Below are 137,676 nucleotides of genomic sequence, written 5' to 3'. Positions count from 1 at the left end.
TATCCAACTGGCATAAGTTGACTATTGCATAACTTTACTATTCAATCTAAAACATTTGATTATTTATTTTTTATGTTATCTAGGATGGCTTAGTTAGGAGAGCATCAGAATGAATATTGGAAGGTCTTGTGTTCAATCTGCATTCATTGCACCTTATAGTTTTATGAATTTTTATTTTTAATGTTAGCGGGGATAGCTCAGTTGGGAGAGTGTCAAACTAAAGATTTGAAGGTCGCATGTTTAATCTCCACGTTCACCGCACCTGTTTCCATTTGCATAAGCTGACTATTCAATAAAAAATAAACTAGTTATTATTTATTTTTAAAATTTCAATGAATAATGAATTAGCAGAAATACCTTTACACATGAATTTTGATTTTTAATGTTAGTGGGGATAGCTTAGTTCGGACTGAATATCTGAAGGTTACATGTTTAATCCACGTTCACGGCACTTGGTTTACGTTTCATAAAAAATAAACTAGTTATTATTTATTTTTAAAATTTCAACGAATAATGAATTAGCAGAAATACCTTTACACATGAATTTTGATTTTTAGTCTTAGCGGGGATAGCTTAGTTCGGACTGAATATCTGAAGGTTACATGTTTAATCCACGTTCACCGCACTTGGTTTACGTTGCATAAGTTCATTAAGTTGCATAACTTTATTCAATCTAAAATTAGTGATTATTTCTTTTTAAAATATAATGAATTAGCGGAAATACCTTTACTTATGATTATTTTTTCAAATATTAGCGAAGATAACTTAGTTTTGAGAGCGTCAGACTGAAAATGTGAAGGTCACGTGTTCGATCCACGTTCACCGCACCTGATTCAAGTCACATAACTTCACTCGTGACTATTCAATTTAAAATTAGTGATTATTTCCTTTTAATATATCAATGAATTAGCTAAATACTTTACTAATGAGTTTTCATTTTTAATGTTAGCTGGGATAGCTTCGTTGGGAGAGCGTCACTAAAGATCTCAAGGTCACGTGTTTGATCCACGTCCACTGCACCTCATTCAAGTTGACTAAGTTGCATAACCTGGCTATTCAATCTAAAATTAGTGATTATTTCTTTTTAAAATCTTAATGAAGTAGTGAAAATATCTTATTAACCGATGAAATTTTATTTTTAATGTTAGCGGGGATAGCTTAGTTTGGAGAGCGTTCAAGTTGACTAAGTTGCATAACCTGTCTATTCAATCTAAAATTAGTGATTATTTCTTTTTAAAATCTCAATGAAGTAGTGAAAATATCTTAACCGATGAATTTTTATTTTTAATGTTAGTGGGGATAGCTCAGTTTGGAGAGCGTCACTGAAGATTTGAAAGTCACGTGAGAGCATCACTGAAGATCTGAAAGTCACGTGTTTGATCCACCTTCACCGCACCTAATTCAAGTTGACTAACTTGCATAACCTAAATATTCAATCTAAAATTAGTGATTATTTCTTTTTAAAATTACTTGACTATTTAATCTAAATTTAGTGATTATTTCTTTTTCAAATTTCAGAATTTTCATTTTAATGTTAGCGTGGATAGCTCAATGAGAGTGCGTTTGTAGATAGCGTGGATTCCTAATTCTTTATTTGACTATAAATGCTCTATAAGACATTTAGTAAAATGACTCATTTTATTGCATGGAACAATAAAATTGATCTTCCCTTAGAATTGTCAATAAATTCTACTTTCAATGTTGCTAAGTTGAGTCCTTCTGATATAGGTGATGATTTTTCTTATTTGAGGATGAATCCTAAAGAGGGGGATGATGATAAGAATCATAGTGTACATTCTACTTTCAATGTTGCTGAGTCGAGTCCTTTTGATGTAGGTGATGATTTTTCTGATTCGAGGACGAATCCTTTTGAAGAGGGGGATGATGATAAGAATCACGGTGTTCCAACTGGACCTATTACACAACCCAAGGCCAAGAAGATTCAACAAGCATTCATACTTCATCTACAAAATTGGATAGGCTAGGTTCAACCATCATTTCATGTGTGACAAGCTGATTCGTTTGAGTCAAGACCATTTGGAGATTCAAAAGTAAATATTTGCATGGTTGAAGTAGCGGATGAAGTTGCAAGCATCATTTCATGAGTGGTTAGAAAACTTTATGTCTTATTTTAATTTCATAAGGTTTGTAATGCTCAAATTGACTTCGTCTTCTGTGGAGATCTAAAGGGATCGAGATTAAATCACGGCCACTAACTTCTTTTGTGGGGAGACTATAAATACCCACACATTATTATGTAAAAGCATATTTGTGATCAATGAAATTGATCTCTCAAGTTGAGATGATCCCTCGTGTAGAAATTCGAGCATATGTTTGTCATTTCTAAGTTTTATGCAATTCTTGTGGTAGATTGCATCTCAGTCATTCAATCAAGCCTTCATCAAGTTCGATTGTTGTGACTCAATTTAGAAAAAGGTTCCATAATCTAATTCTAGCTTTATCTCTTGGTTGATCCAAATTTTGTATAAGAAGGAGCGTCGATTGCATCGATTCCATCAACGGTCTTCCCATGAGTTTATGGTGCATGACCCATTTTTTATACCATTCACCTTCGAGCGCCACCATAGTTTCGCATCGTCCATGAGATGCATTGCGACCAACGTAACTCTTAGGTCCTATGAGCAAGTTCAAGTAACCTTCAAGTATTGTTCTACGTCTAAAATAAAGCTTTTTAATTCCTTAGCATCCCGGTTTCCATTTAAGGGGTTGTGTTCTTGGATTTTAAGTTTGTTAAGCCCACATGAACTTGGCTTGAAGTGTGGTTCTCTACAGCCCAACTTGTCAAACTCACTCGGGTGCTCATCAACCATGATGTCATTCAACAAGAGAGACCTCGAAAACGACTGGATTATCGCATTAACCATTTGAATCACCTGCTCATCTCAACCATGACGTCGTTCAACAAGAGAGACCTCGAAAATGATTGGATTATCGCATTAACAATTTGAATTACCTACTCATCTCAACCATGATGTCGTTCAACAAGAGAGACCTCGAAAACGACTGGATTATCGCATTAACCATTTGAAATTGAACAAAATATCTATAACATAACTCTAAGGTACAAAGTTCATAAAAGTCTTTTTAATCTAAGATAGAAACGGTAAAATAAAATTGTGAATGTTTGATTAATCCACCACACCTAAATGATGTGAAAGTTATCTTATTTATAATCAAATAAATTACAAGATATGGAAATTGTAATAAATGGAATATTTGTCTTATAATAAAATATCAAATATAAAATATACGGAAAAGTATAATTTATTACTAAATATCCTTAACAAAAATGAAATAAAAAAAAATAATATTCCATTGCCGGGAATCAAACCCGGGTCTCTTGGGTGAAAGCCAAATATCCTTACTGCTGGACGACAATGGATTTTTGGTATAGATGTCCTGAAGTCTTTTGTTAGATCGCTGAAGAGTTTTAGCATGATCTTTTGCTTAATGTCTAACTCTTCGACACGTCCTTCCCTGTGTGTGTTAGAGTTCTCAGGGCTACCGCGACGTTTCAAGCTGTTCGATTGTGTGGCTCTTTCTTCAAAAGAGTCAATATAAAATGTTAGGTCTTTGATTGGCAACCCATCCAGGGGAGTGTTGATTGCATCGATTCCATCAACGATCTTCCCATGAGTTTATGGTTCATGACCCATTTTTTATACCATTCACCTTCGAGAACTATCATAGTTTTGCATTGTCCATGAGATGCATTGCGGCTAACGTAACTCTCAGGTCGTATGAGAAAGTTCCTGTAGCCCTCAACTCTCAGGTCGTATGATAGAGTTCTTAGAGCTACCGCGACATTTCGAGGTGTTCGATCGTGTGGCTTTTTCTTCAAAAGAGTCAACATCAAATGTCAGGTCTTTAATTGGCAACCCATCAAGGGGAGCGTTGATTGCATCGATTCCATCAACGGTCTTCCCATGAGTTTATGGTGCATGACCCATTTTTTATATCATCCACCTTCGAGCGCCACCGTCCATGAGATGCATTGTGGCCAACGTAACTCTTATGTTCTATGAGCAAGTTCTTGTAACCTTCAAGTATTGTTCTACGTCAAAAATAAAGCTTTTTAATTCCTTAGCATCCTGGTTCCATTTAAGGGTTTGAGTTTTTGGATTTTCAGTTTGTTAAGCCCAACATGAGCTTGGCTTGGGGTGTGGTTCTCTACGACCCTCCTTGTCAAACTCACTCCGGTGCTCATCTCAGTCATCTCAGCCATGATGGCGCTCAACACAAGAGACCTTGAAAATGACCGGATTATCACATTAACCATTTGAATGACCTCAACCTCACTTGTTGAAATTGAACCAAATATCTATGACATAACACTATTAAAGGTTCAAAGTTCATAAAAGTCCTTTTAATCTAAGATACTATTGAACTTGACCATTATAGTGCCTCTCAAACCAAGTTCATAAAAGTCTTTTGAATTTAAGATATTATTGAACTCATCCATTATAGTGCTTCTCAAACCTAGGTAAAGTATAAATATAATTGGTGACAAAAGATGAAACTATAAAATAAACGAAATAAGAAAATAAAATTTCATTTTCGAGAATCGAACACGGGTCTCCTCGATGAAAGCTAGATCTTCTGTGTAATGTCTAACTCTTCGACACGTTTTTTTTATGTGTGTGATAGAGTTCTCAGAGATACCACCACGTTTTTTGTTGTTTGATCATGTGGCTCTTTCTTCAAAAGAGTCAACATTAAACATTAGGTCTTTGATTGGAAACCCATACAGGGGAGCGTCGATTGCTTCAATTCCATCAATGGTCTTCCCATGATTTTTTGGTGCATGACCAGTTTTTTATACAATTCACCTTCAAGCGCCACCATAGTTTTGCATCTTCCATGAGATGCATTGTAGGCCAATGTAACTCTCAGGTCCTCTGAGCAAGTTTCTATACTCTTGAAGTATAATATCAAAACATATTAACGTATTTGATATGTTAAATATTAAAATAATTGATGTGTATCATAAACATTAAATAAAAATATATATTTTAAATTTGAATGAGATTCATATTGATTAAATATATATTATGATATTCTACGATATTTTAATATTATTGAAATAAGATATTATATCTTAATGTATTAGGTATTCAAATATATAATTTGACAAAAATTATCACAAGTTCACTTTAAATAGAACCTTAGGGTTAAGTCAAAAAGCATCGAACACTACATACTGTGACATTTTAGGTGATATTTTGCAGAGGAAGCTAATAAGGTCTTCAAAGAGCATGTGGTCATGTCTGGCATTTTAGGTTAACAACATGGTGAAAAGAAACCAGAAATTCTGATACTGGTAATTAACTACAAACCTTTGAATAAGGTTTTAGAATAAATAAGATATCCAATCCAAAACAAAAATGATTTGATAAAAAGAATTTAGAGTCAAATGTTTTTATAAAATTCGACATGAAATTGGGATTTCGGAAAATTCTAGTTTCCTAAAAGGACAAATATAAAATAGCATTTAATGTCCAATTTAGAAAATATGAGAGGAACATCATGCCATTTAGGCTAAATAACGCTCCATCCGAATTTCAGAAGATTATGAATGATATTTTCAATCCTTTAAAAAAAATTCGATAGTTTATATTGATTATGTGTTGATATTTTCTAAAACCATTAAGATCAACACTTCAAACATCTACATACATTCATTAATGTAATCAATTCATTAGTCAAATAAACTCTCTGCTTAAGTCTTATTGACCCAAGGGCAGATCTCATAATGAAACGTGACGCATCAAATATCGGATATGGAGGTATCTAAAATTGTCAAAGAGGATAGAGAATCAATTATCATATTTCATTCAAAAGCCTTCAATAATACCATACAAATTACAAAATAGTAAAAAAAAAAAAAAAAAAAAAAAAAAAAAGTATTATTTCCATGGTACTCTGTGTACAAAAATTTTAAATAAAATTTAATTAACAAACTATTAAAATCTATTCGAGAGTCAAATTTAGTTTTAGAAAAAGAAGGGAATAATGTTGTTTCAAACTAAAAAATAATTTTGCTGAAGTAAATTCTGTTGTGGTTTGATTTTAAAATTCGACCTATAAAAGAAGTTGAAAACACCTTGGGGGATTACCTATGGGAGAATTTCTAACAAAGTCTCTCTTCTTAAACTGATACTAATCCAACCAATCATTTACATGGACTCAAAAGTTCAATTACCTATAAAAGAAGTTGAAAACACCTTGTGAAAGTATCTAAGGATACTATGACCTCTAGCTTTGCAAAATCCAGCGTTGTTGGCGCTTATCAAAATCGCTGCCAAAATAAATTTTAACAAGTGGTTCTATGGTGTAGTGGTTAGCACTTTCGACTTTGAATCTAACGACCTGTGTTTAATTCCAGATAGGTAATCCACCAATTTATACAAAATTGGTCCATAGCCGATTCGGTAGGGTCACTTTTGGACCGATAATCTGTAGAAGGGGTCACTAAGGTTGAGATCATACAAAATTGGACTATAGCTCAATGTTAGAGCATTTGATTGCAGATCAAGAGGTCACCAATTCGAACCTAGTTGGGCCCTGTTAGGTTATGGAGCTTGCTGCTTATTTATAGCTTGGTCAACGGTTATATCCGGTAAAACTATATTTGGTAAAGGTATATCCGGTAAACTATATTTTGTAAAGCTATATATCATAAATAGCTATATATAGTAGATGGTTAAATCGGGTAAAGCTATATATAGTAAATGGCTATATATAGTAGATGGTTAAATCTGGTAAACCTATATATAGTAAACTGAACTATATATATATACCATCCGCTAGAGCTTTGAAAAGTACTTTCTATTCTATGTAATTCTCTCTTACTATACATACGTGAAGTCATCAATAGAAAAATCATTTTACCTAGAGTTCTCCTTGCACTTTTCTCTATCCTGTTCTTTGTGTTCATCTAGATCGAGCGTGTGCGTTGTTGTGCGATCCCAACAACTGGTATCAGAGCTAGGCGAAATTCACCACGATCTGTGAAGATGGAAAGTTCAAAGATTGGAATTGAGAAGTTCGATGGATCCGATTTCGGTTTCTGGATGATGCAGATTGAAGATTATCTGTACCAGAAAGATCTTCACGAACCTCTGTTGGGAGTGAAGCCGAAATCCATGACCATGGAATAGTGGAAGCTCAAGGATCAACAAGCCTTGGGGCTGATTCGGTTGACGCTATCCAGAAACGTGGCGTTCAACATTATCAAGTAGAAGACAACGTTAGATCTATTGAAGGCGCTATCAAATATGTATGAAAAACCATCGGCTATGAACAAGGTGTATTTGATGTGGAGATTGTTCAATCTACAGATGTCTAAAGGTGGACCTGTTGCTGATCATATAAATGAATTCAATATGATCATAAGTCAACTGAGTTCGGTGGAAATTAATTTCGAAGATGAAATTAAAGCGTTGATTTTGATGTCATCCTTATCCGAGTCATGGGATACTGTTGTTGCCGCAATCAGTTGTTCTCGAGGATCTGCTAAACTGAAGTTTTATGAAATTTGAGATGTAGTTCTCAGCGAAAGTATTCGCAAACGGGAAACTGGAGATTCATCAGGCAATGCTCTCAGTGTTGATTGAAGGGGAAGAAGTAAACCGAAGGGCCCAAACAAAGGGCGATCAAAATCAAAGAACCGAGAAAAATCTCCAAATAGACCAAACGTAACGTGTTGGAATTGTGGAGAAAAAGATCACTTTCGGACAGGTTGTACAAGACCAAAGATGCATCTTTTCATCAGAAGACATTGGGGATGCTCTAATCCTCAGCATGGACAGTTCGATTGAATCCTGGATTTTGGATTCATGTGCATCTTTTCATTCGTCTCCAAATAAAGAGTTGTTTTGGAATTTCAAGTCTGGAAATTTCGAGAAGGTGTACTTTGCTGACAACAAAGATTTGGAGATTAAAGAAAAAAGAGATGTCTGCATAAAAACTCCGGCAGGAAATGAGTGAACATTAAAAGATGTCAGATATATTCCTGGTCTCTGAAGGAACCTGATCTCTATTGGTCAGTTGGACAGCACAAGTTATGCAACAAAGTTAGGGAAGAGTTCGTGGAAGATTATGAAGGGTGCTACGGTGGTAGCACGTGGCTCAAAATCTGGAACCTTATACACCACTGCAGGGTGTATGAACATAGCTGCTGTTGCTGAGAGTGCTTCAAATTCAAGTCTACAGCACAATAGACTTGAACCAATGAGTGCGAAAGGAATGAAGAGGCTGGCTGCGAAAGGAGTTTTAGAAGGTCTGAAATCTGTTGATGTGGGTCGTTGTGAGAACTACGTTATGAGCAAGCAGAAACGAGTTAGCTTCACAAGGACCGCCAGAGAATTGAAGAAAGTGCGATTGAAAATGGAACCAGATGTGGAGCAAGGTTCCAAGACCACGAAGACAGTGGGAGTTGAGCTTGAGTTGCAGGGAAACTCACCTAGTGATGTTGTAGCAGATACTCAAGAAACTCCTGAGACTACTGCTGAGGAACCAGATGTGAAGCAAGGTTCCAAGACAACAAAGCAAGTGGGAGTTGAGGTTGAGTTGCGGAGAAAATCACCAAGTGATCTTGTAGCAGATACTCAACAAACTTCTGAGGTTGTTACGGAGGAATCAGCAGTGGAGCAACTGACACCTGAACTGGTGTTGATAAGATCATCCTGTACTATTAGAGTACCAGATATGTATGTACCTTCATTACACTATCTGTTGCTGATGAAAGGGAACCACAACCCTTTGATGAGACCCTACAGTTGGAGGATACAACCAAGTAGGAGCAAGCCATGGATGATGGGACGTCTAGGCTTCAAAAATGCGTTGTACTGACATTGAGTACATGACAATAGTTGAAGCTGGAAAGAAGACGATATGGATGACTGACTATCTGGAAGAATGGGCAAGAAGCAGCACGAAGATTCTTAACAGAAATAGTCAGAGTGTCATACAGTTGGCGAAGGAACCCGGTCTATCATTTAAAGAGAAAACACATAAGACGATACCATTTCACTTGCAGGTTAGTGAAAGATGATGATGTGTTTGGAGAAGATAGAGGGTGCAAAGAATCCAGCAAACATGTTGACAAAATGTGTTGATGTTGGAATATTGAGGTTGTGCAAAGCCTCAATTGATATGGTGACATGAAGACCATGAAGATGCTCATGGTCGTTTGAGAATGAAATTCTTGGTTGACTAGATCAGTCTCCAAGTGGGAGAATTGTTAGGTTATGGAGACTACGGCTTATTTATAGCTTGGTCAACAGTTATATCCGGTAAAGCTATATTTGGTAAAGCTATATCCGGTACAGCTATATTTGATAAAACTATATCCGATAAACGTAAATAGCTATATATAGTAGATGGTTAAATCGGGTAAAGCTATATATAGTAAATGGCTATATATAGTAGACGGTTAAATTTCGTAAACCTATATATAGTAAACTAAACTATATATATATCCCATCCGCTAGAGCTTTGAAAAGTACTTTTTATTCTCTGTAATTCTCTCTTACTGTACATACGTGAAGTCATCAATAGAAAAATCCTTTTAGCTAGAGTTCTCCTTGCACTTTTCTCTATCCTGTTCTTTGTGTTCATCTAGATCGAGCGTGTGCGTTGTTGTGCGATCCTAACAGGCTCTTCTATCTTGGATAGAAATTTGTTACACTTTTTGGACCGACACTATGTCTAAGGGGTCACTAAGGTAGAGAATTTGACCGGTCACCCGTTTGAACTTGGTTGGGCCCTTTTATTTTGGAGAGACATTTTTTACACTTTTAGACTAACACTATAGAAGGGGTCACTCAGGTTGAAATCATGCAAAATGGGTCCATAGCGCATTTGACTGCATATCAAGAGGTCACCCATTCGAATTTGGTTGGGCCCTTTTATCATTTTACTTTGTTTTCGACCTCTTTTAACTTGCAATCTGTGCTTGGAGAACCCACCGAAATGTGAGTTTGTAACCCATCCGTTAGGGTTCTTGGAATGATTCTCTAGATTATCCCTTCCATGTTGGGAGTCGGGCCATAGGTCTTGGGTGAAGGAACCGTTGGTTTTCTCATTGTCTTTGAGATAACAATTCTTTTCTATTTTATATAAATTTTTTAAATATGGGTTCATTTACAAATGCATGCTAATACCCTTGTTGAATAAATGACATGAAACTAGTTTCACATAGTAACGTTGCCTTTTGCTCCTATTGGTGGAAGGATAATAGGTCGATTATATCTATAGGGTAGTTTTAAGCGTGACAACGAGACTAATTTTTTTTTTTTTTTAGTTAAAAATTAGAATTATAACAATCTGCCTAAAACCCTCAGACTAATTTTGCTTCATTTCTAAATGCAAGCAGACAAAAGTAGAAAAATGAAAACATGTAAATTGTAAACTCAAACATTTCAAAGAAATAAATAAGTTTTGATGGTACCAATGCTAACAAGAAAACAATCAACCAAATTTATTTGGAACATAGAAAACTTCATGTCTCCATCTAGTAAAGCCAATAAACCAAAGGGCCTAATATAGAGAAATAAAAAAAAATGTTACCCTCATTTGTGTTGTGTTGTTTCATAAGTGATCAATGGATGTTGACTTTGACCAATTCCTACTATTTTTTTTCTATATTTTGAAACTATTTTAAACACTTTTTTCTTGTACTCTTTATAATTTTACCTTTTTAAGGTTGTAAATATTTGTGCACCGATGACTATTATGATTATTAGTCAACTGAGTTCAGTGGACTATTATGATTATTAGTCAACTGAGTTAAGTGTAAATAAATTTTGAAGATGAAATTAAAGTATTAATTTTGATGTCATCTTTACCTGAGTTTTGGGATATTGTTATTAATGAGATTCAATCTAATGCCATTACTAATTCACAATGATAATATTCAAAATACTTGACAAAAAGAACAGTCAACGTAAGATATTTGAAACAAATAAATATTTTGTCCTCTATGATATATCAAATCACTCATTTGAAATTCCTTAATAATAAGCGTGAAGTCTTACATCTTTTATAGTGAAAAGTTCCTTAAATAGAAGTCTTATTAGATACTTCTAAGCATTTAGAGATCAACTAGACACAAAGCTAAACATTCTAAAAAAGATTAGGGGTTAAACTTTTAAGTTAACTTAATTTAAGAAACTTATGATTTTAATATTATCAAGAGTTTAATTGAGCTACGTCAATTCAATCTAGTGGACCCAAGAATTGAACCAAACCAAACCAACTAGTTAGTAACATGATTTAGTGGAAGCATTTTCACGCAAAGTAGAAGCAATAATGGAGGGTTTGAAATAATATAGTTTTCACCCCTTGTTTCTCGAGTGAATATTGAAATAATATAGTTTTCATGTTAAGTTTTGCACAGAAGAAAGAAAGACGGGGATGTAAAGTATTATTTCAATTTGTTTGTAATATACAACAATATATAAATTAACTATAAGAAATATATAAAATTACATGTTCTCCAAGAGCTTCAATCAACATCGGAGGGTTGCTTCTGCAACCACTCTAAAGGTGCTCAAGATCACAATGAGTTACATAAAACAGCTCTAGAACTTTGAATCCAATAACTTGAGTTTGACTCATGATAGGATCTCCCTTCTTGTGGAATCTGCATAAAATAGGAAAACCATTCCAAAATAATTTTTACAAGGGGTTCTATGGTGTAGTGGTTAGCACTTTGGACTTTGAATCCAACGACTGTGGTTCTACTCCCGGTAGGACCTTTGACAACACAAGACATTTTAAAACAAAACAGTGTTACCACTTCCCATGAGTGCATAGGTGGTGTTGTCATAATCGTGGCATCCTGCTAGCAAAACGTGGTGCAGGCTGCTCATGGTACATATAACATAGCATCCCACCTAAAGAGAAATAGCGGCCTCTATGCATAATGTCTTGGGTCAAGCTTGGAACTTATAAGTTCTTAGGAATAGCCAAGCATGATATTGTGCACGTAGTATAGACCAAGGGTACATCTAGGGAATCTATTACTTTAGGGATACCACTTTAGTTATCCTAGGAGCCCGGGGAATCTATTACTTTAGGGATAACTTAGTTATCCTAGGAGGTAAAGTCATATGGATCGTGATGAGAATTTTCTCCCATATCTTGGTTTCGCTAACTAAAGTTTACAAATAACTCCCAAACTTCATTACCTTATATAACCTCTCGGGAAAAGGATTCATACAACATTTCATAAAATAAGATCTACTGAGAAAACCCGAGAAAAGGTCAACTTTTGAGTTGACTTGGACAGTTCAGTTGAACTGGCCGTATCATCGTTTTCTTCCTCTGAACAGGAAGAACGTGGATCGTAGCCTAAGATATTCGCTACCAAAGTTCATCCAAAATCTGATTTATCGCTGGAGATAAAACAAAGAATTTCTTATTGGGTAGCCGATTCTAGGGGTTTCAAGGCCCTATTTCTTCATTGAACCTCTTCCATATCCTATCTTCAGACTAAAGGAATTGGTTTGGAGGAACGTCTTTGAGTGTAGGACCTTAATTTCCAGAAATCGTTCTCGGTATGCAACTCACTCGAAATGCCAGATTTTCGATCTCGTGTGTAGCTTACTCTACGACATTTTAGCTCTGGATTCCTTCATCAAGTTTACTCAACTTCTTCCTCTGAAGCTAGAGGAATCCTTAATTTGAAGGAAAAGAGATCGTAGATAGGAATTTTGACTCTCATCCCCAATTTAATTTTGAAACCTATTTCCTTCCATTTGGCATGCTCTCGAGGTTATTTTTCTTCGTGGTCTTCTATGGAAGCATTCCTTGGAGGTACAAAAACTGATTGGAATCATTCTTGCTCGACGAGTCATCATGTATCCTCGGGTTGAATTTTCAAGTTTTTCTTGAAGTTCTTCAATGGCGGATTGAATTGGGGGAATGGTTTCTAGGCACTTTCAGCACTCTATTCCTTCATAGAACTTGTGGGTAATCTTGTTGAGAAACGGTAGGAATAAGTTTGAAGAGAAATGGTGGAGGATTGCTCTCGAATTTGGAAGAAATCTGAGAGTAGGAGACTCATAATCTAAACGCTTATTGCCTTCGATTGGGGGATCGACCTTTCTCGATTCTTATTCCATATTGTTGGTCCTACTTTAGACTTTATAGGAGGAGCTTAAACCGACATTGAGAGCTCCAGATTCTTCGTTATTTAGAAGTTTGAAGTGAAATGGTGGAGGATTGCTCTCGAATTTGGTAGAAATCTGAGAGTAGGAGAAACACAATCTAAACATTTATTGCCTTCAATTGGGGGATCGACCTTTCTCGATTCTTATTCCGTATTGTTGCTCCTACTTCCCACTTTATAGAAGGAGCTTAAACCGACATTGAGAGCTCTAGAATCTTCATTATTTAGAGATCGATCTTTCTGGATAATTTTTTGGTTATATCAACTCCGATCATGGCCTTATCGACCTTGGCTTTGCATACTAGTCGTTGGATGTGATGATCCATGCGTGTTCGTTCTAGATCATATCAAATTTTGGAAGACATCCGACGGTTGAGATTTGAGTTCGAAAGATTTTGCTGGATGGTCACGGTAGATGCTCTTATTCTAATTAGAGTGACATTTCTGTAATTATCCATTCTTCTAGGGGTATTTTGGTAATTTACCAATTTCTTAATATTTTATTATTATTTTTCTTGAAAAATCCAAAAAATTTCTACAAATTTCTCATCGCTTTTTTATCATTATTCTTTTTTTTTTTAATCTTGAGATTCCTTCTAGATTAGGAATTACAAATCCGAAAATATTTTTTATAATTGATAAAATGACTTTTTTGCCCTTTTGATTTACTTTTTCGTTTCCAATCCTTTTCAAAAGGCCTTTAACTCTGTGAAATCACTTGTTAGGGTACACGAGTGACTTGACTAAGTCATTTGTTCTTGCTTAATCCTTTAATTTTTTTCCTTTCTATCCATTGGGTCTTTCATGAGTGGCTTATTCTTATGGGAGATAATTTCCTTCATTTTTTGGGTGTTACATATACATACTCGTTACAAACACAAAATAAGAAGCAGACTTAAAAGAAGAACAAAAAATACTAGATTAAAAACAGAGGTTAGTCCATGGCTCACACTCCAAAGTCCGCTCTCATCCATGACCAACTCTTAGTTACTTGAAAAAAAATGATAAACATGGAGTGAGTAAAACTTAGTAAGTAGCATACTAGTAGATTCTTAATGGGACCTTAAGCTAGGATATTACTTCTTATTATGTTTTCAGGATCTTATACTGATCTTGAAAACCTTCTCCTAAAATAACCTTCAATTTTCTCCCCGTGAACACAATTTTCTCCACATCTATCTTTTTTTAAACACTTTTGAAAGTTAACGAGTAGTTTTGAAGCTTTTTTTTTTTTTTTTTTGAAAATTCAACCGTATTTTCTTAAAAAAACAAATTAATAGTTTCTATAGATTTTTTTTTTAAAAAGATTAAGTGTATTATTGAAACTTCTAAAAAAATTATGAGTATTTTTTTAGATAAAGTGCAAAGTTCAATGGTATTTTTATTAATTTAGCTTATAATTTAAAAAAAAAAATACAAATTTTTGTTGATTAAGTTAATATTAATTTTATTAAAATAAATAACACCACATCAAAATTAATTTATTAGGAATAAAATTAAAACTAAAAAATTAATTTATTTTAAACTAAAAAAATAATTTATTTTAAAACTAAAAAGTATACTTAATTTGACTAAAACATCCCTTATACCAACTATAAAGAATTTAATTCCAAGCTCTCTTCTAATAGACAAACGATTTATTAACATCTGTTGTAAAATTTCACTTCATCAATTTAAGTAGCGTTCAACTATAAATATCGAATTTTAAAGTATTCATCGGCAAAGTAAATCTGTTGAAACTATCTATCAAAGGTGTTCCATAATGAGTTGTGGAGAAGTGTTTCCTTCAATTCTAATTTCAATTAAGGATGTCAATGACAAAAAAGTGCAAGAGGCTAGAAGGTTTGTAGTGGAAGAAAATAACAAGAGTCATGGACATCGTTTTGTTTACAAGCTGTATCATGTGTCTTATTCATGGTTACTTAAATCTCGTTGAATTGGTGCGCCTTTCACATCAGAGACATTTGTGCCTTAAACCGAGCTCTTTGCAATAGCAAACTTATTAAAAACTCTTTGCTTGCTACAACATTTGCTTGACATAATTGGACCAAAGGACGTTATGGACGACCATAGCTCACTGTATTGGTCTCCAATCATGAAGTGTGACATCGGATCTTTGTGCATACCATATTTATTAACTATAACATGGCAAGAAATTTTTTATGTTTTGACTAGGCATACCATATTCTGTTGTTCTTATATATCTTTAGTTACCTGTGATTAAAGCAAAGAAGTATAGACATGGTTTCCAACCAACCCTTCCTTTATAGTTAGTTCAACGAATGAGTTTTTGTTATCATTTTATCGTTAACCCTTCCGCTCGATTTTGTGTTATGATATCATACAGGAAATGAGAAGCGACCTTACTTGGACAAAATTATATACCGTTTGATAATTATTGTTGATAACAAAGATATATTGAATTATAAGCATTTTATGACATGCCATATTTCATTAATCTTCATATTCTTCATATTCTTTATAATCTTCATATTACTTGTACATCTTTTACTTATAATCTTCATATTCTTTATATAGCGATAAGGAAGGGAGGGATAGAAAAGATACTCATAATATCATTACGACTATGCCATATTTCATTAATAAAAGAAAGTAATACATCCACAAACACACATATATATTCCGAGAGAGAGAGGGCTTTATTATAAGTAGAGATAGCATTCTAGTAGTTGTATTTCTACTTGGGGACAAGGAACTCGAGAACTTCTTTAAAAGTTTTGCACCTTTGTAATAAAAGACCAAGAAATATAATCGTTATTTATAACTTCTATCACAATAATATAAATTCTGCGAGGACGACGTTCTCTAGTCATACCAACCAGACCGTTCACCACACGCTTGTAGATGAAACGATGTCCACTATTCTCGTTATTCTTTTCAACTACGAACCTTCCTGCATTCTGCACTACTAGGATATTGACATCCTTAATTGGTACTAAAGCATCTAAAGGCAACCCTTCCACACAGCTCATTCTAACACCTTTGGTAAATAGTTCCAAGAGACATTGTTAGGCCGATTTTGTTCATGAATACTTAAGAATTTGATATTTATAGTTGTAGTTGAACGCTACTTAAATTGATGAAGTGAAATCTTACAATAGAGTCTAATAAAGCGTTTGTCCATTAGAATAGGTTGGAATTAAATTCTTTATAGTTCGAGATAATAGTTGTATTCTTTAAGTCATCGAGACTAGTGTTACTAGTACTGTTAGTATATTTGAGTATAAATATTAAAATGATTAGTTATTAAATATTCTTAATTGTGTGTCTCTTACGGTACTCTCAATAAATGGATCGCTTGATCTATTCTACTCTACTTTACTTCCTCTTGATAACGGTGTGGTATTGACACAACTCATATTGCTAATAATCATCACTTACAGCCAAAGCAAGAGTATAGCGGTCGACTATCGTTAAGGACTCATTCACAATTTCCATTCCTACCGACGGAAAAGTTTTATTACGTTCATTTCTTTCTCCTTTCTAACTTCTTCATTCTCACATTACACTTTTTTTTATTTAAAAGAAAAAATAAACGTGAAAAGGGAGAAAGAAGGAAGAAGAAAAAAGAAAACCCTTCATTTTGAAAGCTTATCAAATACTCTTTGACCGATGTAAAGAAAGCTCGAGAATAATTTATTCTCACGTCCCTCTTAGACACTTGTTGGATATATATCCGTCCTTCACATGTCGTACCATAATCATATCATGTCATAAAAACTTCGTGATTATATCCTTCCCTAATTTATCATAGCCTTAACGTCCTTAGACATATCATAGGTCTGTCATTACCTGAACGTACCTTAGTCTTAACGTTACAGGAACGTATCCTAACGCTATCGTTCTATCAATCTATCATAATCCTATCCCTTTCTACCCATAACCTAATCGTATTGTTTTATGAATCCATCGTGACCATATCGTTGTTATCAATCTGTCATACCCATAGCACTTCGATACGTAACCAAACCATAACGTTTCATGAACATGTCTTACTCCTATCGTTACATTACGTTTAGTGCATCCTTCTCGTATCCTATCTCAAATATACCATTGAACACATGGTACCGTAAGTATTATCATACAATTCACATATTATAACATATCATAAGCATATCGATTCACAAAAATTTCACACATATCAATATATATGACACTTGCAGAACCACGAGCACAGTCAAAATCAAATATAACCATACGGATGGTAAGGCCACCTACCTGATTAGCTTATGCTGGTGTCCCCAATTTACCCTTAAGAAAGTTCGATTTGTCTTTTGTATTAAAGTCAACCTATATGAACATGACATTAATTTCAATCATTTCTCTAAATTTTATGATGCTCTAGTGTTAGATTTCATGGGAAAATTGCACGAGTAAGGTCTTGAAATGTCTATATATCAAAACTGTTTAACACTTTCCAAATCTTGATTTTTTGGTGGTTTGTGTTTTTTTCTTTTTTTTTTTTACTTGTGTTCCTAATCTTACTTCGGTGTGTTTGTTACACAATTTAATCAATTCATCCTTTATGTTTTTTTTAATTATGTTAGTAATTACTTTTGGCTAATTTAATCTATTCTATTTATTTTATTTTATTTTATTTTTTTGCTATTGATGGACGTATCTTTCTAAAACATACTAAATAAAACTAAATAATTGGTTAAGAGAGGATATGAGATATAACTTAAGGTTAAATCTCTTTCCATATGAGAATAACTCATTCTCATGTCCATCTTTGCTACCATATACTAAATGAAGAATTTTATTTCTCTTGGGTCAAAACCATCCTTAAAGCACAAAATTGAAGTTGTAGTTAGTCAATTATAATATTTGACGTGCTAGTTTTCAAACTACTTTAAATGGGTGTAAAGAGAGCATGAGAATAACTTAGTTTCACTAATCTGACACGTGTTGGGCATGTACTGAACACTTGTTAATACGATGGATACATTACAAATTTATAATCCATCGTATCAGACACTTGACTTTGAATATATTTTGAGAGTGAAACATACATTAAGCTTTTTTTTAAGTATACAAATATATAAACTTATTTATATGAATTTATTTCTAATATAAAATTGATAAATTTTTTGAAATAATTCTTTTTAATTAATGTATCATTGTCACATCGGTATCCTAGTGTTTTAAGAATGACATGTTACTGTTAGTAACAGAAAAAGAAAACGGTAAGATTAGAAGAATTGGGAGAAATCTCTCATCCAATTGAAGAATGACTAAATCAAATCTAATTCAAATAACTAGATCAAATCTAATTCAAATAACTAGATCAAATCTAATCCAAATAACTCAATCAAATCTAATCCTAACAATCCCTCCCTTAAACTGAACACGAATAGTAATCAGTTTATATCTACGACCTCATACCAAACTTCCACCAGGTAACTTCATCAATTCCCATGTGTCATTTCTTTTTATTGCTCCAGATCCCTGGCTTTGCCTCCATTTCTCACTCTTCAATACTTCTCTAAAGTTTACAAAGTTTGCAGGTTCAGTAGGGGTAAACATGGCTGAGCTTCATCATCTTCTTTACAAACAAAAACTTCTCTTATTGTATAGTCTCTCATCCAGACTGGTGGTCTCTTATTCCTTGCCTTATTCAAGCTAGGCGAGCTTGCTTCAGCCAAAGAGCCAGATGAAATATTTTCATCTGCAGTATTTTCATCTGCCGCTTCTATATCCTTATTTTCATCTGCCGTTTCTATATCATAGAGTCTGTAAGCTTTTGACTCTTCACTAACTCCCAGCAAAACATAACTCAAACTCTTATCATCTAGCTTAGTTCTCTGAGCTGTCTCCTCTTTTTGTCTCTGAATCAACTCGAGGTCACAATATTGTTCTTCTTTCTTCCGCTGCAGCTCCAAAACTAATCGTCGCTGTGCTTTTTCTACCCTTCTTCTATTCTCTTCCAGCATTTTATCTAGCTCTTCTCTCTCTTTTCGTGCTTGTTCTTCTTTTTGTCTTGTAGCAGTAAGAGCAGCTTCTTTCTCTTTCTCAAGCTGCACATCAACATCATCAAACAACTTCGTGCGACCTTCCTCTATTCGCCTCTGTATTTCTAATTTAGTCTCTTCTGAGTTTAGCCTTTCCTCAACATTCTTCTGAATTAGTTCTTCCATCCTTCTAGCTGCATCTTCTTCTAACTTCTTCAACTCTGTTTCACGCCTTTTCTTCTCTTCTAACTCTTTCTTAAGCTTCTCTATGGAATGATTCCGATCAGTGGATGCACGACTAGGACTGAAACTGGACGATTTGGGGAAAGGAGATAACGAGGAAGACCTACTTCTGCGTTGGCGGCTGAGGGAACTTGAACGGCTGCTTCTCCTAGAATTGGTAGTGGAATGATAGGGGGAAGAACTTGGGTCCCTTCTACTTCTCTGACTATGGCGATAGGAATTGGAGCGGTGAGTGTACGATAGAGACCTTGAACCACTTTTCCCCATAAGTTTCAATTGAGTTTGAACGGCTACTACAGGCTGAGATATAGCATGCAATACGAACATTCGATTCAAAGACATCTTTGTCTCCATGATTAAGCTTCTCTCAGGATGAAACACCTTGCATGTTTCATTTTGAAACAAAAAGGTAACGCCTTTGCTTGCAATTTACCAATACTCAACAAATTGTTCCTCAAATCTGGCACATAGAACACTCCTGTGATTATCATTATGATTCCATTCACTTCTAGCAGTACATTACCCTTTCCAGTTACAACCATGCTTGAGTTGTTGCCCAGCTTCACTGAATCTCTGAAACTTCCATCAAAATCTAAAAAATATTTCTTCTTCCCACACATATGATTGCTACATCCCGAGTTAAGGAACCACATATCTTCTCCATTGAAAATGTCCTAGCTTGTGACAGTTATAACACTCCACTGTAGCCTTGTTGAAGGTTTGTCTGCCTCGTCTGGTATTGCTTTGACATTCCCATTGAAAATGTCCTAGCTTGTGACAGTTATAGCACTCCACTATGGCCTTGTGAAGGTTTGTCTGCCTCGTCTGGTATTGCTTTGACATTCCCATTGAAAATGTCCTAGCTTGTGACAGTTATAGCACTCCACTATGGCCTTGTTTAAGGTTTGTCTGCCTCGTCCCCTTCCTCTGCCTCTAAAGCTTCCACGACCTTGACTCCTTCCTCCAGCAAACTACACAAGTGGACTCTCCGTCGACATATTTTTATTATGACACACCTAGAAGACAGTTGCTTCTAGTTTTAACTAGTTTAGGGCATGACTCTGATACCAAAATGTTAGGAACAAAAAAAGAATATTGGAAAGATCAGAAGAATCGGGAGAAATCTCACATCCAATTGAAGAATGACTAAATCAAATCTAATTCAAATAACTAGATAAAATCTAATCCAAATAACTCGATCAAATCTAATCCTTACAGTTATCATATCTATTTGGTATCATATTTATGTCTCGTATCTATCTCTCATTTTTATTTTTGTGACTCTAAGATATTTTGCTTTTATAAATAGATATCTTCACGAAAATAAGTTTAATTTATGTTGAGATGGAGAATAAAAATTGACACTTAGGGACGTTGATACTTGGGACTTTGATTCCTCTTGGTGTGAAGCTTGCATCTTGCAATTACTTGGGTAGAGAATGTGTTTCACTTAAAATTCACTCAAAGAGAAAATAATCAAATAACTACCCAGTGGGTGCCAATTCTACCAATTTATGACCTACCAGGCGATTCGTTATATAAATAGGCAAATGGGCCCTTATGAATAAAAATAGTATGCCCCATGTGGGTATAATGGTAGATGCTCCGTCCGGACCAAGTTACTATTCTTTCTTTTTCAACCAATTGGGGCCCTCCCTTCACCACCGCCATGGGGTTCTCGTCTACAGGGTTCATAACTACTCCTCTTACTACAGGATGCTTACCTAGCCAACATTTAGATCAGGCTCTACCCAACCCACACTTTTCTGAGTTACCCCAGCATTCCCCACTTGTCCGACTATTGCTGAGCCAGCCATTTTCGGATATCAAACGTATCTCCCCAGAAGAGAAGGTGTAATTTGAATGTAGCCGATTTCCCCTCTTTTGCAATCTGCCATATTTGAGAGAGGATAACTTTTTTTTTTTTTTTTAATCTTCGAAAAATAAGAAAGAATAAAAATTAAACATGGCAGGAATGACATCTTCTTTAATCTTTGTTTTGTTCTACTAAATGTATATAAAAAAATAAAAAATAAAAATCTTATATATTTTTAGATATAATTTAAGTACCTATTTAATAAAACTCCATCCAAACTTCTACTCATAAATTTAATTTTTATTTGTATACAATTGTTAATATGTAAGAAAATACACGTACAAAATGTTTATACTATTGGTAATACATTAGTCTCGGTTGTTTCACTAAAACAATGCAACCATTGTCCAAACTAAAGAATTTGATTCGAGGCTATCTCCTAATAGAGTGAAGCTCAATTAGACTTTGTTGTAAGATTCGACCATATCAATTTGAATAGCGTTCTCCAACTATAAATATTGAACTCCGAAGTATTCACGAGCAAAGTAAGTTTGTTGAAACTAGCTATAAAAGTGTTCCAAAGTGAGTCGTGGAGAAGATTTGCCTTAAAATCTAGTTCCAATTAAGGATGTCAATGATGAAGAAGTGCAAGCTGTTGGAAGGTTTGCCGTGGAAAATTTCAAGGGTGGTAGATATAATTTAATTTACAAGCGTGTGGTGAATGGTCTTTTCAGTCCCATATAGGCCTTGACCCCAAATTTTATAGTATTGTGATAGAAGCTATAAATGACAATAATATAAATTGGTCAGATATTGCAATTGTGAAGAAGTTCCGTCATATGCATCGGACGCTATCGTCATCCTATAAGCTCTTATCTTTGGAATTCATCAAAGCTCTTATCTTTTAGGAATTCATCAAATTCCCTCCTCACAAGTAGCAGTATAACTACAAATTGCTTTCTTTACTTACAATAAGTCCTCTCTGTATATGTGCTTGTGGGACATTACTCTCTTTTATCTATAAAAATGGCATAGCCATAATGATAATAATCCTTATATAAGTATCTTTTCTTTTTCTCTCGTACCCACGGATACATAACATGTTAAATTAACTCATACTTAAAAAAATAATTTCTCTCTTTTGGAGATGCGGTTTCTTTTTCTCTCGTACCCACGGATACATAACATGTTAAATTAACTCATACTTAAAAAAATAATTTCTCTCTTTTGGAGATGCGGGGTATCGTTCCCCGTACCTCTTGCATGCTAAGCAAGCGCTCTACTATTTGAGTTACATCCCCACAATTTTTGCATCACAAAATCCTAAATTTCCCGTCATCAATAATAGTGAAAATGAAGTAATATTGCTACCCAATATGTCATGAATAAGGAAAATTTGAAAAGAAATAATATATTTAATAATAGATAGTCTTATTTTTGGAGGTGCGGGGTATCGATCCCCGTGTACCTCTCGCATGCAAAGCGAGCGCTCGACCATCTGAGCTACATCCCCATGATTTTTACATCATAAACCGTAAATGTCCCATCATCAGTAATAGTGAAAATAAAAAAAAAAATCAAAATATTAATAACAAATAGTTTGGTTTGGTGATGCAGGGCATCGATAATTGTGAAAATGAAAAAATATAATAACAAATTAAATACTTTCTTTTGGAGATGCGGGTTATCAATCCCCGTACAACTCGCATGCAAACCGAGCGCTCTACCATCTAAGCTACATTTCCACAATTTTTACGTCACAAAACCCTAAACGTCTCGTCATGAATAATAGTGAAAATGAAAAATATCGCTACTCATTATGTCATAAAGAAGGAAATATTGAATAGAAATAAAATAGTAATAACGAATAGTTTCTTTTGGAGATGCGAGGTATCGATCCCCGTATCTCTCGCATGCTACAATCCCACGATTTTACATCAAAAAACTCTAAACTTCCCGTCATCAATGATATTGAAAATGAAAAACTATCCCTGCTCATTATGTCATTTATAAAGAAAAATTTAAATGAACTAATATATTTAGTAATCGTTTCCTTTGTTGATGCATGGTATCGATCCCAGTAATTCTCACATGGGATGCAAACGCTCTACCATCTAAGCTATATCCTCAAGATTCTTACGTCACAAAATCCTAAACATCTCGTCATCAATAATAGTGAAAATAAAAAAATAACGCTATTTATTATGTCATAAATAAGGAAAAATTGAATAGAAACAACGAATAGTTTCTTTTGGAGATATGGGGTATCGGTCCGATCCCCGTACCTCTTGCATGCTAAACAAGCAATCTACCATCTAAGCTACATTCCCACAATACTTATATCAAAAAACCCTAAATGTCCTGTCATCAATTCTAGTGAAAATGAAAAAATATCTCTGCTAATTATCTCATAAATAAGGAAATGTTGAATAGAAGTAAAATATTAATAACAAATATTTTCTTTTGGAGATGCGAGATATCTCCTTACCTCTAACATGCTAAATGAGCTCTACCATCTAAGCTACATCCCCACAATTCTTGCATCATAAAACCCTAAATTTCCCATCATAAGTTACATCCCACCATTCTTGCATAATAAGACCCTAAATTTCCCATCATAAGCTACATCCCCACAATTGTTGCATCATAAAACCCTCAAATTCCCATCATCAATAATAGTGAAAATGAAGAAAATCTAGAGATGGAGGGCTCATCAATAATAGTGAAAATGAAGAAAATCTAGAGATGGAGGGCTCATCAATAATAGTGAAAATGAAGAAAATCTAGAGATGGAGGGCTCATCAATAATAGTGAAAATGAAGAAAATCTAGAGATGGAGGGCTCATCAATAATAGTGAAAATGAAGAAAATCTAGAGATGGAGGGTATCGAATCGATCCCCATACCTCTCTCATCATAAGCTACATCCCCACAATTCTTGCATCATAAAACTCTAAATTTCCCATCATAAGCTACATCCCACAATTCTTGCATCATAAAACATCCCACAATTCTTGCATCATAAAACCCTAAATTTCCCATCATAAGCTACATCCCACAATTCTTGCATCATAAAACATCCCACAATTCTTGCATCATAAAACCCTAAATTTCCCATCATAAGCTACATCCCACAATTCTTGCATCATAAAACCCTACATCCCACAATTCTTGCATCATAAAACCCTAAATTTCCCATCATAAGCTACATCCCACAATTCTTGCATCATAAAACCCTACATCCCACAATTCTTGCATCATAAAACCCTAAATTTCCCATCATAAGCTACATCCCACAATTCTTGCATCATAAAACCCTACATCCCACAATTCTTGCATCATAAAACCCTACATCCCACAATTCTTGCATCATAAAACCCTACATCCCACAATTCCCATCATAAGCTACATCCCACAATTTCCATCATAAGCTACATCCCCACAATTGTTGCATCATAAAACCCTCATCAATAATAGTGAAAATGAAGAAAATCTAAAGATGCAAGGTATTGATCCCCAAACCTCTCGCATGCAAAGCGAGTGCTCTACCATCTAAGCTATATCCCCACAATTCTCATGTCACAAAGTCCTAAACATCTCGTCATCATTAATAGTGAAAATGAAAAACTATCCTGGCTCATTATGTCCTAAATAAGAAAAAATTGAAAAGAAATAATATATTTAGTGATCGATTCATTTGGAGATGCAAGGTATCGATCTCCGTACTTTCCACATCCGAAGCGTGCGCTCTACCATCTGAGCTACATCCCCACGATTCTTACATTAAAAAATCCTAAACCTCCAGTCATCAGTAATTGTGAAAATGAAAAATATCTCCGCTCATTATTTCATAAATAAGGAAAGATGTAATAGAAATAAAATACTAATAACATAGTTTACATATGTGTCACTTGTGTTATTTTAATGTATTTATTTACTTGGTAAATGTCTTTCATACTACAATCTCTTGAAGGGGCATTTTGAGAATCGAATTTTCATAGCACTAGACCAAATGCCCTTGTTGTTATTCCACTTGAAACGTATGTATGAAGCCTTAGGCCTAGGTATTAAGGTCGTATTGCAGGAAACACATGAAGTCCTCAGATGTAGAATTTGTCTTGGAGAATAAAGCCTTGGGATGGGATGTAAAGAAAGACTATGAGTATTAAGAGCATGATGGTAAGTGTAAAATGTCGAATATGAAGTTAAGTTGATTTCGAATATGAAGTCTTTAGATAAGAAAAGATTTAGACATAGGGGCATTTCAAGAATTGAACTCAAAACCTCTTGCACCCCAAGTGAGAATCATACCACTAAATCAAATGCCTTTTCTTAAATACCCAATATTTTTAGCTTCTACTCAAATATATTTTTCTCTTAGTAGTTGGAGGGCTATAAAACGAAAAGTTGAATCGTTATAATATACAAGGGTTATCAAATAAACCAACAACCCAACAAAAGAAACAAACTAATCAATTTTGGTTGGATTGATTCGGTTCAGTTCATTAGTTTGTTTGATTTAATTTTTCTATTTTGCCTCGTATGACAAGAAAATAAAGTTGTATTGAATGCACCTTAGTTTCATTTATGACAAACTCATATGAAACATAATTGCATTAATAGTACTTAGAGTTGGAGTCTATAAGCATTTCATGAATTTCAGCGCAATTCATGCTTCATTAAAGATGAGATAAACTTTAGTTAGGTAAGGAGAACTTTAAATTACTTCATGTGGAGCTTCAATTACTATATGCTAGTTACAATCTTTAGGATTGACTAATTGGACACGAATTCATGGATTTAAGAAAATTTTTGTGTAATTATCAACTACAACTTATGTTTTCAAATTTTTAGGATATAATTTAGGTAGTTGTTTTTATGAGTCGTAAACTTGTTTCTTTGTATAAAATGGATTTAGTTGAACTATTATTATCCATAAGATGGAGAAAGAAATTGTCTTTGAATTGACTAATAGACCTAGGTTCATCGTTGTTGTCTTTTAACTTGTGATTTTGCAAAAAGCTTAACTAATATGAACGGTCATGTCCCAAGAACTTTAAGGTAAATCAAGAATATACCCTACACATCATTCAAGATGGCAATAAAATGGAGTTAAATTGAACGCACTTTAGTTTCATGTTTGGCGTGTTCAAGATAAAACATAATTGTATTAATGATATTGAGCCTGGAGTCTATAAGAATTTAATGATCTTAAGAGAAATTACTGTTTTATGAGAGGATACCAACTTTATTTATGGTACTAGGAGTTCAAGAATCTGAATTTGAATCTGGTTCAGGAACAGTAAGATTTGAAAGTTTTTGTAAAGATAGATTTATCTCTAAAGCTTTCGTCACGAAACCATGTTTAGACTAGCAGTTTAAAGTTAGGAGATGCGATCACAGGTGTGATTATTTTGGATGGGTTCGTAATAGAACTTACCGTGAGATGAGGGAGCCTTCAAAGGTTGTTCACTCACAGATGGGGTTGTTATGTAGCATTAGTTTGTCTTTGCGTTTAAGTTTTTTTGTACTTTTTTATTTTTATTTTTTGTAATTGTATCCCAAACACTTTTTTTTTTGTTGGGATAAATTTGAACAACACCTTCTTATAATTTAATTTAATTTTATATATAATGTTGTGTTGTTTTCTCAATCTCATTTTAATTTTACAACATTTTCTTATTTTATATTAATTTACTTTTATTTTTATTTGTTTTCACTCTCAATTTTAGTTTCTATTTGAGTTTTGAGTTTTGAACTCTTAAAAGTTGGGTTGTGACAGATTGGTATCAGAGCAGCCAGATTTTAAATTATATAGATTTTTTCTTAGGATAAAGAGTCGTATATCTCTATGACTCAGCTCGATGACACGTCTCTCTGCGACCAAGTAAGCAGTATATGATATGTTGTAAAACTTGTATGTATTTATTGTATGTTTTGATTTTCATGGTAGTTATAAAATGTCCTTGGACGTTAAAGAGTGAACGTTAACTATATAAGTCAATACTGGATCAACGTTATAGTGTCAAGATATGGTGAGGAGGAAAAGAGTGGTCATGAGATATCTGGCTAGCCTTAGGAAAACAGAGAGTTGTCGTTGCATAGGGCGAGACCTCTAATCCATGAAATTTTGGTACTAGAAATGAAGAAACTGGAGATGGTCCCCAAACGTCTGTATGGACCATTTCCAATAGCACTTTCTTTGGTTCTCTGGCAGCGTCAACAAGATTAACCCTACGGCGTGACAATCCTTGAGCTTCCACTCCTCCGTGGTCATGGTATTCAGCTTCACCCCCAAAATGGGTTCCTGAATATCTTTATCGTACAGATAATCTTCAATCTGCATCTTCTAGAAACTGATATCGAATCCATCAAACTTTTCAATTCAAGTCTTTGAACTTTCCATCTTCACAGATCGTAGTGAATCTCTCCTCGCTCTGATACCAGTTATTACAATCACACAACAACGCACACACTTGATCTAAATGAACACAAAGAACGTGATAGAGAAAATGTAAGAAGAAATATTGACTAATGGTTTTGTATTAATGACTTCTGGTATGCAAAGAGAGGATATGGAGAATGAGAAATGTACATTTAGGAAGCACTGACTAATGGGTATACATATGATTTCAGTTTATTATATATAGCTTCACTATATGTAACCGCCTACTATATATAATTATTTAGTATATATATCTCTATCAGATTTTTACTATAAATAGTCAGCCTTCATATCCAATCTTCTAGAGCCCAAATAGTCAGGGATTGACATCTTGCTAGAACACAAAGTCATTTACATGCCCCTAGAAAAATGTCTAGTAGTAACGGAGTCTAACCCAACGATCATTCAGACAAACATCCATCAACCAAGAGGGGTGAAAATGATGACGATAGTAAAGTTGAGAAAGAATCTTAGCCATGATGAATCTACACTTCCTGCGATTGTTGTATTTGAAAATGGGAGCTCAAGTGTGCCAACCTCAACAAAAACTTTATTGCCACTACATGAACACCACGACCCAAAACAAGAAGGTCGGATATTGGGTTTAACCCCACCAAGAGAGATAAATCACAAGGTTAGTTTTACGTCGCCTACCACAAATAGATGTCATGCGGCTCAGCCTGAGCTAGTTGAATTCTACAAATAGCAAAATGGCATGCTCACAGTCAGGTTTATTTGACCTGCAAAGGCTCTTGTCAGTGATCACTCAAATGCTTGGCAAAGCCACCAAGCCAACACCTCTACTGAAGAAGGGAGACAAAAACAAACCACTAAAGCAACACATGTTCACGCAAAAATACCATCAACTTAGAGAAGGGTCGACCACGATAATTTCAAAGCAAATAGAGAGTTATGATAAGTTAAGGTCAGATCAACTTTGAGTTCAAAGCAACAAGAACCAAAGACTGGTGCGAAAATTCTATGGACTAGTCGCTGTTATCCACAAGATTAGGAAGACATCATATAGGATCCAATTGCTCCTATCGATACAGACTAACCCTGTTGTCCACGTCAGTAACTTGAAACGTTATTATTCCGACCAAGAAAACATCAAGTAAAAGCAGGTGGATGACATCATGCAAAGAAGAAATTGTTTCAAGTGAAGAAAGTAGGATAAACACCAACAGAGAAGACTTGAAAAGTTAACAAACCGAGAAGTGATTTTCAATAGCTCCTAATAGGTTGGAAAAGACTCTTCAATACTGAGATCAGCTAGAAGTGCGTCGGGAGACCTAAAGTCAGCCTCATCCAACAACGTTGAGTTTATGAAGAGCCGGTTGATAGAGATATTGACAAATTGTGTAAGGGCAGATGTCGCGGTCATGATTGGCCGAGGCATGTTGCCTGTGGCTGCATGTTAGATGTCTCAGCTATTCTTTTAAACGATTTGTGGTTCATGGTGACATGCTCATTCCAAACACCTTTTATTGCTTTCATCTTAGATAGGCTTTTACTATTATTGTTGTGCCAATACGGGGTGTATGATTAGCTCTCAAAATCATATCTACACCCATCAAGACTAAAATGTCCCAAAATGTACTATAGGAGAACTTGACCAGTTGTTGTTTCTTCACTTTTAGCTTATAACATTGCTTTATTTGAAATTGTTTTTAACGTATTTCCTCGCTCACGTTTTCTAAAATATTTCTTCTAAATGTGATTCGAGCATACACTGCTATTGTTCGTTCAGTCTAAATTTTGCATGGTTGACTTGTTCATTGGATTAGAACAAATGTCACATAATCATTGTCTCACTACTGCAAGAGTGCGATTGTGACACTTGTCTTTCGTTCAGTTGTGGGCCGCATCTTCTGACTAGTTACGTGAGTTTGGCCTGGAGCATACGTGTAGGTTGAAAAAGAAATGGTTGGATGCTGATTGCAAATAAGGGTTGGGCCACGGAAGGTTTTTTTTTTTACCACATATGGACTATGAGCTAGTGAGTCTTGAATTTGGGTTCGTTTGAAAAAATTTGGTTTGTTTTTTAGTTCAAACGAACCCAAATTAAACCTACTAGTTCCTTCTTCCTTGCACGACTCACTTCTATTCTCTGTTCTGCCTCTTCTTGCTCTCTGAAACTTCTTTAAAGGCTATTGTTCACCGATTATTTGGGAGCATCTTCCTTAAAAAGATTGTGACCATAGATGACCTATGTAGAAAATATGTACCCCTTTTTTAAAACCTTTAGCGGACAACATACCCAAAACAGATGCGCTGACCAGACTGCGCTACACCTCGTCTCACCCTCCCCCCCCCCCCCCCGGAGCAAATGGATCCACCCAATTGATGAACACTCAAACCAAACTCGCCCATTCTTTTTGGCACACGGACGCGAGAACCAATCCGAGTAATCTACAGTGGGGAGACCCCTTAAAGCAACAAGCGAGAATGGCTAGGTTGATAGAAGGGTTAAAGGAAAGGCGAGTATGAAAAGACGTATCGCATAACCGTCCCTATAAGCAGCTTCATTCTTTCTTGATCTATGAACCGACTTTATGAAAAAATCAGTCTTTCGGCTAAAAGTGTGACTGTTGGGTATAGATAAGCAGGACCTCTTGGTTTGAGGAAAACTGGAGATGTTGGTTAAGAAAGCTAAGCAAGCAAGTACAGGACGGAAAAAATGCACATACAAATTGATTGACATGATTCCTCTCCCTCTCTCTTTGGCTAGTTGGCTAGTTGCATCATAAGTGGAAAAGCATACCAGGTAGGAAAAGAATGGCTGCTCGATCTCCTGTAAGGCACACCCTCAACGGCGAGCTCACCAGGCAATGCTATAAGTCTGATAGAAGTCCAAGATTTCGTCTACTACGGACCAGGAAGCTCTTGGAGGAGCTAACATGAAATGAGAAATACATTCGATTACGGCAACTAATAGATAGCAAACTTTTTGGTAGAAACTGAATGACCCCTTGGTTCGGGCAAGAAAAGGAAAAGGTAGTCGTACTTCTACCTTTTCCGTCAGACGATAGGAAAGTTTGAGCTGAAAGATTGAATCATACCTGGTAAGAAAGGCGGGCTTAGCAGGTTTCTCCAAACGTATAAACAAAAAGAGGAAGCAACTGGTCCTGAAGAGGTCAACGCATACGTGCTTCTTTCTTTCGTTTAGCTAGATAGCTTACCAGCTCTTTCGGCTCATAGTAGCAGTATGAAAAGTGAAATCCTCATCCTGAGTCGAGTCCACATTGCCATACGAATCAACATCGGCCAAACCAAGAGCTACTATTTTTTCTTTAACGAAAGCGGATCTAACAGTTTTGATAAAACCAACCTCTTTTAAAGAAGGAGTCGCTCTGCCTTGATCACCGTGGATATATGCAGCTCCCGCTTTACCTTTGCCTACCGTGAAAAGGAAAGTTCCCTCACGATAGGCCCTCCCAGCTCCCGAACATCTTTCTATCAATCGAGAGAGGTATAGAATAGTACAACAAACCAACAAGACAAGAATGGACTCATAAGATGGGCGGTCAGGGAAACGAATTCATTTGTGTTATCCGCCAAGGAAATGATCAAGGAACTCTCTATACACGGCTGAGAGATGACCGTATTTTTGCACATCATGAATAAAGTACCGTAGGCAAGCGAAGCTTTAGAAAATGAAAGCGTGTAGAACTCAGATCCACTTTCTCTTCGATTCGTAAACTTCGGATCTGATCATCCTTTCGTCTCTGGGTGACTAAGAGAGAATTTAGGCCTGGCGTACATCCGATTCGGTCAACAATAAGGTACAAAGCGGATTGATAAAATGGGCTTGAAGTTCCATTGTCGTTAGGTCGAAGATCTCTACTAGGTTTAGTGCACTTTGGTAGTTGCGAATGTTGCCGTAATCGAATGTCTTTCTCATTCGACATTCTCTCTTACCAAGCACTCATACTCACCAGGGTTGAGGAGACAGTCCGTGAGCTAATTGGGTTTCGAGATTGCGTATACGCGAAAAGAGCTCGCTTTCGACTTTCTCCTCGGCGTTTTATGCCCGGTTCTGGTTCAGGAAAGGGTCTCATCTCTTTCATTGGAGCACATTGATGCCGAAGGAGTCTTCGGAACCGGTGGAGAGGCTATGATGACTTCAGGCTATTCAAATAGCATGGCTGATACCACAAAGAAAGGGAATCTAAGTCACACTAGTGGAATAGATTTTTCATAATAATTATCTCGATATATGATACCAAAAACCTGCCTGATGACTGATAAGGTAAGGGGTTTCAAAAGACAAAAGAATGACAATTCTACGTGTGATAGAAAAGGAGATCTTTTTTTTTCAGTGTGCGTGGTGACACAATCGCGCTTTCGAAGGCAGCGGACTAGCGATTGTGCGGCACTCACTTTCCAGCGACAAGTGAGCTTAAGCCAATTTGTTCTTGCGTTGCCTACGGCCAAGCGACGTACGATCGAGCCTCTATTCTCGATTTTAAAAGAAGGTTTTAGAAAACAAGGAGAGAGAGAGATTTTAGAAAGAGAGATTTTGGAAAGAGACGTTATATAAGCAAGCAAGAGAAAGATAACAAGGGCTTAGCATATATAACCTTGGGTAGGGAGAAGTTGACAACTAGTCATATCCCCCTATAGTACATTCTGAGCCATTTTAAGTCTGGCAGGCCTAGACATGATATTTTTGAGGTGTCATACGCACTAGAATTACAAAAGAAAAAACATTAGAATGAAAAGACATGACAAGGGTTGGCTTGTCATGGGCATGCGGCCATGGGCAACATGCCCTAGACGAGCATGACCGTGACATCCTCCCCCACCTAATTGGTTGATGACCCCGTCAACTGACTACTTTCAAACCTTGCGATGTGGGTGGCGGCGGAGTCCAGATCTTCGGCGTGTTCCCAGCTTGTTTCCTCTATAGGGAAATTCTTTCATTTGACAAGGAATTCACGAATCGTCCGTACAGGTCTTCCTATCTTCCTAACCCTATCGGCTAGGATCTCTTCTACTTCTTTCGTTTCTTTCTGCTTTTGATCGATGCTCGGTCTTGTGGTTGCATTCTATTGGTCGTTGTCTGGGTCAGGGTGATAGGGCTTCAAGTTGCTCACATGAATTACTGGGTGGATTTTCATCCATGCGGGTAGTGCAACTCGGTAGGAGGTAGCCTCGATCTTTTTAAGAACTTCAACCGGGCCTTCATATTTTTGAACTAGTCTCTGGTTCTTTCGGCTACGAAATCTGATCTGTTCTGGTCTCAGCTTGATAAGAACTTGATCTCCTGCTCGGAATTGAAGGGGGCGACGCTTCTTGTCCGCCCATTTTTTCATATGCTTGGAAGCCTTTTCTAAATATGCCCGGGCTATATCTATCGTCTGCTTCCATTCTCTTGTAAAGTTGTGAGCTTGAGGATTTTTCCCTGCATAAGGATGATCAATAATATGGGGTAAGGCCGGTTGTCGTCCACTTACAATTTCGAAGGGACTCTTCCCTGTAGACGAGCTTGTTTGGCAATTGAAGCAAAATTGGGCGACATCTAACAGTTGTATCCAGTTCTTCTAGCGAGCGTCGACGAAGTGACGTAAGTATTCTTCGAGCAAGCAATTGAACCGTTCTGTCTGTCCATCGGTTTGAGGGTGATAACTCAAGAAGATGTTTAAGGTTGTTCCCAAGAAGGCGAATAACTCAGTCCAGAATGTCCCAATGAATCTGCCATCTCTATCACTGATGATGCTTGACGGAATGCCCCATAGCTTTACAACGTGTTTGAAAAACAGTTGGGCTGTGAGTTCTGCCGAGCATAATTTTGGAGTGGGGATGAATGTTGCATATTTTGAGAATCGGTCTACAATAACCAAGATGGCGTCATATTCCCCGACTTTTGGGAGGTGTGTTATGAAGTCCAGAGATACACTTTCCCAAGGTCTTGTCGGCACAGGTAGAGGTTCCAAGAGTCCAGAGACTTTGGCTTTCTCGACTTTGTCTTGTTGACAGATGAGGCACGTCTTGGTGTATTGCATGATGTTGTCTCGCATGTTTGGCTAGAAGTACTCCTTCTTTATTAGGGTGTACGTTCTTTGCCACCAAGGGTGTTCGGCCCATAAGGTATCGTGACATTCTTGAATGAGCTTCTTCCTCAGTTCCCCCGTTCTTGGGACATACAATCTGTATCCTTTGGTCAACAGGAGGTCTCCCTCAACCCAAAACTGTCGTGTTTTTCCAGCTTTAGCTAGTTTGACGACGGCTTTGGCCGATGGGTCTTTGTGTAAATGTTTCTTGATGATGTCGCGCATCGATCCATCGATCCTACTTGAGTGAATATGGGCTAACATGCACAGGGCCGCATGTTCGCCCTTCCGACTCAGTGCGTTGGCTGCTTGATTACTCTTTCCTGCTTTGTGTTCGAACTTGAAGTCGAATTCGGCCAACGACTCCTACCACCGGGCTTGTTTTGCTGTTAATTTTGGTTGATAAAAAAAGTGGCAAGTGGCGCTGTTATCCGTCTTCACTACGAACTGTGATCCCAAGAGATACTGTCTCCAGACTCGAAGGCAATGGACTACAACCAGCATTTCTTTCTCGAAGATAGTGTATCTTCGTTCGGCATCGTTGAGCTTTCGACTTTCGTAAGCGATGGGGTGACCTTCTTCAATAAGGACCCCACCTAGAGCAAAGTCGGAAGCATCGGTTTCTATTTCAAATGGCTTTGTGACATCTACCAACCCGAGGACAGAACCCCTCGTCATGGTTGATTTCAGATTTTCAAAGGCCATTTGATAATCATTCGACCACGACCAAGGGTGGTCTTTATTCAACAGCTCTGTCAATGGGGCAGCTCATCGTGAAAACCCTTCGACGAACCGCCTATAGTAGTTGGCTAATCCTAAGAAGGACCGCAACTCAGATACGGAAGTAGGAACCTTCCAGTCTTGGATAGCTTTTATCTTGTCGCTATCCATACTAATTTGTCCACAGCTGACGACATGTCCAAGGAAGTTGATGCATGTTTGTGCGAATGCACATTTCTCTTTCTTCACATAAAGTTGGTTCTGTCGTAGCTTGTCAAACACTAGCTTCAAGTGCACTTTGTGTTCCTCGAGGGTTGTGCTGTAAACAACGATGTCGTCGAGGTATACTATGACGAACTGATCCAGGTATTCGTAGAAAACCTGGTTCATCAACGTGCAGAAGGTAGCTGGGGCGTTCATCAAGCCAAAGGGCATTACCAGGAATTCAAAGGCCCCATATCTTGTCACGCACGTCGTTTTGGGTTCGTCCCCTTCGGCAATACGTACTTGATAATACCCTGATCGTAAGTCCAACTTCGTGAAGTACTTGGCCCCGTGAAGTTGGTCGAAGAAGTCAGATATTATTGGCAGAGGATATTTGTTGCGTACAGTCACCTTGTTTAAGGCTCTATAGTCTATGCACAGACGCAACGTCCCATCCTTCTTCTTCTGGAACAGTACAGGGGCTCCATAAGGTGCCTTTGTCGGGCGAATGAATCCCGCCTTCAGCAACTCATCCAGTTGTTTCCTCAATTCGGCTAGCTCGAGCGGAGCCATCCGGTATGCGTTCTTTGCTGGCAGTTTAACCCCGGGGAGAAGTTCGATTTCATGGTCAATGCCTCGACGAGGTGGTAGTGTTTGGGGTAGACTCTCTGGCATTATGTCGGTATAGCTGTTTAGTACTTCCTTGATTTTCTCTGGGACAATCTCTTCGGTGGTTGCTTCTTCCATCAGTGGTATGGCCATGAATGTAGGTTCCTCTCGTGTGAGTCCCCTTTTCAGCTGTATGGCCGAGATCATTCAAAGATTACCCGGTTGCTTGATGCTTGCAGGTATTACTCTGGGGTTGCGGTCGGTGATCACCAAGCATTTGGCCAGTGCCATTGGGATGACCTTATGTTCTAGGAGGAACTTCATCCCAAGTACCACGTCGAAGTCGTCCATGCGAACCACGACAAGGTCTAGCTCTCCAGTCCAATCCCCTATTTTGAAGGGGACTCCTTTGGAAACTCCCACAATAGGCAAGGCCTCGGAGTTGATAGCTTTCATCTTCCCCGGGTCCTTTCCTATGGTGAGTCCCAATCTTCGGGCTTCTTGATCGGCAATGAAGTTGTGGGTTGCTCCAGAGTCTATCAGAGTGCTCTTGCTCAATCGAGAATTTATTGTTGCGTCTACGAACATGAGCCCTTTCTCTATTATCTCCTTCGGTTTGACTTTCCGTTGGAGGGCTGACAAGAATTTGAGTGCGCCCATTTGGGGGTTGTCGTGATCTTCTTTCTTGTCTAGCATAGTCTCGACCCTTGCCTTGTTGCACTCTTGAATGGACACTTGGAGCGCAGTGAGAGAGGCCTGATGAGGACAGTAGGATACCTTGTGGGGGCCTTTACACAGTATGCATTGCAAAGGCGTCGTCGGGTGGTTCTTTTGATGGTAAGGCCCTCGAGATGTCCCCGCTTGGTTGTTCTGAGGAGGTCTAACCGTCCATCCGCTCGATCTGTTGGGGCTTCCATTTCGATGACCTGGTGGCCTGTATGTTTTGCCCCCATTGTTTGGGGCTGGTGTCATTCTTCTTTGGGATCCTGCTTCGTTCCCACAGTCTACGAGTCTCTCGGCGCAGGCCATTGCGGCAGCTAGGGTTTGGACCCTGTTCTCATGTATCTTTGTTTTGGCCCATGGCTGTAGCCCATTTATAAAGAAAAACACATTGTCCTTCTCTGCTGTGCCTCTGATATCTAGCATCAGGGTTGAGAACTGTCAGACATAGTCCCGTATGTTTCCAGTGTGTTTCAGGGCTACTATTTTCTCCATTGCTATATGTCCTGCGTTTTCGGGGAGGATTTGTTCCCTCAACTATCTCTTGAGGTCCTCCCATGAGTCGATGGTGCACAATCCATCCTCGACGTCTTGCACCTTCGTACGCCACCACAGTTTGGCGTAGTCTATGAGATACATCGCGGCTACGGTCACCTTCTTGTCGTCGGTACAAGCCGTCGTGGCTGGAAACCTTAGTTTGTTGGATCCTGCATTAGTTTGCCCAGCCGTGACGCCCTCCATGGCTTTCATGGTCACTTCAATTCGAGTGCTCATGGCGGCCATCTTATCTTGGAGGTCGTCGATTGTTGTTCTGAATTCATCAGCTAATCCATTGTACAAACTCATCATTGTATTTTGTAGTACGTCGAACTCTTCGCCACGTCCCTCTTTGTGCGCGACAGAGCTATCCGGACTACCAGACGGTTTTGGGCTGCTCGTAGGAGCAACTCTTTCTTCGAGCGAGGTCTCTCGAAACATTAGTTCTGCGATTGGCAATCCATCCAGGCGGTTGCCCATTGCATCGACTTCTACGACTTTCGCGCTCAGTTCGGTCACCCGCTTTTCCAGGAACCGGAGCGTGTCAGGGACTTCTTTGAGGAACAGCATTTCCTCCTCTATTAGTGTAAGTCGGTCGGCTTGTGCTTTGGGTGTCGACTTTGACGTCGACATGATCTTGGTCTTTATGACGTTACGGAGCTAACAAAGCTCTGATACCACTTGACACAATCGCGCTTTCGAAGGCAGCGGACTAGCGATTGTGCGGCACTCACTTTCCAGCGACAAGTGAGCTTAAGCCAATTTGTTCTTGCGTCGCCTACGTTCAAGCGATGTACGATCGAGCCTCTAGCCTCGATTTTAAAAGAAAGTTTTAGAAAACGAGGAGAGAGAGAGATTTTAGAAAGAGAGATTTTGGAAAGAGACGTTATATAAGCAAGCAAGAGAAAGATAACAATGGCTTAGCATATATAACCTTGGGTAGGGAGAAGTTGACAACTAGTCATATCCCCTTATAGTACATTCTGAGCCATTTTAAGTCTGGCAGGCCTAGACATGATATTTTTGAGGCGTCATACGCCCTAGAATTACAAAAGGAAAAACACTAGAATGAAAAAACATGACAAGGGTTGGCTTGTCATGGGCATGCGGCCATTGGCAACATGCCCTGGACGAGCATGACCGTGACACGTGGCTCGCCTGCCTTCCTGACCACTGATAAGCTTTGGGGATTTGCACTTCGGCCCCTTAGAATACCACATCAAGGTGACAGGATTCGAACCTATGGCTCTCTGAATTTTCTTCATCGGTTATTTGGGCGCATCTTTCTTAAATAGATTGTGACGACAGATGACCTATGTGACAACAGCGGACAACATGCATGCCTTCCTTACCACTGATAGACTACGGGGCTTTGCACGTCGACCCCTGAGAATATCACATCAAGGTGACAAGATTCGAACCTATGGCTCTCTGAAACTTCTTCATCGGTTATTTGGGCGCATCTTTCTTGAAAGGATTGTGACGACAGATAACCTTTGTGACGACAGCGGACAACATGTCTGCCTTCCTGACCACGGATGGACTACGGGGCTTTGCATTTCGGCCCCTGAGAATACCACATCAAGGTGACAGGATTCGAACCTATGGCTCTCTGAAACTTCTTCATCGGTTATTTGGGCGCATCTTTCTTAAAAGGATTGTCACGACAGATAACCTATGTGACGACAGCGGACAACATGTCTGCCTTCCTGACCACGGATAGACTACGGAGCTTTGCACTTCGGCCCCTGAGAATACCACATCAAGGTGACAGGATTCGAACCTATGACTCTCTGAAAATTCTTTATCGGTTATTTGGGTGCATCTTCCATAAAAGGATTGTGACAACAGATGATCTATTTGACGACAGCGGACAACATAATGAAAAGTTCCTAGAAAGAATACAATAGAACAATTTGTGTAATGCTCTTTTTAAAGTCCGACCCTTCCAAGAATATGTTCCATTTTGTATTCTCTTCTTCTTGGTTCAATGTTTAAAAACCACATTTTAAATCATATTATCTTGCATAATTCATTTTGATATAATATTGTTGGAGGCATTTTGAGAATCGAACTTCAGACCTCTCACACCCAAAATGATAATCATACCACTTAGACCAAATAACTTTGTAGAAGATTTATAATTCTTATTTGCTAGTCTATATATTTTCCGTGCCTCAATATATGAAAAATTTATAGAAGTTGAAGGTGCATTGCCACACATTCCTTTGGGTTAGGCCCCATTGATAACTATTTTGTTTTTTTTGTTTTTTTTTTCTTTCAAAATTGTAATTTTTTTCTTTTGGAGGGGCATTTCGATTATCGAAACTTGAGACCTCTTGCACCCAAAGCAAGACCAAATGCCCTTATTAATGACTATATATTAAGTTGTTTATGGAATGTATCATCATTATTTCATTTATTTTCTTTGTTAATGAAATCCATGAGCAATTATTATTATATCTTTTAGATCTAGACCGCTGTTAAATTATTTTCGTAGGGTTTGCGATAATTACCGTAGAGAGAAGAAAAAAGAATAGAAGTTATTTAAAGAATAGAAGTTAATTAAAGAATAAAAGAATAGAAGTTAATTAAAGAATAAAAGAATAGAAGTTATTTAAATAATAGAAGTTAATTAAAGAATAGAAGTTAATTAGTGGAGAGAGAAGAAAAAACAATAGAAGTTATTTTTATTTTCTACAAGTTAATTATTGTAGAGAGAAGAAAAAAGAATAGAAGTTATTTTGGAGTTCTTATTTTTTATTTTCTCGTGTAAGTTTTAGTTTGATAGTTCCATTTGAGACATATATTACACAAGTAAATGATATTAAGAGCATTATCATTAAATGATAATATACTAGGTTGAGACATATATCGTGGAGTACACAAGTATTTTGGAGTTCTTATTTTTTATTTTCTCGTGTAAGTTTTAGTTTGATAGTTCCATTTGAGACATATATTACACAAGTAAATGATATTAAGAGCATTATCATTAAATGATAATATACTAGGTTGAGACATATATCGTGGAGTACACAAGTATTTTGGAGTTCTTATTTTTTATTTTGTCGGGTAAGTTTTAGTTTGATAGTTCCATTTGAGACATATATTACACAAGTAAATGATATTAAGAGCATTATCATAGACATATATTACACAAGTAAATGATATTAAAAAAGAGAATTATCATTAAATGATAATAAACAAGGTTGGCTCATCTTTTGATGACATGAACATAGGGGCATTCCGAGAATTGAACTCAGGACCATCGCACCCTAAGCGAGAATCATACCACTAGACCAAATGCCCTTTCTAAAAAAAATGCAACATTTTTAACTCCTACTCAATATATTTTTTTCTCTCAAGTTTGAAATCTATTTTCTTGAGCGGTTGTTGGACTATAAAACATAAAGTTCATGGTCTAGTATTTTACTTGTAAGGCTTGTAATATTGAATTGTTCTAATATGCAAGTGTTATCAAATAAACTACAACCCAACAAATGAATCAAACTAATCACTTTGGGTTGGGTTGGATTTATTCGGCTCAGATCATCAGTTTGTTTGATTTAATTATTCTATTTTGCTTCGTATGACAAGAAAATGAAGTTGTATTGAATGTACCATAGTTTGATTTATGACAAACTCATATGAAATATAATTGCATTAATAGTACTAAGAGTTGGAGTCTATAAACATTTCATGAACTTAAGTGCAACTCATGCTTCATTAAAGACGAGATAAACTTTAGTTAAGTAACTGGAACTTTAAATTACTTCATGTGGAGCTTCAATTACTCTATGTTAGCTACTATCTTTAGGATTTACTAATTGGACAGAGTTCTTGGATTTAGGGGATTGTTTTATGTAATTTTCAACTACAACTTATGTTTTCAAATTTTTAGGTCATAATTTAGGTAGTGATTGTATATTATGGATGAACACTAGAGTTTCTATCCCGTTCACCACAACTATTCTAGTTTTTGTTTGAAGGCTATAATTGTCATCTATGTTGTATGGCAATAAAATTTGTTTAGATGAAATTTTAGTTAAAGTTGCATATTTTACTTCTTACGAGTAAAAAATTTGTTTCTTCGCATAATATGAATTTAGTTGCAAAGTTTTTAGGAATAAGATGGAGAAAGAAATTTTCTTTAAAATAATAAATAGACCCAAGTTCATCTTTGTTGTTGTCTAATTGTGATTTTGCAAAAAGCTTATCTAATATGAAATATCGAGGTAAATCAAGAATATATCCTACACGTCATTCAAGATGACAATAAAATTGAGTTAAATTGAACGCAATTTTAGTTTCATGTTTAGTAGGTTCAAGATGAAGCATAATTGTATTAATGATATTAAAGAGAAATTCGTGTTTTATTAGAAGAGACCAACTTCAGTTAAGGTACTAGGAGTTTAAACTACTTCCATTGTAATTTCAATCACTCCACAATGATTACAAATTTAGGGTTGGCTAATTGGACATCAATTATCAACTTTAGGTTATAATTTAGGTAGTAGCCATTATAATATTGATAACTCTCTAAAAGTAGAGTTATATCAAGTCTTTTTATAGTTAATATTGCACTCTTATTCACAATTTTCTCATTTATTACCCATTTATTCTACTTAGTGAGCATGAAATCGTTTATTGCGATCTAACATGAAAAAAAAATATGATTTGGCATAAATCGATCTTAATTGTATATTTAGTTGAGTTATATGGTAAAATTTCAGACATTTATGCTAAACCATGTAGGAGTAGCAAATTTGGAAACAAATGGGGGATGACATGAAAATTTTAAATCCATATCATCAGTCCAAGTGGGTCATTGACTACCCAATGAGAAACATCCTATGTGGACTACTTATTCCTTTTCAGCCCTAAAGGGGAACCCATGCTCAATATAAAAGGAAAAGGAAGACCAAGAGGAGAGAAGCCACATTTTGGGGAGAAAATCGAATTACACAGCAGCAGCCTCTGCTGTGAAACCAGAGAAGAAGAAGAAAACACTAATCTAGCAGCTGTTGACAGCAGAAAGAAAAGGAGACCAACAAGGATTGATTAGGGCAAAGAGGTGGACGTGAGAGCTCAAGAGAAGGGAACTTCCATTGACGAACGGCAACAAACCGGGAAAACTCTCTATTTCCTTATTCTCTTTCCTTATTCCATCAATTTTACATCATGAAAATGCGGATTTCTCTGTTTAATTCAGTTTGTATGGAGAGCTAAACTTAATAGGGGAGGCGAGAGAGTTTTATATAGTTTAAGTATGTTGACGGTATGATTTTAGTTTATTAAAGAGTTGTTGTTAATAGCCCTAAGCAATGCTCCTAACGTTCTATTAACCACCTTAGTTTGCTCGTTAATCTGAAGATGACATGTAGTTGAAAACAATAATTTGTTACCCAATTTATGACTTAATATTCTTATAAATAATAGCTCTAAGCAATGCTCCTAATATTTTGTTACCCAATTTATGACTTAATATTTCAAAAGTGACTTAAAAATTTAACATCCCTATCTTTTTTTGTGTGCAGCAAACATTGGCAACATTGACTACAAAACTTATAAACATCGTGGTCCATGGCAAAGGTCATATGGATCGTGATGAGCATTTTCTCCCATATCTTGGTTTCGCTAACTAAAGTTTTCCAATAACTCCCAAACTTCATTACCTTATATAACCTCTTGGGATAAAGATTCATATAACATTTCATAAAATAAGATCTACCAATGAATTTCATAGCATTTAAAGGTCATCTAGGTCATGAACCAAAGGTAAATAAACTTAGGGGCACTATAGTCATTTTACACTGTTTCTTGGTTTACCTACTTATCCTTATACAATGACCACCAAATTTCATATCTAACCTCAACATACTATAATATGCTCAGTATTAAAATTTGATAGGCAGCGGAGCTCATATAGTGGGTTATTTTAACGTTACTTAAATCTCGAGCTATTTGATTGGTTCAGGGTCTTAACTCACAGTTCTTTGGGTTTTTCTTTCATATATCCTTAATTCATACTTGGTTTAGGGTTCATATGAAAATCCAAGCAATTTCTACAAGTATTTCTTAACAAAAAGTCCAAGGTGGCTACTTGCCTCGTCGTCGACGTTTGGGACGTCCATTCTTGAGCTTCCAGTATCTAAATTACTTCAAAATTTCCTTCCACGTACTCCTTATTGTGTCTAGTTTCTGAAACCATAAGATTTTCTATGAGAATCGGTCTGGAATGGGGTTAAAATTGAGAAAATCCGAGAAAAGATCAAATTTTGAGTTGACTTGGACAGTTCAGTTGAACTGGCCATATCATCGTTTTCTTCCTCTGAACAGGAAGAAGATGCACATTTTTCGCGTCGCCGCCATTTGAAACTCGGCCTGTACAGCCACATTTACAGCGTTTCTCTCCTCGATTTCTTCGTGAAACTTAAAGATGGGTATTACAAGGAAGGGCTAGTGATTGATTTGATACCTTCTCGTGGATCGTAGCCTAAAATATTCGCTTCCAAAGTTCATCCAAAATCTGATTTATCGCTGGAGATAAAACAAAGAATTTCTTATTGGGTAGCCGATTCTAGGGGTTTCAAGGCCCTATTTCTTCATCGAACCTCTTCCATATCCTTTCTTTAGGCTAAAGGAATTGGTTTGGAGGAACGTCTTTGAATGTAAGACGTTAATTTCCAAAAATCGTTCTCGATATGCAACTCACTCGAAACGCCAGATATTTCGATCTCTTGGGTAGCTTGTTTTAAGATGTTTCCTCTCTCGATTCCTTCATCAAGTTTACTCAACTTCTTCCTCTGAAGCTGGAGGATCCTTGATTTGAAGGAAAAGAGATCGTATATAGGAATTCGACTCTTATCCCCAATTTAATTTCAAAACCTATTTCCTTCAATTCGACACGCTCTCGAGGTTACTTTTCTTTGTGGTCTTCTATGGAAGCATTCCTTGGAGGTGTAGAAACTTATTGGAATCATTCTTGCTCGACGAATCATCATGTATCCTCAGATTGGATTTTCAAGTTTTTCTTGAAGTTCTTCAATGGTTGATTGAATTGGGGGAATGGTTTCTAGGCTCTTTCAGCACTATATTCCTTCATAGAACTTGTGGGTAATCTTGTTGAGAAATGGTAGGAATAAGTTTGAAGAGAAATGGTGGAGGATTGCTCTCAAATTTGGAAGAAATCTGAGAGTAGGAGACCAATAATCTAAACGCTTATTGCCCTCGATTGGGGGATTGACCTTTCTCGATTCTTATTCCGTATTGTTGCTCCTACTTAAGTCTTTATAGGAGGAGCTTAAACCGACATTGAGAGCTTCAGATTCTTCGTTATTTAGAAGTTTGAAGAGAAATGGTGGAGGATTGCTCTCGAATTAGGAAGAAATCTGAGAGTAGGAGACCCACAATCTAAATGCTTATTGCCTTCGATTGGGGGATCGACCTTTCTCGATTCTTATTCCGTATTGTTGCTCCTACTTCAGACTTTATAGGAGGAGCTTAAATCGACATTGACAGCTCCAGAATTTTCGTTATTTAGAGATCGAACTTTCTTGATAGTTTTTCGGAGATATCAACTCCGATCATAGCCTTACCGACCTTGGCTTTGAATACTAGTCGTTGGATGTGATGATTCGTGCGTGTTCGTTCTAGATCATATCAAATTTTGGAGGAGATCCGATGATTAAAATTTGTGTTCGAAGGATTTTGCTCGGATGGTCACGGTAGATGCTCTAATTCTAATTAGAGTGGCATTTCTGTAATAATCCATTCTTATAGGGGTATTTTGGTAATTTGCCACTTTTCAAATATTTTATTATTATTTTTCTCGAAAAATCCATAATTTTTCTACAAATTTCTCATCCCTTTTTTATCATTTTTCGCTTATTTTCAATCTAGAGATTCCTTCTAGATAAGGAATTACAAATCGAGAAAGATTCTTGATAATTGATAAAATGACTTTTTTGCCCTTTTCATTTACTTTTTCCTTTCCAATCCTTTTCAAAAAGAACTTTAACTCCTTGAAATCACTTGTTAGGGTACACGAGTGACTTGACTAAGTCCTTTGTTCTTGCTTAATCCTTTAATTTTTTTCCTTTCTATCCTTTGGGTCTTTCATGAGTGGCTTATTCTTATGGGAGCTAATTTCCTTCATTTTTTGGAGTGTTACATATACATACTCGTTACAAACATAAAATAAGAAGTAGACTCAAAAGACTCCAAAGTCCACTCTCATCCACGACCAACTCTTAGTTACTTGAAAAAAAAAATGATAAACATAGAGTGAGTAAAACTTAGTAAGTAGCCTACTCGTAGGTTCTTAATCGCGACCTTAAGCTAGGATATTACTTCTTGTTATGTTTTCAGGATCTTAGAACTTAGAGGTCATCGTGTCATGTATCATATACTGATCCTGAAAACCTTCCGCTAAAATAACCTTCAATTTTCTCCCCATGAACACATGAGTGGTGTCGTCATAATCATGTAATCCTACTGGTAAATCGTGGTGCAGGACATCTCGTTTAGCTGATGGGAAAGGTAGGCCTATCATAACATCCAAATCATGATACATATTGCAGGACATCCTACCTAAAGAGGAATAGGGGCCTTTTAGTACACATCGTAATGCAGATAACGGTTACTTATGGGTATGGATCCTAGCAACTTATTTAGCATGTTATTCACATAGTTCTAGGTACTTGGTACATGGATTATTGATGAACCTAGGTTTATACATAATGTCATGGGTTAGGCTTTAGGAGTTGAGGTTTTAGCTTAGGAAAACATTAGAAGGTAACCTAACGTGGACTAATTCGTGTGAAAACCTACTAGCACTTTGAGAACCTCTTTCCTTCACCAAACTTATGGGTAAACTTATTTAGAAGGTGCAGGAACAAGTTTGTAAATGAATAGTGGACTATAGTTCTCGAATTCTAGGTAAACCCATGAACACGATACCCCAAAACAAAAAACTTGTATCTCTCGATTGGGTACTCGATTAAGCTTGCTTCTTGCCCCTAATAGTCTACCCTTATTCATAATTTATAGACGGATTTTCCACTACCATTGAAACATCTAGAATTTCTATAATTTCATTTTTCATTTTTATGAATCTTTTGCCAGAAAAGTCTTCTCCGATCGGAGCCTTCCTTTTTTAAGCAACTTGTAATTCTTATTCTATAAAAAATTTAATGATTGGGGAAGTTTATACAAATTAGAAAAAGTACCTATTTCTCAATGTTTTTTCAATTTTACTTGTTCTTTACTTCTAGATACAACCTAGTAGGGATTATACACTGTCTCTTATTGGAGACCTTGAGTGTTGCAAATTCTCCTCCCCGTTGAAAACTTTCAGTCATCAAAAGTGCTTATTCTAAAATAGGTCAAGGTACAAGGTTCTTATTTGCCTTCTGTTTCCCAAGTGGTTTTCCATAGGACCTTAACAAGAGAGATTTCCTTGTTTCTCAATCATTTGACTTTCTTGTCTATTATTTGAATCGGGTCTTCTTTATACGTTGGGTCATCTCTCAAGAAGAGAGTTTCATGAGCTAGTACGTGCGAATGATCTAGGGTATACTTCCGTAGTATGGATACATGAAAGATATTATGTACTGCAGACAAGTTTGGGCATTGCCCGATTCTATAGGCCACAGATCCAATCCTTTCTAATATCTCAATGGGACGATTAAACCTAGGGCTTAGCTTCCCCTTTTTACCCTACCTGAGCACCCCTCTCATGGGGTGCTACCTTTAGGAATATATGATCCCCTACCTACAATTCCATGTCCTTGCGCCTTAGGTTTGCATAGCTTTTCTCTCGGCTTTGTGCGGTTTGTATCCTAGCTTTAATCTTCTGGACTGCGGCGTTGGTACTTTGCACCAACTCTGGCCCAATAGTTGTCGTTTGCCCCCCTTCTTCCCAAAAGATAAGGGATCGAAATCTTCGTCCATAGAGAACCTCGTATGTGGCCATTTGTATGGTGGCTTGGCACGTATTATTATAAGTGAATTTCATAAGGAGTAGGTACTTATCCGAGCTTCCTGCAAAATCCATCACATATACCCTCAACATGTCTTCCAATATTTGCTTGAGCACTTCTGTTTGACCATCTGTTTATGGGTGGAATGTCGTACTATAACTGCGTACCAAATGCCAGTTGAATTTTCCAGAAGCGAGATTTAAATCTTGCATCTCGGTCTAATACTATTACCTTTTGTTGAATTTCCAGAAGCGTACCCAATACCTTTACGGATAAATATTCATTTTTAATGTTAGCAAGAGTAGCTCAGTTGGGAGATTGTTAGACTGAAGATTTGAAGGTCACACGTGTTTTATCCACGTTCAACGCACCTAATACAAGTTTATTACCAGGCTATACAATCTAAAATCATAACTTGCTCATTCAATCTAAAATTAGTGATATTTCTTTTTTAAATATAATGAATTAGCGGAAATACTTTTACTTATGAATTTTCATTTTTAATATTAGCAGGGATAACTCTATTGGGAGAGCGTCAGACTGAAGATTTGAAGATCACGTGTTTGATCTCCACGTTCACCGCACCTAATTCTAGTTGCATAACCCGACTATTCAATCTAAAATTAGTCATTATTCCTTTCTGAAATCTCAATGAATTATCAGAAATACCTAACGTGTTCTAGTTCACCACACCTTATACAAGTTGGATAACTTGAATATCTTATTAAAAATTAGTGATTATTTCTATTTAAAATTTCAATGAATTAGCGAAAATACCTTTACTGATAAATTTTCATTTTTAATGTTAGTGTGAATAGCTCAATTGAGATAGCGTTAGATTGAAGATCTGAAGGTCTTGTGTTCGATCCATGTTCACCACACATGGTTCACGGTGCATAATTTGACTATTCAATCTAAAATTAGTAATTATTTCTTTCTAACATTTGAATTAATTAGTGGAAATACCTTTACTTAAAACTTAAAAACTTTCATTTTTAATGTTAGCGGGGATAGCTCAGTTTGGAGAGCGTCAGATTTAAGATTTGAAGGTCACGTGTTTGATCTCCACGTTCACCGCACCTGTTTCTTTTTGCATAACCTGACTATTCAATAAAAAATTAGTCATTATTTCTTTTTAAAATCTCAATGAATCAGCGAAAATACCTTTAATGATGAATTTTCATTTCCAATGATTGCGGGGATAGCTCAGTTGGGAGAGCGTCAGACTGAAGATCTGAAGGTCACGTGTTCGATCCACGTTCACCGCCCTTTGTTCATGTTGCATAATTTGACTATTCTTTCTAAAATTAGTGATTATTTATGTTTAAAATATAATGAATTAGTGGAAATACCTTTACTTATGAATTTTCAATTTTAATATTAGCGTGGATAGTTCAAGGAGAGCGTCATATTGAAGATTTAAAGGTAAGATCCACGTTCACTGCATTAGCAATTATTTCTTTTTAAAATCTCAATCTCAATTAATTTCTTTTTAAAACAATTAATTTCTTTTTAAAATCTCAATCTCAATTAATTAGTAGAAGGAAGATTTAAAGGTAACGTTTGATCCAGGTTCACTACATTAGCAATTATTTCTTTTTAAAATCTCAATCCCAATGAATTAGCAGAAGATGGATTATTTCTTTTTAAAATCTCAATGAATTAGCATAAGATCTGTCACGTTTTTTATCCAACTGGCATAAGTTGACTAAGTTGCATAACTTTACTATTCAATCTAAAACATGTGATTATTTATTTTTTATGTTGTCTAGGATGGCTTAGTTGGGAGAGCATCAAATTGAATATTGGAAGGTATTATGTTCAATATGCATTCATCGCACCTTATAGTTTTATGCATTTTTATTTTTAATGTTAGCGGGGATAGCTCAGTTGGGAGAGTTTGATCCACGTTCACTGCATTAGCAATTATTTCTTTTTAAAATCTCAATCTCAATTAATTAGTAGAAGGAAGATTTAAAGGTAACGTTTGATCCAGGTTCACTACATTAGCGATTATTTCTTTTTAAAATCTCAATCCCAATGAATTAGCAGAAGATGGATTATTTCTTTTTAAAATCTCAATGAATTAGCATAAGATCTGTCACGTTTTTTATCCAACTGGCATAAGTTGACTAAGTTGCATAACTTTACTATTCAATCTAAAACATGTGATTATTTATTTTTTATGTTGTCTAGGATGGCTTAGTTGGGAGAGCATCAAATTGAATATTGGAAGGTATTATGTTCAATATGCATTCATCGCACCTTATAGTTTTATGCATTTTTATTTTTAATGTTAGCGGGGATAGCTCAGTTGGGAGAGTTTGATCCACGTTCACTGCATTAGCAATTATTTCTTGTTAAAATCTCAATCTCAATTAATTAGTAGAAGGAAGATTTAAAGGTAACGTTTGATCCAGGTTCACTACATTAGCGATTATTTCTTTTTAAAATCTCAATCCCAATGAAGTAGCAGAAGATGGATTATTTCTTTTTAAAATCTCAATGAATTAGCATAAGATCTATCACGTTTTTTATCCAACTGGCATAAGTTGACTAAGTCGCATAACTTTACTATTCAATCTAAAACATGTGATTATTTATTTTTTATGTTGTCTAGGATGGCTTAGTTGGGAGAGCATCAAATTGAATATTGGAAGGTATTATGTTCAATATGCATTCATCGCACCTTATAGTTTTATGCATTTTTATTTTTAATGTTAGCGGGGATAGCTCAGTTGGGAGAGTGTCAAACTAAAGATTTGAAGGTCGCATGTTTAATCTCCACGTTCACCGCACCTGTTTCCATTTGCATAAGCTGACTATTCAATAAAAAATAAACTAGTTATTATTTATTTTTAAAATTTCAATGAATAATGAATTAGCGGAAATGCCTTTACACATGAATTTTGATTTTTAATGTTAGCGGGGATAGCTTAGTTCGGACTGAATATTTGAAGGTTACATGTTTAATTGTTAAGAATGAGAAATAGAAATAGAATTGGGATCGAAAGTATGATCTTCATTCAGATTTACCACGTTTAAATAGGATACAAACTATCCACTAATACCTAAAAATAGAAAAAGAATATATAACTAACTAAATCTTGTAAATAAATAAAATATACGGTCAATCAAATCTATACTAACAACTTCCTAAATATCTCAGATATATTCTAACTGATTATTAAAATATATCTTCAAAATATCCTCTTAATACTCCCCCTCAAATTGGAGAGTGTATGTCGATCACACCCAACTTGTCCTTCAAAAAGTCAAACTGCTGTATTCCCAAAGCTTTAGTAAAAACATCTGCCAATTGCATTTTGGTCGAAACATAACACGGTTTGATGATTCCAGATTGTAACTTTTCTCGAACTATATGACAATCTATTTCAATGTGTTTCGTACGTTCGTGAAAAACTGGATTGGCTGCTATATGTAATGCTGCTTGATTATCACAATATAATAATGCTGGTTCGGACAGTGGAACATTCAAGTCTTGAAGAATGTATCTTAACCAAGTTAACTCTAAAAAAGTATTTGCCATAGCTCTATACTCGGCTTCTGCTGATGATCTAGACACATTAGTCTGCTTTTTAGACTTTCAAGAAATAATTGAATTTCCGGGGAAAATGCAGAACCCAGAAATAGACCGTCTGGAAGTTTGACAACCACCCCAGTTAGAATCGCAATATGCTTGTAATCTTAAATTGTTTCCAGATGGCAGTAAGAGTCCTTGACGAGGAGTGCCTTTGATGTACCTTAGAACTCGAAGAGCTGCCTCCCAATGTGGTTTTCTTGGTTCATGCATAAATTGGCTAAGCATACAAACTGAATAAGCTATGTCAGGCCTAGTAACGGTCAAATATATTAATCTGCCAATCAACCGTCTGTATTTACTTGGATCATTCAACTTCTCTCCTTCAGTTAAAGAAAGTTTCAGATTTTGCTCCATAGGAAATTTTTCTGGACGTGCTCCTGTAAGACCTGTGTCTTGAAGAATGTCTAGAGAATACTTCCTTTGAGACATAAAAATTCCTTTTCTAGATCGAGAAAATTCAATGCCTAGAAAATATTTCAAATTTCCTAAATCTATGATAAGAAATTTCTGGAGTAAACTAGTCTTGAGATATTGAATTTCTTTGAGATCATTGCCTGTCAACAGAATATCATCAACATAGATTAGAACTGCAGTGAAAGAAGTACCTTTACTCTTAGTAAACAAGGAGTAATCTGCTTTTGACTGAGTGTAGCCTGCATTTTGTATAGTTGTAGAAAATATGGAGAACCAATTACGAGAAGCCTGTTTTAATCCATAAAGAGATTTATGGAGCCGACATACTGTATTCTCCCCCTGTCGGCGAAGACCTGGTGGTAAAGACATATAAACTTCCTCGTCTAGATTACCATGGAGAAAGGCATTTTGAACATCCAACTGATGGGTGAACCATTTTCGAGCAGCAGCAACAGTGAGTAAGCAACGGAGTGTAGTAAGTTTCGTTGTAGGGGAAAATGTTTCTGTGTAATCAATACCTTCAACCTGAGTGTATCCCTTTGCTACAAGTCGAGCTTTATAACGTTCAACAGAACCATCAGAGTTGTATTTAATTTTGTACACCCAACGATAACCAATAGCTATATGACCAGGTGGTAGAGGAACGAGAGACCATGTATGATTACGTTCCAAAGCTGCAATTTCATCATTCATAGCCTACTGCCATAACGGGTCGCCAACTGCCTCGTCATAGGTTTTAGGTTTTATCTGGGATGTAATAAGAGCTAGAAAAGCACGTTGAGTAGAGAAAAACGAGAGTGAAAGGTAATGATGAAGGGGATACCTGGTGCCAGTGCCGGGACTTGAGCTAGAGGTTAAATGATTGGCTCCAGAAGACATCTCATAATCCTTATGCCAAGCTGGAGGTTGTTTAGTACGAGTAGAACGTCGGAGTGGAGCTGATATATCAGGTGGGATAGGATTGGAATTAGTGGGTGAATCTGAAGATGGTGGAGGAGACGACGAAGTAGTAGGTGAAGGGATAGGAGGTGAAGGAGGAATAGAAGGTGAAGGAATAGAAGGTGGAGGATGGATGTTTGAGTAGGATGGATCATGAAGTGGTACAACAGGAGTCGAAGGAGCTAATGTCGAAGTTTGTGAAGCTGATGAAAAAGAAAAATCATCTTCACAAAATTTAACATCACGGCTGATAAAGAATTTGTGAGATTGCATGTCATACAACTTGTAACCTTTATGACCACAAGGATATCCTATGAAAACACAAGGAATTGCCCGAGGTTCAAATTTTTGCTTAGGATGTACTCTAGTTGCATAACATTTACAACCAAAAACTTTAAGATGATGAAAGGTAGGTGGTCATTTGTAGAGTGTTTCAAAGGGTGTCTTGTTAGATAACAATGGTGATGGCGTTCTATTTATAAGATAAACAGCCGTTAAAATGCACTCTCCCAAAAAATTAAGTGGAACCTGTGACTGAAAAAGAAGAGACCTAGCTACATTTAGGATATGGCGATGCTTACGTTCTACGACTCCATTTTGTTGTGGAGTATAGACACAAGTGCGCTGAAATTCAATACCACAAGAAGTAAAGAATGGTTGCAAAGATAGGAACTCAGTCCCATTGTCTGATCGAACTATCTTGATAGTAGTATGAAATTGAGTTTGAACGAATGTAACAAAATTCATTAACAAATGATGTACTTCTGACTTATGTTGCATTAGAAAAATCCAAGTACATCGAGTAAAATCATCAACAATAGTGAGAAAAAAATGAAAACCAGAATGGGTAGGAATTTTCTGTGGTCCCCAAACATCACAATGTATCAGATCAAAGGCAGAATGGGTTGTTATTGAACTTCTTGGGAAAGACAACCTAGTTTGTTTTGCTAACGGGCAGATACTACAATTATGAGAATAACTCGCATTATTAAGATGCAATTGATCAGCTAGAAATTTAAAACGAGAAAAAGAAGGATGACCTAGGCGTAAATGCCACAAATCAGATGACTGAGATACTTGATGAGCTGAAGATTTGATTGGAGATGAAGAAATATGATAGAGACCTCCAAATTGTTTACTCGAGCCAATCATCTTCCCCGTAGCCAAGTCCTGCATAACACAAGAATCAGGATAGAAGGTGACATAACAATTCAAGTTATTGGTAAGTTTGCTGATCGACATTAGGTTTAAATTGAATGAAGGCACACATAAAACGTTGTTTAATTTAAGGTTAGGGCTAAGGGAAATATTGCCAGTATGTGACACACGTGCTGTCTCTCCATTAGGCAAATTTATTGTAGACATGATGGCAGCCTTTGGTTCAGTCATAACAGAAGATTTTGATACTATATGATCCGTAGCTCCACTATCGAGAATCCATGAATTAGAACTCGCAGAGTTAATAGATAATGTAGATATGGGAAACAAACCTGCAACATTGATGTGATTGTCAGAATTACCAGAAGGGTGATGATTGATTGCAGATAAGGCTTGTGCTATCTGTCGTAATTGCTCAGAAGAAAAATTTGGAATGGAATTAGGTGACTGTTCTTCTGTATTCAACTGTGAAACATCGGCCATATTTGCAGATGATCGATATCCACGATTATTGTGTTGATTGACTTGTCTTGTCCTTCCAGAATTATTTTTCTGTCGACACCGATCTTCTGTATGGCCCCTTCTATCACAAAACTTACAGTGAAACTTAAGAATTTGACACTCATTGATTGTATGACCACTTTTATTACAGTGTTCACACGATTTGTCCTTGGCGAATTTTGAATATATTGTTTTCTTCTGCACTGCTGATGCAATCGAGAAATTCTCAGTAGGTTCAGAAGTTACCTGACGCTGCATCTCTTCTTGTACAAGTAATGAATAGGCTTGCCTCACATTAGGTAATGGAGACATCATCAATATGTTAGATCTCACCGTTTTATAAGACTCATTGAGCCCCATGAGCAATTGCATCAACTTGTCTTCTTCGCGTTGATCAATATATATTTGACGTTGATTACAGGTAAATGGTGTGCGGTACGCTTCCAGCTCATCCCAGAGTGCTTTGAGATTGGTGAAATATGTTGACAGTGCCATGGTTCCTTGTGACATCGTTGCTATCGAGTTTTGTATTTGAAAAATTGCTGGAGCATTCTTTTGTGAGAATTGATCGTGAAGATCAACCCACACTTGATGAGCTGTCTTGGCATGAATAATGCCTTTAGCAATATCTGCTTCAACGGAATGAGTTAACCAATATATTATCATACTGTTGCACTAATTCCATAGTTCGATTTCGGTTGAATTTGCATCTTGGGACGGTTTCTCAATTGTGCCATCAATGAAGCCAATTTTCTTCTTGGCAATAAGAGCATGCATAACTGATTTACTCCAGGATTGGTAATTTGCTCCATTTAATTTGATTGGAACAAGTGAATATCCTGGCTGATCAGAGTGATGAATATAGTAAGGATGTGTTAAATCAACATCCGAAATTTTGAAGTTGGATTTGGCTGATTCCGCCATGAAGGAAATTTTGATATTTAAGAACACCAAGATCGGTGCTCTGATACCATGTTAAGAATGAGAAATAGAAATAGAATTGGGATCGAAAGTATGATCTTCATTCAGGTTTACCACGTTTAAATATGATACAAACTATCAACTAATACCTAAAAATAGAAAAAGAATATATAACTAACTAAATCTTGTAAATAAATAAAATATAATGTCAATCAAATCTATACTAACAACTTCCTAAATATCTCAGATATATTCTAACTGATTATTAAAATATATCTCCAAAATATCCTCTTAATATTAATCCACGTTCACCGCACTTGGTTTACGTTGCATAAAAAATAAACTAGTTATTATTTATTTTTAAAATTTCAACGAATAATGAATTAGCGGAAATACCTTTACACATGAATTTTGATTTTTAATGTTAGCGGGGATAGCTTACTTCGGACTGAATATCTGAAGGTTACATGTTTAATCCACGTTCACCGCACTTGGTTTACGTTGCATAAGTTCATTAAGTTGCATAACTTTATTCAATCTAAAATTAGTGATTATTTCTTTTTAAAATATAATGAATTAGCGGAAATACCTTTACTTATGATTTTTTTTTTCAAATATTTGCGAAGATAACTTAGTTTTGAGAGCGTCAGACTGGAAATGTGAAGGTCACGTGTTCGATCCACGTTCACCGCACCTGATTCAAGTCACATAACTTCACTCGTGACTATTCAATTTAAAATTAGTGATTATTTCCTTTTAAAATATCAATGAATTAGCTAAATACTTTACTAATGAGTTTTCATTTTTAATGTTAGCCGGGATAGCTTAGTTGGGAGAGCGTCACTGAAGATCTCAAGGTCACGTGTTTGATCCACGTTCCCTTCACCTGATTCAAGTTGACTAAGTTGCATAACCTAGCTATTCAATCTAAAATTAGTGATTATTTCTTTTTAAAATCTCAATGAAGTAGTGAAAATATCTTATTAATCGATGAATTTTTATTTTTAATGTTAGCGGGGATAGCTCAGTTTGGAGAGCGTCACTGAAGATCTGAAAGTCACGTGAGAGCATCACTGAAGATCTAAAAGTCATGTGTTTGATCCACGCTCACCGCACCTAATTCAAGTTGACTAACTTGCATAACCTAAATATTCAATCTAAAATTAGTGATTATTTCTTTTTAAAACTACTTGACTATTTAATCTAAATTATACAAAATTGGTCCATAGCCGATTCAGTAGGGTCACTTTTGGACCGATAATCTGTAGAAGGGGTCACTAAGGTTGAGATCATACAAAATGGGACCATAGCTCAATGTTAGAGCATTTGATTGCAGATCAAGAGGTCACCAATTCGAACCTAGTTGGGCCCTGTTAGGTTATGGAGCCTGCTACTTATTTATAGCTTGGTCAACGGTTATATCCGGTAAAGCTATATTTTGTAAAGTTATATTTTGTAAAGCTATATCTTGTAAAGCTATATATGATAAATAGCTATATATAGTAGATGGTTAAATCGGGTAAAGCTATATATAGTAAATTGCTATATATAGTAGATGATTAAATCTGGTAAACCTATATATAGTGAACTGAACTATATATATATATATACCATCCACTAAAGCTTTGAGTTCAAGTCTACAGCACAATAGACTTGAACCTATGAGGGCGAAAGGAATGAAGAGGCTGGCTGCGAAAGGAGTTTTAAAGGGTCTGAAACTTGTTGATGTGGGTCGTTGTGAGAACTACTTTATGAGCAAGCAGAAACGAGTTAGCTTCACAAGAACCACTAGAGAATTGAAGAAAGTGCGATTGGAAATGGAACCAGATGTGGAGCAAGGTTTCAAGACCACGAAGCAAGTGGGAGTTGAACTTGAGTTGCAGGGAAACTCACCTAGTGATGTTGTAGCAGATACTCAAGAAACTCTTGAGACTACTGCTGAGGAACCAGATGTGGAGCAAGGTTCCAAGACAACAAAGCAAGTGGGAGTTGAGGTTGAGTTGCGGAGAAAATCACCAAGTGATCTTGTAGCAGATACTCAACAAACTCCTGAGGTTGTTGCGGAGGAAACAGCAGTGGAGCAACTGACACCTGAACTGGTGTTGAGAAGATCATCCTATACTATCAGAGTACCAGATATGTATGTACCTTCATTACACTATCTATTGCTGATGAAAGGGAACCACAACCCTTTGATGAGACCCTATAGTTGGAGGACACCTGAACTGGTGTTGAGAAGATCATCCTGTACTATCAGAGTACCAGATATGTATGTACCTTCATTACACTATCTATTGCTGATGAAAGGGAACCACAACCCTTTGATGAGACCCTACAGTTGGAGGATACAACCAAGTAGAAGCAAGCCATGGATGATGGGACGTCTAGGCTTCAAAAATGCGTTGTACTGAGATTGAGTACGTGGCAATAGTTGAAGCTGAAAAGATGACGATATGGATGACTGACTATCTGGAAGAATGGGCAAGAAGCAGCACGAAGATTCTTAACAGAAATAGTCAGAGTGTCATACAGTTGGCGAAGGAACCCGGTCTATCATTTAAAGAGAAAACACATAAGACGATACCATTTCACTTGCAGGTTAGTGAAAGATGGTGATGTGTTTGGAGAAGATAGAGGGTGCAAAGAATCCAGCAAACATGTTGACAAAATGTGTTGATGTTGGAATATTGAGGTTGTGCAAAGCCTCAATTGATATGGTGCCATGAAGACCATGAAGATGCTCATGGTCATTTGAGAATGAAATTCTTGGTTGACTAGATTAGTCTCCAAGTGGGAGAATTGTTAGGTTATGGAGACTGCGGCTTATTTATAGCTTGGTCAACGGTTATATTCGGTAAAGCTATATTTGGTAAAGCTATATCCGGTACAGCTATATTTGGTAAAACTATATCCGGTAAACCTATATATGGTAAATAGCTATATATAGTAGATGGTTAAATCGGGTAAAGCTATATATAGTAAATGACTATATATAGTAAATGGTTAAATCTGGTAAACCTATATATAGTAAACTGAACTATATATATATCTCGTCCGCTAGAGCTTTGAAGAGTACTTTCTATTCTTTGTAATTCTCTCTTACTGTACATACGTGAAGTCATCAATATAAAAATTCTATTAGCCAGAGTTCTCCTTGCACTTTTCTCTATCCTGTTCTTTGTGTTCATCTAGATTGAGCGTGTGCGTTGTTGTGCGATCCTATCAGGCCCTTCTATCTTGGATAGAAATTTGTTACACTTTTTGGACCGACACTATGCTAAGGGGTCACTAAGGTTAAAATCCTACAAAATGGATCCATGGCTCAGTGGTAGAGAATTTGACCGGTCACCCGTTTGAACTTGGTTGGGCTCTTTTATTTTGGAGAGACACTTTTTACACTTTTAGACTGACACTCTATAGAAGGGGTCACTCAGGCTGAAATCATGCAAAATGGGTCCATAGCTCAGTGGTAAAGCATGCAGATCAAGAGGTCACCCGTTCGAATTTGGTTGGGCCCTTTTATCATTTTACTTTGTTTTCAACCTCTTTCTTTTAACTTGCAATCGTGCTTGGAGAACCCACCGAAATGTGAGTTTGTAACCCATCCGTTAGGGTTCTTGGAATGATTCTCTAGATTATCCCTTCCATGTTGGGAATCGGGCCATGGGTCTTGGGTGAAGGAACCGTTGGTTTTCTCATTGTCTTTGAGATAACAATTCTTTTCAATTTTATATAAATTTTTTAAATATGGGTTCATTTCCAAATGCATGCTAACACCCTTATTGTTGAATAAATGACATGAAACTAGTTTCACATAGTAACGTTGCCTTTTGCTCCTATTGGTGGAAGGATAATAGGTCGATTATACCTATAGAGTAGTTTTAAGCGTGACAACGAGACTAATTTTTTTTTTTTAGTTAAAAATTAGAATTATAACAATCTGCGTAAAACCCTCAGACTAATTTTGCTTCATTTCTAAATGCAAGCAGACAAAGTAGAAAAATGAAAACATGTAAATTGTAACATTTCAAAGAAATAAATAAGTTTTGATGGTACCAATGCTAACCAGAAAACAATCAACCAAATTTATTTCGAACATAGAAAACTTCATGTCTCCATCTTGTAAAGCCAATAAACCAAAGAGCCTAATATAGTAGAGAAATAAAAAAATGTTACCCACATCTGTGTTGTGCTGCGCCATAAGTGATCCATGGATGTTGATTTTGACCAATTCCTACTATTTTTTTTTCTATATTTTGAAACTATTTTAAACACTTTTTTCTTGTACTCCTTCTAATTTTACCTTTTAAGGTTGTAAATATTTGTGCACCGGTGACTATTATGATTATTAGTCAACTGAGTTAAGTGGAAATAAATTTTGAAGATGAAATTAAAGTATTAATTTTGAAGCCATCTTTACCTGAGTTTTGGGATATTGTTATTAATGAGATTCAATCTAATGCCATTAGTAATTCACAATAATATTCAAAATACTTGACAAAAAAGAATGGTCAACGTAAGATATTTGAAACAAATAAATATTTTGTCCTCTATGATATATCAAATCACTCATTTGAAATTCCTTAATAATAAGCCTGAAGTCTTACCTCTTTTATAGTGAAAAGTTCCTTAAATAGAAGTCTTATTAGATACTTCTAAGAATTTAGAGATCAACTAGACACAAAGCTAAACATTCTAAAAAAGATTAGGGGTTAAACTTTTAAGTTAACTTAATTTAAGAAACTTATGATTTTAATATTATCAAGAGTTTAATTGAGCTACGTCAATTCAATCTAGTGGACCCAAGAATTGAACCAAACCAAACCAACTAGTTAGTAACATGATTTAGAGGAAGCATTTTCATGCAAAGTAGAAGCAATAATGGAGGGTTTGAAATAATATAGTTTTCACCCCTTGTTTCTCGAGTGAATATTGAAATAATATAGTTTTCATGTTAAGTTTTGCACGGAAGAAAGAAAGGCGGGGATGTAAAGTATTATTTCAATTTTTTTGTAATATACAACAATATATAAATTAACTATAAGAAATATATAAAATTACATGTTTCCACGAGCTTCAATCAACACCGGAGGGTTACTTCTGCAACCACTCTAAAGGTGCTCAAGATCACAACGAGTTAGATAAAACAGCTCTAGAACTTTAAATCCAATAACTTGAGTTTGACTCATGATAGGATCTCCCTTCTTGTGGAATCGGCATAAAATAGGAAAACCATTCCAAAATAAATTTTTACAAGGGGTTCTATGGTATAGTGGTTAGTATTTTGGACTTTGAATCCAACGACCTGGGTTCAACTCCCGATAGGACCTTTATGAAATGACCCTGATGTGAAAACACAGAATAAGAAACGACAACGCAAGACATTTTAAAACAAAACGGTGTTACCACTAGCAAATAGTAGTTTTGAAGCTTTTTTTTTAAAAAAAAAAAAAATAAAAAAAAAATAAATATTTAAACACTAAAAAATTAATTTATTTTAAAACTTAAAAGTATACTTAATTTGACTAAAACATCCCTTATCCCAACTATAAAGAATTTAATTAGCTTTTTTTTTAAAAAAAAAAAATAAAAAAAAAATAAATATTTAAACACTAAAAAATTAATTTATTTTAAAACTTAAAAGTATACTTAATTTGACTAAAACATCCCTTATCCCAACTATAAAGAATTTAATTCCAAGCTCTCTTCTAATAGACAAACGATTTATTAACATCTGTTGTAAAATTTCACTTCATCAATTTAAGTAGCGTTCAACTATAAATATCGAATTTTAAAGTATTCCTCGGCAAAGTAAATCTGTTGAAACTATCTATCAAAGGTGTTCCATAATGAGTTGTGGAGAAGTGTTTCCTTCAATTCTAATTTCAATTAAGGATGTCAATGACAAAAAAGTGCATGAGGCTAGAAGGTTTGTAGTGGAAGAAAATAACAAGAGTCATGGACATCGTTTTGTTTACAAGCTGTATCATGTGTCTTATTCATGGTTACTTAAATCTCGTTGAATTGGTGCGCCTTTCACATCAGAGACATTTGTGCCTAAACCGAGCTCTTTGCAATAGCAAACTTATTAAAAACTCTTTGCTTGCTACAACATTTGCTTGACATAATTGGACCAAAGGACGTTATGGACGACCATAGGTCACTGTATTGGTCTCCAATCATGAAGTGTGACATCGGATCTTTGTGCATACCATACTCATTAACTATAACATGGCAAGAAATTTTTTATGTTTTGACTGGCCATGCCATATTCTGTTGTACTTATATATCTTTAGTTACCTGTGATTAAAGCAAAGAAGTATAGACATGGTTTCACCATTTCCATCACTTACATCCAAAAATAGAGTATAGCGGTCGACTATCGTCAACGACCCATTCACCATTTCCATTCCTACCTACGTAAAAGTTTTATTACATTCATTTCTTTCTCCTTTCTAACTTCTTCATTCTCACATTAAACTTTTTTTTATTTAAAAAAAATAAACGTGAAAAGGGAGAAAGAAGGAAGAAGAAAAGAGAAAACCCTTCATTTTGAAAGCTTATCAAATACTCTTTTACTGATGTAAAGAAAGCTCGAGAATAATTTATTCTCACGTCCCTCTTAGACACTTGTTGGATATATATCCGTCCTTCACATGTCGTATCATAATCATATCATGTCATAAAAACTTCGTGATTATATCCTTCCCTAATTTATCATAGCCTTAACGTCCTTAGACATATCATAGTTGTGTCGTTACCTGAGCGTACCTTAGTCTTAACGTTACAGGAACGTATCCTAACGCTATCGTTCTATCAATCTATCATAATCCTATCCCTTTCTACCCATAACGTTACAGGAACATATTGTTTTATGAATCCATCGTGACCATATTGTTGTTATCAATCTGTCATACCCATAGAACTTCGATACGTAACCAAACCATAATGTTTCATGAACATGTCTTACTCCTATCGTTACATTACGTTTAGTGCATCCTTCTCGTATCCTATCTCAAATATACCATCGAACACATGGTACCGTAAGTATTATCATACAATTCACATATTATAACATATCATAAGCATATCGATTCACAAACATTTCACACATATCAATATATATGTCACTTGCAGAACAACGAGCACAGTCAACATCAAATATAACCATACGGATGGTAAGGCCACCTACCTGATTAGCTTAGGCTGGTGTCCCCAATTTATCCTTAAGAAAGTTCGATTTGTCTTTTGTATTAAAGTCAACCTATATGAACATGACATCAATTTCAATCATTTCTCTAAATTTTATGATGCTCTAGTGTTAGATTTCATGGGAAAATTGCACGAGTAAGGTCTTGAAATGTCTATATATCAAAACTGTTTAACACTTTCCAAATCTTGATTTTTTTGGCTGTTTTTTTTTTTTTTTTTTTTTTTTTTTTTTTTTTTTTAACTTGTGTTCGTAATCTTACTTTGTGTTTGTTACATTTTTTTTAATTATGTTAGCAATTAGCCAATAATCAATTCATCCTTTATGTTTCTTTCTTTTTTTCATTACGTTAGTCATTACTTTTGGCTAATTTAATCTATTCTATTTATTTATTTTATTTTATTTTATTTTTTTGCTATTGATGGACGTATCTTTCTAAAACATACTAAATAAAACTAAATAATTGGTTAAGAGAGGATATGAGATATAACTTAAGGTTAAATCTCTTTCCATATGAGAATAACTCATTCTCATGTCCATCTTTGCTACCATGTACTAAATTAAGGATTTTATTTCTCTTGGGTCAAAACCATCCTTAAAGCACAAAATTGAAGTTGTAGTTAGTCAATTATAATATTTGACGTGCTAGTTTTCAAACTACTTTAAATGGGTGTAAAGAGAGCATGAGAATAACTTAGTTTCACTAATCTGACACGTGTTGGGCATGTACTGAACACTTGTTAATACGATGGATACATTACAAATTTATAATCCATCGTATCAGACACTTGACTTTGAATATATTTTGAGAGTGAAACATACATTAAGCTTTTTTTTAAGTATACAAATATATAAATTTTTTGAAATAATTCTTTTTAATTAATGTATCATTGTCACATCGGTGTCCTAGTAAGAATGACATGTTACTGTTAGGAACAGAAAAAGAAAACTGTAATATCATAAGAATGGGGAGAAATCTCTCATCCAATTGAAGAATGACTAAATCAAATCTAATTCAAAAAACTAGATCAAATCTAATCCAAATAACTCAATCAAATCTAATCCTAACAATCCCTCCCTTAAACTGAACACGAATAGTAATCAGTTTATATCTACGATCTCAGACAAAACTTCCACCAGGTAACTTCATCAATTCCCATGTGCCATTTCTGTTTATTGCTCTAGATCCCTTACTTGCCTCCATTTCTCACTCTTCAATACTTCTCTAAAGTTCACAAAGTTTGCACGTTCAGTAGGGGTAAACATGGCTGAGCTTCATCATCTTCTTTTCAAAAAAAACTTCTCCTATTGCATAGTCTCTCATCAAGACTAGTGGTCTCTTATTCCTTGCCTTATTCGAGCTAGGAGAGCTTGCTTCAGCAAAAGAGCCAGATGAAATATTTTCCTCTGCAGTATTTTCATCTGCCGCTTCTATATCCTTATTTTCATCTGTCGTTACTATATCATAAAGTCTGTAAGCTTTTGACTCTTCACTAACTCCCAGCAAAATATAACTCAAACTCTTATCATCTAGCTTAGTTCTCTGAGCTGCCTCCTCTTTTTGTCTCTGAATCAACTCGAGCCCACAATATTGTTCTTCTTTCTTCCGCTGCAGCTCCAGAACTAATCGTCGCTGTGCTTTTTCTACCCTTCTTCTATTCTCTTCCAGCATTTTATCTAGCTCTTCTCTCTCTTTTCGTGCTTGTTTTTCTTTTTGTCTTGTAGCAGTAAGAGTGGCTTCTTTCTCTTTCTCAAGCTGCACATCAACATCATCAAACAACTTCGTGCGACCTTCCTCTATTCATCTCTGTATTTCTAATTTAGTCTCTTCAGAGTTTAGCCTTTCTTCAACATTCTTCTGAATTAGTTCTTCCATCCTCCTAGCTGCATCTTCTTCTAACTTCTTCAACTCTGTTTCACGCCTTTTCTTCTCTTCTTCCTCTTTCTTAAGCTTCTCTATGGAATGATTCCGATCAGTGGATGCACGACTAGGACTGGAACTGGACGATTTGGGGAAAGGAGATAACGAGAAAGACCTACTTCTGCGTTGGCGGCTGAGGGAACTTGAACGGCTGCTTCTCCTGGAATTGGTAGTGGAATGATAGGGGGAAGAACTTGGGTCCCTTATGCTTCTCTGACTATGGCGATAGGAATTGGAGCGGTGAGTGTACGACAGAGACCTTGAACCACTTTTCCCCATAAGTTTCAATTGAGTTCAAACGGCTGCTACAGGCTGAAATATAGCATGCAATACGAACATTCGATTCAAAGACATCTTTGTCTCCATGATTAAGCCTCTCTCAGGATGAAACACCTTGCATGTTCCATTTTGAAACAAAAAGATAACCCCTTTGCTTGCAATTTACCAATACTCAACAAATTGTTCCTCAGGTCTGGCACATAGAACACTCCTGTGATTATCATTATGATTCCATTCACTTCCAGTAGTACATTACCCTTTCCGGTTACAACCATGCTTAAGTTGTTGCCCAGCTTCACTGAATCTCTGAAACGTCCATCCCACACATGATTGCTACATCCCGAGTCAAGGAACCACATATCTTCTCTATTGGCCTTATTCATATTCACGTAAGCCTCAGCGACATCTCTTCTTGACTCTCTGCATAGTTTGTCTTCTTCTCCTTGCTTTGACATTCCCATTGAAAATGTCCTAGCTTGTGACAGCTATAGTACTCCACTGTGGCTTTGTTGAAGGTTTGTCTGCCTCGTCTGGTATTGCTTTGACATTTCCATTGAAAATGTTCTAGCTTGTGACAGTTATAGCACTCCACTATGGCCTTGTGAAGGTTTGTCTGCCTTGTCTGGTATTGCTTTGACATTCCCATTGAAAATGTCCTAGCTTGTGATAGTTATAGCACTCCACTATGGTCTTGTTGAAGGTTTGTCTGCCTCGTCCCCTTCCTCTACCTCTAAAGCTTCCACGACCTTGACTTCTTCCTCCAGCAGACTGCACAAGTGGACTCTCCATCGACATACTTTTATTATGACACACGTAGAAGACTGCTGCTTCTAGTTTTAACTAGTTTAGGGCATGACTCTGATACCAAAATGTTAGGAACAGAAAAAGAAAACTGGAAAGATCAGAAGAATCGGGAGAGATCTCTCATCCAATTGAAGAATGACTAAATCAAATCTAATTCAAATAACTAGATAAAATTTATTCCAAATAACTCGATCAAATCTAATCCTTACATTTATCATATCTATTTGGTATCATATTTATGTCTCGTATCTCTATCTCATTTTTATTTTTGTGACTCTGAGATATTTTGCTTTTATAAATATATATTTTTCACGAAAATAAGTTTAATTTATGTTGAGATGGAGAATAAAAATCGACACTTAAGAACGTTGATACTTGGGACTTTGATTCCTCTTGGTGTGAAGCTTGCATCTTGCAATTACTTGGGTAGAGAATGTGTTTCACTTAAAATTCACTCAAGAGAAAATAATCAAATAACGAACCATATTTGAGAGAGGATAACTTTTTTTTTTTTTTTAATCTTCGAGAAATAAGAAAGAATAAAATTTAAAACATGGCAGGAATGACATCTTCTTGAATCTTTGTTTTGTTCTCCTAAATGTATATAAAAAAAATAAAAAAATAAAAATCTTATATTTTAGATATAATTTAAGTACCTATTTAATAAAACTTCCTCCAAACTTCTACTCATAAATTTAATTATTATTTGTATACAATTGTTAATATGTAAGAAAATACACGTACAAAATGTTTATACTATTGGTAATACACTAGTCTCGGTTGTTTGACTAAAACAATGCAACCATTGTCCAAACTAAAGAATTTGATTTGAGGCTATCTCCTAATACAGTGAGGCTCAATTAGACTTTGTTGTAAGATTCGACCATATCAATTTGAATAGCGTTCTCCAACTATAAATATTGAACTCCAAAGTATTCACGAGCAAAGTAAGTTTGTTGAAACTATCTATAAAAGTGTTACAAAGTGAGTCATGGAGAAGATTTGCCTTAAAATCTAGTTCCAATTAAGGATGTCAATGATGAAGAAGTGCAAGGTGTTGGAAGGTTTGCCATGGAAAATTCCAGAGGTGGTAGATATAATTTAATTTACAAGCGTGTGGTGAATGGTCTTTTCAGTCCCATATAGGCTTTGACCCCAAATTTTATAGTATTGTGATAGAAGCTATAAATGACAATAATATAAATTGGTCAGATATTGCAATTGTGAAGAAGTTTCGTCATATGCATCGGACGCTACCGTCATCCTATAAGCTCTTATCTTTTGAGGAATTCATCAAATTCCCTCTGAGGAATTCATCAAATTCCCTCTTCACAAGTAGCAGTATAACTACTAGATTGCTTTCTTTACTTAGAATAAGTCCTCTCTCTATATGTGCTTGCGGGACATTACTCTCTTTTATCTATAAAAATGGCATAGCCATAATGATATAATAATCCTTATATAAGTATCTTTTCTTTTTCTCTCGTACCCACGGATACATAACATGTTAAATTAATTCATACTTAAAAAAATAATTTCTCTTTTGGAGATGCGGGGTATCGATCCTCGTACCTCTCGCATGCTAAGCGAGCGCTCTACCATCTGAGCTACATCCCCACAATTTTTGCATCACAAAATCCTAAATTTCCCATCATCAATAATAGTGAAAATGAAGAAATATTGCTACCCAACATGTCATGAATAAGGAAAAATTGAAAAGAAATAATATATTTAATAATAGATAGTCTTATTTTTTGGAGGTGCGGGGTATCGATCCCCGTACCGCTCGCATGCAAAGCGAGCGCTCGACAATCTGAACTACATCCCCATGATTTTTACATCATAAACCCTAAATGTCCCATCATCAATAATAGTGAAAATAAAAAAAATATCAAAATATTATTAACAAATAGTTTGGTTTGGTGATGCGGGGGCATCGATAAGTGTGAAAATGAAAAAATATAATAACAAATTAAATACTTTCTTTTGGAGATGCGGGTTATCAATCCCTGTACAACTCGCATGCAAAGCGAGCGCTCTACCATCTAAGCTACATCTCCACAATTTTTACGTCACAAAACCCTAAACGTCTCGTCATGAATAATAGTGAAAATGAAAAATATCGCTACTCATTATGTCATAAACAAGGAAATATTGAATAGAAATAAAATAGTAATAACGAATAGTTTCTTTTGGAGATGCGAGGTATCGATCCCCGTATCTCTCGCATGCTACAATCCCACGATTTTACATCAAAAAACTCTAAACTTCCCGTCGTCAATGATATTGAAATGAAAAACTATCCCCGCTCATTATGTCATTAATAAGGAAAAATTTAAAAGAACTAATATATTTAGTAATCGTTTCCTTTGTTGATGCATGGTATTGATCCCAGTACTTCTCACATGGGATGCAAACGCTCTACATCTAAGCTATATCCTCAAGATTCTTACGTCACAAAATCCTAAACATCTCGTCATCAATAATAGTGAAAATAAAAAAAATAACGCTATTTATTATGTCATAAATAAGAAAAAATTGAATAGAAATAAAATAGTAATAACGAATAGTTTCTTTAGGAGATATGGGGTATCGATCCAATCCCCGTACCTCTTGCATGCTAAGCAAGCAATCTACCATCTAAGCTACATTCCCACAATTCTTACATCATAAGACCCTAAATTACCCATCATCAATAATAGTGAAAATGAAGAAAATCTAGAGATGCAAGGTATTGATCCCCATACCTCTCGCATGCAAAGCAAGTGCTCTACCATCTAAACTATATCCCCACAATTATCATGTCACAAAGTCCTAAACATCTCGACATCAGTAATAGTGAAAATGAAAAACTAACCTAGCTCATTATGTCCTAAATAAGAAAAAATTGAAAAGAAATAATATATTTAGTAATCGATTCAATTGAGATGCAAGGTATTGAAGGTATTGATCCCCGTACTTTCCACATGGGAAATTAACGCTCTACCATTTGAACTACATCCTCTGCATATTATGCATAAATAAGAAAATATTGAATAGAAATAAAATATTAATAATAAATAGTTTCTTTTGGAGATGCGAGGTATTGATCCTCGTACCTCTCATATGCTAAGTCGTACCTCTCTTATGCTAAGCGAAGCTACATCCCCACAATTCTTGCATCACAAAACCCTAAATTTTTCATCATCAATAATAGTGAAAATGAAGAAATATCGCTACTCAACCTGTCATGAATAAGGAAAAATTGAAAAGAAATAATTTTCAATAATATATTTAATAATAGATAGTTTTATTTTGGAGATGCGTGTGGTATCTATCCCCGTACCACTCGCATGCAAAGCAAGCGGTCTACCATTTAAGCTACATCCCCACGATTCTCACGTCACAAAATCCTAAACGTCTCGTCATCAATAATAGTGACATGAAAAACCATCCCTGCTCATTATGTCGTAAATAAGAAAAAATTGAAAAGAAATAATATATTTAGTGATCGATTCATTTGGAGATGCAAGATATCGATCTCCGTACTTTCCACATCAGAAGCGAGCGCTCTACCATCTGAGCTACATCCCCACGATTCTTAAATTAAAAAATCATAAACCTCCCGTCATCAGTAATTGTGAAAACGAAAAATATCTCCGCTCATTATTTCATAGAGTAATTGTCGTTGCACAGGGCGAGACCTCTAATCCATGAAATTTTTGTACTAGAAATGAAGAAACTGGAGATGGTCCCCAAACGTCTCTATGGACCATTTCCAATCGCACTTTCTTTGGTTCCCTGGCAGCGTCAACCAGATTAACCCTACGGCGTGACAATCCTTGAGCTTCCACTCCTCCGTGGTCATGGTGTCCAGCTTCACCCCCAAAATGGGTTCCTGAATATCTTTTTCGTACAGATAATCTTCAATCTGCATCTTCTAGAAACTGATATCGAATCCATCAAACTTTTCAATTTCAGTCTTTGAACTTTCCATCTTCACAGATCGTGGTGAATCTCTCCTCGCTCTGATACCAGTTATTAGAATCACACAACAACGCACACACTTGATCTAAATGAACATAAAGAACATGATAGAGAAAATGTAAGAAGAAATATTGACTAATGATTTTGTATTAATGACTTCTGTTATGCAAAGAGGGGATATGGAGAATGAGAAATGTACATTTAGGAAGCACTGACTAATGGGTATACCTATGATTTCAGTTTATTATATATAGCTTCACTATATGTAACCGCCTACTATATATAATTATTTAGTATATATATCTCTATCAGATTTTTACTATAAATAGTCAGCCTTCATATTCAACCTTCTAGAGCCCAAATAGTCAGGGATTGACATCCTGCTAGAACACAAAGTCATATACATGTCCCTAGAAAAATGCCTAGTAGTAACGCAGTCTAACCCAACGATCATTCAGACAAACATCCATCAACCAAGAGGGGTGAAAATGATGACGATAGTACAGTTGAGAAAGAATCTTAGCCATGATGAATCTACACTTGCTACCATTGTTGTATTTAAAAAGGGGGAGCTCAAGTGTGCCAACCTCAACAAAAACTTTATTGCCACTACATGAACACCACGACCCAAAACAAGAAGGTCAGATATTGGGTTTAACCCCACCAAGAGAGATAAATCACAAGATTAGTTTTATGTCGCCTACCACAAATAGATGTCATGCGGCTCAGCCTAAGCTAGTTGAATTCTACAAATAGCAAAATGGCATGTTCACAGTCGGGTTTATTTGACCTGCAAAGGCTCTTGTCAGTGATCACTCAAATGCTTAGCAAAGCCACCAAGCCAACACCTCTACTGAAGAAGGGAGACAAAAACAAACCACTAAAGCAACACATGTTCACACAAAAATACCATCCAGACGGATGTAGAGAAGGGTCGACCACGATAATTTCAAAGCAAATAGAGAGTTATGATAAGTTAAGGTCAGATCAACTTTGAGTTCAAAGCAACAAGAACCAAAGACGTGTGCGAAAATTCTATGGACTAGTCGAAGTTATCCACAAGATTAGGAAGACATCATATAGGATCCAATTGCTCCTATAGATACAGACTAACCCTGTTGTCCACGTCAGTAACTTGAAACGTTATTATAACGACCAAGAAAACATCAAGTAAACGCAGGTGGTATGACGTCATGCAAAGAAGAAATTGTTTAAAGCGAAGAAAGTAGGATAAACAACAACGGAGAAGGCTTGAAGAGTTAACAAACCGAGAAGTGATTTTCAATAGCTTCTAGTTGGTTGGAAAAGACTCCTCAATACTGAGATCAGCTAGAAGTGCATCGCGAGACCTAAAGTCAGCCTCATCCTACAACGTTGAGTTTATGAAGAGCCGGTTGATAGAGATATTGACAAATTGTGTAAGGGTAGATGTTGCGGTCATGATTGGCCGAGGCATGTTGCCTGTGGCTGCATGTTAGATGTCTCAGCTATTCTTGTAAACGATTTGTGGTTCATGGTGGCATGCTCATTCCAAACACCTTTTACTTGCTTTCATCTTAGATAGGCTTTTACTATTATTGTTGTGCCAATACGGGGTGTATGATTAGTCCTCGAATTCATATCTACACCCATCAGGACTAAAATGTCCCAAAATGTACTATAGGAGAACGTGACCAGTTGTTGTTTCTTCACTTTTAGCTTATAACATTGCTTTATTTGAAATTGTTTTTAATGTATTTCCTCGCTCACGTTTTCTAAAATATTTCTTCTAAATGTGATTCGAGCATACACTGCTATTGTTCGTTCAGTCTAAATTTTGCATGGTTGACTTGTTCATTGGATTAGAACAAATGTCACATAATCATTGTCTCACTACTGCAAGAGTGCGATTGTGAAACTTGTCTTCCGTTCAGTTGTGGGCCGCATCTTCTGACTAGTTAGTTTGGCCTAGAGCATATGTGTAGGTTGAAAAAGAAATGGTTGGATGCGGATTGCGAATAAGGGTTGGACCACGGAAGGTTTTTTTTTTTTACCACATATGGACTTTGGGCTAGTGAGTCTTAAATTTTGGTTCGTTTTTTAGTTCAAACGAACCCAAATTAAACCTACTAGTTCCTTCTTGCACGACTCACTCCTATTCTCTGTTCTGCCTCTTCTTGCTCTCTGAAACTTCTTTAAAGGCTATTGTTCACCGATTATTTGTGAGCATCTTCCTTAAAACGATTGTGACCATAGATGACCTATGTAGAAAATTTGTACCCCATTTCTTAAAACCTTTAGCGGACAACATACCCAAAATAGATGCGCTGACCAGACTGCGCTACACCTCGTCTCACCCCCTCGGAGCAAATGGATCCACCCAATGGATGAACACTCAAACCAAACTCGCCCATCCTTTTTGGCACAGGGACGCGAGAACCAATCCGAGTAATCTACAGTGGGAAGACCCCTTAAAGCAACAAGCGAGAATGGCTAGGTTGATAGCAGGGTTAAAGAAAAGGCGAGTATGAAAAGACGTATCGCGTAACCGTCCCTGTAAGCAGCTTCATTCTTTCTTGATCTATGAACCGACTTTATGAAAAAAATCAGTCTTTCGGCTGAAAGTGTGACTGTTGGGTATAGATAAGCAGGACCTCTTGGTTCGGGGGAAACCGGAGATGTTGGCTAAGAAAGCTAAGTAGGCAAGTACAGGACGAACAAAATGCACATACAAATTGATTGACATGATCCCTCTCTCTTTCTCTTTGGCTAGTTGGCTAGTTGCATGATAAGCGAGAAAGCATACCAAGTAGAGAAAGAAAGGCTGCTCGATCTCCTGTAAGGCACACCCTCAACGACGAGCTCACCAGGCAATGCTATAAGTCTGATAAAAGTCCAAGGTTTCGTCTACTACGGACCAGGAAGCTCTTGGAGGAGCTAACATGAAATGAGAAATACATTCGATTACGGAAACTAATAGATAGTGAACTTTTTGGTAGAAACTGAATGATCCCTTAGCTCGGGCAAGAAAAGGAAAAGGTAGTCGTACTCCTACCTTTTCCGTTGTTCAATAGGAAAGTTTGAGCTGAAAGATTGAATCACACCTGGTAAGAAAGGCGGGCTTAGCAGGTTTCTCCAAACGTATAAACAAAAAGAGGAAGCAACCGGTCCTAAAGAGGTCAACGCATACGTGCTTTTTCCTTTCGTTTAGCGAGATAGCTTACCAGCTCTTTTGGCTCATAGCAGCAATATGAAAAGCGAAATCCTCATCCTGAGTCGAGTTCGCATTTCCATACGAATCAACATCGGCCAAACCAAGAGCTACTAATTTTTTCTTTAACGAAAGCGGATCTAACAGTTACGATAAAACCAACTTCTTTTAAAGAAGGAGTCGCTCTGCCTTGATCACCGTGGATATATGCAGCTCCCACTTTACCTTTGCCTACCGTGAAAAAGAAAGTTCCCTCACGATAGGCCCTCCCAGCTCCCGAACGTGATTCTATCAATCGAGAGAGGTATAGAATAGTACAACAAACCAACAAGACAAGAATGGACTCATAAGATGGGCGGTCAGGGAAACGATTTCATTTGTGTTATCTGCCAAGGAAATGATCAAGGAATTCTTTATGCACGGCTGAGAGATAACCGTATTATTGCACATCCTGAATAAAGTACCGTAGGCAAGCGAAGCTTTTGAAGATGAAAGCGTGTAGAACTCAGATCCACTTTCTTTTCGATTCGTAAACTTCGGATCTGATCATCCTTTCGTCTCCGGGTGACTGAGAGAGAATATAGGCCTGGCGTGCATCAGATTCGGTCAACAATAAATGGGCTTGAAGTTCCATTATCGTTACGTCAAAAATCTCTACTAGGTTTAGTGCACTTTGGTAGTTGCGAATGTTGCCGTAATCGAATGTCTTTCTCATTCGACATTCTCTCTTACCAAGCACTCATACTCGCCAGGGTTGAGGAGACAGTCCGTGAGCTAATTGGGTTTCGAGATTGCGTAGACGCGAAAAGAGCTCGCTTTCGACTTTCTCCTAGGCGTTTTATGCCCGGTTCTGGTTCAGGAAATGGTCTCATCTCTTTCATTGGAGCACATTGATGCCGAATGAGTCTTCGGAACCGGTGGAGAGGCTATGATGACTTCAGGCTATTCAAATAGCATGACTGATACCACAAAGAAAGGGTATCTAAGTCACACTAGTGAAATAGCTTTTTCATAATAATTATCTCGATATATGATACCAAAAACCTGTCTGATGACTGATAAGGTAAGGGGTTTCAAAAGACAAAAGAATGACAATTCTACGTGAAAGAAAAGGAGATCGTGATAGAAAAGGAGATCTTTTTTTTTTTCAGTGTGCGCGGTTCGCCTGCCTTCCTGACCACGGATAGGCGCACTTCGGCCCCTTAGAATACCACATCAAGGTGACAGGATTCGAACCTATGGCTCTCTGAAACTTGAGACCTCTCACACAATTAGATCTATAATCAAGGTGACAGGATTCGAACCTATGGCTCTCTGAAACTTGAGACCTCTCACACAATTAGATCTACACTTCTTAGTTGCTAGTCTATATATTTTTCGTGCCTCAATATATGAAAAATTTATATATGTTGAAGGTGCATTGCCACAAACTTCGGCCCCTTAGAATACCACATCAAGGTGACAGGATTCGAACCTATGGCTCTCTGAAACTTGAGACCTCTCACACAATTAGATCTATAATCAAGGTGACAGGATTCGAACCTATGGCTCTCTGAAACTTGAGACCTCTCACACAATTAGATCTATAATCAAGGTGACAGGATTCGAACCTATGGCTCTCTGAAACTTGAGACCTCTCACACAATTAGATCTACACTTCTTAGTTGCTAGTCTATATATTTTTCGTGCCTCAATATATGAAAAATTTATATATGTTGAAGGTGCATTGCCACAAATTCCTTTGGGTTAGGATTAGGCCCCATTGATAACTATTTTTGTTTTTTGTTGAAGGTGCATTGCCACAAATTCCTTTGGGTTAGGATTAGGCCCCATTGATAACTATTTTTGTTTTTTGTTGAAGGTGCATTGCCACAAATTCCTTTGGGTTAGGATTAGGCCCCATTGATAACTATTTTTGTTTTTTGTTGAAGGTGCATTGCCACAAATTTAGGCCCCATTGATAACTATTTTTGTTTTTTGTTGAAGGTGCATTGCCACAAATTCCTTTGGGTTAGGATTAGGCCCCATTGATAACTATTTTTGTTTTTTGTTTTTTTTTTCTTTCAAAATTCCTTCCTTCGGGTTAGGATTAGGCCCCATTGATAACTATTTTTGTTTTTTGTTTTTTGTTTTTTTTTTCTTTCAAAATTGTGCTTTTTTTCTTTTGGAGGGGCATTCCGAGAATTGAACTCGAGACCTCTTACACCCAAAGCAAGAATCATACCACTAGACCAAATGCCATTATTAACGACTATATATTAAGTTGTTTATGGAATTTATCATCATTATTTCATTTATTTTCTTTATTAATGAAATCCATGAGCAATTATTATTATATCTTTTAGATCTTTTAGATCTAGACCGCTGTTAAATTATTTACATAGGGTTTGCGATAATTACTATAGAGAGAAGAAAAAAGAATAGAAATTAATTACTGTAGAGAGAAGAAAAAAGAATAGAAGTTATTGAAAGAATAGAAGTTAATTACGGTACAGAGAAGAAAAAATAATAGACTTACTAGAGAGAAGAAAAAAGAATAGAAGTTATTTTTATTTTCTAGGAGTTAATTATTGTAGAGAGAAGAAAAAAAATAATAGAATTACTACAAAGAAAAGAAAAAAGAATAGAAGTTATTTTTATTTTCTAGAATTAATTATTGTAGAGAGAAGAAAAAAAATAATAGAATTACTATGGAGAGAGAAAAAAATAATAGAATTACTATAGAGAGAAGAAAAAAGAATAAAAATTATTTTTATTTTCTAGTGTAAGTTTTTGAGACATATATGGTGTACAGAGAAGAAAAAAGAATAGAATTACTGTACGGAGAAGAAAAAAGAATAAAAGTTATTTTGGAGTTTTTATTTTTTATTTTCTAGCCTAAGTTATAGTTTGATAGTTCCCTTTGAAAGAAGAAAAAAATAATAGAATTACTACAGAGATAAGAAAAAAGAATAAAAGTTATGTTTATTTTCTAGTGTAAGTTTTTGAGACATATATCGTAGAGAGAAGAAAAAAGAATAAATTACGGTAGAGAGAAGAAAAAAGAATAGAATTACGGTAGAGAGAAGAAAAAAGAATAAATTACGGTAGAGAGAAGAAAAAAGAATAGAATTACGGTAGAGAGAAGAAAAAAGAATAGAATTACGGTAGAGAGAAGAAAAAAAGAATAAATTACGGTAGAGAGAATAAAAAAGAATAGAATTACGGTAGAGAGAATAAAAAAGAATAGAAGTTTTTATTTTCTAGTGTAAGTTTTAGTAGAATTAGGGTAGAGAGAATAAAAAAGAATAGAATTACGGTAGAGAGAATAAAAAAGAATAGAATTACGGTAGAGAGAATAAAAAAGAATAGAATTAGGGTAGAGAGAATAAAAAAGAATAGAATTACGGTAGAGAGAATAAAAAAGAATAGAATTAGTTCCATTTAAGACATATATTACACAAGTAAATGATATTAAGAGCATTATCATAAATGATAATATACTAGGTTGAGACATAGATCGTGGAGTACACAAGTAAATGATATTAAATGATAATACACTAAGTTGTATTGGGTATTTCGAGAATTATTGAACTCAAGACCTCTTATACCCTAAGCGAGAATCATACCACTAGACCAAATGCCCTTTCTAAAAAGAACACAACATTTTTAACTCCTACTCAATATATTTTTTCTCTCAAGTTTGAAATCTATTTTCTTGAGTGGTTGTTGGACTATAAAACAAAAAGTTGATGGTCTAGTATTTTACTTGTAAGTAAGGCTTGTAATATTGAATTGTTCTAATATGCAAGTGTTATCAAATAAACTACAACCCAACAAATGAATCAAACTAATCACTTTGGGTTGGGTTGGATTTATTCGGCTCAGTTCATCCGTTTGTTTGATTTAATTCTTCTATTTTGCTTCGTATGACAAGAAAATGAAGTTGTATTGAATGTACCATAGTTTGATTTATGACAAACTCATATGAAATATAATTGCATTAATAGTACTAAGAGTTGGAGTCTATAAACATTTCATGAACTTAAGTGCAACTCATGCTTCATTAAAGACGAGATAGACTTTAGTTAAGTAACTGGAACTTTAAATTACTTCATGTGGAGCTTCAATTACTCTATGTTAGCTACTATCTTTAGGATTTACTAATTGGACAGAGTTCTTGGATTTAGGGGATTGTTTTATGTAATTTTCAACTACAACTTATGTTTTCAAATTTTTAGGTCATAATTTAGGTAGTGGTTGTATATTATGGATGAACACTAGAGTTTCTATCCCGTTCACCACAACTATTCTAGTTTTTGTTTGAAGGCTATAATTGTCATCTATGTTGTATGGCAATAAAATTTGTTTAGATGAAATTTTAGTTAAAGTTGCATATTTTACTTCTTGCGAGTACAAAATTTGTTTCTTCGCATAATATGAATTTAGTTGCAAAGTTTTTAGGAATAAGATGGAGAAAGAAATGTTCTTTAAAATAATAAATAGACCCAAGTTCATCTTTGTTGTTGTCTAATTGTGATTTTTCAAAAAGCTTAACTAATATGAAATATCGAGGTAAATCAAGAATATATCCTACACGTCATTCAAGATGACAATAAAATTGAGTTAAATTGAACGCAGTTTTAGTTTCATGTTTAGTAGGTTCAAGATGAAGCATAATTGTAGTAATGATATTAAAGAGAAATTTATGGTACTAGGAGTTTAAACTACTTTCATTGTAATTTCAATCACTCCACAACGATTACAAATTTAGGGTTGGCTAATTGGACATCAATTATCAACTTTAGGTTTTAATTTAGGTGGTAGCCATTATAATATTGATAACTCTCTAAAAGTAGAGTTATATCAAGTCTTTTTATAGTTAATATTGCACTCTTATTCACCATTTTCTTATTTATTACCCATTTATTCTACTTAGTGAGCATGAAATTGTTTATTGCGGTCTAACATGAAAAAAATATGATTTGGCATAAATCGATCTTAATTGTATATTTAATTGAGTTATATGGTAAAATTTCAGACATTTATGCTAAACCATGTGGGAGTAGCAAATTTGGAAACAATTGGGGGATGACATAGAAATTTTAAATCCACATCATCAGTTCAAGTAGGTCATTGACTACCCAATGAGGAACATCCTATGTGGATTACTTATTCTTTTTCAGCCCTAAAGTGGAACCCATGCTCAATATAAAAGGAAAAAGAAGACCAAGAGGAGAGGAGCCACATTTTGGGGAGAAAATCGAATTACACAGCAGCAGCCTCTGTTGTGAAACCAGAGAAGAAGAAGAAAACCCTAATCCAGCAGCTGTTGACAGCAGAAAGAAAAGGAGATCAACAAGGATTGATTAGGGCAAAGAGGTGGACGTGAGAGCTCAAGAGAAGGGAACTTCCATTGTATTAATGATATTAAAGAGAACTTCGTGTTTTATTGGAAGAGACCAACTTCCTTTAAGGTACTAGGAGTTTAAACTACTTCCATTGTAATTTCAATCACTCCACATTACAAATTTAGGGTTGGCTAATTGGACATCAATTATCAACTTTAGGTTATAATTGAGGTAGTAGCCATTATAATATTAATGAGCATAAGAGTTACAATTCTTTCATGGACCATATGTGTTAAAGTTAAATGAATATATATATATATTATGTATGTCGAGGTTTGGGTAAAGCACAAAGTAGTAAGGAACACCATTGTCAACTCTAGAGCCACCCACAACTCATGATGGAGACCGATGCAAAATATTTTAACATCCTTTGGCATCAAGATACAAGAAAGATGAACGCCGTCAAATTGGAAGCTTTACCTATCTCAAGAGTCACAATGAGAACTCTAATCAAGCTGGAGCCTTGGACTAGGCAAATTGTGTAGTGATAGTTGAAATGGATGACTTCGACGTCGTGTCAGGATTGAACGTCCTGCTGAAGCACAAAGTCATTTACATGCCCCTAGCAAAATGTCTAGTAATAATGGAGTCTAACCCGATGATTATTCAGAAAAACATCCATCAACCAAGAAGGTTGAAAATAATGTCGATACTACAGTTGAAAAAGAATCATAGCCATGATGAATCTACGCTTGCTGCTACTGTTGTAATTGAAAAGGGGAGCTCAAGTGAGCCAACCTCAATAGAAACCTTGTTACCACTACATGAACACCACGACGCAAAACAAGGTCAGATAATGGATTTATCCCCACCAGAAGAGACAAAAACAAGGTCAGATACTGAAGAAGGGAGACAGAAACAAACCACTGAAGCAACACATGTTCACACAAAAATATCATCTAGACGGATGAAGAGAAGGGTCAGTCGGAAGCGTCAACCACAATAATTTCAAGAAAAATAAATTCATATAAATTAAGTTTAGATAAACTTCAAGTTCAAAGCAACAAGAACAAAAAACTGGTGTGAAAATACTATGGACTAGTTAAAGTTATCCATAAGAAAGTAGGAAAGACACGAATAGAGAAGACATGAAGACTCAACAAATCGAGAAGTGATTTTCAACAGCACCTAGTAGGTTGGAAGAGACTCCTCATTATGAGATCAACTGGAAGCGCATCGAGAGACCTAAAGTCAACCTCATCCAATAAATTGTGTGGGGGCAGATGTCACAGTCATGATTGCCCAAGGCGTGTTGCCTGTGGTTGCATGTTGCATGTCTCAACCATTCTTGTAAACGATTGGTTGTCCAAGGCGGTTATTTGAGCAATGTTATTGTTTACCGATTATTTGGGCGACACGCCTTGAGCAATCATGATCGTCACAATTGGTTAAGACATTTGTTGTCCATATGTTATTGTTGTCCAAGAGACTCCTCATTATGAGGTCATGATTGGCTAAGACATTTAAAAAAGTTTTACCTAGGGCAACTTCTATCACAATCCTCTTCTCTCTCTCCGAAACTTCTTTAAATGGTATTGTTCACTGGTTATTTGGGCGCATCTTCCTTAAAAAGGTTGTGACGACAGATGACCTAGGTAAAACTTCTATTGGGAGATAAGTGCAATAGAGAATCTATGTCCCTTTTCTGAAACCTTCAGCGGACAACATAACAAAGAGTTCCTAGAAAAAATATCATAGAACAATTTGTGTAATGCCTTTGAAGTTAGGCTCGAGACTCTATCTTATCTCCCAAGAATATGGTTTATTCTCTATTCACATAGAAATTCTGCAATAGAAAGTGGTACCCTCATCTTCTTTTACAAAACTTTCTCCAATCCTCATGGAATGATTTGAAAGTGGTACCCTCATCTTCTTTTATAAGACTACCTCGGCCTTCATGGAATGATTATGCTATGTTGATTCTTAGAGAAGGGAGTAGGAGTAAGAGTAGATGACTGTTTATAGTCCAAGTCCCGAAAAAGTAAGTCTTTATGTCAAGAAAGGAGAGGAATCCTCATAGTTTCCAAGACTTGAAGAGAATCATACATACACAAATTTCCTTTTTTTTTTGTTTATTCTTGTTGTTTGCTCTCTTAAATTAACATGTTATAAATAAAGACACAGGTAAATTATAATTAAATTATATATATTTTTTTTTTCTTTCCAAATATCCATCTGAATTACTTCTTAGTTCAAGGTTTATAAAACCTATTTCAAATCTTATTATATTGCATGCTTCAATTTGATATAATTGTTGGGGACATTTTGAGAATCAAACTCGAGACCTCTCGCACCCGAAGCGAGAATCATACCACTAGACCAAATGCCTTGTAGTGGATCTATCATTTTTAGTTGTTGGTCCATATCTTTGATGTGCCTCAATATTTGAAATTTATCCACATGTTTTTGTTTCAATTCTAAAAATAGAAATGATATCCATAGAAATACGTAATTTTACAATGCAAATAAGAAAAAACTCGTGATCAAGTTTTAGATAAAAGTAGCAAACATGTTGCTAGATATAAAAATAAATTCAAGTTTTTTCTCTGGCCTAATTATCAATTGGAAGATTTAGCTGATATGAATTGTTATTAGTTTGATACCAATAATAACAGTCATTTTAGTATGCTAAGGATCCATAGGTGTCTATGAAAATTAGTTAATGCTATATTTTTCTTATATTGGGCATAATATCTCAACCAAATTCATTAGTTGAAAATGTATTTAATATTTTTCTTTTGTCCTTTTCTTTTTTCGAATGGTCTTATGTCTCCATTCCATTTGAAAATTGATATTTTGTTTGGTAATTTTAAACTCATTATTTTTGTTTGTTCATTCCACCTAATTTGTAAAAAAAAAAAAATCATACCACTAGACCAAATACCCTTATAGTGGATCTATCATTTTTAGTTGCCCGTGTGTATATGTTTTCTGCACCTCAATATATGAAATTTATCCCACCTCAATATATGAAATTTATCCACATATTTGTGTGCTTTAGAACCTACTATTATTGTTCTAACTATTATTGTCATGTTAACTTCACATGGTCTATCACACCATTGAAGCAGCATTGCCACTAGAGCCCATGCATTCCTTTGGGATAGATATGTTAAAAATTAGGCCCATTAGATAACTATATATATATATATATATATATATATATATTTTTTAAACATTTGAATTTTAAGCAAAATTTCACACCCAACTAAATTTTTGATATGGAGTGGCTAGTTTTCAAAACTACTTCTTTACTACAATTAAACAATATATTGTAAAATGGGATTAACTTCCTTTAAGTTTATGTAGTTTTTTTTTATTACTATGTTTACTTCTATCTCATGTTACTCCATTTGTATTTACTTTGTTTTATACAAAAGTTCACCATAATTAAAAAATCCATGTGCTTAATACATTCCTAACAAGAATAAACTTGTTTGTATCAGGATAAATTACAATGAATACCGAGAAAAAAAATCCCAAAAATAAGTAGAAGGTTGAGAATTTCACTCAACCACACAATGTCAATGCGTGACTGCCTGCATGGCTATGCTCGGATTTCGAAGGGGAACTTCTCAACTTGAGAGATCAATTTCATTCATCAAAAATCTCATTTTTACATAATAATTTGTGTGTATTTATAGTCTCCCACAAAAGAAGTTAGTGGGCGGATTTAATCTCGATCCCCTTAAATCTCAAAAAAAAAAAAAAAACAAAAAAAAAAAAAACAAAGTCAATTTGACAATTCTACCATTACAAACTTTATGAAATTAAAAATAAATAAAATTTTCTAACAACTCATATAATAATGCTTGCAACTTCATTTTCTCCTTCGACTGTGTAAATATTCACTTCTGAAGCTTCAAATGGTTCTTCCTCAATCTAATAAGCTTGTAACACATGAAATAATAGTTGAACCGAGCCTATCCAATTTTGTAGATGAAGAATGAATGCTTGTTGAATCTTCTTGGCCTTGGATCATGTAATAGGTCCAGTTGGAACATTTGGAACACCGTGATCCTTATCATCTTCCCCCTCTTCAAAAGGATTCGTCCTCGAATCAGAAAATCATCACCTACATCAAAAGAACTCAAGTCAGCAACATTGTGCTGAAAATTCTCCTAGAAGATCATTTTATATCCATTGTTATTAATTATTTCAAGGACTTGATAAGGGTCATCCCCTCTTGGATGTAACTTTGTCTTCCTTTGAGATGGGAATCACTCCTTGCGAAAATGTATCCAAACCCAGTTAATGGTTTGAAAAATGATTTCATTCCATCCTTTCTTAATTCTTGAAGCAACATTGAATTTTTGTTTCTCAATTGTCTCCTTCCCCTCTTTATGCAATGTTTTGATCCCATTTGCCTTACTTGTGGCGGCTTTACTCACAAAAATATTAGAATGAATAGAAAGTAAATCAAGACGCGTAAGTGGATTAAATCCGTAAGCAACTTTAAAAAGAGAACAATGAGTGGCAAACATTCGTCCCAAGACTTAATATTCTTACAAATAATAGCCCTAAGCAATGCTCGTAATGTTCTATTAACCACCTCAGTTTGCTCATTAATCTGAAGATGACATGTAGTTGAAAACAATAATTTGTTACCCAATTTATACTTAATATTCTTATAAATAATAGCCCTAAGCAATGCTGCTCATATTTTATTAATTACCTGAGTTTGCTCATGAGTCTGAAGGTCATCTAGGTCATGAACCGAAGGTAAATTACCTTAGGGGCATTATGGTCATTTTACACCATTTCTTGGTTTACTACTTATCCTTATCCAATGACCACCAAATTTCATATCTAACCTCAACATAATATAATATGCTCAGTATTAAAATTTGATATGTAGCGAGCTCATATAGTGGGTTATTTTAACGTTACTTAAATCTCGAGCTATTTGATCGGTTCAGGGTCTTAACTCATGTTTCTTTGGGTTTTTCTTTCATATATCCTTAATTCATACTTGGTTTAGGGTTCATATGAAAATCCAAGCAATTTCTACGAGTATTTCTTAACAAAAAGTCCAAGGTGGCTACTTGTCTCGTCGTCGACGTTTCTGAAACCATAAGATTTTCTATGAGAATCGGTCTAGAATGGGGTTAAAATTGAGAAAACCCGAGAAAATGTCAAATTTTGAGTTGACTTGGACAGTTCAGTTGAACTGGCCATATCATCGTTTTCTTCCTCTGAACAGGAAGAAGATTAGCATTTTTCGCGTCGCCGCCATCTGAAACTCGGCCTGTACAGCCACATTTACAGCGTTTCTCTCCTCGATTTCTTCGTGAAACTTAAAGATGGGTATTACAAGGAAGGGCTAGGGATTTGATTTGATACCTTCTCGTGGATCGTAGCCTAAGATATTCGCTTCCAAAGTTCATCAAAAATCTAATTTATTGCTGGAGATAAAACAAAGGATTTCTTATTGGGTAGCCGATTCTAGGGTTTCAAGGCCCTATTTCTTCATTGAACCTCTTCCATATCCTTTCTTCAGGCTAAAGGAATTGGTTTGGAGGAACGTCTTTGAGTGTAAGACCATAATTTTCGAAAATCGTTCTCGGTATGCAACTCACTCAAAACGCCAGATTTTCGATCTCTTGGGTAGCTTGTTCTACGATGTTTCATCTCTCGATTCCTTCATCAAGTTTACTCAATTTCTTCCTCTAAAGCTAGAGGAATCCTTAATTTGAAGGAAAAGAGATCATAGATAGGATTTCGACTCTTATCCCCAATTTAATTACGAAACCTATTTCCTTCAATTTGACACGCTCTTGAGGTTATTTTTCTTCGTGGTCTTCTATGGAAGCATTCCTTGGAGGTGCAGAGACTGATTGGAATCATTCTTGCTCGACGAATCATCATGTATCCTTGGATTGGATTTTCAAGTTTTTCTTGAAGTTCTTCAATGGCTGATTGAATTGGGGGAATGGTTTCTAGGCACTTTCAGCACTCTATTCCTTCATAGAAATTATGGGTAATCTTGTTGAGAAACGGTAGGAATAAGTTTGAAGAGAAATGGTGGAGGATTGCTCTCGAATTTGGAAGAAATCTGAGAGTAGGAGACCCATAATCTAAACATTTATTGTCTTCGATTGGGAGATCGGCCTTTCTCGATTCTTATTCCGTATTGTTGCTCCTACTTAAGACTTTATAGGAGGAGCTTAAACCGACATTGAGAGCTCCAGAATCTTCGTTATTTAGAGATCGAACATTCTGGATAATTTTTTGGAGATATCAACTCCGATCATATCCTTACCGACCTTGACTTTGAATACTAGTCGTTGGATGTGATGATCTATGCGTGTTCGTTCTAGATCATATCAAAGTTTTGAGGAGATCCGACGGTTGAAATTTGAGTTTGAAGGATTTTGCTCGGATGGTCACGGTAGATGCTCTGATTCTAATTATAGTGGTGTTTCTGTAATTATCCATTCTTCTAGGGGTATTTTGGTAATTTGCCACTTTCCGAATATTTTATTATTATTTTTCTCGAAAAATCCATAATTTTTCTACAAATTCCTCATCGCTTTTTGATCATTTTTCGCTTATTTTGAATCTTGAGATTCCTTCTAGATAAGGAATTACAAATCCGGAAAGATTCTTGATAATTGATAAAATGACTTTTTTGCCCTTTTCATTTACTTTTTCCTTTCCAATCCTTTTCAAAAGGCCTTTAACTCCTTCAAATCACTTGTTATGGTACACGAGTGACTTGACTAAGTCCTTTGTTATTGCTTAATCTTTTAATTTTTTTCCTTTCTATCGTTTCGGTCTTTCACGAGTGGCTTATTCTTATGGGAGCTAATTTTCTTCATTTTTTGGGTGTTACATATACATATTCGTTACAAACACAAAATAAGAAGTAGACTCAAAAGAAGAACAAAAAATACTAGATTAAAAATAGAAGTTAGTCCATGGCCCACACTCCAAAGTCCACTCATCCACGACCAACTCTTAGTTACTTGAAAAAAAAATGATAAACATGGAGTGAGTAAAACTTAGTAAGTAGCCTACTAGTAGGTTCTTAATCGCGACCTTAAGCTAGGATATTACATCTTGTTATGTTTTAAGGATCTTAGAACTAAGAGGTCATCGTGTCATGTATCATATATTGATCCTGAAACCTTCCCCTAAAATAACCTTCAATTTTCTCCCCATGAACACATGAGTGGTGTCGTCATAATCATGTAATTCTACTGGTAAATCGTTGTGCAGGACATCTCGCTTAGCTGATGAGAAAGGTAGACCTATCATAACATCCAGCTCATGATAAATATTGCAGGACATCCTACCTAAAGAGGAATAGGGGCCTTTTAGTACACATCGTAATGCAGATAATGGTTACTTCTGGGTATGGATCCTAGCAACTTATTTAGCATGTTATTCACATAGTTCTAGGTACTTGGTACATGGATTATTGATGAACCTAGGTTTATACATAATGTCATGGGTTAGGCTTTAGGAGTCGAGGTTTTAGCTTAGGAAAACATTATAGGGTAACCTAACGTGGACTAATTCGTGTGAAAACCTACTAGCACTTTGAGGACCTCTTTCCTTCACCAAACTTATGGGTAAACTTATTTAGAAGGTGCAGGAACAAGTTTGGAAACGAATAGTTGACTATAGTTCTCGAATTCGAGGTAAACCCATGAACACGATACCCCAAAACAAAAAACTTGTATCTCTCGATTGGGTACTCGATTAAGCTTGCTTCTTGCCCCTAATAGCCTACCCTAATAAATAATTTATAGACGGATTTTCCGTTACCATTGAAACGTCTAGAATTTCTATAATTTCATTCTTGATTTTTCTGAATCTTCTGCCAGAAAAGTCTTCTCCGATCGGAGCCTTCCTTTTTTAAGCACCTTGTAATTCTTATTCTATAAAAAAATTAATGATTCGCGAAGTTTATAATAATTAGAAAAAGTACCATTTTCTTAATTTTTTTTCAAATATACTTGTTCTTTGCTTCTAGATACAACCTAGTAGGGATTATACACTGTCTCTTATTGGAGACCTTGAGTGTTGCAAATTCTCCTCTCCTTTGAAAACTTTTGGTCATCGAAAGTGCTTATGCTAAAATAGGTCAGGGTTCAAGGTTCTTATTTGCCTTCTGTTTCCCAGGTGGCTTCTTCTACTCTATGATTCTTCCATAGGACCTTAACGAGAGAGATTTCCTTGTTTCTCAATCATTTGACTTTCTTGTCTATTATTTGAATCGGGTCTTCTTTATACGTTAGGTCATCTCTCAAGAAGAGAGTTTCATGAGCCAGTACATGTGAATGATCTAGGGTATACTTCCGTAGTATGGATACGTGAAAGATATTATGTATTGAAGACAAGTTTGGGCATTGCCCAATTCTATAGGCCACAGATCCAATCCTTTCTAATATCTCAAAGGGACGGATAAACCTAGGGCTTAGCTTCCCCTTTTTACCCTATGTGAGCACCCCTCTCATGGGGTGCTACCTTTAGGAATATATGATCCCCTACCTACAATTCCATGTCCTTACGCTTTAGGTCTGCATAGCTTTTCTCTCGGCTTTGTGCGGTTTGTATCCTAGCTTTAATCTTCTTGACTGCGGCATTGGTAATTTGCACCAGCTCTGGCCCAATAGTTGTCGTTTGCCCCCCTTCTTCCGAAAAGATAGGGGATCGAAATCTTCGTCCATAAAGAACCTCGTATATGGCAATTTGTATGGTGGCTTGGAAAGTATTATTATAAGCGAATTTCATAAGGGGTAGGTACTTATCCCAGCTTCCTGCAAAATCTATCACATATACCCTCTCATTGAGTAGCTGATACTACTGATTCAGTTGTTAAGGCACTACCCAGGTCACTGGATTCCCTTTCGATAAGAGGGCAGTCTTTGAATCAATGAATTAGCTGACAGGATAGGAAAGCCGAAAGAGAAAACCTTAAAAGTACTCCCCCCAAAATGTGCCCCTTTAGGGAATGGAACACCAAGCTCCTTCCCCTGTATTCCCTTCCCTTCTTTAACTGTAAACTCCGATTCCTATTCCTGATTGAACAACTCAGTCTTGAACAAGGGCCGAAAGACTCATTCTCCTTAACTCCTTGCTGGCATCTCGGTCTAATACTATTGCCTTTTGTTGAATTTCCAGAAGTGTACCCAATACCTTTACTGATGAATATTCATTTTTAATGTTAGCAAGAGTAGCTTGGGAGATTGTTAGACTGAAGATTTGAAGGTCACACGTATTTTATCCACGTTCAACACACCTAATACAAGTTTATTACCTGACTATACAATCTAAAAACATAACTTGCTTATTCAATCTAAAATTAGTGATTATTTCTTTCTTAAACATAATGAATTAGCGGAAATACCTTTACTTATGAATTTTCATTTTTAATATTAGCGGGGATAGCTCTGTTGGGAGAGCGTCAGACTGAAGATTTGAAGGTCACGTGTTTGATCTCCACGTTCACCGTACCTGATTCTAGTTACATAACTCGACTATTCAATCTAAAATTAGTCATTGTTCCTTTCTGAAATCTCAATGAATTATCGGAAATACCTAACGTTTTCTAGTTCACCCCACCTTATACAAGTTGGATAACTTGAATATCTTATTAAAAATTAGTGATTATTTCTATTTAAATTTACAATGAAGTAGCGAAAATACCTTTACTGATGAAATTTCATTTTTAACGTTAGTGTGGATAGCTCAGTTGAGAAAGCGTTAGATTGAAGCTTTGAAGGTCTCGTGTTCGATCCACGTTCACCACACATGGTTCACGTTGCACAATTTAACTATTCAATCTAAAATTAGTTATCATTTCTTTCTAAAATTTCAATTAATTAGCGGAAATACCTTTACTTACAAACTTTCATTTTTAATGTTAGTGGGGATAGCTCAGTTTGGAGAGCGTCAGATTCAAGATTTGAAGGTCTCGTGTTCGATCTCCACGTTCACCGCACCTGTTTCTATTTGCATAACCTCACTTTTCAATAAAAAAATTAGTTATTATTTCTTTTTAAAATCTCAATGAATCAGTGAAAATATCTTTAGTGATGAATTTTCATTTCTAATGATTGTGGGGATAGCTCAGTTGGGAGAGCGTCGGACGGAAGATCCGAAAGTCACGTGTTCGATCCATGTTCATCGGACTTGGTTCACGTTGCATAATTTGACTATTCGTTCCTAAATTAGTGATTATTTATGTTTAAAATATAATGAATTAGTGGAAATAACATTATTTATCCAACTGGCATAGGTTGACTAAGTTGCATAACTTGACTATTCAATCTAAAACTTGTGATTATTAATTTTTCATGTTATCTGGGATGGGTTCGTTGGGAGAGCATTAGATTGAATATTGGAAGGTCTTGGACATAGCTTCATAAGGTCTTGTGTTCAATCTGCATTCATTGCTCTATTGTTTAGTTGATTATTAGTTCTTTTTAAAATATAATGAATTAGTGGACATAGCTTTACTTATAAATTTTTATTTTTAATGTTAGCACGGATACCTCAATTGGGAGAGTGTCAAACTAAAGATTTGAAGGTCACGTGTTTAATCTCCACGTTCACCGCAGTCAACGATCTTCCTATGAGTTTATGGTGCATGACCCATTTTTTATATCATCCACCTTCGAGCGCCACCGTCCATGAGATGCATTGTGGCCAACATAACCTATGAGCAAGTTCCTGTAACCCTCAAGTATTGTTCTAGGTCAAAAATAAAGTTTTTTTAATTCCTTACATCCTGGTGGCCATTTAAGGGTTTGTGTTTTTGGATTTTCAGTTTGTTAAGCCCAACATGAGCTTGGCTTGGGGTGTGGTTCTCTACGACCCTCCTTGTCAAACTCACTTTGGTGCTCATCTCAGTCATCTCAGCCATGATGGCGTTCAACAAAAGAGACCTTGAAAATGACCGAATTATCACATTAACCATTTGAATAACCTCAACCTCACTTGTTGAAATTGAACCAAATATCTATGATAAAACACTATTAAAGGTTCAAAGTTCATAAAAGTCTTTTTAATCTAAGATACTATTGAACTTGACCAGTATAGTGCCTCTCAAACCAAGTTCAAAAGTCTTTTGAATTTAAGATACTATTGAACTCATCCATTATAGTGCTTCTCAAACCTAGGTAAAGTTTAAACATAATTGGTGACAAAAAATTAAACTATAAAATAAAAGAAATAAGAAAATAAAATTTCATTGTCGAGAATCAAACTCGGGTCTCCTCGATGAAAGCCAAATCTTCTGTGTAATGTCTAACTGTTTGACACATTTTTTTTATGTGTGTGATAGAGTTCTCAGAGTTACCGCAACGTTTCGAGTTGTTCGATCATGTGGCTCTTTCTTCAAAAGGGTCAACATTAAACGTCAGGTCTTTGATTGGAAACCCATCATGAGGAGCGTCGATTGCATCGATTCCATCAACAGTCTTCCCATGAGTTTATGGTGAATGACTAGTTTTTTATACAATTCACCTTCAAGCGCCACCATAGTTTTGCATCGTCCATGAGATGCATTGTGGGCCAACGTAACTCTCAGGTTCTCTGAGCAAGTTTCTATAGTCTTGAAGTATAATATCAAAACATATTAAGGTATTTGATATGTTAAATATTAAAATAATTGATGTGTATCATAAACATTAAATAAAAATATATATTTGAAATTTGAATCAGATTCGTATTAATTAAACATATATTATGATATTCTACCACATTTTAATATTATTTAAATAAGATATTATATCTTAATGTATTAGGTATTCAAATATATAATTTGACAAAAATTATCACAAGTTCACCCTAAATAGAACCCTAGGGTTAAGTCAAAAAGCATCAAACACTAAATACTGTGACATTTTAGGTGATATTTTGAAGAGGAAGCTGATAAGGTCTTCAAAGAGCATGTGGTCATGTCTGACATTTTAGGTTAACAACATGGTGAAAAGAAACCAAAAATTGTGATACTGGTAATTAACTACAAACCTTTGAATAAGGTTTTAGAATAAATAAGATATCCAATCCAAAACAAAAATGATTTGATAAAAAGAATTTAGAGTCAAATGTTTTTATAAAATTCGACATGAAATTGGGATTTCGAAAATTCTAATTTCCTAAAAGGGCAAATATAAAATAACATTTAATGTCCAATTTAGAAAATATGAGAGGAACGTCATGCCATTTAAGCTAAAAAATGCTCCATCCGAATTTTGAAAGATTATGAATGATATTTTCAATCATTTCAAAAAAATTCGATAGTTTATATTGATGATGTGTTGATATTTTCTAAAACCATTAAGATCAACACTTTAAACATCTACATACATTCATTAATGTAATCAAAAGATATCGCTAGTTCTGTCCATACCCAAAATCAAATAATATCAAACTCAGATACGTTTTCTTGGATTTTAAATTTATTTGAGCCTTATTAAAACCCATCCAATGGTCTTTGTCTCAAACTTTGGTGATGACGTATCCTAGAAAAACAAACTTCAAAAAAAATTTAGGTTCTCTCAATTACGTGTCTTATATCCTTCAAGATATCAGGCACATTTACAAATGTCTTGATGAGTGTCTTCAAAATAATACAAAGTCTTGATTTGTAAAGGATATCTCTACTAAAAAAAAAAAAAAAAAAAAAAAAAAAAAAAAAAAAAAAATCATTAGTCAAATAAACTTTTTGCTTAAGTCTTATTGATCCAAGGGCTGATCTCATAATGAAACGTGGCGCATCAAATATAGGATATGGAGGTATCTAAAATTGTCAAAGAGGACAGAGAATCAATTATCATATTTCATTCAAAACCTCCAATAATACTATACAAATTACAAAATAGTAAAAAAAATATATATATATTATTTCCATTGTACACTGTGTACAAAAATTTTAAAGAAAATTTAATTAACAAAACTATTAAAATTTATTCGAGAGTCAAATTTAGTTTTAGAAAAAGAAGGGAATAATTTTGTTTCAAACAAAAAAATAATTTTGCTAAATAGAAGTAAATTTTGTTGTAGTTTGATTTTAAAATTCTACCTATAAAAGAAGTTGAAAACACCTTGGGAGATTACCTATGGGAGAGTTTCTAACAAAGTCTCTCTTCTCTCCTCTGACTTCTCAAACTGATACTAATCCAACCAATCATTTGCATGGACTCAAAAGTTCAATCACCTAAAAGAAGTTGAAAACACCTTGTGAAAGTATGCAAGGATACTACGACCTCTAGCTTTGCAAAATCCAACGCTGTTGGCGCTTATCAAAATCGTTGCCAAAATAAAGTTTAACTAGTGGTTCTATGGTGTAGTGGTTAGCACTCTCGACTTTGGATCTAACGACCTGTGTTTAATTCTGATAGGTAATCCACCAATTTATACAAAATTGCTCCATAACCGATTCGGTAGGGTCACTTTTGGACCGATAATCTGTAGAAGGGGTCACTAAGGTTGAGATCATACAAAATGGGACCATAGCTCAATGTTAGAGCATTTGATTGCAGATCAAGAAGTCACCAATTCGAACCTAGTTGGGCCCTTCTATATTGGATAGAAATTTGTTACACTTTTTGGACCGACACTATGTCTAAGGGGTCACTAGGTTTAAAATCCTACAAAATGGATCCATGACTCAGTGGTAGAGAATTTGACCGATCACCCGTTTGAACTTGGTTGGGCCCTTTTATTTTGGACAGACACTTTTCATACAAAATGGGTCCATAGCTTAGTGGTAGAGCATGATTGTCTAAAGGAAAAGAAATAAGAATAATTCCTACTTTTTTTTATTTTTTTATTTCAAACATAGAAAACTTCAAAGGGCCTTCAATGGATGTTGACATTGGATGTTGACATTGACCAATTCCTACTATTTTTAACCCATTCCTACTAGTTTTTTTCTATATTTTTTTCTATATTTTGAAACTATTTTAAGCACTTTTCTCTTATACTCCTTATAATTTTTTTGTAAATATATGTGTACGGGTGACTATTATGATTCTTAATCAAATGAGTCGAGTTGAAATAAATTTTGAAGATGAAATTAAAGTATTAATTTTGATGTCATCTTTACTGAGTTTTGGATATTTAATAACGAGATTCAATCTAATGCCATTAGTAATTCACAATAATAATATTCAAAATACTTGACAAAAAAGAATGGTCAACATAAGATATTTGAAACAAATAATATTTTTGTCCTCTATGATATATCAAATCACTCATTTGAAATTCCTTAATAATAAGCATGAAGTCTTACATCTTTTATAGAGAAAAGTTCCTTAAATAGAAGTTTTATTAGATACTTCTAAGCATTTAGAGATCAACTAGACATGAAGCTAAACATTCTAAAAAAAATTAGGGGTTAAACTTTTAAGTTAACGTAATTTAAGAAACTTATGATTTTTATATTATCAAGAGTTTAATTGAGCTAGGTCGATTCAATCTAGTGGACCCAAGAATTGAACTGAACCAAACAACCTAGTTAGTAACATGATTTAGTGGAAGCATTTTCACGCAAAGTAGAAGCAATAATGGAGGGTTTGAAATAATATAGTTTTCACCCCTTGTTTCTCGAGTGAATATTGAAATAATATAGTTTTCATGTTAAGTTTTGCACGGAAGAAAGAAAGACTGGGATGTAAAGTATTATTTCAATTTGTTTGTAATATACAACAATATATAAATTAACTATAAGAAATATATAAAATTACATGTTCAACAAGAGCTTCAATCAACACTGGAGGGTTACTTCTGCAACCACTCTAAAGGTGCTCAAGATCACAACGAGTTAGATAAAACAGCTCTAGAACTTTGTATCCAATAACTTGAGTTTGACGATCTCTCTTCTTGTGGAATCTTCATAAAATAGGAAAACCATTCCAAAATAAATTTTTATAAGGGGTTCTATGGTGTAGTGGTTAGCACTTTGGACTTTGAATCCAACGACGTGGGTTTAACTCCCGGTAGGACCTTTATGAGACCTTGATGCGAAAACACAGAATAAGGAACGACAACACAATACATTTTAAAACAAAAGGGTGTTAGCATTCGATGCGAAAACACAAATTTTCTTGAGGCATAAGGTGTAACATTCTTGAGTTATTCCGAACTTGCTCCGCTTCATGCCTTCCAAGGCTTCATGAACATGACCTCTGCTTGAGGTATTGTTGTTGGTTCTCGATCTTGTATGTTTCTAACGTAATCATTTGAACCCATAATAACTAGCATGAGTTTTAGGTTCCAGGTTCCGAACTTGCTCCAACCAACTTGAGCTAGGAGATGACTTCTTGTTTAAAAAATGAATTTATTTGATAGGAGATGACTTCTTGTTTAAAAAATGAATTTATTTGATAACTTCTCGTGGATCGTAGCCTAAGATATTCGCTACCAAAGTTCATTCAAAATCTGATTTATCGCTCGAGATAGAACAAAGGATTTCTTATTGGGTAGCTGATTCTAGGGGTTTCAAGGCCCTATTTCTTCATTCAACCTCTTCCATATCCTATCTTCATGCTAAAGGAATTGGTTTGGAGAAACGTCTTTGAGTGTAGGACCTTAATTTTCAGAAATCGTTCTCGGTATGCAGCTCACTCGAAACGCCAGATTTTCGATCTCGTGGGTAGCTTATTCTACGACGTTTCAGCTCTCGATTCCTTCATCAAGTTTACTCAACTTCTTCCTCTGAAGCTAGAGGAATCCTTAATTGAAGGAAAAGAGATCGTAGATAGGAATTTTGACTCTTATCCCCAATTTAATTTCGAAACCTATTTCCTTCAATTTGGCACGCTCTCGAGGTTATTTTTCTTCGTGGTGTATTATGATATCATATAGGAAATGAGAAGCGACCTTACTTGGACAAAATTATATACCGTTTGATAATTATTGTTGATAACAAAGATAAATTGAATTATAAGCATTTTAAGTTCAAAAGTAACAAATTACTTGTACACTTTTACTTATAATCTTCATATTCTTTATATAGCGATAAGGAAGGGAGGGATAGAAAAGATACTCATGATATCATTATGACTATGCCATATTTCATTAATAAAAGAGAGTAATACATCCACAAACACACACATATTTTTCGAGAGAGAGAGAGGGCTTATTATAAGTAGAGATAGCATTCTAGTAGTTGTATTGCTACTTGTGGACAAGGAACTCGAGAACTTCTTTAAAAGATGAGAGCTTATGAGTAGGTGGCGATGGATATATCACATGCACAAAAAGAAAGTTATGCACCTTTGTAATAAAAGACCAAGGGATATCATCGTTATTTATAACTTCTATCACAATAATATAAATTCTGCGAGGACGACGTTCTCTAGTCATACCAACCAGACCGTTCACCACACGCTTGTAGATGAAACGATGTCCACTATTCTCGTTATTCTTTTCAACAACGAACCTTCCTGCATTCTGCACTACTAGGATATTGACATCCTTAATTGGTACTAAAGCATCTAAAGGCAACCCTTTCACACGGCTCATTCCAACACCTTTGGTAAATAGTTCCAAGAGACATTGTTAGGCGATTTTGTTCATGAATACTTAAGAATTTGATATTTATAGTTGTAGTTGAATGCTACTTAAATTGATGAAGTGAAATCTTACAATAGATTCTAATAAAGCGTTTGTTCATTAGAATAAGTTGGAATTAAATTCTTTATAGTTCGAGATAATAGTTGTATTCTTTAAGTCATTGAGACCAGTGTTACTAGTACTTGTTAGTATATTTGAGTATAAATATTAAAATGATTAGTTATTAAATATGGTTTGAATTAAGAGTTTATAATTCAAATGATCTTCATAACCTAATTCATAAAAAAATAAATAAAATAATTAGGAAGCATTTATGTGCTAGATCAAAATAAGATGCATAAAAAGAACTTGCAGTAATTACTTTATTCATCGACCTTTAATCTTAAAAGTAACTTAAAATATTGAAATATTGTGATTGAATGGCCTATTATGAAATTAGGCCCCAACTAAAAAAATAATACTTTTAAAAGATGGAAAATTCATAAGCCAACCAAAATGTGTATTCAAAGATGAAGAATTCACAACAACAATCACAAACAATATTAATTAGCATCTTGTCTTTTGGTTTGTCACATTTTCAAACATGAACAAACCTCAATTTTGAGTCGGTGAGTATTATGAATCATAATCGACGGTACTTTGCAAGTAGATTTGAGCATTCACAAAAGGTCGAAAGTTGAATTTCTTTAGAATGGTAACCAAATAATCGATGATTATTGTTGAATTTCCAAAAAATACACCACAAATTTCATTTATAGATATAAATGGAACCACTGATATAAAACCCTGATTATATAATTGCATCTTCACTAACAAACCCACCTCGGAGTGATCATCTTCACCAAAGGCTGCAAATTAAGAAGCCTTCCACGATTACTCAAAAGTGAACTTTTAAGACAAATGAAACTATATTTGAGCAAGAAAAATCATATTACATGTGTTTGGGATACCACGGAGCCACCAATGCAAGCAATCACTACCACCCGAAGTTTTTTTGATATTGTAGTTGGATCTATGAGACTCATCCCTCAGATGTGAAAGAGTAATTATATCCAACATTCTTACTTGTATGCCTCTAACAGTACTCTCAACAAATGGATCGCTTGATCTATTCTACTCTACTTTACTTCCTCTTGATAACGGTGTGGTATTGACATAACTAATATTGCTGATAATCATCACTTACATCCAAAACAAGAGTATAGCGGTCGACTATCGTCAAGGACCCATTCACCATTTTCATTCCTAGCGACGGAAAAGTTTTATTACATTCATTTCTTTCTCCTTTCTAACTTCTTCATTCTCACATTAAACTTTTTTCTATTTAAAAAAAAAAAATTAAACGTGAAAAGAGAGAAAGAAGAAGAAGAACAAAGAAAACCCTTAATTTTGAAAGCTTATCAAATACTCTTTGACCGATGTAAAGAAAGCTTGAGAATAATTTATTCTCACGTCCCTCTTTGACACTTGTTGGATATATATCCGTCCTTCACATGTCGTATCATAATCATATCATATCGTAAAAACTTCGTGGTTATATCCTTCCCTAATTTATCATAGCCTTAACGTCCTTAGACATATCATAGTTGTGTCGTTACCTGAACGTACCTTAGTCATAACTTTACAGGAACGTATCGTAACGCTATCGTTCTATCAATCTATCATAATCCTATCCCTTTCTACCCATAACCTAATTGTATTGTTTTATGAATCCATCGTAACCATATCGTTTTTATCAATCTGTCATACCCATAGCACTTCGATACGAAACCAAACCATAACGTTTCATGAACATGTCTTACTCCTATCGTTACATTACGTTTAGTGCATCCTTCTCGTATTCTATCTCAAATATACCATTGAACACATGGTACCGTAAGTATTATCATACAATTCACATATTATAACATATCATAAGCATATCGATTCACAAATATTTCACACATATCAATATATATGACACTTGCAGAACCACGGGCACAGTCAACATCAAATATAACCATACGGATCGTAAGGCCACCTACCTGATTAGCTTAGGCTAGTGTCCCCAATTTATCCTTAAGAAAGTTTGATTTGTCCTTTGTATTAAAGTCAACCTATATGAACATGACATCAATTTCAATCATTTCTCTAAATTTTATGATGCTCTAGTGTTAGATTTCATGGGAATATTGCATGAGTAAAGTCTTGAAATGTCTATATATCAAAACTGTTTAACACTTTCCAAATCTTGATTTTTGGCCGTTTGTGTTTTTTTTTTTTTTTTTAACTTGTTTTCCTGATCTTACTTTGGTATGTTTGTTACATTTTTTTTATAATTATGTTAGCAATTAGCTAATTTAATCAATTCATCCTTTATGTTTTTTTTTTTTATATATATAATTATGTTAGTCATTAATTTTGGCTAATTTAATCTATTCTATTTATTTTATTTTATGTTATTTTATTTTTCTTTTGCTATTGATGGACGTATCTTTCTAAAACATACTAAATAAAACTAAATAATTGGTTAAGAGAGGATATGAGATATAACTTAAGGTTAAATCTCTTTCCATATGAGAATAACTCATTCTCATGTCCATCTTTACTACCGTGTACTAAATTAAGGATTTTATTTCTCTTTGGTCATAGCCTTCCTTAAAGCACAAAATTGAAGTGGTAGTGAGTCAATTATAATATTTGACGTGCTAGTTTTAAAACTACTTTAAATGAGGGTAAAGAAAGCATGAGAATAACTTAGTGTCATTAATCTGACACGTGTTGGGCATGTACTAAACACTTGTTAATACAATGGATACATTACAAATTTATAATCCATCCTATCAGACACTTGACTTTGAATATATTTTGACTGTGAAACGTACATTAACCTTTTTTTTAAGTATACAAATATATAAACTTATTTATATGAATTTATTTCTAATATAAAATTGATAAATTTTTTGAAATAATTCTTTTTAATTAATGTATCATTGTCACATCGGTGTCCTAGTATTTTAAGAATGACATGTTACAGTTAGTAACAGAAAAAGAAATCTGGAAAGATAAAAAGAATTGGAGAAATCTCTCATCCAATTGAAGTATGACTAAATCAAATCTAATTCAAATAACTAGATCAAATCTAATCCAAATAACTCAATCAAATTTAATTGTCGCTGTTGCCCAGCTTCACTGAATCTCTGAAACTTCCATCAAAATCTGAAAAATATTCCTTCTTCCCACACATATGATTGCTACATCCCGAGTCAAGGAACCACATATCTTCTATATTGGCCTTATTCATATTCACGTAAGCCATCAGTGACATCTCTTCTTGACTCTCTGCATAGTTTGTCTCCTTCTCATTGCTTTGACATTTCCATTGAAAATGTCCTAGCTTGTGACAGTTATAACACTCCACTGTGGCCTTGTTGAAGGTTTGTCTGCCTCGTCTGGTATTGCTTTGACATTTCCATTGAAAATGTCCTAGCTTGTGACAGTTATAGCACTCCACTATGGCCTTCTTGAAGGTTTGTCTACCTCGTCCCCTTCCTCTGCCTCTAAAGCTTCCACAACCTTGACTTCTTCCTCTAGCAGACTGCACAAGTGGACTCTCCATCGACATACTTTTATTATGACACACGTAGAAGATTGCTGCTTCTAGTTTTAACTAGTTTAGGGCATGGGTCTGATACGAAAATGTTAGGAACAGAAAAAGAAAACTGGAAAGAGCATGGCTCTGATACCAAAATGTTAGTAACAGAAAAAGAAAACTCGAAAGATCAGAAGAACTGGAAGAAATCTCTCATCCAATTGAAGAATGACTAAATCAAATCTAATTCAAATAACTAGATCAAATCTAATCCAAATAACTCAATCAAATCTAATCCTAACAGTTACCCTATTTAGTATCATATTTATGTCTCGTATCTATATCTCATTTTTATTTTTGTGACTATGATATATTTTGCTTTTATAAATAGATATCTTCACGAAAATCAGTTTAATTTATGTTGAAATGGAGAATAAAAATTGACACTTAAGGACATTGATACTTGGGACTTTGATTCCTCTTAGTGTGAAGCTTGCATCTTGCAATTACTTGGGCAGAAGATGTGTTTCACTTAAAATTCACTCAAGAGAAAATAATCAAATACTTGGGTAGATGATGTGTTTCACTTAAAATTCACTCAAGAGAAAATAATCTTTCACTTAAAATTCACTCAAGAGAAAATAATCAAATACTTGAGTAGAGGATGTGTTTCACTTAAAATTCACTCAAGAGAAAATAATCAAATACTTGGGTAGATGATGTGTTTCACTTAAAATTCACTCAAGAGAAAATAATCTTTCACTTAAAATTCACTCAAGAGAAAATAATCAAATACTTGGGTAGAGGATAACTTTAAAAAATAATGATTTTTACATGTAAATTCACTCCAGAGAGAATAATCAAATACTTGGGTAGAAGATGTGTTTCACTTAAAATTCACTCAAGAAAAAATAATCAAATACTTGGGTAGAGGATAACTTTCAAAAATAATGATTTTTACATGTAAAGCTTTACATGCAAAGCAAACCATATAATCAAATACTTGGGTAGAGGAGAACTTTAAAAAATAATGATTTTTACATGTAAAGCAAACCATAAAATAATAACGAATATTTCTCTTTTTTGGAGATGCGGGGTATCTATCCCCGTACCTCCCGCATGCAAAGCGAACACTCTACCATCTGAGCTACATCCCAATGATTTTTACATCGTAAACCTTAAATATCCCATCATCAATAATAGTGAAAATAAAAAATATCAAAATATTAATAACAAATAGTTTGGTTTGGTGATGTGGGGCATTGATAATTGTGAAAATGAAAAAATATAATAACAAATTAAATACTTTCTTTTGGAGATGGGGTTATCAATCCCTGTACAACTCGCATGCAAAGCGAGCGCTCTACCATCTAAGCTACATCTCCACAATTTTTACGTCACAAAACCCTAAACGTCTATCATGAATAATAGTGAAAATGAAAAAATATCGCTACTCATTATGTCATAAATAAGAAAATATTGAATAGAAATAAAATAGTAATAACGAATAGTTTCTTTTGGAGATGCGAGGTATCGATTCCCGTATTTCTCGCATGGTACATTCTAACGATTTTACATCAAAAAACTCTAAACTTCCCGTCATCAATGATATTGAAAATGAAAAACTATCCCCGCTCATTATGTCGTAAATAAGGAAAAATTTAAAAGAACTAATATATTTAGTAATCGTTTCCTTTGTTGATGCATGGTATCGATCCCAATACTTCTCACATTTGATGCAAACGCTCTACCATCTAAGCTATATCCTCAAGATTCTTATGTCACAAAATCCTAAACATCTCGTCATCAATAATAGTGAAAATAAAAAATAACGTTATTCATTATGTCATAAATAAGAAAAAATTGAATGGAAATAAAATAGTAATAACGAATAGTTTCTTTTGGAGATATAGGGTTTCGATCCGATCCCCGTACCTCTCGCATGCTAAGCTAGCAATCTACCATCTAAACTACATTCCCACAATACTTATATCAGAAAACCCTAAATGTCCCGTCATCAATTCTAGTGAAAATGAAAAAATATCTCGGCTAATTATGTCATAAATAAGGAAAGGTTGAATAGAAGTAAAATATTAATAACAAATAGTTTCTTTTGGAGATGGGGATATCCCTTTGCCTCTAGTTTCTTTTGGAGATGGGGATATCCCTTTGCCTCTTGCATGCTAAATGAGCTCTACCATCTAAGCTACATCCCCACAATTGTTGCATCATAAAACCCTCAAATTCCCATCATCAATAATAGTGAAAATGAAGAAAATCTAGAGATGTAGGGTATCAATCCCCATACCTCTCACATGCAAAGCGAGTGCTCTACCATCTAAGCTATATCCCCACAATTCTTATGTCACAAAGTCCTAAACATCTCGTCATCAATAATAGTGAAAATGAAAAACTATCCCGCCTCATTATGTCCTAAATAAGAAAAAATTGAAAAGAAATAATATATTTAGTAATCGATTCAATTGGAGATGCAAGGTATTGATCCCCGTACTTTCCACATGGGAAATGAACTCTCTACCATTTGAACTACATCCCTACGATTCTTACATCAGAAAACCCTAAACATCCCTTCATCAATAATTGTGAAAATAAAAAAGTATCTCTGCATATTATGTCATAAATAAGGAAATATTGAATAGAAATAAAATATTAATAATAAATAGTTTCTTTTGGAGATGCGAGGTATCAATCCTCGTACCTCTCGTATGCTAAGCCGTACCTCTCGCATGCTAAGCGAAGCTACATCCCCACAATTCTTGCATCACAAAACCCTAAATTTTCCATCATCAATAATAGTGAAAATGAAGAAATATCGCTACTCAACCTGTCATGAATAAGGAAAAATTGAAAAGAAATAATTTTCAATAATATATTTAATAATAGATAGTTTTATTTTGGAGATGCGTGGTATCTATCCCCGTAACTCTCGCATGCAAAGCAAGCGGTCTACCATTTGAGCTACATCCCCACGATTCTTATGTCACAAAATCCTAAATGTCTCGTCATCAATAATAGTGACATGAAAAACTATCCATGCTCATTATGTCGTAAATAAGAAAAAATTGAAAAGAAATAATATATTTAGTGATCGATTCATTTGTTGATGCAATGTATCAACCCCGTACTTTCCACATCAGAAGTGAGCGCTCTACTATCTGAACTACATCCCCACGACTATATTAGAAAATCCTAAACCTCTTGTCATCAATAATTGTAAAAATGAAAAATATCTACGCTCATTATTTCATAAATAAGGAAAGATGGAATAATATATTTAGTGATAATGAAAAAATATCTCTGCTCATTATTTCATAACTTTAGTGATCGATTAATTTGGAGATGCAAGGTATCGATCTCCGTACTTTCCACATCGGAAGCGAGCGCTCTACCATCTGAGCTACATCCCCACGATTCTTACATTAAAAAATCCTAAACCTCCCGTCATCAGTAATTGTGAAAATAAAAAATATCTCCGCTCGTTCTAATGTAGTTTACATATGTGTCACTTGTGTTATTTTAATGTATTTATGTACTTGGTAAATGTCTTTCATACTACAATCTCTTGAAGGGGCATTTTGAGAATCGAACTTTCATGCCACTAGACCAAAGAATGTATGAAGCCTTAGGCCTAGGTATTAAGAAAGACTATGAGTATTAAGAGCGTGATGGTAAGTATAAAATGTCGAATATGAAGTTAGGTTGATTTCAAATATGAAGTCCTTAGATAAGAAAAGACGTAGACATAGGGGTATTTCAAGAATTGAACCCAAAACCTCTTGCACCTCAAGTGAGAATCATACCACTAAACCAAATGCCTTTTCTTAAACACCCAATATTTTTAGCTTCTACTCAAATATATTTTTCTCTTAGTAGTTGGAGGGCTATAAAACGAAAAGTTGAATTGTTATAATATAGAAGGGATATCAAACAAACCAACAACCCAACAAAAGAAACAAACTAATCAATTTTGGTTGGATTGATTCGATTCAGTTCATCAGTTTGTTTGATTTAATTTTTCTATTTTGCCTCGTATGACAAGAAAATAAAGTTGTATTGAATGCACCTTAGTTTCATTTATGACAAACTCATATGAAACATAATTGCATTAATAATACTCACAGTTGGAGTCTATAAGCATTTCATGAATTTCAGTGCAATTCATGCTTCATTAAAGATGAGATAAACTTTAGTTAGGTAAGGGAAACTTTAAATTACTTCATGTGGAGCTTCAATTACTATATGCTAGTTACAAGCTTTAGGATTGACTAATTCGACACGAATTCATGGATTTAGGGAAATTTTTGTGTAATTATCAACTACAACTTATGTTTTCAAATTTGTACGACATAATTTAGGTAGTTGTTTTTATGAGTCGTAAACTTGTTTCTTTGCATAATATGGATTTAGTTGAACTATTATTATCGATAAGATGGAGAAAGAAATTGTCTTTGAATTGACTAATAAACCTAGGTTCATCGTTGTTGTCTTTTAACTTGTGATTTTGCAAAAAGCTTAACTAATATGACCTGTCATGTCACAAGAACTTTAAGGTAAATCAAGAATATACCCTACACATCATTCAAGATGGCAATAAAATGGAGTTAAATTGAACGTACTTTAGTTTCATGTCTAGCGTGTTCAAGATTAAACATAATTGTATTAATGATATTGAGCCTGGAATCTATAAGAATTTAATGATCTTAAGAGAAATTCCAGTTTTATTTGAGGATACCAACTTTATTTATGGTACTAGGAGTTCAAGAATCTAGATTTGAATATGGTTAAGGAATAGTAAAATTTGAAAGTTTTGAATTCTAGACCAAATTTGTACCTAATTATTTCTTTTTATGACTAATTATAACTTAAAGAGAAAAATATTTTTGCAAGGATAGATTTATCTCTAAAGCTTTCGTGACGAAACCATGTTCAGACTAGCAATTTAAAGTCAGGAGATGCGGTCACAGGTGTGATTATTTTGGATGGGTTCGTAATAGAACTTACCGTTGAGATGAGGGAGCCTTCAAAGGTTGTGCACTCACAGATGGAGTTGTTATGTAGCGTTAGTCTGTCTTTGTGTTTGAGTTTTTTTGTTTTTTTTTTGTTTTTTTTTTTTTTTTTGTAATTGTATCCCAAACACTTTTTTTTTTGTTTGTATAAATTTGATCAACACCGTCTTATAATTTAATTTAATTTTATATTTAATGTTGTGTTGTTTTCTCAATCTCATTTTAATTTTACAACATTTTCTTATTTTATATTAATTTACTTTTATTTTTATTTGTTTTTAGTCTCAATTTTAGTTTCTATTTGAGTTTTGAACCCTTAAAAGTTGGGTTGTGACAGATTGGTATCAGAGCAGCCACATTTTAAATTATATAGATTTTTTCTTAGGATAAAGAGTCGTATATCTCTATGACTCAGCTCGATGACACGTCTCTCCGCGACCAAGTAAGCAGTATATGATATGTTGTAAAACTTGTATGAATTTATTGTATGTTTTGATTTTCGTGGTAGTTATAAAATGTCCTTGAACGTTAAAGAGTGAACGTTAACTATATAAGACAATACTGGATCAACATTATAGTGTCTAGATATGGTGAGGAGGAAAAGAGTGGTCATGAGATATCTGACTAGCCTTACGAAATCAGAGAGTTGTCGTTGCACAGGGCGAGACCTCTAATCCATGAAATTTTTGTACTAGAAATGAAGAAATTGGAGATGATCCCCAAACGTCTGTATGGACCATTTCCAATCGCACTTTCTTTGGTTCCCTGGAAGCGTCAACCAGATTAACCCTACGGCGTGACAATCCTTGAGCTTCCACTCCTCCGTGGTCATGGTATCCAGCTTCACCCCCAAAATGGGTTCCTGAATATCTTTATCGTACAGATAATCTTCAATCTGCATCTTCTACAAACTGATATCGAATCCATCAAATTTTCAATTCCAGTCTTTGAACTTTCCATCTTCACAGATCGTGTTGAATCTCTCCTCGCTCTGATACCAGTTATTAGAATCACACAACAACGCACACACTTGATCTAAATGAACACAAAGAACGTGATAGAGAAAATGTAAGAATAAATATTGACTAATGGTTTTGTATTAATGACTTCTGGTATGCAAAGAGAGAATATGGAGAATGAGAAATGTACATCTAGGAAGCACTGATTAATGGGTATACATATGATTTCAGTTTATTATATATAGCTTCACTATATGTAACCGCCTACTATATATAATTATTTAGTATATATATCTCTATCAGATTTTTACTATAAATAGTCAGCCTTCATATCGAACCTTCTAGAGCCCAAATAGTCAGGGATTGACATCCTGCTAGAACACAAAGTCATGTACATGCCCCTAGAAAAATGCCTAGTAGTAATGGAGTCTAACCCAACGATCATTCAAACAAACATCCATCAACCAAGAGGGGTGAAAATGATGACGACAGTATAGTTGAGAAAGAATCTTAGCCATGATGAATCTACACTTGCTGCCATTGTTGTATTTGAAAAGGGGGAGCTCAAGTGTTCCATCCTCAACAAAAACTTTATTGCCACTACATGAACAGCACGACCCAAAACAAGAAGGTCAGATATTGGGTTTAACCCCACCAAGAGATAAATCACAAGATTAGTTTTATGTCGCCTACCAGAAATAGATGTCATGCGGCTCAGCCTGAGCGTGTTGAATTCTACAAATAGCAACATGGCATGGTCACAGTCGGGTTTATTTGACCTGCAAAGGCTCTTGTCAGTGATCACTCAAATGCTTGGCATAGCCACCAAGTCAACCCCTCTACTGAAGAAGGGAGACAAAAACAAACCACTAAAGCAACACATGTTCACGCAAAAATACCATCCAGACGGATGTAGAGAAGGGTCTACAACGATAATTTCAAAGCAAATAGAGAGTTATGATAAGTTAAGGTCAGATCAACTTTGAGTTCAAAGCAACAAGAACCAAAGACGTGTGCGAAAATTCTATGGACTAGTCGAAGTTATCCACAAGATTAGGAAGACATCATATAGGATCCAATTGCTCCTATCGACCAAGAAGCTTTTGGAGGAGCTAACATGAAATGAGAAATACATTCGATTACGGCAACTAATAGATAGCGAACTTTTTTGTAGAAACTGAATGATCCCTTGGCTCGGGCAAGAAAAGGAAAAGGAAGTCGTACTCCTACCTTTTCCGTCGGACGATAGGAAAGTTTGAGCTGAAAGATTGAATCACACCTGGTAAGAAAGGCGGGCTTAGCAGGTTTCTCCAAACGTATAAACAAAAAGAGGAAGCAACCGGTCCTAAAGAGGTCAACGCGTACGTGCTTTTTCCTTTCGTTTAGCGAGATAGCTTACCAGCTCTTTCGGCTCATAGCAGCAGTATGAAAAGCTAAATCCTCATCCTGAGTCGAGTTCGCATTGTCATACGAATCAACATCGGCCAAACCAAGAGCTACTATTTTTCTTTAACGAAAGATGATCTAACAGTTTCGATAAAACCAACCTCTTTTAAAGAAGGAGTCGCTCTGCCTTGATCACCGTGGATATATGCAGCTCCCGCTTTACCTTTGCCTACCGTGAAAAGAAAAGTTCCCTCACGATAGGCCCTGCCAGCTCCCGAACGTCTTTCTATCAATCGAGAGAGGTATAGAATAGTACAACAAACCAACAAGACAAGAATGGACTCATAAGATGGGCGGTCAGGGAAACGATTTCATTTGTGTTATCCGCCAAGGAAATGATCAAGGAATTCTCTATACACGGCTGAGAGATGACCGTATTGTTGCACATCCTGAATAAAGTGTCGTAGACAAGCGAAGCTTTTGAAAATGAAAGCATGTAGAACACAGATCCACTTTCTCTTCGATTCGTAAACTTCGGATCTAATCATCCTTTCGTCTCCGGGTGACTGAGAGAGAATTTAGGCCTGGCGTGCATCTGATTCGGTGAACAATAAGGTACAAAGAGGATTGATTAAATGGGCTTGAAGTTCCATTGTCGCTGTTGACAGCAGAAAGAAAAGGAGACCAACAAGGATTGATTAGGGCAAAGAGGTGGACGTGAGAGCTCAAGAGAAGGGAACTTCCATTGACAAACGGCAACAAACCGGGATAACTCTCTATTTCCTTATTCTCTTTCCTTATTCCATCAATTTTGCATGATGAAGATGCGGATTCCTCTGTTTAATTCAGTTTGTATGGAGAGCTAAACTTAATAGGGAAGGCGAGAGAGTTTTATATAGTTTAAGTATGTTGACGGTATGATTTTAGTTTATTAAAGAGTTGTTGTTAATAGCCCTAAGCAATGCTCCTAACGTTCTATTAACCACCTTAGTTTGCTAGTTAATCTAAAGATGACATGTAGTTGAAAACAATAATTTGTTACCCAATTTATGACTTAATATTCTTATAAATAATAGCCCTAATCAATGCTCCTAATATTTTGTTACCCAATTTATGACTTAATATTCCAAAAGTGACTTAAAAATTTAACATCCCTATCTTTTTTTTTTTTTTTTTTTTTTTTGTGTGCAGCAAACATTGACAACATTGACTACAAAACTTATGTGCTTCATGGCAAAGGTCATATGGATCGTGATGAGCATTTTCTCCCATATCTTGGTTTCGCTAACTAAAGTTTTCCAATAACTCCCAAACTTCATTACCTTATATAACCTCTTGGGACAAGGATTCATATAACATTTCATAAAATAAGATCTACCGATGAATTTCATAGCATTTGAAGGTCATCTAGGTCATGAACCGAAGGTAAATTACCTTAGGGGTACTATGGTCATTTTACACTGTTTCTAGGTTTACCTACTTATCCTTATCCAATGACCACCAAATTTCATATCTGGCCTCAACATACTATAATATGCTAAGTATTAAAATTTGATAGGCAGCGGAGCTCATATAGTGGGTTATTTTAACGTTACTTAAATCTCAAGCTATTTGATTGGTTTAGGGTCTTAACTCACGGTTCTTTGGGGTTTTCTTTCATATATCCCTAATTCATACTTGGTTTAGGGTTCATATGAAAATCCAAGCGATTTCTACAAGTATTTCTTAACAAAAAATCCAAGGTGGCTACTTGCCTCGTCGTCGACGTTTGGGACGTCCATTCTTGAGCTTCAAGTATCTAAATTACTTCAAAATTTCCTTCCACGTACTCCTTATTGTGTCTAGTTTCTGAAACCATAAGATTTTCTATGAGAATCGGTCTAGAATGGGGTTAAAATTGAGAAAACCCGAGAAAAGGTCAAATTTTGAGTTGACTTGGACAGTTCAGTTGAACTGGCCATATAATCGTTTTCTTCCTCTGAAACTCGGCCTGTACAGTCACATTTACAGCGTTTCTCTCCTCAATTTCTTCGTGAAACTTAAAGATGGGTATTATAAGGAAGGGCTAGTGATTGATTTGATACCTTCTCGTGGATCGTAGCCTAAGATATTCGCTTCCAAAGTTCATCCAAAATCTGATTTATCGCTGGAGATAAAACAAAAGATTTCTTATTGAGTAGCCGATTCTAGGGGTTTCAAGGCCCTATTTCTTCATCGAACCTCTTCCATATCCTTTCTTCAGGCTAAAGGAATTGGTTTGGAGGAACGTCTTTGAATGTAAGACGTTAATTTCCAAAAATCGTTCTCGGTATGCAACTCACTCGAAACGTCAGATTTTTTGATCTCTTGGGTAGCTTGTTTTACGATGTCTCCTCTCTCGATTCCTTCATCAAGTTTACTCAACTTCTTCCTCTGAAGCTAGAGGATCCTTAATTTGAAGGAAAAGAGATCGTAGATAGGAATTCGACTCTTATCCCCAATTTAATTTCGAAACCTATTTCCTTCAATTCGACACGCTCTCGAGGTTACTTTTCTTTGTGGTCTTCTATGTAAGTATTCCTTGGAGGTGTAGAAACTGATTGGAATCATTCTTGCTCGACGAATCATCATGTATCCTCGGATTGGATTTTCATGTTTTTCTTGAAGTTCTTCAATGGTTGATTGAATTGGGGGAATGGTTTCTAAGCTCTTTTAGCACTATATTTCTTTATAGAACTTGTGGGTAATCTTGTTGAGAAATGTTAGGAATAACTTTGAAGAGAAATGGTGGAGGATTGCTCTCAAATTTGGAAGAAATCTGAGAGTAGGAGACCCATAATCTAAACGCTTATTGCCCTCGATTGGGGGATCGACCTTTCTCGATTCTTATTCCGTATTGTTGCTCCTACTTCAGACTTTATTGTAGGAGCTTAAACCTACATTGAGAGCTCCAGATTCTTCGTTATTTATAAGTTTGAAGAGAAATGGTGGAGGATTGCTCTCGAATTTGGAAGAAATCTGAGAGTAGGAGACCCACAATCTAAACGCTTATTGCCTTTGATTGGGGGATCGACCTTTCTCGATTCTTATTCCGTATTGTTGCTCATACTTCAGACTTTATAGGAGGAGCTTAAACCGACATTGAGAGCTCCAGAATCTTCGTTATTTAGAGATCGAACTTTCTGGATAATTTTTCGGAGATATCAACTCCGATCATAGCTTTACCGACCTTGGCTTTGAATACTAGTCGTTGGATGTGATGATCCATGCGTGTTCATTCTAGATCATATCAAATTTGGGAGGAGATCCGACGGTTGAAATTTGTGTTCGAAGGATTTTGCTCGGATGGTTACGGTAGATGCTGTGATTCTAATTAGAGTCGCATTTCTGTAATTATCCATTCTTCTAGGGGTATTTTGGTAATTTGCCACTTTCCGAATATTTTATTATTATTTTTCTCGAAAAATCCACAATTTTTCTACAAATTCCTCATCGCTTTTTTATCATTTTTCGCTTATTTTGAATATAGAGAAGAACAAAAAATACTAGATTAAAAATAGAGGTTAGTCCATGGCCCACACTCCAAAGTCCACTCTCATCCACGACCAACTATTAATGATAAACATGGAGTGAGTAAAACTTAGTAAGAAGGCTACTCGTAGGTTCTTAATCGCGACCTTAAGCTAGGATATTACTTCTTGTTATGTTTTCAGGATCTTAGAACTTAGAGGTCATCGTGTCATGTATCATATACTGATCCTGAAAACCTTCCCCTCAAATAACCTTCATTTTTCTCCCCATGAACACATGAGTGGTGTCGTCATAATCATGTAATTCTACTGGTAAATCGTGGTGCAGGACATCTCGTTTAGCTGATGGGAAAGGTAGGCCTATCATAACATCCAACTCATGATACATATTGCAGGACATCCTACCTAAAGAGGAATAGGGGCCTTTTAGTACACATCGTAACGCAGATAATGGTTACTTATGGGTATGGATCCTAGCAACTTATTTAGCATGTTATTCACATAGTTCTAGGTACTTGGTACATTCAAGTTGACTAACTTGCATAACCTAAATATTCAATCTAAAATTAGTGATTATTTCTTTTTAAAATTACTTGACTATTTAATCTAAATTTATTGATTATTTATTTTTCAAATTTCAGAATTTTCATTTTAATGTTAGCGTGGATTGCTCAATTGAGAGTGCGTTTGTAGATAGCGTGGATTCCTAATTCTTTATTTGACTATAAATGCTCTATAACACATTTAGTAAAATGACTCATTTTATTGCATGGAACAATAAAATTGATCTTCCCTTAGAATTGTCAATACATTCTACTTTCAATGTTGCTAAGTTGAGTCCTTCTGATGTAGGTGATGATTTTTCTTATTTGAGGACGAATCCTAAAGAGGGGGATGATGATAAGAATCACAGTGTACATTCTACTTTCAATGTTGCTGAGTTGAGTCCTTTTGATGTAGGTGATGATTTTTCTGATTCGAGGACGAATCCTTTTGAAGAGGGGGATGATGATAAGAATCACGGTGTTCCAACTGGACCTATTACACAACCCAAGGCCAAGAACATTCAACAAGCATTCATACTTCATCTACAAAATTGGATAGGCTAGGTTCAACCATCATTTCATGTGTGACAAGCTGATTCGTTTGAGTCAAGACCATTTGGAGATTCAAAAGTAAATATTTGCATGGTTGAAGTAGCGGATGAAGTTGCAGGCATCATTTCATGAGTGGTTAGAAAACTTTATGTCTTATTTTAAGTTCATAAGGTTTGTAATGCTCAAATTGACTTCGTCTTCTGTGGAGATCTAATGGGATCGAGATTAAATCACAGGCACTAACTTCTTTTGTGGGGAGACTATAAATACCCACACATTATTATGTAAAAGCATATTTGTGATCAATGAAATTGATCTCTCAAGTTGAGATGATCCCTCGTGTAGAAATTCGAGCATATCTTTGTCATTTCTAAGTTTTATGCAATTCTTGTGGTAGATTGCATCTGAGTCATTCAATCAACCCTTGATCAAGTTCGATTGTGGACTGACTCAATTTAGAAAAAGGTTCCATAATCTAATTCTAGCTTTATCTCTTGGTTGATCCAAATTTTGTATAAGAAGGAGCGTCGATTGCATCGATTCCATCAACAGTCTTCCCATGAGTTTTGTTAGGATCGATACCAGTTGTTAGGATCGCACAACAACGCACACGCTCGATCTAGATGAACACAAAGAGAAGGATAGAGAGAAGTTGCAAGGAGAACTCTGGCTAAAAGGATTTTTTATTGATGACTTCAGGCATGTACAACAAGAGAGTACAGAGAATAGAAAAGTACATTTAAGAGCTTTACTGGACGGGATATATATATGGTTCAGTCTACTAAATATAGCTTTACCAGATTTAACCATCTACTATATATAGCTATGTACCATATATAGCTTTACCGGATATAGCCATTGACCAAGCTATAAATACAGGGAGCAGACTCCATAACTCAACAATTCTCCCACTTGGAGACTGATCCTACACCATACCAATTAGGGCTTTGCATAGCTTTAATTTTTTAACATCAACACATTTTGTCAACATGTCTGCTGGATTCTTTGCACCCTCTATCTTCTCCAAACACATATCGCCTTCTTCCACTAACCTGCGAGTGAAATGGTACCGTCTTCTAATGTGTTTTGTTCTTGAATGATAGACTGGGTTTTTCACCAACTGTATGGCACTCTGACTATCTGTATAAAGGATCTTCTTGCACTGCTTCCGGCCTAATTCTTCTAGATAGTCTGTCATCCATATCATCTCCTTTCCAGCTTCAGCTATGGCCACGTACTCAGCTTCAGTAGATGAAAGAGCAACGCATTTCTGAAGCTTAGACATCCAACTCACTGCTGTTCCATCTATAGTGTAGATATACCCAGATGTGCTCTTGCTGGAGTCTACATCTCCACTCAGATCAGCATCCACAAAACCTTGCAGAACTACTTTGCCATTGCCATAACAAAGTGTAGTATTGGATGTACCTCTCAGATATCTTAGAAGCCACTTCACAGCTTCCCAATGTTCCTTCCCTGGATTTGCCATGTACTTGCTAACAACTCCCACTGCATGTGTTATGTCAGGTCTAGTGCAGACCATAGCATACATCAAACTCCCAACTGCAAAAGCGTACGGAACTGATGCCATGTGCTCACGTTCCTCAACTGTCTTGGGAGATTGCCCCTTTGACAATTTAATATGATTTGCCAAGGGGGTAGTCCTGGGTTTAGCGTTACTCATCTTGAATTTGGACAACACCTTCTCAATGTACTGCTCTTGGGATAGATTTAATGTGCCAGCAGATCTATCTCGAGAAATCCTCATCCCAAGGATCTGCTTCGCTGCACCTAAATCTTTCATCTCAAATACTGAAGACAAGCTTGCCTTCAGGTGGTTTATCTCCCTCATACTTGATCCAGCAATTAGTATATCATCCACATACAGGAGTAGAAACACATAAGAATCGGTGTATTTCTTGAGGTAGCAACACTGATCCTTTTCACTTCTGTGGAAACCACTCTTGCTCATGAAGGAGTCAAACTTCTTGTACCATTGTCTCGGTGCTTGTTTCAGTCCATACAAGCTCTTATTGAGCTTACACACCATGTGCTCCTTGCTTGGAGCTGCAAATCCTTCGGGTTGTTGCATATAGATCTCCTCGTCTAGATCTCCATGTAAAAATGCCGTTTTTACATCCATTTGCTCAAGGTGCAAATTCTCCGATGCAACAATACTCAGTAGAATTCGGATAGTAGTTAATTTCACAACTGGAGAAAAGATCTCAGCATAATCAATGCCTTTTCTTTGTGAATATCCTTTAACTACTAACCGAGCCTTAAACCTCCTTCTGCCATCTGGTTCAACCTTGATTTTGAACACCCATTTGTTCAACAGAGCTCTCTTTCCTGTAGGCAACTCAGTCAGCACCCACGTATTATTCCTTTCAAGTGAGCTCATCTCATCATCCATGGCTTGCTCCCACTTAGTTGAATCTTCCACTTGTAGGGCCTCATCAAAGGACTCTGGTTCTCCTTCGTCAGTCAGCAACAGATAGTGTAATGAGGTTGAATATCTGTCTGGTGCTCTTGTAGTTCTGGATGATCTTCTCAACACCTGTTCAGGTGCAACTTGCTCCACGTCTGGTTCTTCAGCAATAGGATCAGCCACGTCTGGTTCTTCAGCAATAGGATCAGGAGTTTCTTGAGCTTCTGTTGTACCATCACTGTGTGAATTTTCTTGCCACTCAAATTCAACTCCCACTTGCTTCGTAGTCTCAGAGTTTATCTTCTCTCTGTCTTTGTACATGACATTTTCATCAAAGGTCACATCACAGTGTCTTAGGATCTTCATATTTTTCTCATCCCAAAACCTATACCCGAACATGTCAGAGCCATAGCCTATGAAGTAGCATTTCACAGCCTTAGCATCAAGCTTATCTCTCTTCTCTGGATCAACATGAACATATGCAGTACAGCCAAAGGTTCTCAAGTGAGAGTACTTGAGTTCTTTTCCTGTCCATACTTCTTCGAGCAATTTGAACTTCAAGGGTACTGACGGCCCTCTATTAATCAAATATGCTGCTGTGTTCACAGCATCAGCCCAGAATGCCTTTGGCAATCCAGAATGAATCCTCATGCTTCTTGCTCGCTCATTCAAGGTTCTGTTCATCCTTTCTGCAATACCATTTTGTCTTGCCTTACCGGGAATTGTTCTTATTAATCTAATTCCCTCAGCTGCACAAAATGTTATAAACTCTGATTTGTTGTACTCTCCTCCATTGTCAGACCTCAGGCATTTGATCTTCAAGCCGGTCTGATTTTCAACTTCAGCTTTCCACTTCTTGAAGGTGGTAAACACATCTGACTTATGTTTCAGAAAGTAAACCCATACCTTCCTGCTGAAGTCATCGATGAAGGTGACGTAGTACCTTGATCCACCAAGTGATGAAACTGGAGATGGTCCCCAGACGTCTGTATGGACCATTTCCAACCGCACTTTCTTCGGTTCTCTGGCAGCCTTTGTGAAACTAACTCGTTTCTGTTTGCCCATAACGCAGCTCTCACAAAGACCCATATCAACAGATTTTAAGCCTTCTAAAGCTCCTTTCGCAGTGAGCATCTTCATTCCTTTGACGCTCATATGTCCAAGTCTATTGTGCCATAGACTTGAATTGGAAGCACTCTCAGCAGCAGCAGTCATGTTTATACACTCTGCAGTAGTGTATAAGGTTCCAGATTTTGTGCCACGCGCAACAACCATGGCGCCCTTCACAATCTTCCAGGAACTCTTTCCAAACTCTGCTGCATAGCCTGTGCTATCCAACTGACCAATAGAGATCAGGTTCTTCTTGAGACCAGGAATGTATCTGACATCTTGTAATGTCCATTGATTTCCTGCTGGAGTTTGTATGGAGACATCTCCCTTTCCTTCAATCTCCAAGGTTTTATTGTCGGCAAGATACACCTTCCCGAAATTTCCTGATTTGAAATTTCGAAACAATTCCTTACTTGGAGACGAATGGAACGATGCACCTGAATCCAAAATCCAGGATTCAGCTGGGCTATCCACACTAAGGATTAAAACGTCCTCAGCATCTTCTGTTGTGTATATAGAATCATCATCATCTTCAGATTTATGATTCTGCTTCTTCTTTAGCTTTGTACAATCTGTCCGAAAGTGTCCTTTTCCCCCACAGCTCCAACACGTTACGTTGGGTTTGTTTGGAGATTTTCCCCGGTTCTTTGATTTTGAACGCCCATGTTTGTTTGAGCTCTTTGATTTGCTTCTTCCCCTTCGATCAACACTGAGAGCATTGCCTGATGAATCTCCAGTTTCCCGTTTGCGAATACTTTCGCTGAGAACTACATCTCGAATTTCATCAAACTTCAGTTTATCAGATCCTCGGGAACTGCTGATTGCGGCAACAACAGTATCCCATGACTCGGGTAAGGATGACATCAAAATCAACGCTTTAATTTCATCTTCGAAATTAATTTCCACCGAACCCAGTTGACTTATGATCATATTGAATTCATTTATATGATCCGCAACACGTCCACCTTCAGACATCTGTAGATTGAACAATCTACGCATCAAATACACCTTGTTCATAGCCGACGGTTTTTCATACATATTTGACAGCGCCTTCATCAGATCTGACGTTGTCTTCTCCTTGATGATGTTAAACGCCACGTTTCTGGATAGCGTCAACCGGATCATCCCTAAGGCTTGTCGATCCTTGAGCTTCCACTGTTCCGTGGTCATGGTATCCGGCTTCACCCCCAACAGAGGTTCGTGAAGATCTTTCTGGTACAGATAATCTTCAATCTGCATCTTCCAGAAACCGAAATCGGATCCATCGAACTTCTCAATTCCAATCTTTGAACTTTCCATCTTCACAGATCGTGGTGAATTTTGCCTGGCTCTGACTTTCGCCTGGCTCTGATACCAGTTGTTAGGATCGATACCAGTTGTTAGGATCGCACAACAACGCACACGCTCGATCTAGATGAACACAAAGAGAAGGATAGAGAGAAGTTGCAAGGAGAACTCTGGCTAAAAGAATTTTTTATTGATGACTTCAGGCATGTACAACAAGAGAGTACAGAGAATAGAAAAGTACATTTAAGAGCTTTACTGGACGGGATATATATATGGTTCAGTCTACTAAATATAGCTTTACCAGATTTAACCATCTACTATATATAGCTATGTACCATATATAGCTTTACCGGATATAGCCATTGACCAAGCTATAAATACAGGGAGCAGACTCCATAACTCAACAAGTTTATGGTGCATGACCAATTTTTTATACCATTCACCTTCGAGCGCCACCATAGTTTCGCATCGTCCATGAGATGCATTGCGACCAACGTAACTCTTAAGTCCTATGAGCAAGTTCAAGTAACCTTCAAGTATTGTTCTACGTCAAAAATAAAGCTTTTTAATTCCTTAGCATCCCGGTTTCCATTTAAGGGGTTGTGTTCTTGGATTTTAAGTTTGTTAAGCCCACATGAACTTGGCTTGAAGTGTGCTTCTCTACAGCCCAACTTGTCAAATTCACTCGGGTGCTCATCAACCATGATGTCGTTCAACAAGAGAGACCTCGAAAACGATTGGATTATCGCATTAACCATTTGAATCACCTGCTCATCTCAACCATGACGTCGTTCAATAAGAGAGACCTCTAAAATGATTGGATTATCGCATTAACAATTTGAATTACCTGCTCATCTCAACCATGATGTCGTTCAACAAGAGAAACCTCGAAAACGACTGGATTATCGCATTAACCATTTGAAATTGAACAAAATATCTATAACATAACTCTAACAAAGGTACAAAGTTCATAAAAGTCTATTTAATCTAAGATAGAAACGGTAAAATAAAATTGTGAATGTTTGATTAATCCACCACACCTAAATGGTGTGAAAGTTATCTTATTTATAATCAAATAAATTACAAGGATATGGAAATTGTAATAAATGGAATATTTGTCTTATAATAAAATATCAAATATAAAATATACGGAAAAGTATAATTTATTACTAAATATCCTTAACAAAAATGAAATAAAAAAAATAATATTCCATTGCCGGGAATCAAACCCGGGTCTCTTGGGTGAAAGCCAAATATCCTTACTGTTGGACGACAATGGATTTTTGGTATAGATGTCCTGAAGTCTTTTGTCAGATCGTTGAAGAGTTTTAGCATGATCTTTTGCTTAATGTCTAACTCTTCGACACGTCCTTCCCTGTGTGTTAGAGTTCTCAGGGCTACCGCGACGTTTCAAGCTATTCGATTGTGTGGCTCTTTCTTCAAAAGAGTCAATATAAAATGTTAGGTCTTTGATTGGCAACCCATCCAGGGGAGTGTCGATTGCATCGATTCCATCAACGATCTTCCCATGAGTTTATGGTTCATGACCCATTTTTTATACCATTCACCTTCGAGAACTATCATAGTTTTGCATTGTCCATGAGATGCATTGCGGCTAACGTAACTCTCAGGTCGTATGAGAAAGTTCCTGTAGCCCTCAACTCTCAGGTCGTATGATAGAGTTCTTAGAGCTACCGCGACATTTCGAGGTGTTCGATCGTGTGGCTTTTTCTTCAAAAGAGTCAACATCAAATGTCAGGTCTTTAATTGGCAACCCATCAAGGGGAGCGTTGATTGCATCGATTCCATCAACGGTCTTCCCATGAGTTTATGGTGCATGACCCATTTTTTATATCATCCACCTTCGAGCGCCACCGTCCATGAGATGCATTGTGGCCAACGTAACTCTTAGGTTCTATGAGCAAGTTCTTGTAACCTTCAAGTATTGTTCTACGTCAAAAATAAAGCTTTTTAATTCCTTAGCATCCTGGTTCCATTTAAGGGTTTGAGTTTTTGGATTTTCAGTTTGTTAAGCCCAACATGAGCTTGGCTTGGGGTGTGGTTCTCTACGACCCTCCTTGTCAAACTCACTCCGGTGCTCATCTCAGTCATCTCAGCCATGATGGCGCTCAACAAAAGAGACCTTGAAAATGACCGGATTATCACATTAACCATTTGAATGACCTCAACCTCACTTGTTGAAATTGAACCAAATATCTATGACATAACACTATTAAAGGTTCAAAGTTCATAAAAGTCCTTTTAATCTAAGATACTATTGAACTTGACCATTATAGTGCCTCTCAAACCAAGTTCATAAAAGTCTTTTGAATTTAAGATATTATTGAACTCATCCATTATAGTGCTTCTCAAACATAGGTAAAGTATAAATATAATTGGTGACAAAAGATGAAACTATAAAATAAACGAAATAAGAAAATAAAATTTCATTTTCGAGAATCGAACACGGGTCTCCTCGATGAAAGCTAGATCTTCTGTGTAATGTCTAACTCTTCGACACGTTTTTTTTATGTGTGTGATAGAGTTCTCAGAGATACCACCACGTTTTTTGTTGTTTGATCATGTGTCTCTTTCTTCAAAAGAGTCAACATCAAACATTAGGTCTTTGATTGGAAACCCATACAGGGGAGAGTCGATTGCTTCAATTCCATCAATGGTCTTCCCATGATTTTTTGGTGCATGACCAGTTTTTTATACAATTCACCTTCAAGCGCCACCATAGTTTTGCATCGTCCATGAGATGCATTGTAGGCCAATGTAACTCTCAGGTCCTCTGAGCAAGTTCCTATACTCTTGAAGTATAATATCAAAACATATTAACGTATTTGATATGTTAAATATTAAAATAATTGATGTGTATCATAAACATTAAATAAAAATATATATTTTAAATTTGAATGAGATTCATATTAATTAAATATATATTATGATATTCTACGATATTTTAATATTATTGAAATAAGATATTATATCTTAATGTATTAGGTATTCAAATATATAATTTGACAAAAATTATCACAAGTTCACTTTAAATAGAACCCTAGGGTTAAGTCAAAAAGCATCGAACACTACATACGGTGACATTTTAGGTGATATTTTGCCGAGGAAGCTAATAAGGTCTTCAAAGAGCATGTGGTCATGTCTGGCATTTTAGGTTAACAACATGGTGAAAAGAAACGAGAAATTCTGATACCGGTAATTAACTACAAACCTTTGAATAAGGTTTTAGAATAAATAAGATATCCAATCCAAAACAAAAATGATTTGATAAAAAGAATTTAGAGTCAAATGTTTTTATAAAATTCGACATGAAATTGGGATTTCGGAAAATTCTAGTTTCCTAAAAGGACAAATATAAAATAGCATTTAATGTCCAATTTAGAAAATATGAGAGGAACGTCATGCCATTTAGGCTAAATAACGCTCCATCCGAATTTCAGAAGATTAGGAATGATATTTTCAATCCTTTCAAAAAAATTGGATAGTTTATATTGATTATGTGTTGATATTTTCTAAAACCATTAAGATCAACACTTTAAACATCTACATACATTCATTAATGTAATCAATTCATTAGTCAAATAAACTCTCTGCTCAAGTCTTATTGACCTAAGGGCAGATCTCATAATGAAACGTGACGCATCAAATATCGGATATGGAGGTATCTAAAATTGTCAGAGGATAGAGAATCAATTATCATATTTCATTCAAAAGCCTCCAATAATACCATACAAATTACAACATAATAAAAAAAAAAAAAAAAAGTATTATTTCCATGGTACTCTCTGTACAAAAATTTTAAATAAAATTTAATCAACAAAACTATTAAAATCTATTCTAGAGTCAAATTTAGTTTTAGAAAAAGAAGGGAATAATCTTGTTTCAAACTAAAAAATAATTTTGCTAGATAGAAGTAAATTCTGTTGTGGTTTGATTTTAAAATTCGACCTATAAAAGAATTGAAAACACCTTGGGGGATTACCTATGGGAGAATTTCTAATAAAGTCTCTCTTCTTAAACTGATACTAATCCAACCAATCATTTACATGGACTCAAAAGTTCAATTACCTATAAAAGAAGTTGAAAACACCTTGTGAAAGTATCTAAGGATACTATGACCTCTAGCTTTGCAAAATCCAGCGTTGTTGGCGCTTATCAAAATCGCTGCCAAAATAAAGTTTAACAAGTGGTTCTATGGTGTAGTGGTTAGCACTTTCGACTTTGAATCTAACGACTTGTGTTTAATTCCCGATAGGTAATCCACCAATTTATACAAAATTGGTCCATAGCCGATTCGGTAGGGTCACTTTTGGACCGATAATCTGTAGAAGGGGTCACTAAGGTTGAGATCATACAAAATTGAACTATAGCTCAATGTTAGAGCATTTGATTGCAGATCAAGAGGTCACCAATTCGAACCTAGTTGGGCCCTATTAGGTTATGGAGCTTGCTGCTTATTTATAGCTTGGTCAACGGTTATATCCGGTAAAACTATATTTGGTAAAGGTATATCCGGTAAAGCTATATTTTGTAAATCTATATATCATAAATAGCTATATATAGTAGATGGTTAAATCGGGTAAAGCTATATATAGTAAATGGCTATATAGGTATATGAGCTATATTATGTAAAGCTATATATCATAAATAGCTATATATAGTAGATGGTTAAATCGGGTAAAGCTATATAGAGTAAATGGCTATATATAGTAGATGGTTAAATCTGGTAAACCTATATATAGTAAACTGACTATATATATATATACCATCCGCTAGAGCTTTGAAAAGTACTTTCTATTCTATGTAATTCTCTCTTACTATACATACGTGAAGTCATCAATAGAAAAATTCTTTTAGCTAGAGTTCTCCTTGCACTTTTCTCTATCCTGTTCTTTGTGTTCATCTAGATCGAGCGTGTGCGTTGTTGTGCGATCCCAACAACTGGTATCAGAGCTAGGCGAAATTCACCACGATCTGTGAAGATGGAAAGTTCAAAGATTGGAATTGAGAAGTTCGATGGATCCGATTTTGGTTTCTGGATGATGCAGATTGAAGATTATCTGTACCAGAAAGATCTTCACGAACCTCTATTGGGAGTGAAGCCGGAATCCATGACCATGGAACAGTGGAAGCTCAAGGATCAACAAGCCTTGGGGCTGATTCGGTTGACGCTATCCAGAAACGTGGCGTTCAACATTATCAAGTAGAAGACAACGTCAGATCTATTGAAGGCACTGTCAAATATGTATGAAAAACCATCGGTTATGAACAAGATGTATTTGATGTGGAGATTGTTCAATCTACAGATGTCTGAAGGTGGACCTGTTGCTGATCATATAAATGAATTCAATATGATCATAAGTCAACTGAGTTCGGTGGAAAATAATTTCGAAGATGAAATTAAAGCGTTGATTTTGATGTCATCCTTACCCGAGTAATGGGATACTGTTGTTGCCGCAATCAGTTGTTCTCGAGGATCTGATAAACTAAAGTTTTATGAAATTCGAGATGTAGTTCTCAGCGAAAGTATTCACAAACGGGAAACTGGAGATTCATCAGGCAATGCTCTCAGTGTTGATTGAAGGAGAAGAAGTAAACCGAAGGGCCCAAACAAAGGGCTATCAAAATCAAAGAACCGAGAAAAATCTCCAAATAGACCAAACGTAACGTGTTGGAATTGTGGAGAAAAAGATCACTTTCGGACAGGTTGTACAAGACCAAAGATGCATCTTTTCATCAGAAGATATTGGGGATGCTCTAATCCTCAGCATGGACAGTTCGATTGAATCCTGGATTTTGGATTCAGGTGCATCTTTTCATTCGTCTCCAAATAAAGAGTTGTTTTGGAATTTCAAGTCTTGAAATTTCGAGAAGGTGTACTTTGCTGACAACAAAGATTTGGAGATTAAAGGAAAAAGAGATGTCTGCATAAAAACTCAGGTAGGAAATGAGTGGACATTAAAGGATGTCAGATATATTCCTGGTCTCTGAAGGAACCTGATCTCTATTGGTCAGTTGGACAGCACAGGTTATGCAACAAAGTTAGGGAAGAGTTCGTGGAAGATTATGAAGGGTGCTACGGTGGTAGCACGTGGCTCAAAATCTGGAACCTTATACACCACTGCAGGGTGTATGAACATAGCTGCTGTTGCTGAGAGTGCTTCAAATTCAAGTCTACAGCACAATAGACTTGAACCAATGAGCGTGAAAGGAATGAAGAGGCTGGCTGCGAAAGGAGTTTTAGAAGGTCTGAAATCTGTTGATGTGGGTCGTTGTGAGAACTACGTTATGAGCAAGCAGAAACGAGTTAGCTTCACAAGGACCACCAGAGAATTGAAGAAAGTGCGATTGAAAATGGAACCAGATGTGGAGCAAGGTTCCAAGACCACGAAGACAGTGGGAGTTGAGCTTGAGTTGCAGGGAAACTCACCTAGTGATGTTGTAGCAGATACTCAAGAAACTCCTGAGACTACTGCTGAAGAACCAGATGTGAAGCAAGGTTCCAAGACAACAAAGCAAGTGGGAGTTGAGGTTGAGTTGCGGAGAAAATCACCAAGTGATCTTGTAGCAGATACTCAACAAACTCCTGAGGTTGTTGCGGAGGAAACAGCAGTGGAGCAACTGACACCTGAACTGGTGTTGAGAAGATCATCCTGTACTATCAGAGTACCAGATATGTATGTACCTTCATTACACTATATATTGCTGATGAAAGGGAACCACAACCCTTTGATGAGACCCTACAGTTGGAGGATACAACCAAGTAGAAGCAAGCCATGGATGATGGGACGTCTAGGCTTCAAAAATGCGTTGTACTGACATTGAGTACGTGGCAATAGTTGAAGCTGGAAAGAAGACGATATGGATGACTGACTATCTGGAAGAATGGGCAAGAAGCAGCACGAAGATTCTTAACAGAAATAGTCAGAGTGTCATACAGTTGGCGAAGGAACCCGGTCTATCATTTAAAGAGAAAACACATAAGACGATACCATTTCACTTGCAGGTTAGTGAAAGATGATGATGTGTTTGGAGAAGATAGAGGGTGCAAAGAATCCAGCAAACATGTTGACAAAATGTGTTGATGTTGGAATATTGAGGTTGTGCAAAGCCTCAATTGATATGGTGACATGAAGACCATGAAGATGCTCATGGTCGTTTGAGAATGAAATTCTTGGTTGACTAGATCAGTCTCCAAGTGCGAGAATTGTTAGGTTATGGAGCCTACGGCTTATTTATAGCTTGGTCAACGGTTATATCCGGTAAAGCTATATTTGGTAAAGCTATATCTGGTACAGCTATATTTGGTAAAACTATATCCGATAAACCTATATATGGTAAATAGCTATATATAGTAGATGGTTAAATCGGGTAAAGCTATATATAGTAAATGGCTATATATAGTAGACGGTTAAATCTGGTAAACCTATATATAGTAAACTGAACTATATATATATCTCATCCACTAGAGCTTTGAAAAGTACTTTCTATTCTCTGTAATTCTCTCTTACTGTACATACGTGAAGTCATCAATAGAAAAATCCTTTTAGCTAGAGTTCTCCTTGCACTTTTCTCTATCCTGTTCTTTGTGTTCATCTAGATCGAGCGTGTGCGTTGTCGTACGATCCTAACAGGCCCTTCTATCTTAGATAGAAATTTGTTACACTTTTTGGACCGACACTATGTCTAAGGGGTCACTAAGGTAGAGCATTTGACCGGTCACCCGTTTGAACTTGGTTGGGCCCTTTTATTTTGGAGAGACACTTTTTACACTTTTAGACTGACACTCTATAGAAGGGGTCACTCAGGTTGAAATCATGCAAAATGGGTCCATAGCGCATTTGACTGCAGATCAAGAGGTCACCCATTCGAATTTGGTTGGGCCCTTTTATCATTTTACTTTGTTTTCAACCTCTTTTAACTTGCAATCCGTGCTTGGAGAACCCACCGAAATGTGAGTTTGTAACCCATCCGTTAGGGTTCTTGGAATGATTCTCTAGATTATCCCTTCCATGTTGGGAGTCGGGCCATAGGTCTTGGGTGAAGGAACCGTTGGTTTTCTCATTGTCTTTGAGATAACAACTCTTTTCTATTTTATATAAATTTTTTAAATATGGGTTCATTTACAAATGCATGCTAACACCCTTATTGTTGAATAAATGACATGAAACTAGTTTCACATAGTAACGTTGCCTTTTGCTCCTATTGGTGGAAGGATAATAGGTCGATTATACCTATAGGGTAGTTTTAAGCGTGACAACGAGATTAATTTTTTTTTTTTTAGTTAAAAATTAGAATTATAACAATCTGCCTAAAACCCTTAGACTAATTTTGCTTCATTTCTAAATGCAAGTAGACAAAGTAGAAAAATGAAAACATGTAAATTGTAAACTCAAACATTTCAAAGAAATAAATAAGTTTTGATGGTACCAATGCTAACCAGAAAACAATCAACCAAATTTATTTCGAACATAGAAAACTTCATGTCTCCATCTTGTAAAGCCAATAAACGAAAGGGCCTAATATAGAGAAATAAAAAAAATGTTACCCTCATTTGTGTTGTGTTGTTTCATAATTGATCAATGGATGTTGACTTTGACCAATTCCTACTATTTTTTTTCTATATTTTGAAACTATTTTAAACACTTTTTTCTTGTACTCCTTATAATTTTACCTTTTAAGGTCGTAAATATTTGTGCACCGGTGACTATTATGATTATTAGTCAACTGAGTTCAGTGGACTATTATGATTATTAGTCAACTTAGTTAAGTGGAAATAAATTTTGGAGATGAAATTAAAGTATTAATTTTGATGTCATCTTTACCTGAGTTTTGTGATATTGTTATTAATGAGATTCAATCTAATGCCATTAGTAATTCACAATGATAATATTCAAAATACTTGACAAAAAAGAACAGTCAACGTAAGATATTTGAAAAAAATAAATATTTTGTCCTCTATGATATATCAAATCACTCATTTGAAATTCCTTAATAATAAACCGGAAGTCTTACATCTTTTATAGTGAAAAGTTCCTTAAATAGAAGTCTTATTAGATACTTCTAAGCATTTAGAGATCAACTAGACACAAAGCTAAACATTCTAAAAAAGATTAGGGGTTAAACTTTTAAGTTAACTTAATTTAAGAAACTTATGATTTTAATATTATCAAGAGTTTAATTGAGCTACGTCAATTCAATCTAGTGGACCCAAGAATTGAACCAAACCAAACCAACTAGTTAGTAACATGATTTAGTGGAAGCATTTTCACGCAAAGTAGAAGCAATAATGGAGGGTTTGAAATAATATAGTTTTCACCCCTTGTTTGTCGAGTGAATATTGAAATAATATAGTTTTCATGTTAAGTTTTGCACGGAAGAAAGAAAGACGGGGATGTAAAGTATTATTTCAATTTGTTTGTAATATACAACAATATATAAATTAACTATAAGAAATATATAAAATTACATGTTCTCCAAGAGCTTCAATCAACACCGGAGGGTTGCTTCTGCAACCACTCTAAAGGTGCTCAAGATCAAAACGAGTTAGATAAAACAGCTCTAGAACTTTGAATCCAATAACTTGAGTTTGACTCATGATAGGATCTCCCATCTTGTGGAATCTGCATAAAATAGGAAAACCATTCCAAAATAAATTTGTACAAGGGGTTCTATGGTGTAGTGGTTAGCACTTTGGACTTTGAATCCAACGACTGTGGTTCTACTCCCGGTAGGACCTTTGACAACACAAGACATTTTAAAACAAAACAGTGTTACCACTTCCCATGAGTGCATAGGTGGCGTTGTCATAATCGTGGCATCCTGCTAGCAAAACGTGGTGCAGGCTGCTCATGGTACATATACCATAGCATCCCACCTAAAAAGAAATAGGGGCCTCTATGCATAATGTCATGGGTCAAGCTTGGAACTTATAAGTTCTTAGGAATAGCCAAGCATGATATTGTGCACGTAGTATAGACCAAGGGTACATCTGGGGAATCTAGACTTTAGGTAGCAAAACGTGGTGCAGGCTGCTCATGGTACATATACCATAGCATCCCACCTAAAAAGAAATAGGGGCCTCTATGCATAATGTCATGGGTCAAGCTTGGAACTTATAAGTTCTTAGGAATAGCCAAGCATGATATTGTGCACGTAGTATAGACCAAGGGTACATCTGGGGAATCTAGACTTTAGGGATACCACTTTAGTTATCCTAGGAGCCCGGGGAATCTATTACTTTAGGGATAACTTAGTTATCCTAGGAGGTAAAGTCATATGGATCGTGATGAGCATTTTCTCCCATATCTTGGTTTCGCTAACTAAAGTTTTCCAATAACTCCCAAACTTCATTACCTTATATAACCTCTCGGGAAAAGGATTCATACAACATTTCATAAAATAAGATCTACTGAGAAAACCCGAGAAAAGGTCAACTTTTGAGTTGACTTGGACAGTTCAGTTGAACTGGCCGTATCATCGTTTTCTTCCACTGAACAGGAAGAACGTGGATCGTAGCCTAAGATATTCGCTACCAAAGTTCATCCAAAATCTGATTTATCGCGGGAGATAAAACAAAGAATTTCTTATTGGGTAGCCGATTCTAGGGGTTTCAAGGCCCTATTTCTTCATTGAACCTCTTCCATATCCTATCTTCAGGCTAAAGGAATTGGTTTGGAGGAACGTCTTTGAGTGTAGGACCTTAATTTCCAGAAATCGTTCTCGGTATGCAACTCACTCGAAACGCCAGATTTTCGATCTCGTGGGTAGCTTATTCTACGACGTTTTAGCTCTGGATTCCTTCATCAAGTTTACTCAACTTCTTCCTCTGAAGCTAGAGGAATCCTTAATTTGAAGGAAAAGAGATCGTAGATAGGAATTTTGACTCTCATCCCCAATTTAATTTTGAAACCTATTTCCTTCCATTTGGCATGCTCTCGAGGTTATTTTTCTTCGTGGTCTTCTATGGAAGCATTCCTTGGAGGTATAAAAACTGATTGGAATCATTCTTGCTCGACGAGTCATCATGTATCCTCGGGTTTGATTTTCAAGTTTTTCTTGAAGTTCTTCAATGGCGGATTGAATTGGGGGAATGGTTTCTAGGCACTTTCAGCACTCTATTCCTTCATAGAACTTGTGGGTAATCTTGTTGAGAAACGGTAGGAATAAGTTTGAAGAGAAATGGTGGAGGATTGCTCTCGAATTTGGAAGAAATCTGAGAGTAGGAGACCCATAATCTAAGCGCTTATTGCCTTCGATTGGGGGATCGACATTTCTCGATTCTTATTCCATATTATTGGTCCTACTTTAGACTTTATAGGAGGAGCTTAAACCGACATTGAGAGCTCCAGATTCTTCGTTATTTAGAAGTTTGAAGTGAAATGGTGGAGGATTGCTCTCGAATTTGGAAGAAATCTGAGAGTAGGAGAAACACAATCTAAACGTTTATTTCCTTCAATTGGGGGATCGACCTTTCTCGATTCTTATTCCGTATTGTTGCTCCTACTTCCCACTTTATAGGAGGAGCTTAAACCGACATTGAGAGCTCTAGAATCTTCGTTATTTAGAGATCGATCTTTCTGGATAATTTTTTGGTTATATCAACTCCGATCATGGCCTTATCGACCTTGGCTTTGCATACTAGTCGTTGGATGTGATGATCCATGCGTGTTCGTTCTAGATCATATCAAATTTTGGAAGACATCCGACGGTTGAGATTTGAGTTCGAAAGATTTTGCTGGATGGTCACGGTAGATGCTCTGATTCTAATTAGAGTGACATTTCTGTAATTATCCATTCTTCTAGGGGTATTTTGGTAATTTACCAATTTCTGAATATTTTATTATCATTTTTCTTGAAAAATCCAAAAATTTTCTACAAATTTCTCATCGCTTTTTTATCATTATTCCTTTTATTTTTAATCTTGAGATTCCTTCTAGATTAGGAATTACAAATCCGAAAAGATTTTTTATAATTGATAAAATGACTTTTTTGCCCTTTTGATTTACTTTTTCGTTTCCAATCCTTTTCAAAAGGCCTTTAACTCGGTGAAATCACTTGTTAGGGTACACGAGTGACTTGACTAAGTCATTTGTTCTTGCTTAATCCTTTAATTTTTTTCCTTTCTATCCATTGGGTCTTTCATGAGTGGCTTATTCTTATGGGAGATAATTTCCTTCATTTTTTGGGTGTTACATATACATACTCGTTACAAACACAAAATAAGAAGCAGACTTAAAAGAAGAACAAAAAATACTAGATTAAAAACAGAGGTTAGTCCATGGCTCACACTCCAAAGTCCGCTCTCATCCATGACCAACTCTTTTTTTTTTTTTTTGTTGAAAATTCAACCGTATTTTCTTAAAAAACAAATTAATAGTTTCTATAGATTTTTTTTTTTAAAAGATTAAGTGTATTATTGAAACTTCTAAAAAAATTATGAGTATTTTTTTAGATAAAGTGTAAAGTTCAATGGTATTTTTATTAATTTAGCTTATAATTAAAAAAAAAATACAAATTTTTGTTGATTAAGTTAATATTAATTTTATTAAAATAAATAACACCACATCAAAATTAATTTATTAGGAATAAAATTAAAACTAAAAAATTAATTTATTTTAAACTAAAAAAATAATTTATTTTAAAACTAAAAAGTATACTTAATTGGACTAAAACATCCCTTATCCCAACTATAAAGAATTAAATTCCAAGCTCTCTTCTAATAGACAAACGATTTATTAACATCTGTTGTAAAATTTTACTTCATCAATTTAAGTAGCGTTCAACTATAAATATCGAATTTTAAAGTATTCCTCGGCAAAGTAAATCTGTTGAAACTATCTATCAAAGGTGTTCCATAATGAGTTGTGGAGAAGTGTTTCCTTCAATTATAATTTCAATTAAGGATGTCAATGACAAAAAAGTGCAAGAGGCTAGAAGGTTTGTAGTGGAAGAAAATAACAAGAGTCATAGACATCATTTTGTTTACAAGCTGTATCATGTGTCTTATTCATGGTTACTTAAATCTCGTTGAATTGGTGCGCCTTTCACATCAGAGACATTTGTGCCTTAAACCGAACTCTTTGCAATAGCAAACTTATTAAAAACTCTTTGCTTGCTACAACATTTGCTTGACATAATTGGACCAAAGGACGTTATGGACGACCATAGCTCACTGTATTGGTCTCCAATCATGAAGTGTGACATCGGATCTTTGTGCATACCATATTTATTAACTATAACATGGCAAGAAATTTTTTATTTTTTGACTAGGCATGCCATATTCTGTTGTTCTTATATATCTTTAGTTACCTGTGATTAAAGCAAAGAAGTATAGACATGGTTTCCAACCAACCCTTCCTTTATAGTTAGTTCAACGAATGGGTTTTTGTTATCATTTTATCGTTAACCCTTCCGCTCGATTTTGTGTTATGATATCATACAGGAAATGAGAAGCGACCTTACTTGGACAAAATTATATACCGTTTGATAATTATTGTTGATAACAAAGATATATTGAATTATAAGCATTTTATGACATGCCATATTTCATTAATCTTCATATTCTTCATATTCTTTATAATCTTCATATTACTTGTACATCTTTTACTTATAATCTTCATATTCTTTATATAGCGATAAGGAAGGGAGGGATAGAAAAGATACTCATAATATCATTACGACTATGCCATATTTCATTAATAAAAGAGAGTAATACATCCACAAACACACACATATATATTTCGAGAGAGAGAGGGCATTATTATAAGTAGAGATAGCATTCTAGTAGTTGTATTTCTACTTGGGGACAAGGAACTCGAGAACTTCTTTAAAAGTTCTGCACCTTTGTAATAAAAGACCAAGAAATATCATCGTTATTTATAACTTCTATCACAATAATATAAATTCTGCGAGGACGACGTTCTCTAGTCATACCAACCAGACCGTTCACCACACGCTTGTAGATGAAACGATGTCCACTATTCTCGTTATTCTTTTCAACTACAAACCTTCCTGCATTCTGCACTACTAGGATATTGACATCCTTAATTGGTACTAAAGCATCTAAAGGCAACCCTTCCACACAACTCATTCTAACACATTTGGTAAATAGTTCCAAGAGACATTGTTAGGCCGATTTTGTTCATGAATACTTAAGAATTTGATATTTATAGTTGTAGTTGAACCCTACTTAAATTGGTGAAGTGAAATCTTACAATAGAGTCTAATAAAGCGTTTGTCCATTAGAATAGGTTGGAATTAAATTCTTTATAGTTCGAGATAATAGTTGTATTCTTTAAGTCATCGAGACTAGTGTTACTAGTACTGTTAGTATATTTGAGTATAAATATTAAAATGATTAGTTGTTGAATATTCTTAATTGTGTGTCTCTTACAGTACTCTCAATAAATGGATCGCTTGATCTATTCTACTCTACTTTACTTCCTCTTGATAACGGTGTGGTATTGACACAACTCATATTGCTAATAATCATCACTTACAGCCAAAGCAAGAGTATAGCGGTCGACTATCGTTAAGGACTCATTCACCATTTCCATTCCTTCTGACGAAAAAGTTTTATTACATTCATTTCTTTCTCCTTTCTAACTTCTTCATTCTCACATTAAACTTTTTTTTATTTAAAAAAAAATAAAGGTGAAAAGGGAGAAAGAAGGAAGAAGAAAAAAGAAAACCCTTCATTTTGGAAGCTTATCAAATACTCTTTGACCGATGTAAAGAAAGCTCGAGAATAATTTATTGTCATGCCCCTCTTAGACACTTGTTGGATATATATCCGTCCTTCACATGTCTTATCATAATCATATCATGTCATAAAAACTTCGTGATTATATCCTTCCCTAATTTATCATAGCCTTAACGTCCTTAGACATATCATAGGTCTGTCATTACCTGAACGTACCTTAGTCTTAACGTTACAGGAACGTATCCTAACGCTATCGTTCTATCAATCTATCATAATCCTATCCCTTTCTACCCATAACCTAATCGTATTGTTTTATGAATCCATCGTGACCATATCGTTGTTATCAATCTGTCATACCCATAGCACTTCGATACGTAACCAAACCATAACGTTTCATGAACATGTCTTACTCCTATCGTTACATTACGTTTAGTGCATCCTTCTCGTATCCTATCTCAAATATACCATTGAACACATGGTACCGTAAGTATTATCATACAATTCACATATTATAACATATCATAAGCATATCGATTCAAAAAAATTTCACACATATCAATATATATGACACTTGCAGAACCACGAGCACAGTCAACATCAAATATAACCATACGGATGGTAAGGCCACCTACCTGATTAGCTTATGCTGGTGTCCCCAATTTATCTTAAGAAAGTTCGATTTGTCTTTTGTATTAAAGTCAACCTATATGAACATGACATCAATTTCAATCATTTCTCTAAATTTTATGATGCTCTAGTGTTAGATTTCATGGGAAAATTGCACGAGTAAGGTCTTCAAATGTCTATATATCAAAACTGTTTAACACTTTCCAAATCTTGATTTTTTGGCTGTTTGTGTTTTTTTCTTTTTTTTTTACTTGTGTTCCTAATCTTACTTCGGTGTGTTTGTTACATTTTTTTTTTAATTATGTTAGCAATTAGCCAATTTAATCTCCTTTATGTTTTTTTTTTTTTAATTATGTTAGTCATTACTTTTGGCTAATTTAATCTATTCTATTTATTTTATTTTATTTTATTTTTTTGCTATTGATGGACGTATCTTTCTAAAACATACTAAATAAAACTAAATAATTGGTTAAGAGAGGATATGAGATATAACTTAAGGTTAAATCTCTTTCCCTATGAGAATAACTCATTCTCATGTCCATCTTTGCTACCATATACTAAATGAAGGATTTTATTTCTCTTGGGTCAAAACCATCCTTAAAGCACAAAATTGAAGTTGTAGTTAGTCAATTATAATATTTGACGTGCTATTTTTCAAACTACTTTAAATGGGTGTAAAGAGAGCATGAGAATAACTTAGTTTCACTAATCTGACATGTGTTGGGCATGTACTGAACACTTGTTAATACGATGGATACATTACAAATTTATAATCCATCGTATCAGACACTTGACTTTGAATATATTTTGAGAGTGAAACATACATTAAGCTTTTTTTTAAGTATACAAATATATAAACTTATTTATATGAATTTATTTCTAATATAAAATTGATAAATTTTTTGAAATAATTCTTTTTAATTAATGTATCATTGTCACATCGGTATCCTAGTGTTTTAAGAATGACATGTTACTGTTAGTAACAGAAAAAGAAAACGTTAAGATCAGAAGAATTGGGAGAAATCTCTCATCCAATTGAAGAATGACTAAATCAAATCTAATTCAAATAACTAGATCAAATCTAATCCAAATAACTCAATCAAATCTAATCCTAACAATCCCTCCCTTAAACTGAACACGAATAGTAATCAATTTATATCTACGACCTCATACCAAACTTCCACCAGGTAACTTCATCAAATCCCATGTGTCATTTCTGTTTATTGCTCCAGATCCCTGGCTTGCCTCCATTTCTCACTCTTCAATACTTCTCTAAAGTTTACAAAGTTTGCAGGTTCAGTAGGGGTAAACATGGCTGAGCTTCATCATCTTCTTTACAAATAAAAACTTCTCTTATTGCATAGTCTCTCATCCAGACTGGTGGTCTCTTATTCCTTGCCTTATTCAAGCTAGGAGAGCTTGCTTCAGCCAAAGAGCCAGATGAAATATTTTCCTCTGCAGTATTTTCATCTGCCGCTTCTATATCCTTATTTTCATCTGCCGTTTCTATATCATAGAGTCTGTAAGCTTTTGACTCTTCACTAACTCCCAGCAAAACATAACTCAAACTCTTATCATCTAGCTTAGTTCTCTGAGCTGCCTCCTCTTTTTGTCTCTGAATCAACTCGAGGTCACAATATTGTTCTTCTTTCTTCCGCTGCAGCTCCAAAACTAATCGTCGCTGTGCTTTTTCTACCCTTCTTCTATTCTCTTCCAGCATTTTATCTAGCTCTTCTCTCTCTTTTCGTGCTTGTTCTTCTTTTTGTCTTGTAGCAGTAAGAGTGGCTTCTTTCTCTTTCTCAAGCTGCACATCAACATCATCAAACAACTTCGTGCGACCTTCCTCTATTCGCCTCTGTATTTCTAATTTAGTCTCTTCTAAGTTTAGCCTTTCTTCAACATTCTTCTGAATTAGTTCTTCCATCCTCCTAGCTGCATCTTCTTCTAACTTCTTCAACTCTGGTTCACGCCTTTTCTTCTCTTCTAACTCTTTCTTAAGCTTCTCTATGGAATGATTCCGATCAGTGGATGCACGACTAGGACTGGAACTGGACGATTTGGGGAAAGGAGATAACGAGGAAGACCTACTTCTGCGTTGGCGGCTGAGGGAACTTGAACGGCTGCTTCTCCTAGAATTGGTAGTGGAATGATAGGGGGAGGAACTTGGGTCCCTTCTACTTCTCTGACTATGGCGATAGGAATTGGAGCGGTAAGTGTACAACAGAGACCTTGAACCACTTTTTCCCATAAGTTTCAATTGAGTTTGAACGGCTGCTACAGGCTGAGATATAGCATGCAATACGAACATTCGATTCAAAGACATCTTTGCCTCCATGATTAAGCTTCTCTCAGGATGAAACACCTTGAATGTTTCATTTTGAAACAAAAAGGTAACGCCTTTGCTTGCAATTTACCAATACTCAACAAATTGTTCCTCAAGTCTGGCACATAGAACACTCCTGTGATTATCATTATGATTCCATTCACTTCCAGCAGTACATTACCCTTTCCAGTTACAACCATGCTTGAGTTGTTGCCCAGCTTCACTGAATCTCTGAAACGTCCATCAAAATCTGAAAAATATTCCTTCTTCCCACACATATGATTGCTACATCCCGAGTCAAGGAACCACATATCTTCTCCATTGAAAATGTCCTAGCTTGTGACAGTTATAACACTCCACTGTGGCCTTGTTGAAGGTTTGTCTGCCTCGTCTGGTATTGCTTTGACATTCCCATTGAAAATGTCCTAGCTTGTGACAGTTATAGCACTCCACTATGGCCTTGTGAAGGTTTGTCTGCCTCGTCTGGTATTGCTTTGACATTCCCATTGAAAATGTCCTAGCTTGTGACAGTTATAGCACTCCACTATGGCCTTGTTGAAGGTTTGTCTGCCTCGTCCCCTTCCTCTACCTCTAAAGCTTCCACGACCTTGACTCCTTCCTCCAACAAACTACACAAGTGGACTCTCCATCGACATATTTTTATTATGACACACGTAGAAGACAGTTGCTTCTAGTTTTAACTAGTTTAGGGCATGACTCTGATACCAAAATGTTAGGAACAGAAAAAGAAAACTGGAAAGATCAGAAGAATCGGGAGAAATCTCTCATCCAATTGAAGAATGACTAAATCAAATCTAATTCAAATAACTAGATAAAATCTAATCCAAATAACTCGATCAAATCTAATCCTTACAGTTATCATATCTATTTGGTATCATATTTATGTCTCGTATCTATATCTCATTTTTATTTTTGTGACTCTAAGATATTTTGTTTTTATAAATAGATATCTTCACGAAAATAAGTTTAATTTATGTTGAGATGGAAATAAAAATGACACTTAGGGACGTTGATACTTGGGACTTTGATTCCTCTTCGTGTGAAGCTTGCATCTTGCAATTACTTGGGTAGAGAATGTGTTTCACTTAAAATTCACTCAAAGAGAAAATAATCAAATAACTCCCGAACGTCTTTCTATCAATCGAGAGAGGTATAGAATAGTACAACAAACCAACAAGACAAGAATGGACTCATAAGATGGGCGGTCAGGGAAATGATTTCATTTGTGTTATCCGCTAAGGAAATGATCAAGGAATTCTCTATACACGGCTGAGAGATGACCGTATTTTTGCACATCCTGAATAAAGTACCGTAGGCAAGCGAAGCTTTAGAAAATGAAAGCGTGTAGAACTCAGATTCACTTTCTCTTCGATTCGTAAACTTCGGATCTGATCATCCTTTCGTCTCTGGGTGACTGAGAGAGAATTTAGGCCTGGCGTACATCCGATTTGGTCAACAATAAGGTACAAAGCGGATTGATAAAATGGGCTTGAAGTTCCATTGTCGTTAGGTCGAAGATCTCTACTAGGTTTAGTGCACTTTGGTAGTTGCGAATGTTGCCGTAATCGAATGTCTTTCTCATTCGACATTCTCTCTTACCAAGAACTCATACTCGCCAGAGTTGAGGAGACAGTCCGTGAGCTAATTGGGTTTCGAGATTGCGTATATGCGAAAAGAGCTCGCTTTCAACTTTTTCCTCGGCGTTTTATGCCCGGTTCTGGTTCAGGAAAGGGTCTCATCTCTTTCATTGGAGCACATTGATGCCGAAGGAGTCTTCGGAACCGGTGGAGAGGCTATGATGACTTCAGGCTATTCAAATAGCATGGCTGATACCACAAAGAAAGGGTATCTAAGTCACACTAGTGGAATAGATTTTTCATAATAATTATCTCGATATATGATACCAAAAACCTGCCTGATGACTGATAAGGTAAGGGGTTTCAAAAGACAAAAGAATGACAATTCTACGTGTGATAGAAAATGAGATCTTTTTTTTTTCAGTGTGCGTGGTGACACAATCGCGCTTTCGAAGGCAGCAGACTAGCGATTGTGCGGCACTCACTTTCCAGCGACAAGTGAGCTTAAGCCAATTTGTTCTTGCGTTGCCTACGGCCAAGCGACGTACGATCGAGCCTCTAGCCTCGGTTTTAAAAGAAGGTTTTAGAAAACAAGGAGAGAGAGAGATTTTAGAAAGAGAGATTTTGGAAAGAGACGTTATATAAGCAAGCAAGAGAAAGATAACAACGGCTTAGCATATATAACCTTGGGTAGGGAGAAGTTGACAACTAGTCATATCCCCCTATAGTACATTCTGAGCCATTTTAAGTCTGGCAGGCCTAGACATGATATTTTTGAGGCGTCATACGCCCTAGAATTACAAAAGAAAAAACATTAGAATGAAAAGACATGACAAGGGTTAGCTTGTCATGGGCATGCGGCCATGGGCAACATGCCCTGAACGAGCATGACCGTGACATCCTCCCCCACCTAATTGGTTGATGACCCCGTCAACCAACTACTTTCAAACCTTGCGATGTGGGTGGTGGCGGAGTCCAGATCTTCAGCGCGTTCCCAACTTGTTTCCTCTGTAGGGAGATTCTTTCATTTGACAAGGAATTCACGAATCGTCCGTACAGGTCTTCCTATCTTCCTAACCCTGTCGGCTAGGATCTCTTCTACTTCTTTCGTTTCTTTATGCTTCAGATCGATGCTCGGTCTTATGGTTGCATTCTATTGGTCGTCGTCTGGGTCAAGGTGATAGGGCTTCAAGTTGCTCACATGAATTACTGGGTGGATTTTCATCCATGCGGGTAGTGCAACTCGGTAGGAGGTAGCCCCGATCTTTTTAAGAACTTCAACCGGGCCTTCATATTTTCGAACTAGTCTCTGGTCCTTTCGGCTACGAAATCTGATCTGTTCTGGTCTCAGCTTGATAAGAACTTGATCTCCTGCTCGAAATTGAAGGGGTCGACGCTTCTTGTCCGTCCATTTTTTCATATGCTTGGAAGCCTTTTCTAAATATGCCCGGGCTATATCTATCGTCTGCTTCCATTCTCTTGTAAAGTTGTGAGCTTGAGGATTTTTCCCTGCATAAGGATGATCAATAATATGGGGTAAGGCCGGTTGTCGTCCACTTACAATTTCGAAGGGACTCTTCCCTGTAGACGAGCTTGTTTGGCAATTGAAGCAAAATTGGGCGACATCTAACAGTTGTATCCAGTTCTTCTGGCGAGCGTCGACGAAGTGACGTAAGTATTCTTCGAGTAAGCAATTGAACCGTTCTGTCTGTCCATCGGTTTGAGGGTGATAACTCAAGGAGATGTTTAAGGTTGTTCCCAAGAAGGCGAATAACTCAGTCCAGAATGTCCCAATGAATCTGCCATCTCTATCACTGATGATGCTTGACGGAATGCCCCATAGCTTTACAACGTGTTTGAAAAATAGTTGGGCTGTGAGTTCTGCCGAGCATAATTTTGGAGTGGGGATGAATGTCGCATATTTTGAGAATCGGTCTACAATAACCAAGATGGCGTCATATTCCCCGACTTTTGGGAGGTGTGTTATGAAGTCCAGAGATACACTTTCCCAAGGTCTTGTCGGCACAGGTAGAGGTTCCAAGAGTCCAGAGACTTTGGCTTTCTCGACTTTGTCTTGTTGACAGATGAGGCACGTCTTGGTGTATTGCATGATGTTGTCTCGCATGTTTGGCCAGAAGTACCCCTTCTTTATTAGGGCGTACGTTCTTTGCCACCAAGGGTGTTCGGCCCATAAGGTATCGTGACATTCTTGAATGAGCTTCTTCCTCAGTTCCCCCGTTCTTGGGACATACAATCTGTATCCTTTGGTCAACAGGAGGTCTCCCTCAACCCAAAACTGTCGTGTTTTTCCAGCTTTAGCTAGTTCGACGACGGCTTTGGCCGATGGGTCTTTGTTTAAATGTTTCTTGATGATGTCGCGCATCAATCCATCGATCCTACTTGAGTGAATATGGGCTAACATGCACAGGGCCGCATGTTCGCCCTTCCGACTCAGTGCGTCGGCTGCTTGATTACTCTTTCCTGCTTTGTGTTCGAACTTGAAGTCGAATTCGGCCAACGACTCCTACCACCGGGCTTGTTTTGCTGTTAATTTTGGTTGATAAAAAAAGTGGCAAGTGGCGCTGTTATCCGTCTTCACTACGAACTGTGATCCCAAGAGATACTGTCTCCAGACTCGAAGGCAATGGACTACAGCCAGCATTTCTTTCTCGGAGACAGTGTATCTTCGTTCGGCATCGTTGAGCTTTCGACTTTCGTAAGCGATGGGGTGACCTTCTTGAATAAGGACCCCACCTAGAGCAAAGTCGGAAGCATCGGTTTCTATTTCAAATGGCTTTGTGACATCCACCAACCCGAGGATAGGACCCCTCGTCATGGTTGATTTCAGATTTTCAAAGGCCATTTGACAATCATTCGACCACGACCAAGGGTGGTCTTTCTTCAACAGCTCTGTCAATGGGGCGGCTCATCGTGAAAACCCTTCGACGAACCGCCAATAGTAGTTGGCTAATCCTAAGAAGGACCGCAACTCAGATATGGAAGTAGGAACCTTTCATTCTTGGATAGCTTTTATCTTGTCGCTATCCATACTAATTTTTCCACAGCTGACGACATGTCCAAGGAAGTTGATGCATGTTTGTGCGAATGCACATTTCTCTTTCTTCACATACAGTTGGTTCTGCCGTAGCTTGTCAAACACCAGCTTCAAGTGCACTTTGTGTTCCTCGAGGGTTGTGCTGTAAACAACGATGTCGTCGAGGTATACTATGACGAACTGATCCAGGTATTCGTAGAAAACCTGGTTCATCAACGTGCAGGAGGTAGCTGGGGCGTTCGTCAAGTCAAAGGGCATTACCAGGAATTCAAAGGACCCATATCTTGTCACGCACGTCGTTTTGGGTTCGTCCCCTTCGGCAATACGTACTTGATAATACCCTGATCGTAAGTCCAACTTCGTGAAGTACTTGGCCCCGTGAAGTTGGTCGAACAAGTCGGATATTATTGGCAGAGGATATTTGTTGCGTACAGTCACCTTGTTTAAGGCTCTATAGTCTATGCACAGACGCAACATCCCATCCTTCTTCTTCTAGAACAGTACGGGGGCTCCATAAGGTGCCTTTGCCGGGCGAATGAATCCCGCCTTCAGCAACTCATCCAGTTGTTTCCTCAATTCGGCTAGCTCGAGCGGAGCCATCCGATATGCGATCTTTACTGGCAGTTTAACCCCGGGGAGAAGTTCGATTTCATGGTCAATGCCTCGACGAGGTGGTAGTGTTTGGGGTAGACTCTCTGGCATTATGTCGGTATAGCTGTTTAGTACTTCCTTGATTTCCTCTGGGACAATCTCTTCGGTGGTTGCTTCTTCCATCAGTGGTATGGCCATGAATGTAGGTTCCTCTCGTGCGAGTCCCCTTTTCAGCTGTATGGCCGAGATCATTCAAAGATTACTCGGTTGCTTGATGCTTGCAGGTATTACTGTGGGGTTGCGGTTGGTGATCACCAAGCATTTGGCCAGTGGCATTGGGATGACCTTATGTTCTAGGAGGAACTCCATCCCAAGTACCACGTCGAAGTCGTCCATGCGAACCACGACAAGGTCTAGCTCTCCAGTCCAATCCCCTATTTTGAAGGGGACTCCTTTGGAAACTCCCACAATAGGCAAGGCCTCGGAGTTGACAGCTTTCATCTTCCCCGGGTCCTTTCCTATGGTGAGTCCCAATCTTTGGGCTTCTTGATCGGCAATGAAGTTGTGGGTTGCTCTAGAGTCTATCAGAGTGCTCTTGCTCAGTCGAGAATTTATTGTTGCGTCTATGAACATGAGCCCTTTCTCTATTATCTCCTTCGGTTTGACTTTCCGTTGGAGGGCTGACAAGAATTTGAGTGCGCCCATTTGGGGGTTGTCGTGATCTTCTTTCTTGTCTAGCATAGTCTCGACCCTTGTCTCGACCCCCCAAGGTATCCTACTGTCCTTTTTTTAATTATGTTAGTCATTACTTTTGGCTAATTTAATCTATTCTGTTTATTTTATTTTATTTTATTTTATTGCTAGACGTATCTTTCTAAAACATACTAAATAAAACTAAATAATTGGTTAAGAGAGGATATGAGATATAACTTAAGGTTAAATCTCTTTCCATATGAGAATAACTCATTCTCATGTCCATCTTTGCTACCATATACTAAATGAAGGATTTTATTTCTCTTGGGTCAAAACCATCCTTAAAGCACAAAAT

The 137,676-nt window shown here is 36.0% G+C and overlaps 2 protein-coding genes and 4 non-coding genes across 6 annotated transcripts; 3 read left to right on the top strand and 3 right to left on the bottom strand.

The window, feature by feature from the left end:
- Positions 1-18,598: 18,598 nt before the first annotated feature.
- On the bottom strand, positions 18,599-19,680 carry LOC147790533 (uncharacterized). The gene is made up of 2 exons (XM_087127624.1): positions 18,968-19,680; positions 18,599-18,704 (listed from the first exon to the last, which is right to left on the bottom strand). The coding sequence occupies exons 1-2, from the start codon at positions 19,678-19,680 to the stop codon at positions 18,599-18,601; spliced, it is 819 nt and encodes a 272-aa protein (XP_086983750.1).
- A 28,017-nt stretch (positions 19,681-47,697) lies between these two features.
- TRNAF-GAA (transfer RNA phenylalanine (anticodon GAA)) lies at positions 47,698-47,770 on the top strand. Its single transcript has one exon. It is a non-coding gene; the product is annotated as a tRNA-Phe (tRNA).
- An 11,527-nt stretch (positions 47,771-59,297) lies between these two features.
- Positions 59,298-59,369, top strand: TRNAQ-UUG (transfer RNA glutamine (anticodon UUG)). The gene has a single exon. It is a non-coding gene; the product is annotated as a tRNA-Gln (tRNA).
- Positions 59,370-65,797: 6,428 nt separating this feature from the next.
- On the bottom strand, positions 65,798-65,870 carry TRNAA-AGC (transfer RNA alanine (anticodon AGC)). Its single transcript has one exon. It is a non-coding gene; the product is annotated as a tRNA-Ala (tRNA).
- A 5,548-nt stretch (positions 65,871-71,418) lies between these two features.
- Positions 71,419-131,396, bottom strand: LOC147790529 (uncharacterized). Its single transcript, XM_087127623.1, has 2 exons — positions 130,563-131,396; positions 71,419-71,532 (listed from the first exon to the last, which is right to left on the bottom strand). The coding sequence occupies exons 1-2, from the start codon at positions 131,394-131,396 to the stop codon at positions 71,419-71,421; spliced, it is 948 nt and encodes a 315-aa protein (XP_086983749.1).
- On the top strand, positions 91,694-91,765 carry TRNAQ-UUG (transfer RNA glutamine (anticodon UUG)). The gene has a single exon. It is a non-coding gene; the product is annotated as a tRNA-Gln (tRNA).
- Positions 131,397-137,676: the final 6,280 nt, after the last annotated feature.

The sequence above is a fragment of the Cucurbita pepo genome, chromosome 10, assembly GCF_057944985.1.
Source record: "Cucurbita pepo subsp. pepo isolate OVF chromosome 10, ASM5794498v1, whole genome shotgun sequence".
Taxonomy (NCBI): domain Eukaryota; kingdom Viridiplantae; phylum Streptophyta; class Magnoliopsida; order Cucurbitales; family Cucurbitaceae; genus Cucurbita; species Cucurbita pepo.
The sequence above is the reverse complement of the archived record's forward strand: the minus strand, read 5'-3'. Positions and strand labels throughout refer to the sequence as shown.

Bases quoted from the DNA above. Each gene is read 5' to 3' on its own strand.
- LOC147790533 (XM_087127624.1), bottom strand. From the start codon at position 19,680: ATGGGGAAAAGTGGTTCAAGGTCTCTATCGTACACTCACCGCTCCAAT. The intron at 18,705-18,967 runs GTCAAAAGCTTA...TGTAAACTTTAG, and splicing joins TTGCTGGGAGTTAGTGAAGA to AGAAGTATTGAAGAGTGAGA.
- LOC147790529 (XM_087127623.1), bottom strand. From the start codon at position 131,396: ATGGAGGCAAAGATGTCTTTGAATCGAATGTTCGTATTGCATGCTATA. The intron at 71,533-130,562 runs GCAGATGAAAAT...CTTTCGTTAAAG, and splicing joins GACTCTATGATATAGAAACG to AAAAAATTAGTAGCTCTTGG.